The sequence below is a fragment of the Mus caroli genome, unplaced genomic scaffold (genome assembly GCF_978045245.1).
Source record: "Mus caroli unplaced genomic scaffold, Mus_caroli_1 scaffold_14, whole genome shotgun sequence".
Classification (NCBI taxonomy): Eukaryota; Metazoa; Chordata; class Mammalia; order Rodentia; family Muridae; genus Mus; species Mus caroli.
In genome coordinates, this window is record NW_028227269.1 from 35,033,274 (window position 1) to 35,177,452 (window position 144,179).

A 144,179-nucleotide genomic window follows, 5' to 3' on the forward strand; every position below is an offset into this window, starting at 1 on the left:
TACAGTCATCTACAGGCTGTGTCCGCATCGAGGGTACATTTAGTGAGAGAAATAAATAGTACAAATAAGTACCTATAAAGTAATCGAGGGAAGAATTTGTAGAAGGCATACTTTAATAAAGAGGGATTAGGGATGCTGGAGGTCTCACTGAAAAAAGAACTAAAATGATGATTTCCAAAGATGAGTAAGAACCTGTTGTTTTTGTAGGAAGTCAATTTCAAATAAAGATGCTCACAAATCAACCTCTTCGATTGCTTTTGAATTAGCTGGTTAAGGATGGTTATTCACAGTGGCAGAAAGGAGAAATAACCATTTGACTGCTCCCCAAAGTGTGCCCTATAAGATAGTTGCTCAATCTTTAAATCTATTGTTTTAGCAGTGGAGAGTTCACTAGAATGTTACAGGACTTACTAAGTTCAGCATCTAAAGCTACTATAATTGGTTTTTCCAACTCTGAATTGATTTATTTAATAGTTCCTTTTTCTTTTTTTCTCAAAATAGACCAACAATCTACATAATCAAAAATAAACTTATTATCGGAAAATATATATAATTAATTTTGGCTGTTTTTCTTAAAAAGAGACAAGGTACAAAAACAGTTTGGGGGTTCTTCCAAGGCTCCTAGATTAATTACCAGTTTTTAAAAGGAGCACAAGAAACTACTATTTATTTTTCATTAAACAAAAACCAAATGATTTAATATTTAAAAATTGCACAGGGCTGGAGAGATGGCTACATGGTTGGGAACATTGTCTGCTCTTCTAGAGGGCCCACCTTCAATTCCCAGTGCCCACATGGCAGCTAACAACTATTTGTATCTCTAGTTCCATGGGATCTGACCCCTTTACCCAGATATACATGCAGACAAAACACAAGTCAATGCTCATAAAATAAATATAAATTATTAGAAAGATCATTGCAAATGTGTAAGTTGTGATTCTGCTATTTAACTTATCAAACTTATTAGTTTGATCAGCTAGACGAGAAAGAAATCAAGGTCTGAGTTCATCTAATTTTAAAGGGAGATTTTAATATTATAAAATCAGTTTGCTGTGACTATAATGTGACTGTTACCACGAAAGGACTCTCTGCATCTACTGAGTTCTCCATATTGGAACACTTGGGAAGAATTCTGAACTCCTGAGCAGCACTGGTTGAAGCTAATGGGAACCCAGAAAAAGAGAGATTTATGGATAAATTGTGAGAGTAAAGTGTGCCTTTCTCTAGCTGATGACTTCCTGGAGATCTATGAATCATTAAACAACTTCTCTCAGCAAACTCCTGGGAAACAGCAGAAAGTGGCAGTGTCTGTGTGTGTAGAAACCTTTATCAATTAAGAAAAATAATACAAAAACACAAGGAAAACAAAGATAAGGAAAAACAGGAATGAGATGAATAAGAATACAGAGTAAGGAGGGAGAGCTGGGGAGAAAGAGACAGACAGACAGACAGACAGACAGACAGAGAGACAGACAGACACAGAGAGAGACTGTGTGTGTGTGTGTGCGCGCGCGTGCGCGCGCGTGAGCCAAGTTCTAAGAAGGCTCCACTGTATTCAGTACACAGCCACCAAACAATGTTCTTTGTGAAGAACTGTGGAGCCCACGGCACTGGGAGGAACATACAGCACTCTGCACTCTCACGTAATGGTTCTGATGAGGTGTCACCTATTTCCATCCAAAAACTGTTGTAATATGATAACACCTTTGGGAAAGGCACTTTTCTGTCTATGAAATTATTGAATACAGGCCTTATTCCATCCTCTACATTGGGCTGGATGGTCCCAATCTGACTTCAGGGCCTGGAGAAAGGAAAGGAGACATCCAACATCTAAAAAAATTTCCATATGGAAAACTCTTTAATGGGAAGTAGATGAACTGGGTGATCCAACGAGGTCTTCCACAACTTTAATTTCCATGATTCTGCTTGGGAAGTATTTGAGAACTTTCCTAACCCCAGGCAGATTCCGCTGAGTTTTAGGGGGTGAAGGGACAGTTACTGAAAGAAGGAACTGAACCGTCCTTGATTCCTGGAGAAAACTGGTAGGCCAGGGGAGAGTAGAGTGGGCAGACTATATCTCAGACCACCTCATGTTGGTTAGAGACCAAGGAAAGGAATGGAAACCAACTCTTCACGTGAGGACAAGTCTGCTTGCAATGTCCTCACTGTCCCCAATAATCTGTTGAGACAGCCTCACTGTCTTCATTAAGGCATGAGAATTGTTTTGTTTTTTATTTTTTAAAAACTTTTTCTACTGTAGTTGTTAATGTTACCATTAAATGTCCTAGATGGATAACAACTGGCCACAGAAGGATTTTCACTGAAAGAAACCTGGAAAATAGTTCAAGCTTTGGGTAAAGATTGCATCATCATTGTGGAAACCAGGAGACACAGGTGGCTCTGCATCATTTCTAAAGTGGTATTTGGAATCAGAAATGAACTATTTCTGATTAATATGCATTTGGATTTAGAATGAACATAAGCCTCTGCTACTTCACCTTCATAGCTGCCAAGTTTACTGAATGCTAATGAAACTACGCAACAGAGCCCCAGTATTACAAATTAAGTCTCTTTCTTATTAGTGTTAAGTTTCTTAATTAACATATCTCACTTGGAATTGAATATGCAAGTTGTATTTGTTAGGTAATTCATTTGGTCATATGTAAGGCAATTTTATATTTGAAACTTAATGTATTTTCTATTAAGTTTTAAATTATTATTTTTATTGCTATTATTATTATTGTGTGAGTGTGTGAGAGAGAAAGAGACAGAGTCAGAGTCAGAGAGATAAAGACAACACTTGTGTGTGGAAATCAAAGGACAACTTATAGGAGTTTGCTCTCCTGTCTTGTAGGTTTTGAGGATCAAACTCAGGCCATCAGGATTGGTGACAATCATCTTTGTCTAACTGGCCCTATTTTATTTTTCTAGAGACCAAGTCGGGCTGTGTTGCCTAGGGTGGCTTCAAACCCTCTCACTTCACTGGCCCATTTCTTTGCTCTGTAACTACAGGCATGTTCACCACACATAGTTTCCTGTTAATCTTTGTTCTAAGATCTTGGTTCCTTCTCTCTTGAGCTTTGATAGAATACTGGATGCTTATTTCAACTGTAATCATAATTATGTGTATAAGATAGACTCTTTCTGTATTCTAAGACTTTATTTTGGATTCTAAATATTCACCAATGCCATCCATAGCTCTGCATCTCCAAAAGTGTTTCAATGAGAAAATATGTCCTTCAGAATATGAAGGGGAAAGTCTTCTGGAATAACCTTTAATTAAAAAAAATACATTAGCATAACCTAGACTAATATTCTTACATAAGTAAAACATGCTGTTTTAATTTCTAGAAATTATTTACTTGAAAGCAAAGGTTCCAAACCACTTGATTTCTATTCAAAACTTTAAGAAAAAAATTATTATTATTATATTTTTTTTGGTCAGGGAATGAGATGGCTTAGTGAGTAAGAGACCTTGCCTCCAAGGAGTTTGATCCTTTTAGCACACAGGTAGAAATAGAATAGTATCTAATTGTACTAGTTGTTCTCTTATTTCTGAAAATACACACACACACACACACACACACACATACACACACACACACACACTAAGTAAATAAACAAGTAAAGACTGAATATTTATAAAGTTAAACTATTTGCGTGTGACATTTTGAGAAAAACGTAATTGAAGAAGTGGTTAGTTGTTCAAATCAGTGCCCCAGAGTAGCCCCTGCTTACTACAGAGTGTATTTCATGACTGTATGAACGACTCTTAGAAAGTGGCAGCTATGGAGACTTTGAAAATATTAGCATAAGCCCCTTGGTTTCTCCCATTATGTGCACCAAAGGCCACTCTGATGGTGCCATGCTCACAGAAGCTTCATTACTCATTAAGGGACAACTAGTTTTGAGTGTTGTCTAGTACAAAGAAAGTGGTTCTTTCCTGCTGAGAATCCAGACAGCTCCATCGCAGTCTGGGATCTTTCTGCAAAATTCCTTGAACCCTCATCATTCTGCCTTAAATATAGATATGCTTAATGATCTTGCTGTCATTAAATATTGTCTAAATGTATTAAACAACTACATTGGTAACACACTGTCTCTGTGGACAGAGTACCATACTCCCCATACCCTGAGTCCTTTGCAGGACCACCAGCTGTTTGGAGAGCTTTGAAGGGGAGGATCCTGTTAACATAAATCAACATGCTGTACCATTAGTTATACTTGTGACCTTGTGACAGTGACTTCCCTCTTTACAGGCTGGTTTCCTCACCTATAAAGTGAAGGAATTAAACAAGATAATGTTCAAATTCTCTTCCTGTTTTTTCAGTGATTCTTGTGCGATGACATGGAGCATATTCTAGTATTATTTACAGTGCTGGGGGCTGTGGCCTTGTGTGCCACTCACTCCTCCTCAAAAAGGAAATGAGATGATTTTAATAGGCAACTTGGAAAGAATGCAAACGGATTTTTCTCCTACGCCCAGCTTGGTATGTTTCTGTGTGTGTGCGCTCAAGGGCAGTAGGTAGAATGAGAGCAGCAGAGAAGTCATTAATGCGGGGAAATAGTTTATTTACATCATTTCAGAAGATGATGGTTGGTTTTATTCAAAAGAAGGAAGACATTTTTCATATTCATAAAATATGAATGACTCCAGACCTATTTAATTCTACACATCTGTTAGACACAGGGAAAAAAAAAGAAGGAAGGAAAGCTAATGAGCTAACAGAAAAGCACACTTAAAAATAACATTTGGTTTGCAGATATAACATTCAGTTGCCAACATGAAGTTACTGGAGCTTTTGTCATAATTGCTGTTACTGGGCAGAGCACAGAGACTCTTGTACATGCATGCTGGCAGGTATACACATGTATTTATGCTTCAGAACCTATATTAGAACCTGCTATTCATTTCCGGGATAGAGCCTAAATGAGAAGGAGACAGTAACTGAAGCTGCTGAGTAATGGAGGTACAGCCTGTTTGTGTTTAAAAGAGAGATGAAAAGAGTAACAGGGGGCATTAAGTCCCTACACCTCAATTTATTTTTTTGTGCAATTCTTGCTGAAAGGTCCTTGAGAAGAACAAATACACTAAGAGAACTCACCCTTAGAGCCTACGGCTGTGTGTGTTTACTGAGAACTTGCTTGCTGAGCTGTGTACCATCTCTTGGTTTTAGAGGCCCCAGCTAGATTTATTTTTCTTTAAGGCCATCCAGCCAGACTACCTAATTTTCTTCATCAGAAAAATAGAGATAATGTAAACTATGAAGACCAATGTTAGCGCATAAAGAAACAGTGAGAAAGGCCATGAAGTCACTATTAAATCCATATCTAGAAATCTACACCATTGATCCCAAATTTTGTAATCCCTGTGGCTTTCATAAGTAAACATGAAAGGAACCTTCTCTTAGTAACCTTTATCACCCATATCACATCACAGTTCTGCTCATAAATGTGTCACACCCAGCTGGAGAATCTGCCAATATCTTTGTCTCTGACTAGCAACGCTATGTCCATACTTTTGTGGGAGAAGTAGTTGTGTATTCTAAATTATAGGGCATGAGATGCAGAATATATATAAAAATCGACAATGATAACATATACATTATAACATGTCTATATGACCCAACTTATTTGGCTGAACTTAAGCCTAGTAGATATCATCAGTACCAAAATAAAACAAAATAAAGTGTGAATGTCATATTTTAGAGAAATCTATGACTTCCACAACAGATTATTTTAGACTTATTTTCTTCATTTTTCCTTCTTTGCTTTTAATATAGGAAGACCTTTTGTTTTCCTACTTGTGTTTTGTGCATTATATATCGAGGAAGAAGTTGCCATTTGTTTTCAGTGACATATATTCTGTTTCTCAATGTCCTAGTTTGCCAGGTCACACTTGGAGTATGATGAGATCTGACCTAACAACAGTAGAACTCACTGTATCTTACCTTTCCTCTTTGTTTATAACACAATATAGGATTTTAAAATGATCCTCCACCCTAACAAGAATTAGACTGCATCTTTACCATGCAATATTCCTCCTCAAAGGCAAGGGACTAACGATTTGGACATTGTAGAGAAAGCAGGACCAAAGACTTAAAGACATTTGGGGTTTTTTGGCTTTTTTTTTTTTTTTTTTTTGAGACAGGGTTTCTCTGTGTAGCCCTGGCTGTCCTGGAACTCACTCTGTAGACCAGGCTGGCCTCGAATTCAGAAATCTGCCTGCCTCTGCCTCCCAAGTGCTGGGATTAAAGGTGTGTGCCACCACCTCCCAGCTAGGACCAAAGAAATATTAATTTCATTTTAGTTATTTATAATTAAAGTTCTAATAAGCATTGATGTTTGAATTTTTGATCTTCCATAATTTGATTTCAAATTCAGCTTCCAATGAAATATGTTCAGTGACATTTATTTACCATAGGAACAATTATTTAAAGTATATGAAAAAAGGGAAAATAGAAATTTGTGCTCTCTGCCTTTTGGAAGCTTAAGTGACTGATTTAATTAATAACCTTTTCGCTGAGAAACACTGTCTCTACCGGCACTCTCAGCTGTCCACGAAACAAGCATACATCCTCAGCGAGCCAGCTCTTAAACTTACTAGACTCTACTCTCCTGGCCCCAGCCTTATCCACTTTGTGCTATCCTGGGATCTCTTGTGACTCCTGAGTTACAGCCTCTCTCTGAACTTCCAGAGAGAAGTTCAAGAAGCTAAGTTTCTGCACCTAATCATTAACCCTGGACCATCTGAAGAAGGCTGCTAGCAGGGTGTGGGGCCCTCCTGGGTACAGATATTACAGCACAGAGCCTTCTTTCAGGATTCTTTTGATAGCAGAGAACTATATGTCCTTGGCTAAATCAACTTGTGTTGGTTTGGTTCTACAGCAAGCCATTTTCTACACATATCACCTCACATATTTGAATTTTTATAATTAACCATAAAAGATATAATTAGGAACAGAAGAAAGAGCTTTATCAAGTCCAACAGGCTTGACCTCATTAACCAAGTTAAGAACATAAGCCATGCAAGTTCATTGAGACCATACCCACTCTAATAGAAAGATGAAACTTCACCATAATTTTAGTGGCTTGCTTAGTCATTCAAGTTCAGTACTAGAAAATCAGATTATGCACTATTTTAAAGCAGAATTTATGGGTATCATGCAATATTTTGCTTTAAAAGCTGTTGGGACTACACAAAGCAAACTTCAGCATATCCATGCCTTTCATGTTTACTGTGATTTTCCTATTCACCCAGGGCAAACATGGGCTACATAATCAATAATACTTGAAAAACTTTGTCCTTTAATTTATTGCTAAATCATTTAACAGCTATGTCTTTGACCAATGCTTAGAAGTAAAAATTCAATTTGTAAATCTATCTGGCTTTGAATAAGAAAACAAGTCAAGTGTGATTTCTTTATGCCTACACCTTAGTTGTTAATTTAAATATGTTTGCCAATAATCTATATTTGGGTTGTATTTATCTTCAAAACTGAATTTTCTTATATTTCTGAATATCTTTCAGTTCATTTTAAAATATTCATTTATTTAGTGTATTTATGTGTGTGTGTGTGTGTGTGTGCATGTGTGTGTGTGTGTGCATGTGTGTGCGTGTGTGTGTGTGTGCTCATGTGCATGTATAAATGTACACTGTGTTTAGAGAATATGAGTGCTTGTCACAGTGTCCGTGGAGGTCAAAGAACAATCTTTGGGAGTTGATTGTTCCCTTTACCATATGATTCTAGGGAGAAAACAAACTCCGGTCTTCAGGCTTGGCAGCAAGCACCTTTAAATGCCGAACCTTCTTGACAGCCCTTCTTGCTTTTCTTAAGTTTCTCACAGAAATGTTTTCCTTGATATCTTGGAATTGCTTCTCAAGGCCCCTGGGTCCTGTGGAGTTATTTTAACTTGAAAACTGTAAGATTCACTTAACTGACTAGTAAAGATCCATAGGCTTTATCTCATTTCTCATAACAAACCCCACAAAACTAAACTATTACAATGTAGTTATATGAAGAATTTAAAGCAAATAGAAACCGTTTTTGGTTAGGGTCCCAAAATCTATATGTGTATATAAATTATTTTTATTATAACTTTTGCTTGTGGCAATATAAGACATTTTCTCCTTCACTCAATGAAGTAAATGATAATGACTACTTGGGTATGAAATTTACATACAACATATGGTTATTTTTAGACAATTATATAAACTTGCAATAGCTTTATAGAAAACATTGGCTGTGTCATCTAGATCTTTCCAAATTGTGAGATAAACACTTTCATTGAGTTTTTCCTTCCTTCCTTTCTTCCTTTCTTCCTTTCTGGAACTATTGTCTTGTGTGTTCTTTGCTAGTTTCTAAAAACACATATCTCTAAGAAGAGCTGTGGTTCTTTTTCTACATACTTTTATCAAGCTCTGAAGATGATGATGATGATGATGATAAGGATGACGAGGATGATCTAGTTTAGAAAAGTAAAGGTCCAAACAGAAAAACCATGCATCATCCTGAAAATCTAAAGTGAGCTAGTTTAAGAACTCTCTCTCTCATCCAGAGACTTCCCCACCTGGAGATCCATCCAATATACAACCAAAAAAACCCAGACACTATTGTGGATGCCCACAGGAGCCTGATATAGCTGTTTCCTGAGAGGCTCTGCCAGTGCCTGACAAATACAGAAGTGGATGTTCACAGCCATCCATTGGACTGAGCACAGGTTCCCCAGTGAAGGACCTAGAGAAAATACCCAAGGAGCTGAAGGGGTTTGCAGCCCCCTAGGAGGAAAAACAATATGAACTAACCAGTAACCCCAGAGCTCCCAGGGACTAAATCACTAACAAAAGAAAACACATGGTGAGACTCATGGCTCCAGCTGCATATGCAGCAGAGGATAGCCTAATTGGTCATCAATGGGAGGAGAGGCCCTTGGTCCTGTGAAGGTTCTATGGCCCAGTATAGGGGAATGACAGGGACTGGAAGCGGGAGTGGGTGGGTTGGTGAGCAGAGGCAGGGGGAGGGGATAGGGGGTTTTCAGAGGAGAAACCAGGAAAGGGGATACCATTTGAAATGAAAATAAAGAAAATATCTAATAAAAAATCAAAGGAACAAACAAACAAATAAAAAGAACTCACTCTCAGTTTTCACCAGTAGAGTGACTAAAAGATGTGTGCAAAGTTTCCTCAAATGAAACAGAAAACATCCCTCCCGCCCTTCCTCCTAGGCCACCTGAGCCATGAAATATGAAATATGCTTTACTAAAGTGTTAACTTTGGAGGTCATTTATTGGAACAATCATGAAGATTGTAATAGTCTAGTAATGGAAATATACATTAATTTAGACACTATCCCAATAAACATTGTCTTAAGGAATCACTGGTCTTCATGGAAGTTCCCTAACAATTGGAGTGGGTGCTGTCCGTGACTGTTACCCTGCCTGTGGATCCTGTTACCCTAACTGGACTGCCTTGTTTGGCCTCAGTGGGGGTAGGATGTACCTAATACTGCATTGACTTCATGTGCCAGGGTTGCTCATTACCAGAGCTGGAGACAGGGGTGAGGTGCTCACTTTCTCAGAGGAGGAGAGGAAGGGGGAAGGTAGGAGAGGTTGTGTGAACACCATCTTATTGTCTGTAAAAAAGACCAAATGGACCCCAGCTTCTCCTGTCAGGCTGATAACATTATTTAGTGTATTGATCCAAGGTAAATAACTTCTTGAAAAAGTTTCCCTCATGGGAAATGGTGCCAGTCATAAGGAGTTGCTCTGTCTTCAATTGAGTAGCTTTGATGGCAAGTTGTTACTGGTCTGGTAGAATTTGGTTTCCTCTGTGGTTTGCCTGCAGGTGAGAGAAATGCAGTCTGTCAGGGGAACTTGGTTTGTTCAATAATCATGTGTCAGTGTAAACTGGTGACTTGTTTTCTGGTCTTACATGGCTATCTGTTCACTTGGTGATGATATTGCCTCTGCTTTTACAGTACTTGAAACAAATCAAGTTTCTGAAATTTAAAACCACAAAAGTTGACCCTGGACATGACAGGAACATGATCAGACAAAAGAAAAGAATTAACATTACTAAGGATGGGTTCCTTCCCTCCCCTTTAACACTTGAAAGCTCCAGAGCCCCAGCAATAAGTACTAGGAAAATGTATTCATTTTCAAGACTTAAAAAAAAATGTTCTATAGTTCCTATTTTGCAGTTTTCAATGTGCTTATTAAACAGTCTTCTTAATGTTTTAATTTTACTTCAACACCTTAATCTGGGATATTTTGTCTTACCTGAACATTGGGTAGCTCTAGGGAAAAATGATATTTGATTCATTGAGTTTTCAAAGTCTAATGCCTTTATAAAATTAACTTATACTGATAGCTTAGCATTGATTCAGGGCCAAAGAAACATCTCAAACGTAGACCAGACGGGGATATTTATTAATGCTTCCTTTCAGGTATCAAAAATGTGCTTAAATTGAAATGTAAAGATTATGTTAAAATGTGACTGCTATTCAGTTAATTTGGAGGTAGATACTTACAGTTTATTTCCCTTATGTTGTATTTTCTCTGAATTTTAATATGTAAGAGTGGAGCAATTTCACATTTGTGCTTTAAATTACTAATAATATCAAGGCTGTATTGTTTATTCTAATGTAATACTGTGCAGGAATACTTCAGGGTTTTTTGTATTGTTTTGTTTTTTGTTTTTTGTTTTGTTTGTTTGTTTGTTTTTTGTTCTTTTTAAGTTGCATATCCTCTATATTAGAATTTTGTTCCTCTAGGCTGCCATCAGAAGTGATATGCGACAGCAAGGCTTACTGAAAAGTAAAGAGAGGAAACTTCTGAAAACCTGAATCCTGTGATGTCTTTCTTCTCTAAGAAAAATGTTTTGCACCTATGTGCTTTGGGGATCTGACATTACTCATTTAGTTGACCCCAGGAAAGGAAGTGAACACAGGCTTCGTAAAGAAGATTATTTTTGTTGTTAAACCATGCTGCATTCTTTGTGTAAAAACAGATTTAAACAATCCCATGTATCTTGGCTGTTTTTCCTCCTATAAGGAAGCATCTATATATTTTAACATTATTGATCCCTATATCTATCCGTTAATGTTTCTTTAAATGCATTTTCTCCAGATGTTGGATGAAAAAACGCCCTTGTTATTTTTTCCATTATCACTCTTCACTACTTTCCATAGGCTGCGGGGTTGTGTGAGCCAAGGGCTGACAGAAATAGCATACACGGGAGCTCCAAATTATAGGCACGAAAAATAACTTTTGTAAAATACATTTTAAGTGACACTACCTTCCCCAAAAGCTGGCTCTAATTGACTCAAGCCTAGAAAGCAGTAACTGAGGAGCACATCAGACACACGTCCACTGATCCCAGAATGGGCTCCACAGTATGACATTGGCAGGATGATGACATTCCCAGCTTGCTACCAGCACATTCCAAAAATCAGGCTGGGTATTTTGGTACCATCAGGCCAGTTTCCCTCAGAAGGATCCTCTAACAAGAAGAGACTGTTAGGTTATTTACTCCAGCTGCAGAGAACTCCACTGCTCACCTGCCAGCAGATAAAAGAAAGAAGGGTGAGGGAGACCTCAAGCAGGGGGGATTTCTTTATATACAGATGGCCTTTGCCCGGGTTTGAGGCTGCAGCAGTCCTGGGATCCTGCTGTTCACTGAATGTTACAGATGGCTGCGTGGGCAGGAAGCCCTCCCCTTTCCTAACAGTGCTCTGGGGACTAGAGGGGGCCTGGAAGGAGCTCTCTTCTTCCTTCCCAGCTTCTTCTCCAAACCCCCAACTGAGAAGGAAAAAAAAAAGGAGAGAGAAAAAGAGAGAAAGCAAAGAATAGTTTTAAATATTTAAAAAACACATCCATACAACCATTTCTGCCAGTATAATTTTTTTTCTTTTTAGAGAATATTTAGATTAACCTTGATGCTCTTGATTGGAGTAGTGTTCTGAATAAATGATGACAGCTCACTGAAGCACCACAGTTTGTGTTGAATTATGAAACAATTTCACATAAGCAAAAAGAGGCTTGATCAAGTAAATATGGCATCGGAAGTGGTTTCTTCTTCCTTTCCTAAAGTCACATTTTAAGGTTTAGTTTTCCCCATAATTTTTCTGTGGTGCTTTGAGTGTGTGTGTTTGTGTTGTATAGATATACCTGTAGTGGTGGATGTGTTGTTGTTGTTGTTGTTGTTGGTGGTGGTGGTGGTGGTGGTGAATGTGTGTATACATATATTTATAAGCCAGAAATTGATGTCTGGCATCTTACTTAATCTGTCTCCAATTTCATTCTCAGATTTGAGATCTCTCACTGAATCAGCTCCAAGGATCTTCCTGTGTCTGCTTCCCCAATGTTAGAATCATAGCATGTGTTAAGTGCTCATAGTTTTTATATGAAATCTAGGGAATAGAATTCAGGTTCTCACTCTCACATTAAAAGCACATTACTGAATGAGCCATCTTGCCTTTCAGATGATATTGCTTTTAATACACGTAAATACTTAGCTGATTTGAGCCTATTAACAAAGGGTTAATTTCATAATTATAGAACTAAACCAAGCATTGTAGATTCAGTCCACACAAGTTTTGCTTATAATTTTGAGACAATGGCATCATTCCTCTTCCATTTGTACAACTTAAAGACATATTATGCTCTCACTGAAACATAATATTCAGCACAATATCACTTTTATTTTGAACCATTTAATATCAGGAGAGAGCTTTTATGTATTTGTGCAAAAGGAAAATTTCACAAGAGTTAATTTTAATTTTTATAAGTATTTCATTTTAAAATGCACACAAATATATATGTAAGGCAGGAAAAACATATGAAAACTTCCATAAAGGAGGTTTTGACAAATATTTTCCTTTAGGAAATACAGAGAATTGTTAAGAGAAGGCTTCAACTATCTTGTCTTAGATGTGCTGGCGTGAGGAAGTGTTATTACTCGACTCTTGGGAGAGAAGCCAGATGGTAATCGAACTGCCATGGAGCTCCACACACTTGGAATTGGACTGCTGTTCTTTTTCATCTCTTCTCTTTGGGACTAGTTTTCTGACATGATTTATCTTGATGGTTTTTTTGTTGAATCTACTCTTGATTTGAAAATTGGTTCACTGGAGTCAAAAGCAGCTGAGCTAAAAGAACATATTTAGCGGAAGTGAGATGACTTTTACTTCCTACAAATAAAAGTGGAATGTCTTTATTATACCCCAAACCAGGGACTGCATAATGTGTGTGTAGTTCATCTCAGTTTCCAGGTCATAAATGGAAGGGGAGCATTTTGAACTTCATAAAATCAAAGTTCCAGAATTTTACTTTTCAATACAAAAAGCCTTCTTCCATTCTTTCTGGATTTTCATCTGGCTTTAGGAACCATGTTCAGGTCACTGCCAGCTTGCTGGCTGCAGAGTTAGTGGTATGGCCATATTTCTCAGTTTGACTGACCACAGAATAAGATACTCAAGAGAAAGCCTGGCCAACCCATACAAGTAAAAGCCCAGGCTGAAAGTCAGAATTTTCATCTCTGTATATAGATGTCATTGACTCTAAATATAAATTTGTAGAAAAAGACAGGCAACTGTTCAAAATAGAACCCATTGTCACTAGATTAGTAGCATTATTAGAGTCATTTATTAAGATATATTTTGAACAAACCCAATGGAAGAATGTAGAAACAAGACACATTGTATATTCATTGCCTATTTTATAAACCATATTATTGCCTTCCTTTCTAATATTTATTTCCATTCACAATAAAACAATAATATTTGAGAAATATATACATTTGAGAAAGTATACATATATATTGTACACACACAAACATATTTGAATGTGAGGAATTCAAACACTGATGTTATGCAGTTAAGCTATTGGAACTTAGGGGACTTAAAAGGATTCACTGATTTCCCAAGCACAAGAGAAAATCTTTAGACATCATAAATGAGAAACAAGTACCCAAAGAGCTATGTGTGTGTCTGTGTAGGTATGCACCTATGTATAAACACATCCATGTATATTCATGCACATGCAATGTGTTTGAATGAGGTTATTTATTATGGTTTTTAATGAGCAGATAAATAGAATGTATCATCATAAAGATGCATGCAAATAGAGAAAGAACCTATGTTGCTTAAGCTTAATAGATAAAACATGAAGTGTACTTTAGGGGAAAAAAAACCCCAAGTCACACTGGAAATGCCTTAAATGTCTACATGTGCAATGGTTCAGCAAGGCCCAATCCACTAATGACAGCCATTGCCCCACATTGTAGTGTTACAAAGCTGAAATGTTCCTGCACACTGGCCCTATCCAAGTGCTTTAAGAAATAATGGTTCTAAGATGAAAGTCTTGTTAAGGTTTCAATGAAAATGTTTGGCACACCATAATGAAAAGCCAACAATCTGCTTTTAACAAGAGACACTGGAAAAATGTCGGTTAACATACTGCTGAAAATATTAATTCTCCTTAATGGCAGGATGCAACGTAGCTTTTTATAGGTTTTGATCCATGTCATAAATTTGGCTACGACAAAAGGGATACCCCAGCTTTACTCACTGGCAAGAACATTAGCTATTTTCCAGTCTTAATAGGTTTGGCTGGAGTTTGTTCCTCCGAGAGATGGCTAGATATGTATGTGTGCTGTGTTAGCACACATATGCATGCACTTATGTGCATGTGTGAGGGTGTAGTAAATGTGTGTGTGTGTGTAGTTTGGGAAACTTTCTAAAGATTTAAGTTCTAGGTTCCATCGTGATTGTTAGAATCTCGATTGAAAGCTTGGATCAATGTGGAAGATAACTGTCTTACAAACCAATGTGCTTATTCTTTACATACTCTTCTTAGACTGGCTGAGTGAGGAAAAAAAAAGCATATTTTCCTACACCTTTTCTCTAATTGCAAAGTTGGAAATTATGGATATTAAGAATTAAGGAAAGCAGCCAGGCGTGGTGGCACATGCCTTTAATTCCAGCACTCGGGAGGCAGAGGCAAGCAGATTTCTGAGTTCGAGGCCAGCCTGGTCTACAAAGTGAATTCCAAGACAGCCAGGGCTATACAGAGAAACCCTGTCTCCAAAAACCAAAAACCAAAAAAAAAAAAAAAAAATTAAGCAAGGGGAGAGAGGTTGTTTTTTTTAAGTATCTCAGAACAGTGGACTTCATTTGGTCGATTAAATTTTAAAACAGTATTGCCTTTGCTCAAAATTTCATGTGCAGTCTTCTCTTAGTGAAAAATGGACAGTATATATGGGTTGTTTAACTTCAGGGGCAGACATCAACATTTTATCCCAAACATCTTTTTTTGTTTTGTTTTGTTTTTAAACTTTGTTCCTGAATGAGGATTGTTTTGTTTTCCCTTCAGTAGTTGAAAGGAAAAGGAGGGTTTGGATTTAGTGACCCTAGGAAAAGTCACTGAAGGAATACCTCTTTATTGCCATAAGGAAGGCATACAATTGTAATCACAGTGTTTTAAGTATATTCCTAATGGTGTTTTTATGTTTCAACAGCAATGACCAAGCACTATGTGCTTAAAATATGCTAATAGAGTTCTGTTGCTTCTATTTTCAATTTCAGGATGAATCCAATGTCCTAGAGCAACAACTGAAGAGAAGATGAAGTGTGAACTTCTTATACAGAAAAAATAGCTTTTACTAGGATAACTCAAATGTTTTTTGATGAACAAGAATACTGACAGAGCAAATTATACGTTGATGCTACTTTCTTACAACAGTGAGTTTTCATTAGCCTCCAAATCATGTCAAAGAGAGAGTGACTTGTTCAAACTTCAAAATTCCAGCCAGGTTTTCTAGAAGCAGTAGATTTGGCATACAGTTGAATAATCTGCTTTTAAATTAAATTTTCTCTCTTCCATGTAATTTCTTTCATATATTATTTCTTATACAATATATCATGATTATAGGTTCCCCTTCTCCTCTAGATCTACTCCCTTTCAATCTCTCATAAGAAAAAAAAGCTGGCTTCTAGGAGATAAGAACCAGACATGACAAAATAAAATATAAGATGAAACAAAAACTAATAATAAAGTTGGATATGGCACCCTAGCAAGAGAAAAAGAGACCCACAAGTAGGTATAAGAGTTATAGACCAACTTGTTCTCACAATCAGGAGTACCATAAAATACTAAGCTAATAGCCATACTATATATTCAAAGGACCTGGGACTTCAGGCTTGCTGCTTTAGATGCTGTGAACTCATATGTTCCTTGATTAGTTGGTTCAGAGAACCTGATTCACCTGATGTTCTCCATTGCCCTCTGGTTTTAACAATGGTTCTGTCTCCTCTTCCTCAGGATTTCTTGAGCTTTGATAAATACCTCCAGTTTAGACTCTTTACATATAGTATTTGGCTATGGGACACTTTATCTGTTCCCATCTGCTGCCAGAGAGTGCCTTTCAGGTGACAACTGAAGAATATCATTAGGAATCATTTATTGATCCTTTTGCCAGTAGTGTTTGGTTTTTATTCTGGGTTTCTGGGACATCTAGTCTATCTATTCTTCTTGGTTACCCCTGCAGTGTTAGCTAAATCAGACATTGGTTGGCTACTCACATAAGGTCTGTGCCACCATTGAACTAGAATATATTGCAGGCAGGGCAGATTGTAGGTCAAGGGTTTGTGGCTGGGTTTGTGTCCACATTTCTCTTTCTATAACCTTCAGAGTACTCTTCTGCATCAAAGCATCTAGAACATGGGTTGAAGGCTAAATGTAGATGACATTTGGACTTCTCCATGTTCAATGTATTGTGTGGGTGTTGTCTTTAGCATTGGGCCCTCCTCTGTGTTTGCAGAGAGAAACTTTTTGTTTTAGCAACAGATGGGATTGTACGATGATTTCCATGGGAGCTCCATTGGCCAACATCTCAATAGAATGCAACCCAGTCTTGCCACCAAAAATCTTGCAGTCTTGTAGAGATGGCCATTTGAGAGTTTATATCGGACCATTACTGGGAGTCTTCATTAGGATCACATTTATAGGATTCCTTCCTTCCAGAAGGTTTCTGCCATATTAGGTTTTCACACCATTCCCAAATGCCCTCCTCCCCAATTCCAGAGTTCTCACTCTCTCCTGCACCTTCAACTGATACTCCCATTATACACCCCTGTACCCACCAGCTCCCAGTATGCCCACAAAATCTATTCTGTTTCCTCATCCCAGGAAGACCCATGGTTCCCCATAGACCATTCCTCTTTATCTAACTTCTCTGCATCTGTTGACTGTAGCTTGGTAGTCATTTATTTAACATCTAATATCCACTTACAAGTGGGTACGTACCATATTTTTCTTCCTCGGTATGAGTTATTTCACTTAGGATTTTTTTTTGTTCCATCCATATGCCAACAAATTTCATGATGTTATATTTTGTTTACAACTGAGTAATAGTTCATTTTGTAAATGTACCATGTTTTCTTTATCTGTTCTTTTGTTGAGAGAGATCTAGATTGTTTATAGATGCTAGCTATTATGAATAAAGCTGCAATGAGCATGATCAAACAAGTGTCCTTGTGATAGGATGGAAGGATCTTTGGGTATGTGGTATAGCTGGGCCTTGAGGTATATTGATTCTCAACTTTCTGAGGAATCAACATTGACTTTCATGGTAGCTATACAAGTCTGCATTCCTGCCATCAATGGAGGAATGTACCCTTCTCTCCACATCCTCCCCAGAATTGCCTGATCCTTGCTGCAGTTCCAGGCAAGAGGAGAGAAGTCCTGGTCCCAGTCCCACCAGTGTCTCTCTGGAGCTAAGCAAGATGGTGAATGTCGAAAGCCCAAAAGAAACACACTGAGCTGAAAGTCTTGTTGAAGCAGGAACTCAACTTTGTGGCATCAGCCTCTGGCTTATATAAGTTCAGAACATAAGGAGGGGGATTTTTGGTAGGGTAAGAGGATGTAGAAGTTGGGAAAGGGTGACAGAGGGTATGGAGTGACTGACAGGGCCAATGGCAAAGCTCAACATCAGCAATGACAGGGCAGAGGCAGGGCCAAACAGTCATTCCTATACAGAAGTGACTGAGACAGGTCTCAAAACTAGAGCCAGGCTTAGGCATTCCCACAAGGCCACACAAACTCTAGCCAGGCTCAGGTTTGTCCTCAAGGCCCAAACCAGGGCCAAAATGAGGTCCAAAACAGGATGAGATGTTATTTGTGTAATTGATCTTAGCCATTCTGGCAGGTATAAGACAGAATTTTAAAGTAGTATTGATTTGCATTTCCCTGATGGATAAGAATGTTGAACATTTTTAAGTGGTTCTCTACTACTTAAGATTCCCCATTGAGAATTTCTTTTGCTTTAATTTTATTATTAGATATTTTCTTTATTTACATTTCAAATGTTAGCCCAAAAGTTCCCTATACCCTCCCCCCGCCCTGCTCCCCTACCCACCCACTCCCACTTCTTGGCCCTGGCTTTCCCCTGTACTGGGGCATATAAAGTTTGCAAGACCTAGGGGCCTCTCTTCCCAATGATGGCCAGCTAGACCATCTTCTGATACATATGCAGCTAGAGACACGAACTCTGGGGGTACTGGTTAGTTCATAATGTTGTTCCACCTATAGGGTTGCAGACTGCTTCAGCTCTTGGGTACTTTTCTCTAGCTCCTCCATTGGGGGCCCTGTGATCCATCCATATTAAGAATTTTCTGTCAGAGCTATAACACATTTTCTGTCAGAGAGAGAGGGAGGCGAGGTTACAGATACAGATACAAATACACATACAGATATACATACATACAGATACAGATATAGATAGATTTTTTTTTTTTTTAGTTCTTAAATATTTCAGATATTAGTCTTCTACTGGAAGTAGAGTTGGGGGGAAAAAAAACTACTTCCCAATCTGTAGGATGTCACTTTATCCTTTTGAACCTGTCTTTTGCTCCTTCCAAAAAGTTCTCAGTTTCATGAGATCCTAATTATTACTTGTTGCTCTTAGTGCCTGTATTATTGCTATTCTATTCAGAAAGATTTCTCCTGTGCCCGTGCATTCAAGGCCATTTCGTACATTATTTTCTATCAAATCCAGTGTCTCTGGTTTTATGTTGAGGTCAATGATTGACTTGGACTTCAGTTTTGTGCAGGGTGATGAACGTGGATCTATTTGCATTTTATACATGCAGACATCAGATTGGACCACCACATTTGTTGAAGATGCTTTCTTTTATTTTACTGTGTATGGCTTTTGGCTTGTTTATCAAAAATCATGTGTCCATGTTCTTGGTAGGATGGCCATTTTTACTATGTTAAATCTATTTACTCTGTAATAAAATAGCATAGAAGATATGTCCATCTTCTGATATTGTCTTCAATTTCTTACTTCAAAGACTTGAAGTGTTATGGTTTTGTTTTTTGTGTTTTAATTACACAAGTCTTTCACTTACTTGGTGAGAATTATACCCAAGATATCTCCATCTTTTGATATCTTCTTCAATTTCTTTCTTCAAAGACTTGAAGGTTTTATTACACAAGATTTTCATTTGCTTGGTAATAGTTACCCCAAGATACTTTATATTATTTGAGGCTATAGTGAGATGTACAATTTTTTTCTTAATCTAACATTCATATACATGTGGGCTACTTGAGTTAATCTTGTATCCAGCCACTTTGCTGAAAGTGTTCATTAGCTATAGGAGTTCCCTGGTAGAATTTTGAGGGTCACTTATACATATTAGCATGTCATTGGAAAATAATGATACATTGACTTATTTGTTTTCCTTTGATCTCTTTCAATTGTCTTATTTCTCTAGCTAAAACTTCATGTATATTAAATAGTATAGAATAAGTGGACAACCTTGGCTTGTTCATAATGTTAATGGAATTGTTTTGATTTTCTATCCATTTACTTGGCTTTGAATTGCTTTAAATTGAATTTATTATATTTAGTTATATTCCTAGGATCCACAATCTCTTCATGACTTTTATCATAAAGACATTTTGTTTTTTTCAAAGACCTTTGGCATCTAATTAGATGATTATGTGTTTTTCCTCTCAGTTTGTTTATAAGATGGATTATGTTTACTGATTTTCATATATAGAACCATTCATACATCTCTGGGATGGAGCCTCCTTGATTATAATGGATGATTTTTTATTATATTTTGAGATATTGTTTGCAAGTATTTTATTAGAGACATTTGCATGCATATTTATAACAAAACTTGTTTTGTAATTATGTTTCTTTGTTGAGACTTTCTGTGGTTTGGGTATCAATATAACTGTGGCTTCATAAAATGAATTGGGCAATGGTCATCTTGCTTCTATTTTTGGAATAATTTGAAGAGTATTGACACTAACCCTTTTTTGAAAATCTGGTAAAATTCAAAGCTAAAACCTTCTGATCATGTGGTGGTTTTTTGTTTTTGTTTTTGTTTTTGTTTTTGTTTTGGTTTTGGTTTGGTTTGACTCCTTTTATTTAACTAGGAGTTATAGGTCTATTTTAATTGTTTACCTGATTGTTATCAGGTTTTCAAGATCATGTTTTGACAGATATAGGCAAATGTTTTATACAACTTAGTTAGAATTTTCTTTATTTCATTAGTTGGCAAGATGGATATTGAAGAGCTTGGTCCATAGAATGAGAGATCATACCAGAAGCAGTTGGAATATGATTTTCTGAAATTTATCCATCAACTTGTATTGAAGCTTATCCTCTGGTTCACTATGATAAATCACATGTTTCTTTTTGTACCCAAGTTTCTTACTAATTTTTAGTGAGTTTCAAGTATAATCTGTTCTTTTTGTCATTAAAGGAAATACAGAGGAATTGGGGCAGTATTTAGAATTCTTGCATAATTGTAGTAGTAAGAAATAAGAATATTGAAAGGTAATGCCTGTACTGAAATATCTTGTATTTCCCCCTTTTAACAAGTAGTAGATTAGAGAAGTATACAGGTTATGCTTCAGTAGTGTTACCTGCACAACTTAATTTTTAGTTCTTTATTTTGGAAGAACAATCATTCATAGGGATCCTTGTGAAGAACTTTATTAGTACATTGGATTATAATTCTTATAAAGCTTTAATCTTAAGACCATTAGTCTCTTTGGATAGTTCCCGAAATGTATGTCCCATGGGTTTATTCAGATAATTTACTTACATATCTACGTTGTATAATATATGATTTAAATAAATTAATTCATCTTGGAAAACTTTATCTTATTTTATTTTAATTTTGTTAAGTGGTATCTACCAGGAAAACTATCCATTTCTTTCAGATTTTCCAGTTGGGTGGAGTAAAGGTCCTTGAACTACGACCTAATATTCTTTGGATTTCTTCTGTGTCTGCTATTACCATAAAATAACTAGCTTAATTCACGTATTCTAGCCAGAATGGTCTGTAGAGTGGTAATCTAATGTAAACAGAAGGAAGAGAAAGAAGGGAGAAAATAATGTTTTTTCTGCATTTATTTTAGAAAGGAAAATGATTTATCTCTCTCCCCAAATGTTTATAGATTATTAGCTAGATTGAAATAGTATTGTTCTGTTTCATTTCTAGTAATTGCATTGAAAGTCAGTACAAATACACATTTGCCTGAAATGTAATTGGACTAACAATTCCATGTGTAAAATTGTTCCTTGTAGCATTAATACACCTAAAAATAGAATTTCAAGTTTCTATATGTTTTAATAGGCCATAAGAGTATTGGGCTGTCTGCTGTATACATATTTATCAAATGGTCTTCCCACATTCTTGCACTTAATGAAGTGTCACTGTAATTTGATTTGTTTATCTGGTAACTCTGTCTTTAAATGTGAAGTTATGCTGCCAGTAAATACACAAAAGCTGTTGTGCAGAAATCAGCAAATGTAGTTGAAAACATAATGGCACTTTAAAGGAGCCTTCTAAGCACATGGTAGAGATCTTTGCACAGCCAGGGAAAATAATTCCATGTGGTCATTCTTGTTCTTGAGTGACTTTCTGGATATGTGAAGCTGTTGAATGAATAGTATGATGGCTCAGTAGCATGTTCACCAAAAATTAGTGTACATACACACACACACACACACACCTACCTCCCACACACTTACACACATACCAAATGGACAAAATATATTTTTATAAAAACTTTTCATATGACAGAAGATATCAGCCAGTGATTTTCTGATGGAATCAAAGTTCTAAGAGACCACTGGAAGTCATTGTGGACATGAATTTAACACACAAATTGGTACTTAATATACACTCCAAAATAATAGCCTCAGAGTTGGAGAAAAACAAAAGAGAGCTATTCACTGGTAGATTGTTTGCTTGTTTGTTTGTTTGTTAGAGGAGTAATACAGATTTAGTTTGGGGATTATTTATCTTATGATTCTTTAAAGCAATGTTTATTTTAGCTACAATATTTGTACCTAGAAAAGCAGGAAGTTTACATGATTAGAATTAAAATGCTCTTTAGGGAAGGGAAGCTGAGGTAGAGTCTGATATCTAAACCTGTACCCCTAAGCCCTAACCTCTGAGGAAGTATTCAGGCTCCCCGGAAGATAGTTTGGAAACCTGGTTTATAGCCTCTAAGCAACCTGAAAACATAATTTTGTGTATCCCTAGTCAAACACTGTGAGTTGCATTATGTGTGAGTAGACGCTTATAGAATGCATGCCTTGTGTTTCCTGCATGTACAGAATGCTCTGTGTGAATGGCACTCTTCTTTTTCAGTGTGCCACAGTTCTCTCAATGCTGTCATACATGACTGAGAACATGGTAGCTTAATTCTAGTTGATGGAGCATCACATACATATGGCCAGTGACCGAGAAAACGTTAACAAAGTTAATGTTTTTTCTCTATCCTTATTATGTTCTAGGGAGTGTCTTTTAGGTACTTGTAAGTCTATAGAAATTGAAGTTTGAAGATGGAGAAGTTTTTTTTTTAATTTTTTACTATATATTTTCTTTATTTATATTTCAAATGTTATCCCAAAATTCCCTTATACCCTCCCCCTACCTTGCTCCCCTACCCACCCACTCCTGCTTCTTGGCCCTGGCATTCCCCTGTACTGGGGCATATAAAGTTTGCAAGACCTAGGGGACTCTCTTCCCAATGACGGCTGACTAGGCCATCTTCTGCTACATATGCAGCTAGAGACACAAGCTCTGGGGGTACTGGTTAGTTCCTATTGTTGTTCCACCTATAGGGTTACAGATCCCTTCAGCTCCTTAGGTACTTTCTCTTGCTCCTCCACTGGGCGCCCTGTGTTCCATCCTATAGATGACTGTGGGTATCCACTTCTGTATTTGCCAGTCACTGGCATAGCCTCACAAGAGACAGCTATATCAGGGTCCTTTCTGCAAAATCTTGCTGGGAGAAATTCTTGCACTGCTGTTCATGAATATTCAACAATGAAGATTCGCCTTCTTTGCTTTTGTGCACTTCTTCATAGACAAAACACTGGATCAGTGGTTCTCAGCCTGTGGGTTGAGACCCCTTTGGGGGGTGCGAATGACCCTTTTATGGAAATCACCTGTAATGGTTTGTATATCCTTGGACCAGGAAGTGGCACCATCTGAAGGTGTGGCCTTGTTGCAATAGGTGTGACCTGGTTGGTATGGGTGTGTCACTGTGGGTGTGGGTATAAGATCCTCACCCTAGTTGCTTGGAAGTCAGTCTTCCACTAGCAGCCTTTGGATGAAAACAGAACTCTCAGCTCCTCCTGTGCCATGCCTGCCTGGATACTGCCATGCTCCCACCTTGATGATAATGGACTGAACCTCTGAACCTGTAAGCCAGCCCCAATTAAATGTTTTTTATAAGACTTGCCTTGGTCATGGTGTCTGTTCACAGCAGTAAAACCCTAACTAATACAGAAGTTGGTACCAGGAGTGGGGTATTGCTGTGATAGGCCTGACCATGCTTTTATTTGAAAGAATATGGATTTTGGGATTTTGGATTTGGAACTCAGTGGAATGCTTTAAATGGGGCTTAATGGGTCATCCTAGTAGGAATATGGAAGACTTTGTTGCTGGGAGTAATTTGAACTGTGTTGACCTGGCCCAAGAGATTTCAAAGGAGAAGAATTTCAGTATGTGCCATAAAGACTGTTTTTATGGTATTTTGGTGAAGAATGTGGCTACTTTTTACCCTTGTCTGAAAAGTCTGCCTGAGGCTAAGGTGAAGAGGCTCAGATTAATTGCATTAATTGCATTGACAAAGGAAGTTTCAAAGAAGCCCAGCAGAGACTTTGTTCTCTGGTTAAGTCTCACAAAGAGAAGTTTGAACAAGCATAGCAAGCTTAGAAAGGCAAAATATAAAATATATGGTTCGAGTATTAAAGATAACAGATTAAGGGAGTGGGACCTTGGGGCAAGATTCTACCCAGCTTAATTAGATCCAGGCATGGTGGTACGCACCTTTAATCCCATGAGACAAGCATGCTGATCTCTGTATTCAAGGTCAATCTACAGAGCAAGAACCAGGATAGCCAAGCTTAGGCAGTGAAGGATTTAGAAAACATAAAGCTAGTGATAATGTAATAGTACAAGGGTATTATATTCTAGTTCCTGTAAGCAGCAGAACTTGGCAGCTTCAGCCATGTGGCTCTGGCTCTAGAGTTAAGAATGGAAGGAACTACTGGGAAAATTGATGCTGGTTAGCTGGAGCTAAGGAATTAGCAGTGATTAAGAAGAGACCAGCATCACTGAGGTGAAATCTTCTGGAAAGTGTTTTCTGGGAGCACAAAGAAGCTGTGCTCCAGAGATACCCAAGGTTGTACCTCATGCTGCGGCTGGGCTTGGTAATGTGTAAGAGTCACTCAGGTGGTACTGCTTGTGAAGGAATGAAGGGATCATGGAGAGAAGCTGAGGCTTAGCACTGTGAGAGGCCAGGGAAGGCCACTGGAGAAGGTGAAGCCTCAGCTGTAGTTGATGGCCCAGGACTGAAGGGTCATGCAAAGGATTTGAGGCTTGGCACCCTGAAGAGAGCCTATGAGAGGGTATTGGTGAAGCCTAGTTGGAGTGGAACACCCTTGTGTATTGGAGATGTCAGTACCATGGGATGATCACCAAGAACAGCAACAACAGTGAAGTGGATCAACCTAAGCTTAGAGTGCTACAGAGGGCAGAGCTGGAAAAGTGATGCCAGTCCTTAGGAGGAGTCCAAAAGATCAAGTGGAATCCCAGACACTGAAACAAGAAGCTGTAACATTGAAATTGCCTTGGAAACTCAAAGATGTTAAAGATGCCAGAGCCATAGGATACATGCTGAGGAAAGCTGCTAACAGGGAGTGGAACCAGCCCAGGAGAAAGCAGTTTGTTGCAGTCAACAAAGAGGAAAAAGGAGTGGAGATCTGAAGACTGCTTTGACATCAGCCATGTTGATGCAGAGTTTGGAGTTTGCCCAGCTGGTTTCCTGCCTTGCTTTGGGGATTACAGTTAATTAAGTTGAATGAATCTCAGAAGAGACCTTGAACTTTGGACTTATAACATTGTTGCGACTGCTATAGACTATGAGGACTTTGAAAGTTGGACTAAATGCATTTTGCATTATGCTATGTTAAAGTATGGCCCCCCATAGACTCATGTTTTTGAACAAGTCTATGGGGACCAGGGAGTGGAATGTAATGGTTTGTATATCCTTAGACCAGGAAGTGGCACCATCTGAAGGTGTGGCCTTGTTGCAATAGGTGTGACCTGGTTGGTATGGGTGTGTCACTGTGGGTGTGGGTATAAGATCCTCACCCTAGTTGCTTGGAAGTCAGTCTTCCACTAGCAGCCTTTGTATGAAGACAGAACTCTCAGCTCCTCCTGTGCCATGCCTGCCTGGATACTGCCATGCTCCCACCTTGATGGTAATGGACTGAACCTCTGAACCTGTAAGCCAGCCCCAATTAAATGTTTTTTATAAGACTTGCCTTGGTCATGGTGTCTGTTCACAGCAGTAAAACCCTAACTAATACATCACCTAAGACAAGAAGAAACATAGACATTTACATTATAATTCACAACAGTATCAAAATTAGTTATGAAATAGTAACAAAAATAATTTTAGGGTTGGGGGTTACCACAACACGAGGAACTGCATTAAAGGGTCGCAGCATTAGGAATGTTGAGAAGCACTGAGCTAGATATTTTTGAATCTTAGGATTTTTCAAAAGCAGACTCTCAAAGAAGAAATTGAATGAAAAAATAGGAACCCCTAATAGTAACAATATTTTATTGGCTTATTCAAAAAAAAAAAAAACACACAATAGTTATTTTCAAAGGGAAATAACAGATAAACCTTGTTTACATAAGAGTAATTCAGCATTACTTGGCCACACTCATGTTTGTTGATAAAGCTGACATGAACTTTCACTTCCATGTACTTTGAAGCCTGGGTCTGGCCAGATTCCAAGGGTGGAGTGAAGGAGAATTCAGCCAGCAGCTGGTCCTGATTGTATTCAGGGTCCTGTGCTCAACACAGAGGCATGTTTCCTTCCTTACAAAGATTTCTCAGGGAAAGCCAGGCCTCATTCCTACTGTTTGGAGCATCTTTTGTAGGTTTTTCTTTTTTTTTTTTCTTTTTTCCTTTTGTCCCCTTTTCTAATGATCAGTCAGGATGAACAAGAACTCAATTTAAATATCTTATAGTCACCATATTACTAGCATACACCTCTGTGAAAATGATCTGGTATCAATACACTTAACTAGGCAGAGTCTCTCTCATCTACAGTCTCCATATAGCTGCCTTTGGAGATGATTGGTTTAATAGAACTGGTTCTTGTTATACAACAGGGAGGTCTCATGCCTATGCAAATATCTGAGCAAGGTTAGATTACCAACAGAGAGCCTGCTAAGGAATTCCTTTTATACTTTACATGAATTCTGCTAATCTTTATATATTTACTATTGATCTCTAATAACAAAGAACAATTATATCTATCCTCAGAGTCCTACAGGCCAGTGGCTCCTTACTAATTGTTCTATGTCATCTCATAGCACTCTAGATGATATCAGAAAAACAGGAGATGGATAAGTGAGAATAGAAAGCATTAATTAACTTCATCTCCTTTCGATAGAAATTTTCATGCCAAGGTTAATGTATACTGATCCTAAAATCTGTATCAGGATAATGTAATGAAAATCTGCTAAGTAGAACTTGAAATTTTAAGGAATATCCCTTGGTGTTTTTTCTTCTCTGTTAAAAATAGGGAAGACATGTACTTTAGAATTTTAACTAATTTATTATGTGTATATATATGTGTGTTTTATTTGCATGTATGTCTCTAAGCCACATGCAAGCCTAGTGCCTAGTGCTCAGGGACATGGATACTTTGGAACTGACCTTAGAAACAGTTCTAAGTTTCCATGCTGGTGCAATGAGTTGAATCTTGGTCCTCCAGAAGAGCTGTCAGTACTTTATCACTGAGCAACCTCTCTAGCTCCAAATTTTGAATTTGAAAACATATGAGCTTGCTGGTTCACAGAAATTAAAAACAATAGATGACATTAAATTGTGTCAAGTGAAGACATTATATTTTTAGTCAACACGATGGTTCAACAGTCTCTGAGCTTGTTGGAAATTTAGAGCATCAGACTTTTGAGCATCATAATGTGCCTTTCAATAGGATCGTCTGGGAAAATTGCATGCTTATTTTTTAGATAGACTCAATGTGTAGTTTTAGTTATAGGCAAACATAATGATTTTATTGTTTTGCAATCCAATATTACATTTCAGAATGAAATGAATATTATGTTATAGAAGTGACAAAAGACATTTCCTCTAGACACATGCAGTAGGTCATCTGAGCAGAAATCTTCCCAAGATGATCCCCACATCATCATTTCAGGCATCAATTATTTTATCAAGACCTGCTTTCACTTCCTAATGTATGGCCTATCTTTTTACACATGCTTTTGTCCTTTGTCATATGCAAGATAGATAGATAGATAGATAGATAGATAGATAGATAGATAGATAGATAGATAGATAGATAGATAATCGAGGCAATTATCAAGGGGTGAGAGATTTTTGTGACTGAAACTCTTGACTTAATTTCAGGGAGCAAAACTCTTATTTCTCCATGTATTTGTTAGTTCACACAAGCGAGATCAGACTGAATTGAAGAAGAATACTCTTAGGTGGTCTTTTGTCTAGGACTTGATTTATTATCTTTTCTTGAATTTCTCCTTCTTGACTTACCTGCGCCTTTTAACTGTGCTCAGGGTAGAGAAAGAGAGAAGCAGATCAACTTTCTTACTAATCCTAGCAACATTATATGTTAAGCCATTTGTTACATGGGTTCTCTCTCTCCTTCCCTTCCTCCCTTTCTCTATTCCTTCCCCCCTCTCCCTTTGTGTGTGTGTGTGTGTGTGTGTGTGTGTGTGTGTAAGGAGGCACAGGCTCTTGAATAAATGCTGGATCTTTGTAGAGCTTGACTAAGGGCTTAACAAATGAGTTTTCTTCTCTCTCACAATCCTTTCCCTTTCCACGCATCTTCTCAAGTATCTAACAGCTAACACTTGGTGCAGATTCACATTTACTAAGAACTAAAAGTTGTCTACATGTTAACTTGAGTATTTGAAAGGAAACTGTGAAGAAACTGAAACACAGGCTCGTTTTTTATTACAACAAATGTTGTTTCTACATAACATTTTATACTTACAGGAGATGGCAGAGACATTGGTATGAGTTCATAAAATACCCACACATGGGAATACTGATAACATTAACAAAATCCTAAGTGAATACGGTTAAAAATTCACCTAAGTGAATACATTAGGTTTAAATAGACCACTATTTTGCCACTTTTTATTTATTTCATTTCAATTAGATTTGTTGTTTAATAATAAATAAGAGCATAAACTTGTGTGTGTTAACAAGGTATCACATGATGTATGTCATGCTTAAATGAAGCTAGACATTTCCTTTAAGATATTTAATATTTATGAGAAGATAATTAAAAATTTTCAAAGCTTTTAAAGTTTTTTACACTCTTCCTGCACGAACTTTTCAAAGTTACTTATAAGATTATACAGTGGTAGATGACATAATTTAACATCAGAAGCCCACATTCTTAAACTGTACTTTAGATGCCACAGGAGGGAGAAATATGTACATTAAGTCATGTATCTCCCTAAGAATCAGTTATAAACAGGAGAGCATAGTCTGCCTTATTCTTCTGGGACAGTGAGAACAGTCTGAGGAGTCAGCTGATGGGGAGAGCCTACATGGGTCTTATACTCAAGGGGATGTAGTCAATCTCCATCTTACAATTAATTTTTAAAAGATGGGCAGATCAACACTTTTTGTAAAGGGAGGACAGTATTATTTATGATTTATTCAGTATCTTCTCTATTCTTAATGTAGAACAGGTTAGTGGTTAGCTACACCCTCCCAACTTGCATATCCCATGCACATACGTATTGTATTTTTGTTCAGCATTTGCAAAGACACATTCCATTAGAGTAAGGTAAGATTTAGGAATAGTCTCACAACAGGAGACTGTGGCACTTCCCTTTGCATTAAGGAAGCAGGCAGCACATCCTGTGTGATTTTATTATTGGCTTTATGACAACATCGCAAGACTTCATCCAAATGAGCACTCAAGGCTATGTGACTAGCATTTTACAATATGTATCTCCAAGCTTCAGGTTCAGGATATTCAAATGACTTGATATAAAACCCCAGAAGGATGATTTTTATACACAGGATTAATTCCAAATCCTGAGGCTTTCTTCCAAGAGTTGGTCTGGTTTTCTAAGCATTGGCTCACACATGTTTCTCCTGCTTCCTGGTGCCTGTCACAGTCCCAGGAACAGGGAGTTCATCTTTCATACACACAACATGGCCTTGGCAAAAATAGGAGAAACATCTATCCAACCAGGAAAAAAACCTCACATACTCATTCCTGTTCATACCACCCACTTCCAAAAGTCTCAGCCCGGGAGCTGTCTTTATAACTGTCATCAAGCTCTGATAGAGAACTGGGATGTGTGGGATCCACACACATACCTTGGAAATAACCCTAGCCATTTTCCCATTGATATCCAGTCTCTTGTTTTAATTTGCCATCACCACTTCTTTTCTCTCAATATGGTTATGCATATGATAGCATGATTATTTAATATATTAACTAAAATGTGCATAATGTACTAAGGTCTCAACTTTTTGAAACTTAGACATTTCAAATAATGCTGCAGCATAAACACACCATTACCTATGAATCATATATAATAATTTCAAGTTGTTTCTAAAGAGATGTTAATAGAAACAAATTACAGAAATTGATCTGGTTTTATTGTTGGTTTGTTCTGTTTTGTTTTCACTGAAGACTGCAGGCAGGCATTTCACTTCCACATGATTGGAAACTCAGCTGCATCACACAGCACTGGATTTCAAAAATCAAATTGTATAACAAATGTCTCAAAGGGGATCATTAAATGTTAAAAGAAAAGTTCATGAAAAATACCTAAGACATTCCAAATAATACTCCTGGAAAACCTTAGCAAACAGAATTTTGATATTATCTGCACTAAACATTTTACTTTTTCTAATCTTTCTTATTCATTTTCCACATGTCAAGAAAATGAAGAGACTCTAGCTTCCAACCAGCTTCAGTACGATCTGGCAATTTCTCTACAATAGAGGGTAGACATAAGTCAGGAGATCTCAATTCTCATAAACCTAGAGGAATAGGAATAGGGATCAAGGCTTGACACGGTGACATGTGCTTAGCATCCCTGCATTGGGAGAGGAAGGCAGGAGACTCTCTAGCTCAAGTCTAGCTTAGACTACATAGAGAAACTATGTTATTGCAAACCCACTTCATTAGTTGCAATGCATGAATAACATATTTAAACAATTAGAAGCATATGCAGTAAGTTGGATTATTTTGTATTTTACTAGAGAATTTATCTATAGATATTTAATGTCTTTATTGAACATACAGTCTCCTGTGGCATCATTCTTGGAGATCATTATTTGTATAATATGGGCATAAACAAGAGCTGAATTAGGAATAGAATTTTGACCAGTAGAACATCAGGCTGGGCCACAGAATTCTGTTCACCTGATTTCAAAGTGATATCAGCTTCCATGTAGAAGCAATTATCTTGTCTTCCTAGAAAGAAGATATTGAAGAGGATTCAAAAATAAGTTTCTCCTGAAAATGATTTTTTAGGCTCTTTGTTTCATAATTTCTGTTCCTTTATTCAGTAAGACTCTTGAGTGAAACAAAAAAGTTCAAAGTGTTACCTTCTAGTTCATATGGTGCTATCTAAATCAAACACATATCAAAATTTACCACTCAATGAATGACAAATAAGTCAATATAATATAAGCAATCACAAACATGAAAACATAAGAGAATGTGTTATGTAAGATGATTTTAGATAGCTCAACAGGACAGAAGTCTTGCCTTGATAATAAAATAATGAACAGAAAGTGACTCGTGTTCTTGCCAGTATTCCATGCCAATTGCATAGTATGAGGAATATACACAGGGATAGTGAAGGATAGTATTGTGGAAAAAAAATCAACAGCAATAACAAATAATGTATGTAGACTTGTTATCTGGAACTGAAAACACCATTTCAAAGTCATATTATAGATTTATTTATTATATATTGCAATGTTTTTATTTTATCCCACAGGCATTTTAACTTCTAGAAAACAAAGGAGTTACATTTTTAATAAATTACAAAATTGTGTGAGCAGATCAAGTCTACTTCTGAGAGAGATGAAGAGGCTGATATCAGATACACAGTCCTTAGACAGGATGCCACCTAACACTTTCCTAGCAAAGACAACCAAATAGAAGAGTAGATAAGAGACTATCAGAACACTATTTACTTACTTGTTTGTTTGTTTCAGAAACTCGAAGTCTGATCATTTATTTTTTATTGTTTTTATTTCCTTTTCAAACAATAAAAAAAGGGTGTTTTGTTTTAAAAATAACTTTAAAATACAAGAACAAATACAAAGGAAGAATGATCAGAGGAGGATTGTAGGGATTTTTAGACAAAAAGCAAAGCTTGAACAAAACATGGAGAACCTCATGTGAATTTGGAAATGGCCAGTGGGTTGGTGCCTTATCAGCATAGAACTAGGAAACTAACTGATAAGAAACAAACCACACAGGGAGTCTCTTTGTCATCAATAATAGTTCTTGATGCACTAATCTTAGACCCTCACCAGCAAATGTACTTAGAAAGTTATTAGAGATCTTTCTTCTGAGCCCAGCAGAGGCTGCTAAGTGCTCCAAAGTGCTCTCCATGCCGCAGGACGTCGGGACCACCTCAGGATCACTGGTGAATGGAACATAACATCGGCTCCAAAGAATCGTGGCGGGTCTTGTGTCAGCAGGAACAGGGACAAAGGAACCCTGCCTGATCAGAGGCTGGGATCCTTTTCAGTCTGAGTCAGCCCAGCCATCTTCTGTGTGAACCCGGCCGAGGGTGTCTATGGCACCAGAGGACTCTCCATGCCATAGGACCCCTAGCACACCCAGAACCTCCTGATCACCTGAGAGCATGTGGGCAAAAGAAGCAACAGAGATTCTTGGTCAGAGTCCCTTTGGGCCTTCATTCTCAGCCAGCAGGCAAAGCTGAGACCCAGACCCCTGGGTACATTCCTTGCCAGAGTTGGCCCACAGGGAGAGTTCTGATCCCAGAATTCAGGAGGTGGATCAGAGCTCCAGACTGGTGGACACCTTCCCTGAAAGAGGAGAGCTTGCCCGCAGAGAGTACTCTCACCACTGGAACTCAGGAGAGAGTTGGACTCCCAGGAGTGCTGACAGAGGCTAACAGAATCACAGGAGGATCAAGCTTCAACCAGAGACAGCTTGAACATTAACACCAGAGATTTCCAGATGGCGAAAGGCAAACTTAGAATCTTACTAACCGAAACCAAGAACACTGGGCATCATCAGAACCCAATATGCCCACCACGAGTCCTGGATACCCAACACACCCGAAAAGCAAGACATGGATTTAAAATCATATCTCATGATGGTGGTAGAAGATTTTAAGAAGGGCATTAATAACTCACTTTAAAAAATACAGGAAAACACTGCTAAACAGGTAGAAGCCCTTAAAGAGGAAGCACAAAATTTTCTCAAGGAATTACAGGAGAATACTGCTAAACAAATAGAAGCCCTTAAAGAGGAAACACAAAAATCCCTCAAGGAATTACAGGAGAACACTGCTAAACAGGTAGAAGTCCTTAAAGAACTACAGGCACACACTGCTAAACAGGTAGAAGAAACACAAAAATCCCTTAAAGAATTACAGGAAAACACAACCAAACAGGCAATGGAATTGAAAAAAAAAAAAAAACATCCAAGATCTAAAAATGGAAGTAGAAACAATGAAGAAAACCCAAAGGGAGACAACACTGGAAATAGAAACCCTAGAAAAGAAATCAGGAAACATAGATGTGAGCATCAACAACAGAAAACAAGAGATAGAAGAGAGAATCTCAGGTGCAGAAGATTCCATAGGGAACACGGACACAATAATCAAAGAAAATGCAGAATGCAAAAGATCCTAAGCCAAACTACCCAGGAATTCCAGGACACAATGAGAAGACCAAACCTAAGGATAATAGGTATAGAAGAGAGTGAAGATTTCCAACTTAAATGACCAGCAAATGTCTTCAACAAAATTACAGAAGAAAACTTCCCTAACCGAAAGATAGAGATGCCTGTGAACATACAAGAAGCCTACAGAACTCCAAATAGACTGGATCAGAAAAGAAATTCCTCCCGACACATAATAATTAAGACACCAAATGCCCCAAAGAAAGATAGAATATTAAAAGCAGTAAGGGTAAAATGTCAAGTAATATATAAAGGCAGGCCTATTAGAATTATGCCAGACTTTTCACCAGACACTATGAAAGCCAGAAGATCCTGGACAGATGTTATACAGACACTAAGAGAACACAAAATCCAACCCAGGCTACTATACCGAGCAAAACTCTCAATTACCATAGATGGAGAAACCAAAGTATTCTATAACAAAACCGAATTTACAAATCTTTCCACAAATCCAGCCCTTCAAAGGATAATAAAGGGAAAACACCAACACAAAGATGGAAATTACACCCTAGAAAAAGGAAGAAAGTAATCCTTTAACAAAACTAAAAGAAGACAGCCACAAGAACAGATTCCCAACTTTAACAACAAAATGACAGGAATCAACAATTACTTTTCTTTAATTTCTCTTAATATCAATGGACTCAAATCCCCAATAAAAAGATATAGACTAATAAACTGGCTACACAAACAGGACCCAATATTTTGCTGCCTAAAGGAAACCCACCTCAGGAATAAAGACAGACACTATCTCAGAGTAAAAAGCTGGAAAATAATTTTCCAAGCAAATGGTCTGAAGAAACAAGCTGGAGTAGCCATTTTAATATGGAATGAAATTGACTTCCAAACCTAAGTTATCCAAAAAAGACAAGGAGGGACACTTCATACTCATTAAAGGTAAAATCTACCAACATGAAATCTCAATTCTAAATATCTATGCTCCAAATGCAAGGGCAGCCACATTTATTAAAGAAACTTTAGTAAAGCTCAAAGCAGACATTGCACCTCACACAATAATAGACGTCAACACCCCACTCTCACCAATGAACAGATCCTGGAAACAGAAATTAAACAGAGACACATGGACACTAACAGAAGTTATGAAAAAAATGGATTTAACAGATATTTACAGAACATTTTATCCTAAAACAAAAGGATATACCTTCTTCTCAGCACCTCATGGTACATCTTCCAAAATTTACCATATAATTGTTCACAAAACAGGCTTCCACAGACACAAAAATACTGGAATTATCCCATGTATCCAATCAGATCACCACAGACCAAGGCTGATCTTCAATAACAGCATAAATAATAGAAAGCCAACATTCACGTGGAAACTGAACAATACTCTACTCAATGATACCTTGGTCAAGGAAGAAATAAAGAAAGAAATGAAAGACTTTTTAGAGTTTAATGAAAATGAAGCCACAACATACCAAAACTTATGGGACACAATGAAAGCAGTTTTAAGAGGAAAACTCATAGCCCTGAGTGCCTCCAAAAAGAAACAAAAGAGAGCATATACTAGCAGCCTAACAGCACACCTAGAAGCTCTAGAACAAAAGGAAGCAAATTCACCCAAGAGGAGTAGATGGCAGCAAATATTCAAACTTAGGGCTGAAATCAACCAAGTGGAAACAAAAAGAACTATTTAAAGAATCAACCAAACCAGGAGCTGGTTCTTTGAGAAAATCAACAAGGTAGATAAACCCTTAGCCAGACTCACTAGAGGGCACAGGGGCAGTATCCTAATTAACAAAATCAGAAATTAAAAAGGAGACATAACAACAGCTCCTGAGGAAATCCAAAACATCATCAGATCCTACTACAAAAGGCTTTGCTCAACAAAACTGAAAAACCTGGATGAAATGGACAACTTCCTAGACAGATACCAGAAACCAAAGTTAAATCAGGATCAGATTTATAATCTTAACAGTCCCATCTCCACTAAAGAAATAGAAGGAGTCATCAATAGTCTCCCAACCAATAAAAACCCAGGACCAGATGGGTTTAGTGAAGAGTTCTATCGGACCTTCAAAGAAGACCTAATTCTTTTTTTTTCTCATTTTTATTACGTATTTTCCTCAATTACATTTCCAATGCTATCCCAAAAGTCCCCCATACCCTCTCCCCCCCACTCCCCTACCCACCCATTCCCACTTTTTGTCCCTGGCATTCCCTTGTACTGGGGCATATAAAGTTTGCAAGTCCATTGGGCCTCTCTTTCCAGTGATGGCCGAAGAAGACCTAATTCTAACTCTACTCAAACTATTCCACAAAATAGAAGCAGAAGGTATTCTACCAATCTCATTCTGTGAAGTCACAATTACTCTGATACCTAAACCACAGAAAGACCCAACAAAGATAGAGAACTTCAGACCAATTTCCCTTATGAATATCGATGCAAAAATACTCAATAAAACCCTCGCAAAGCGAATCCAAGAACACATCAAAATGATCATCCATCATGACCAAGTAGGCTTCATCCCAGGAATGAAGGGATGGTTGAATATACGGAAATCCATCAATGTAATCCACTATATAGACAAATTCAAAGACAAAAATCACATGGCCATTTCCTTAGATGCTGAGAAATAATTTGAAAAATTTATCACCCCTTCATGATAAAAGTCTTGGAAAGATCAGGAATTCAAGGCCCATACCTAAACATACTAAAAACAATATACAGCAAACCAGTAGCTAACATCAAACTAAATGGAGAGAAACTGGAAGCAATCCCACTAAAATCAGGGACTAGACAAGGTTGCCCACTTTCTTCCTACCTATTCAATATAGTACTTGAAGTCCTAGCCAGAGCAATTTGACAACAAAAGGAGATCAACGGGATACAAATTGGAAAAGAAGAAGTCAAAATATCACTGTTTGCAGATGATATGATAGTCTATATAAGTGACCCTAAAAATTCTACCAGAGAACTCCTAAACCTGGTAAACAACTTCAGCACAGTAACTGGATATAAAATTAGCTCAAACAAATCAGTGACCTTTTTCTACACAAAGGATAATCAGTCTGAGAAAGAAATTAGGGAAACAACACCCTTCACAAAAGTCACAAATAATATAAAATACCTTGGTGTAACTCTAACTAAGGAAGTGAAAGATCTGTATGACAAGAACTTCAAGTCTCTGAAGAAAGAAATTGAAGATCTCAGAAGATGGAAAGATCTCCCATGCTCATGGATTAGCAGGATTAATATAGTAAAAATGGCTATCTAGCCGAAAGCAATCTACAGATTGAATGCAATCCCCATCAAAATTCCAACTCAATTCTTCACTGAGTTAGAAAAGGCAATTTGCAAATTCATCTGCAATAACAAAAAACCTAGGATAGCAAAAACTCTTCTCAACAATAAAAGAATCTCTGGGGGCATCACCATGTCTGACCTCAAGCTGTACTACAGAGCATTTGTGATAAAAACTGCATGGTACTGGTACAGTGACGGCTAGATCAATGGAAAAGAATTGAAGATCCAGAAATAAACCCACACACCTATGGTCACTTGATCTTTGACAAGGGAGCTAAAACCATCCAGTGGAAAAAAGACAGCCTTTTCAACAAATGGTGCTGGCACAACTGGCAGTCATCATGTAGAAGAATGCCAATTGATCCATTCTTATCTCCTTGTACAAAGCTCAAGTCTAAGTGGATCAAAGAACTCCACATAAAACCAGAGACACTGAAATTTATAGAGGAGAAAGTGTGGGAAACCCTCGAAGATATATGGGCACAGGGGAAAAATTCCTAAACAGAACACTAATGTCCTGTGCTGTAAGATCAAGACTCGACAAATTGGACCTCATAAAATTGCAAATCTTCTGTAGGGCAAAAGATACTGTCAATAAGACAAAAAAGGCCACCAACAGATTGGGGAAGAATTTTTACCAATCCTAAATCTAATAGGGACTAATATCCAACATATACAAAGAGCTCAATGAGCTGAACTCCAGAAATTCAAATAACTCCATTAAAATATGGGGTACAGAGATAAACGAATTTTCAACTGAGGAATACCAAAGGGATGAGAAGCACTTGAAAAAATGTTCAACATCCTTAATCATCAGGGAAATGCAAATCAAACCAAACCTGAGATTCTACCTCATACCAGTCAAAATGGCTAGTATCAAAAATTCAGGTGACAGCAGATGCTGGTGAGGATGTGGAGAAAGAGGAACACTCCTCCATTGCTGGTGGGATTGCAAGCTCATACAACCACTCTGGAAATCAGTCTGGCGGTTCCTCAGAAAACTGGACATAGTATTACTGCTATATCCAGCAATACCTCTCCAGGGCATATACCCAGAAGATGTTCCAACTGTTAATAAGGACACATGTTCATATCAGCCCTATTTATAATAGCCATAAGCTGGAAAGTACCCAGATGCCCCTCAACAGAGGAATGGATACAGAAATGTGGTATATTTTACACACTAGAGTACAGCTATTAAAAACAATGGATTTATGAAATTCTTGGGCAAATGGATGTATATGGGGGATATCATCCTGAGTGAGATAACCCTATCACAAAAGAAGTCACTTGATATGCACTCGCTGATAAGTGGATAGTAGCCCAGAAACCTAGAATACCGAAGATACAACTTCCAAAACACAAAAAAATCAAGAAGGAAGACCAACGCGTGGATACTTCATTACTCCCTAGAACAGGGAATAAAATATCCATGGAAGGAGTTGCAGAGACAAAGTTTGGAGCTAAGACAAAAGGATGGACCATTCAGAGACTGCCCCACCCAGGGGTCCATCCCATAATCAGCCATCAAACGCAGACACTATTGCATATGCCAGCAAGATTTTGCTGAGGGACCCTGATATAGCTGTCTCCTGTAAGGCTTTGCCAGTACCTGGCAAACACAGAATTGAATGCTCACAGTCATCTATAGCATGGAACACAGGGCCCCCAATATAGGAGCTAGAGAAAGTACCCAAGAGCTGAAGGTGTCTGCAACCCAATAGGTGGAACAACAATAGAAACTAACCAGTACCCCCAGAGCTCATGTCTCTAGCTGCATATGTATCAGAAGATGGCCTAGTTGGCCATCATTGGGAAGAGAGGCCCCTAGGTCTTACAAACTTTTTATGCCCCAGTACAGGGGAACGCCAGGCCCAAGAAGTGGGAGTAGGTGGGTAGGGTAGCAGGGAGGGGGGAGGGTATAGGGGACTTTTGGGATAGCATTTGAAATGTAAATGAAGAAAATATATAATAAAAAATGTGGGAAAAAAAAAGAAACAAACCACACAGAATGGCTCTATGCAGCCATAGTAGCCCCACATGGCTAATTATCTGGGATCATGTAATAAGGAAGAGTGCAATGGCTTATTCTTAAACATGCTTTATTATTCATTCTGTGGTTAAGTTTTATCATTACTCAATCAAATTGGTGCAAATAAACCCTTCTGATCTAAAATGGAGTAGAAATATTATTTGAGATTCATGCTGGTCAGGAGCCCACCGATTTTTATCTCTCCTGATTTTATTGGACATTTTCTTTATTTACATTTCAAATGTTATGTCCTTTATTGGTTTCCCTCCCTTCCTGAAATACCCTATCACATCCTCCCTCCCCCTGCTTCTGTGAGAGTATTCCTCCACCCTCCTCTCCATCCTCAATTCTCCTATACTGGGGCATCTATCAAGCCTTCATAGGACCAAGGACTTCTCCTCTCATTGATGCATGACAAGGCCATCCTCTGCTACATATGCAGCTGGAGTCATGTGTACTCCTTTGTTTTTTGGCTTAGTCCCTGGGAGTTCTGGTGGGGGGGGTGGTTGGTTTATATTGTTGTTCTTCCTATGGGGTTGCAAACCCCTTCAACTCCTTCAGTCCCTTCTCTAACTCCTCCATTAGGGACCCCATGCTCAGTACAATGGCTGGCTGCTAACATCTGGCTCTGTATTTGTAAGGCTCTGGCAGGTCCTCTCAGGAGACAGCCATATCAGGCTCCTTTCAGCATGCACTTCTTGACTTCCACAATAGTGTCTGAGTTTGGTAACTGCATATGGGATGAATTCTCAGGTGGGACAGTCTCTGAGTGGCCTTTCCTTTAGTCTCTGCTCTGTACTTTATCTCCATATTTGCTCCTGTGAGTATTTTTTTCTCCTAAGCAGGACTGAAGCACCCACACTTTGGTCTTCCTTCTTATTGAGCTTCATGTGGTCTGTGAAATGTATCCTGGTTATGTGGAGCTTTTGGGCTAGTATCCTCTTATGAGTGAGTGCATACCATGTGTGTTCTTTTGCAATTGGGTTACCTCACTCAGGATGAATTTTGAACTGAGTGGCGAAGAAGCACCTAAAAAATGTTCAATATTATTAGTCATCAGGGAAATGCAAATCAAAACAACCCCGAGATTCCACCTCATACCAGTCAAATGGCTAAAATAAAAAACTCAGATGACAGCAGGATGTGGAGAAATAGGAACACTCCTCCATTGCTGGCGGGAATGCAAGCTGGTACAACCCCTCTGGAAATCAGTTTTACGGTTGCTCAGAAAATTGGACATAGTATTACCTGAGGACCCAGCTATACCACTCCTGAGCATATACCCAAATGATGCTCCAACATATAACAAGGACACATTCCCCACTAAGTTCATAGCAGCCTTATTTATAATAGCAGAAGTTGGAAAGAATCCAAATGTCCTTCAACAAAGGAATGGATACAGAAAATGTGGTACATTTAGACAATGGAGTACTACTCAGCTATTAAAAACCGATAAATTCATGAAATTCTTAAGCAAATGAATAGAAGTAGAAAATATAATCTCTCCTGATTTCCTGTTCTGGTAAGACTACTTTGACAAAGCTTAGATTTGGTTTTCATTCTTAATATAGGAGTTATCAGGAAAGTGACACATTTAGTTTCAAAAGAGCATTTTGAAAACTCTTACATATCAAAATAAAGAAACAGTTGTCCTCTACCAATGCAAGGTGAAAAATATACCCCTGCATTTGAACTTGTTGTTGCTACCATTCCATAAGTAGTCTTCCACATATGATTAACAGTGTTAATGTGTATCCTTTTCTGATTTGCACATCCTGTCACAAGATACTGTCATGGGGGCATATTCCCCAAATTCTCTGTTGTTTATTACTATGCCTGAGTATTTAAGTCCAAAGGAACAGAATTATGCTGCTAATTTTTTTGTTTGTTTGTTATAAATCTCCCTATGTGATGTTTAGGAAATTGGCTGAAGAAGATTAAAAATGGATGGCTCCTGAGAAGGGAGTGTAAGGAAATGGGCTTTTTTTTGTGTGTTTGGTGAGTAGATTTTGATTTAAAGAAATTAATTAGGACACAAAATCAGAGAAATTGCTTAAATTGTTACACAAGAGGTAATGAGTTTGGCAAAAGAGATGGACTAACGAATCAAATAATCAAATACAGCATCGCTGATATGAAAAGATGATGGGATGTGTTTAAAATGGGACCAGTTTAATCAATTATTTTAAGGTTATTGAATAAATATGAAACACAAATTAGTTTTGAATTTTCTGCTGTGTGCAATGAGTAGAACAGATGTAAAGTGTAGACATAAATATATACATCATCCTAAAACTGTCTAAAATTTGATCACAGTACCTATTGAAAGAACCTGAAAGTTAGCATTATGCAATTATGTGATTTGGCCAATTAAAATCCAACCACTTTGTTTGAATGTGCTGCAGGATGCTTAGCTAGGAAAGTTCCTCTCCTGGTCCATCATGTTCCTTTTTTGGACACATTTATTTAAGGTACACTTCATTCTTTGCCTACTACAAAAGGCTTATCAAAAGTGACTGTAATAGTATTTCCACCTTTAATTAGATTTTTACTAAGATTCCAAAGATAGGTGGATCCCTAGTTTAGATAATAATTTTTGAAGTTTTTTTTAAATTACTAAATGTTAATTTTCTTATAAATTAGGGATGATGATATTCTTGCTGACAGATTCATATCTATTTCTCAAAAGTGATCAGAAGACCTGACAGAGACATATCAGCACCCATACCAACTGGGTGCTTGGCCTGACCATTTGCATGTACATGGACGAGAGCATATCAATATTCCCTGATCAGAGAGCCTACAGCCCACTTTCATTTGCCAATTATTGAAGAACTTGTCAATGTTACTACATCATTGGCAAGTGTGCAGTGAGCCAAGCTAAAGACTTGGAAAGAACATGGCCATCTGGGTAGGGCATCACTTTGCTATATATAGGTGACTCATTTGGTTTGGTACCCAATTTGCATATTACTGCTGGGTTTACATCTGTCCTCTCTTAACATAATGTCACAGATAAAAACTTAAGACTCCATGGCTTCAAAATACATTTTTTCTGCTGGTGGCCTGATGGCTATCTGGGGACAAAAGAAAGAAAGAAAGAAAGAAAGAAAGAAAGAAAGAAAGAAAGAAAGAAAGAAAGAAAGAAAGAAAGAAAGAAAAGAGACAGCAAAGCTTGCTAACTTATTCCCTCTTCCTCTCTAAGTAATAGACATTCATTTCCTCACAATTCTGGAGTCTGAAAAGTCTAAAATGTAGTCAGCAAGTTAGCTATCTGGTAAGAGTTGCACTCTGCACCAAGATCTGCACATGTGTCCTCTGAAGGACTTGGTTGAAAACAGAGATGCAGTAAGAGCATATATTCTGTGTGATGCCTCTTTGAGAAGGACTTTACTCACATTTGGTTTTGAGAAGTCCTCAGTAACTTCTCACCCATCATGGGTTCCACATCTTAATGCTATTGAAATGATGATGAAGTTTCTACATAGAACTTAGACCTATGTTCAAACTTTAGGAAAAATTTGTACAGAAAAATTATATAAAATAAAATTTGTATAATTAATAATATTAATTTCTAATTTCCTCAGAGAAATGAGCAATGGAATGATGTGAAATACTATCAGCCTATATTAAAATATTGTTTCCCTTTGCCTAGAATTCTAGCCTGTCTTTTTATGTGTGAACATTTTTTAAATTAAAAATAGCTTCTTCTCTCATGCAATACATTCCAGTCTCAGTTTCCCACCCTCAACTCCTCCTAGCTTCCCTCCACACCTCCTTTCCTCAACATACACACCCCTTCTCTTTCCTCTTCAGAAAAGAGCAGATATACAAGGGAGGAAAGCCAAACAGAACAAAAACAACAACAACCAAAACAAAACAAAACAAAAAACAAGACAAAGAGAAAGCCATGATATCAAGATTGGACAAGGCCATTCAATAGGTGGAAAAGAGTCTCTCAAGCAGACAAAATAGTTAGTGATATACAGGTTTCTATTGTTCAGAGACTCACAAGAACACCAACCCCTGTACACAGAGACTCATTCAGGCCCCATGCTTGTCATTTCAGTCTCTGTGAGCCCAAGTGAGCCTGGCTTTGTTAATAAAGTGGTTCTATCTAGTTTTCTTGTCATCCTCCAATCCCCTCTGACTCCTCTAGTCTTTCTTTTCTCCCTTCCTCCGGGTTCCCTGATCGCTAAGGGGAGAGATCCAGTGGAGACTTCCAATTTAGATTCTCTCACAAAATGACTGGTTGTGGGTTTCTATGATCACTCCCATTGGTTGCCAGAGCAAGCCTCACTGATGATGACTGGTCAAGACACCAATCTATGAGTATAGAAGAATAACCGAGGAATCATTTCATTGATTTGTTTTTTGTCAGTCGTAGTTGGTTTTATCCTTATTCCGTCTCCAGAACCTGGCCAACCAGGCAGTACAGGGCATAAACTCCCTCTTGTGAGTGAGGTTCAAGATAAACTAAGCATTGGTTTCTCATTCTCATATGTTTTGTGTAACCATTGCCCCAGTACGTTTTGCACAGGTTGTAGGGGAAAGGTTTTTGTGACTGGGCTTGTGTTGTGGATAGCCCTGGAGATAATTATATTTGATGTTAATTCTGTTCTCCTGTGAGGGGCTACCAATAAGGAAGGAGTCAGCACTGAGTTGATTTCCTGTAAACCTGCTTCCCACCTTAATTTGTAAAATAAAGGAGAGCTGATGATTGGGCTGATAAAGGGAAGGTAGAGAAGAAGGTGGGGAGAGAGAAGAAGGAGAAAATGGAAGAGGGAGAGGACACAGAGGAGGAGGAGGAAGAACAGAGCAGAAGCACATGGCCTGGAGAAATGGCAAGTTCTAAGGGGGTCTCATAGATGTGGAAGAAGGTAGTGTAGTGGTAGATCTTTTCTTTCTTTTTTTTTTTTTTCAGTAAGAAAGGAAGGTTTCCTTTATTTTTTTTCTTGTTTTTTTTTTTTTTACATATAAAACTATTTTTTTTATTACATCTTTTCCTCAATTACATTTTCAATGCTATCCCAAAAGTCCCCCATACCCTCCCCCCTACTTCCTTACCCACCCTTTTCCATTTTTTTGGCCCTGGCGTTCCCCTGTACTGGGGCATATAAAGTTTGTATGTCCAATGGGCCTCTCTTTCCAGTGATGGCCGACTAGGCCATCTTTTGATACATATGCAGCTAGAGTCTGGTTAGTTCATAATGTTGTTCCACCCATAGGGTTGCGGATCCCTTCAGCTCCTTCGGTACTTTCTCCAGCTCCTCCATTGGGGGCCCTGTGATCCATTCACTAGCTGACTGTGAGCATCCACTTCTGTGTTTGCTAGGCCCTGGCATAGTCTCACAAGAGACAGCTATATCTGGGTCCTTTCAGCAAAATCTTGCTAGTGAATGCAATGGTGTCAGCGTTTGGATGCTGATCATGGGATGGATCTCTGGGCGCACAACATGTATTCATATTAACTGAGTTGTGTTTTCATTCCCGGGGCATATTCAGGTTGGAGATTTACTGCAACAGGCTTGTGTCAAGATTTCTCTTTCCATAGACTTCAGAGTACCTTCGAGGGCCAAAGAGACTAAAATGTAGGGATGAAGATTGCAATTACACAACCTGCTCAACCTCTCTACATTCGATGAGCTGAGGGGATGTGGTCCACCACAATGGGGACCCACGATGTGTTTTCAGGGAGTAACTTTATGTCAGCCTGGTTTGTTTAGAGATCTCCACTGTGATCTTCTCAACCAACAGTTCAATTGAATGTAACATCTCCACACCAATGGAAGACTTGCCTGGCTACAAAAGAGAGACAGTTCTGACTCCATATTCTCCGTTATTAGGTCTCACAAGGGTCACCCTCATAGATTCTAGGAAGTTTCCACCGAACTAGGTTTCCATATCCTCCCAAATGCCCCCCAAATCCAGATGTCACTCCCTACATTCTCTCCCTCCACCACTCCTTCCTTACCCCCTATATCCCCATCCTAGTTCCTACCGTTTCCCAGTTTGCCCATAAAATCTGCTCTATTCTCTGTTACAAGAGAGAGCTAGGCTTATCCTCTATAGTCCACCTCTTTATCTTATGTCTCTTGGTCTGTGTACTGTAGCTTGGTTATAATTTACTTAACAGCTAATATCCACTTATAAGTAAAGGCATAACATACATGTGTATATATTGATCTGGGTTTCCTCACTCAGTGTGACTTTTTTCTAGTTGAATACATTATCTTAAAAATCACATGTTGTCTTTTTTTTTTTTAAACTACTGAGTAATACTCCATTGTGTAAATGTACCACATTTTCTTTATCCCTTCTTCAATTGAGGGGCATCTAGGTTGTTTCGGGTTTCTGGCTATTATGAATAAAATTGCTATGAGCAAAGTTCAGTAGGTGTCCTTATGGCAGGATGGAGCATCCTTTGACTATATTATGTCCAAGAGTGGTATAGCTGAGTTTTGAGGTATATTGATTCCCAATTTTCTGAGCAACTGCCATGTTCATTTCCATATTAGTCGTATAAGCTAATATTCCCACCAGCAATAGAGGAGTGTTCCTCTTGCCCCATACCCTCGTAAGTACCAGCTGTCATTTTTGTTATTGATCATAGACATTTTGTCAGACAGTATAAGATGGAAAGTGAAAGTAATTTTGATATGTATTTCCCTCATGGTTAAAGATGTTGAATGTTTAAGTGTTTTTCACCATTTGAGATTTCTTTATTGAGCATTTTCTGCTTAGATCTGTACCCCATTTTTAATTGCATTATTTGTTTTTTAATATCTAGTTTCTTGAGGTATTTATATATTTTGCATATTAGACTTCTGTCTGATAAAGGATTGGTAAAAAATGTTTTCCCAATATTTAGGCTTCCTCTTTGTCCAAATGACAGTGTTATTTGCCTTAGCAAAGCTTTCTAGTTTCATGAGAGCCCATCTATTAATTGTTAATCTTAGTGTCTGTTCTATTGGTGTTCTGTTTAGAAAGGTTTTGTTCCTGTGTCAGTGTGTTCAGGTATGTTCCCCACTGTCTCATCCATCATGTTCGGTACATCTAGCTTTACATTAAGGCCTTTCATAGACTTGGACTTGAGTCTGGGGCAGGTTCATAAGTATGGCCCTATTTGCAATTCTTTTACATAAAGACATTCAGTTTGATTAGCCTCAAGTTTTGAAAATGCTTTGTTTTTATTTCCCCTGGTGTATTTCTGACTTTTTATCATAACTCAGGTATCCATATGTGTATGAATTTATGTTTGAGTCTTCAGTTTGATTCTATTGATCAACATGTCTGCCTTTATGCTAATACCATGTGGTTTTTATTACTATATTACTGTAGTACAACTTGAAATCAGAGCTGGTCACTCGGGAGGCATAGGCAGGCAGATTTCTGAGTTCGAGGCCAGCCTGGTCTACAAAGTGAGTTCCAGGACAGACAGGGCTATACAGAGAAACCCTGTCTCAAAAAAACAAAAAACAAAAAACAAAACAAGAAAAAAAAAAGAAAGAAAGAAAAAAAGAAAAAGAAATCAGAGCTGGTAATACCTCCAGCAAGTCTTTTATTATTCAGTATTATTTTAGCTATCCTGAGTTTCTCTTTTTCCATATGAAGTTGAGAGTTGTCCTTTCATTGTCTCTAAAGAATTGTCTTGGAATTTCGATAGGGATTGCATTGACTCTATAGATTGCTCTTGGTATTATGGTCATTTTTACTGTTAATTCCACCAGTCAATGAGCATGGGAGGTCTTTCCATCTCCTGATATCTTTTTCAATTTCTTTCTTCAAAAGATTGAAATTTCTACTACATAAGTCTTTCACTTGGTTAGAATTGCCCTGAATAATTTATATGATTTGAGGCTATTGTGAAGGGTGTTGTTTCTCTGATTTCTTCCTCAGACCATTTGTCATTTGTGTAGAGGAGGGCTATGGTTTTGTCTCATTTTAGTATTCTATCTAACCAATTCGTTGAAAATGTTCTTCAGCTGTATGAATTTCCTCATGTGTTACATATATTCTATCTTATCATCAGCAAATAATGATAATTTGCCTTCTTACTTTCCAATTTCCCTGTGACCTCCTTCAGTTTTCTTATTGCTCTAGCTAAAGATTCAAGTACCATATTAAGTATTATGGAGAAAGTAGAGAGCCCTGTCTTGTTACTGATTTTAGTACAATTGCTTTGAGTTGCTCTCCATTTATTTGATGTTGGCTATCAGCTTGTTATAAATTGCCTTTATTATGTTTAAGCATGTCTCTTCTCCAGAACTTTTACCACAAAAGGTTGTATTTTGTCAAAGGCTTTTTGGCACTTAATGAGACGGTCATGTTATTTTTTCTATAAATTTACTAATATGAATTAAATTTACTGATTTTCATATATTAAACACGATCCTTGCATCTCTGTGCTGAAGCTCACTTGGGACTGGTAAATGATCCTATTGAGTGTTCTTGAATTTAGTTTGCAAATATTTGATTGAGCATTTTTTTCATCCTTGTTCATAATTCTCTTTCTTTGTCTTTATGTGTTTCTGGTATCAGGGTAACTGAGGCCTCATTAAATGAGTTGGGCAATGCTACTTCTGCTTCTATTTTGTGGATGGAATAAATTCATTGAAAGTCTGGTACATTTCTGTGCTAAGTCTGTCTCTAGGTTGAGTTTTTTTGTTTTTGTTTTGTTTTGTTTTCGAGACAGGGTTTCTCTGTGTAGCCCTGACTATCCTGCAACTCATTCTGTAGACCAGGCTGGCCTCAAATGCAGAAATCTGCCTACCTCTGCCTCGCAAGTGCTGGGATTAAAGGTGTGTGGCACCAGTGCCTGGCTAAGTTGAGAAATGTTATCGATTGCTTCCATCTCACTAGGGTTCATATGTCTAGTGAAATTCTTTATCTGATATTGATTTAAGTTTGATAAGCATTACATATTGAGAAAATCATCCATTTCTTCTACATTTTCCAATTAAATAGAGTAGAAGTTTTAAAGTCTGTCCCTAAGATTCTATGCTGTTATTTGGTATTTTTGTTTGTTATCCTGTTTCTTTCTAATCTTGTTAATTTGGACATTGTCTCTCTGCCATTTAGTTAGTTTTGATAATGATTTTTCTATCTTGTTGATTTTCTCAATGAACAACTCTTCGTTTCATTGATTCTTTGTCTTGTTCTCTTTGTTTCTATTTTATTGGTTTTAGAACTCGGTTTGATTATTTCTTGCCATCTACCCCTCTTACGTTTGCTTATTTATTTTTTTCCTAGAGTTTTCTGGGATGCTGATAAGTTGCTAGTATGAGATCTCTCTAATTTTTTTTTAATGTAGGCACTTAATGCTATGACCTGTCTTCTTAATATTGCTTTCATTGTGTCACATAAATTTGGGATTGGGCTAGAGGTTAGGACACCAATTTGTTACTCAGAAAGACTTACTTTTGTGTGGACTTATACTTAAATTAGATGGTCTTAGTCTATATAGCCTATGTCTCCTGGCAACCTGATCCTGCTACCTTTTTACTTTCTTTATTTTCTTGTTTACAATTTTAGAATATTTTTCAACCGTCTTCTTGATTTCTTATAACATTGTTTCTTATAACTAATACTCCTGTTGTGTTGTAGAATACATGGAATAACAAGATGCTAAATCTTCGTCTTAGGTGCTGTGACCCTGGGCTTCTTATCTTCATTTAATGATTTTCCCACAACATATTAGTGGATATCATCTTGTTTGGAAAGATTGACAGGTTTTGGATTCTGATAACTTTTATAGGTCCCACTTGTTAAAGCACAGTTTATATATATATATATTCTCAGTTTAGAAATGTTCTTCTTTTACTGTTTTTCCAATAACCAAGTTGATAACCATCAGATTGACATCTGTAATGCATCTGTGAACAGATTTGTGTTCCTCTTTCTGGTTCTCTATGTTCTATAACAAGAATTCCCCTTGTTAAACAGCAGGCACACTCTGATGTAGGTGAACTCTCCTTGCTTCATGGGAAAGGGTTATTTGCCATTCCTATCAAGGATTCAAACCACATCACCCTCCCACTCTTCACTCAGAGCATCATTAGAATTTTGGTGACTGTGTGCTTCTCATATAAAGTACTATGCTTGAATTCATTGTGCAGTTCAAGGAGTTTTTGACAGCTGGTGGCTGGCAAGGAGATATCCAGCTTCATCTCAACACAGTCAAACACCTGACAGATACCACAAACCAGAGTACAGACATTTTAAGTTTGGAAATGGCTGATATTACAACAATTCTTGTGCTCTGGAAAACATGTAAAGAAGGAATTGAGCCTACTGTGACTTTAGAGATTATCAAACAATTTAAAGTATTTAATGTATTTTTATTATTATGCATGTAATGTAAATTTGTTAAGGAAATCCACATTTCAAAAGAAAACAAAGTGAAGTGAATATAATGGAGTTATTAGTTTAAAAAAGAAATAGCATAGGTTTTTGTTCATTATTGGCACTAATATTTATTAGCACTGGATAAAACAATTTAAAAAAAATGGACAGATGACTTCAGTCATAGCAAAGCAGTTTTGGATATGGATGGTGTATATATGAGGACATCATTGGGCTTCATCTAGACTATATTTTAAAATTGTACTACTGAAATTCCTGAACATTGGTCAAAAGAACTTTACCCAGAGAGGTTTGACTAACTGGTTGGCATTAATACAATGAAGAAATTTAGGTGTGGTTACCTTAATTAAGAAACACAGAGTAAATATTTTTCTGTAAATGCATTTAGTAACTAAAAAAGTATCTACATCATTCCTTAAAATATATGCAAACTTCCCCAGTGCCAAAGGAATTCTGGAAAGAAAACATTCAAAGTTTGAAACGACAAGAGAGAAAAATTATATAAAACAGGAAAGCAAGCAAGTGTCGCCACTAACAAACACTGAAAGCAGGGAATGGTAGACACAAGATGAAATTTAGACATCATGTTAAAAGTATATTTTTGTGTTTTATTTATTTATTATGTGTGTGTGCATGCACATATGGGCATTTGTGCACATGTCATATGTGTGTGTGCAGGTACCTCTGGAGGATATAAGAGGATATCAGATTTCCAAGAACTAGAACAGTTGGGAACCACCTAACAGGGTTAAGGGAACCTAACTCAAGTCTTCTGGAAGAGCAGAAAGGTTGTTTATTTATCAACCAATTCTCCAATTACAAAAGAATTTTTATAAAACAGTTGAATAAGTTACATTTCTTTTATGAAATATGACAAAAATTAAAACTCTGGCAATTGCTTATCAATGACCACTGAGAGAGGTAGACTCTGTGATCTCTCGTGATGAACTCATGATAGCCCGTCTAATTCTAATAGGTCAACTATAAATACAAACACATACACATACAAGGAAGTTCAATTGGACTCCACAGGTCCATAAACAGAGCATTAATTAAATTTGAAAAGGTCTTGAATTTGAGAAGAATTTGTATCAGAGGAGCTAGAGGGGGAAGGGTAAATATGTTGATATGGTATTTATGTATGAAATCTTAAAATTAAAAAGTACATTTAGAGAAATGAAAAGAAGTAGTTTAAAAAGTAAAATGAACAAGTAAATTTAATCAAAAGATAGACCAGACATTGTTATCATCATACAGTGTGTTAAATACCCAAAATTTAGTCAATATTGAAGAGCTTATTGTGTAAATAATGAAATAAATAATAAATATAGATAGTGTATGTTCACAGATGATACCAGGTCTTTCATGGTTATTTCTACTGAGGTAGGTAATTTGATATGGTTCTTGAGGAATATCGATATACTCTACTATTACAGAAAGTAATCTTGATCCTTCCATTTGACTGTAAATTTCATAAATCCATTGTTTTTAATAGCTGAGAAGTAATCCATTGTGTAAATGTACCATATTTTTTTGCATCCATTCTTTTGTCGAGGGACATCTGGGTTGTTTCCAGCTTCTGGCCATTATAAATAAAGCTGCTATGAACATAGAGGAGTGTTTGTCCTTGTTATATGTTGGAGCATCTTTTGGGTATATGCCCAGGAGTGGTATAGCTGGGTCTTCAGATATAACTATTTCCAAATTTCTGAGGAACCACCAGATTGTTTTTCAAAGTGGTTTTACCAGCTTACAATCCCGCCAGCAACTAAGGAGTGCTCCTCTTTCTCCACATCCTTGCCAGCATCTGCTGTCCCCTGAGTTTTTTATCTTAACCATTCTTACTGGTGTGAGGTGGAATCTCAGGGTCGTTTTGATTTGCATTTCCCTGATTACTAAGGATGTTGAATATTTCTTTAGGTGCTTTTTGGCCATTCAAGATTCTCAGACACAAAAGAACACACATGGTATGTACTCACTGATAAATGGATATTAGCCTAAAAGTGGAAAATTACCATGATACAATTCACAGACCACATGAAGTATAAGAAGAAAGAAGACCAAAGTGTGGATGCTTCAATCCTACTTAGATGGGGCAACAAAATAATCATGGAAGGTGTACAGACATAGGGACCTGGGAGGGAGAAAGAAGATGGAGGGGAAAAAAGAGGGAATAGGATCAGGAATGGGAAAATACAGGAGAGAGGGTACAGAAAATGAATTGAAATATGTAGCATTAGCAGGTAAGGAACTGGGGGTAGCCTCTAGAAAGATCTAGGCACCAGGGAAGTAAGAGGTTCCCAGGACCCAACTTAGATGATATTAGCTGAAATACCCAATAAAGAGGAAATAGAACCTATATAGAATACCTCCAGTAGATAGCCATGGCCCCCATTTGAGGGATAGAACCATCCACCCATCTCAAAAGTTTTAACCCAGAATTGTTACTATGCAAATGAAACACAGGGACAAAAATGGAGCAGATAGTAAAGGAAAAGCCACACAGACATGACCCTATCTAGGGATCTCTCCCATCTGTAGACATCAAACTCCAATACTATTGCTGATGCCAAGAAGAGCTTGTTGACAGGAGCATCTTATAGTTGTCCCTTGAGAGGCTTTGCCAACATCTGACTAAAAGACGCAGATACTCACAGCTAACCATTGGACTGAGCCAGGGGACCCCTATGGAAGAGTTAGGGGAAGGTAAACTGGATGGATGCTGCATCCTTCAGATGGAGCTGAAGGGAATTGCAACCCCATAGGAAGAACAATACCAACGAATCAGCACCACTCAGAGCACCCAGGGACTAAACCACCAAAGGGTATATATATTCATTCCATGGCTCCATCTATATATGTACCAGAAAATTGCCTCATCTGGCATCAAGGGGAGGGAGGCTCTTGGTCCTGTGTAGACTTGATGCCCCAGCATAGGGGTAAGAGAATGCCAGAGTAGTGAGGTGGGAGTGGGTATGTTAGTGGAGGAGCAAGGGGGAGGGGGGATGGAATAGGGGACTTGCAGAGGGGAGACTGGGAAGGGGGACACCATTTGAAATATAAATAAATAAAATAACTGTTAAAAAGAATGTAATCTTGAAAAGCCAAATCTTTAATAATTGTTTTAACTTAGGTTTTCATAGTAATTTTTAAGAATGATAATCAATGATCACAAAGATCTCCATGAATTAATAGACAGATGCTCATAAGTTGGAAACATGCAAATAAAAATTCTTAAATCAACAACAAATATGTCCTCAGAATAAAACATAAGATCCTTAAATTATAGAAATTATTTAAACATAAGAGAAACTGTCTTCAACACATTAATTTCAAAAAGCATTACGGTAAAGAAGATGAAATGAATACATATTTCAATTTCCATTTTCTTTTTTTTCCATTTTTTATTAGATATTTAGCTCATTTACATTTCCAATGCTATACCAAAAGTCCCCCATACCCCCCCACTCCCCTACCCACCCACTCCCCCTTTTTGGCCCTGGCGTTCCCCTGTATTGGGGCATATAAAGTTTGCACGTCCAATGGGCCTCTCTTTCAAGTGATGGCCTATTAGGCCATCTTTTGATACATATGCAGCTAGAGACAAGATTGATAGGATCAAAAAATTGTCGCTGAGTTCTTTGAGTCTAGCTTGAAACATGAGCTCACTAACCTGTTCCCCACCTACAGATGCCTCATTGAAGTGTTGACTTCACAGGACATCAGGAGAAAGGAGACAGAATATGCAACAGTTCTGTAATAAAATATCAACATTTTAGACAATTACCTCATATATTACCAAAAGGTTTAGCCATTTATATCATCTCCACCCTGATCTGTTTAGAAGAATCAGAAAATTATCAAACTTATAGAATCAGAAATTACTTTTTATGAAGTTCAAATTTTATTGATGGCTCAAATTTTATAACAAACATTGTCAGTTTCTTTTTCAGTATTCTTGACTTATTATTGAGGAAATCTCAGCTTGGAATCTAAGTTGGGTGAATGGGAGATTACTTGCCTGTCAATCATGACTTTGAGTGAAATAACATTTCATTGTATCACCTGAAGTCATTGTTGAAGAAATAAGAGTCTCATATACAGCCTTGAAGGAATAAGAGTATTTTCTGAGGGAAGACATGAAGGCATTTAGAGTGTGTGCATTTAGTGTGTCTTACAGTTTGTATGGATCACTTACGAAAAGAATATCAGAGCTTATAGGACCTAACTGTTGAGGGCATCTTAAACCTTTATAAAGCATCTGACTTATGATGAAATGATGATTGTGATTACTGAGTCACAGTTAATCTGTTGAACAAGCTGTAGCATTTTGCAGTAATTTTACATATTCAGTGGTATACTTGATTATCCATTTATTTGATATTACAATAGATATTTTCTGATAATTTTTCAAGAACTTGTAAAAGATACACTCTTCTATTAAGTCTAATATTCTACCTCGATTGTTTTGTGATTATCTGAAATAACTATAAGATTCTACTCTCAAGAGATTAGAAGAATAAGTCTGGAAAGGCCATCCTTGAAAAAGCCTTCTAAGATACCAGATTTTTCAGGGAATTAAAATGAAAACCTGTGATTGAGGTTTCACCCTATAGATTATTCTGAAAGGTACTATCTACAAGTCTACCCGATTCCAAGAATCTCTTTTGGTGATTATGGATCTTTGACACTGTCTTTAGCAAGATGAGTCGGAGAGTTTAAAAAGTGCCAAAGTGTGCATTTTTATTTATTTATTTATTTTTGCTTAAAATATTTCTAATGGATTCCAAACCAACTCCAGCAATTGCCAAATGATTTCTTTTTGTGATTGTTGGATCAGATAGGACTCTTATCTAAACTATTTATCATAATCAGCAGTTGGAGAAGAATGTTAAATAAATGGTCTTATTTTGATTCTTTTGCTGGATGTTTACCAGGCTGTTGACAAAACCCAGAGAACGTTTAATGACTTGATGGATAAACGTAAAGCAGAAGTGGGAATTGCTCTTGAACAGGCTCATTTGCATTTTTTCAGTACAACAAAGGGAAAATTATGACAAGCCACCTTTTGTTACCCAGTTTGAGTTAGAAGACAATCGTAGTCTTTGTCTAGAATTCAATTATCTCACGACCAATAAATCAAACATTTTCAATGAAAGCCAGAAAGACAGAGATAAAATTCTTATGTCTTTGAAAAGTCATAGAAAAAAAATTATGCAGGGGGTCAGTCAGGCAGGAAGTCTCTCTAAGGTCTCACACATAGACTTATGCAAGTTTACTTGTGATGTGCCAAGAAACAAGATATGTAGCCTCGGGACTGTTTTTTTTTTTTTTTTTTCTGAAACCCTATGGGTACAAACTTAAGAGAGTTATCTCTTAGGAATGTGACAATAAACAATAGTTAAAATGTCAACCAAGGAGACAGTTTTGGAGGCATATCCATTAAAGGTATTAGTTCATTTTTAAAACTTTTTTTTTCTTTTTTTTTTTTTTTTTTTTTGTCTTGGGTAATACCAATTCCCTCAAGCATGCTATTTAAAGCTTAGAGAAAATGCATCTCCAAGAACTCGTTGCCAACAAAGAAGCTGTTTTCAACATCTGGGAATAAAAATCAAAACCAAATATAGATCATTGGGTCAACTTGCTTTGGGAAATGCTGAAATTACAGAATGTGAGCTGAGCATTTGCTTGAGCTGCAGGCTTCCGGGGAGCTCATTTTGAATCTATTCCTGGATCTGTATGCTCATGGAGAAAGGGGAGATGTGATTGGTCTCTCATTTACCAAACTCCTAGCAAAAGCCATGAGGCATGACCAATGGTTTACCTCAGTGTCTGTCTCTTCAGTACATGTTTTTGCTTACTATAAAAATCCAACCTTTTCCTTTTGAATAGTTTCATGTCAAAAGTACTTCACCTTGGCTATTCCTTCTTGAAAAATTTATATGTATACCTGGATATGTCTAACTGTTTTCCCAAGGGACTCTCTTCCTATTAACTTCAGTACTTACAATCTACTATTAAATTGTCTTTAAACACTCCAGTTCTGCTTCAAAAAAATCCACCCACTATTACAAATAATATGATGTTTGTATTTAGGCACTGCTTTCTCAATGTAATATTTAAAATTGAGAAAAAAAATTTCTGGACTTACGATGTAGTAAATCACTCTCCTAGTGAAATTTTCCTACATATTTTAGTCACATAGTAGTCCAAGTGGAAGACTTCAAATCTCCTATATTAAAAGCAGCTACTATTTATTTATATTCTAATATAGAGTCTGCTAATACTATTCTTTATGTTTTCTTCACATTTCTTTTAACTGTTTGAAAAAATGGCCCTCCTCAAATATCATTAATTTAGAATTGACTGTTGAATTCCTTAACCAGACAATTCATTCTCACAAACAGAAATGGCTTCTTCTGTGCCCAAGTGACTGGCAGTTGCTCACTCCTTTTTCATTTGTTTGTTTGTTTGTTTGCTTATTTAATTATTTTTTGCATTCCAGTCATTGACCTCCCCCACTTGGTCCCTTCTCCAACAGTTCCTCATCCCATTCCTCCACCCCCTTGCCTCCAAGAGGGTGCACCTATCCCACCTGGGGTCCCCATTCTCTGGGGGCCTCAAGTCTCTCAAGGATTAAGTGTATCTTCTCCCACTGAGACCTGACCAGGCAGATATCTGCTGCATTTCTGCCAAGGACTTTGGACTGGCCCATGTATGCTCCTGGTTGTTGGCTCAGTCTCTAGAAGCTCATTGGGGTCTGGGTAAGTTAAGACTGCTGGTCTTCTTATGGGGTTGTTTTCTCCTTCAGCTTCTTCAATCCTTTCTCTAATTCAACCATAGGGGTCCCCAAGTTCAGATCAATGGTTGGGTATAAGTATGTCAAGCAGCTGCTGGTCGGGTCTCTCAAAGGACAGTCATGCCAAGCTCTCATCTATAAGCATATTGTAGCATCAGTAATAGTGTCAGGCTTTGTTGCCCTCACATGAGATGGATCCCAAGTTGGACTGGCCATTGGACCTCCTTTCCTTAAGCCTCTTCTCCTTTTTTGTCCCTGCAGTTCTTTTAGACTGGAAGAGTTCTTGGTCAGACATTTTTATTGTGAGTTAGTAACCCTGTTCTCCCCTTGAGGCCCTATCTCTCTATTGCATGTGAACTCTTCCAATTCCCTCTCCCCAGTGTTAGGCATTTTGGCTAAGGTCACCCCCATTGAATCCTTAGAGTCTTTCACTTCCTAGGGTTCTGGTAATTTCTAGAGAGCCCCCTGCCCTCCCCCAGCTACTTATCTCCATTCATTCTTTTGGCCCTCTAGGCTTCTCTCCTGCACATCCTCCCCAATTTGTGATCCTGTCCCTCCTTTCTTCTTCCCCTCTCCAATTTTGCCCAGATTTCTCCCTCCCTCTGCATCCTGTGATTATTTTCTTACCTCTATTTGTTACACTTCTTACAGTCTATGGGTTGTATCCTATGCATCCTGAACTTTTTGACTAATATCCACTAATCAGTGAGTACATACCACGCATATTCTTTTGGGTCTGGGTTACCTCACTCGGGATGTTATGTTCTAGTTCCATCCATCTGCTTACAAAGCTCACTCCTTTCTAAATTGACTGTTCTGAAAATGACTTATGGGCTTCAGCCCTTCATAGTCCTGTTATTAGTTATGACTCAGGCTCTTCATATCTGTGCACACATGCACACATGTTCCTGAACTTTCTCTGGTGGATCATTTTCATGAGAGGTGAGCCCCTGCCTCTCTGTGTGTGTGAGTGTGTGTGTGAGTGAGTGTGTGTGTGTGTTTTGTGTGTGTGTGTGTGTGTAGGAGAGAGAAAGGGCGGGAGAGAAAGAGGGAGAGAGAAAGGGGGAAGGAGAGAGCGAGCGAGAGAGAGAGAGAGAGAGAGAGAGGGATTGAGCAAGACTAATTCTTCTTATAGGTAGTAGTAAGCTTTTATGACAGCTGTGTTCTGCAAGCCCCACTTGTCTTTCTCATTAATAAGTAAACAAATGAAAAGCCTATTTCTCCACTGACTTCTCTGCATATTCATAAACACTGTTGGTTGCAACAATGTTTTAGAAGCTTAGCAATCATTAGGACCTATTAATCTCCTCTCCACATCTTTCTCCCAGTCATATAACACTACGGACAGATTAGAAATAAAGAATTTGTATATTCTGAGTTCCCCACTCCAGCCCAAGCATAACTTCCTGAAACTGTACTCTTTCTTGTCAATCATTTCTTAGGTGGCTGTAATATCCTTCTGTTTTCTGCTTTTTAGATTATGATTGCTATGTTTTAATAATATAATATTCTACCCTACCTAATATCTGTTATGTCTCTGAAAATCTTATAGGATAGTGCATGGATCTAAATATGCCACGGATGTATAAGTGTGTGGAGTGAGGAGCTTTGTGTTTATTTGAATTTAATAGTAAACCTTAGAATGACCATAAAATGTATCATGCAAGAGATAATTGAACTTTGATTTATTATACTAAGTCCAAAGGTAAGCAGCTCATGATGGACATTGATATAGATATGTATAAATAATAAGCAGGCAATAATAATAATACTTCTTACATTTACATTCTTTTTTTTTTTTTTTTTTTTTTTTTTGCTTTTCGAGACAGGGTTTCTCTGTGTAGCCCTGGCTGTCCTGGCGCTCACTTTGTAGACCAGGCTGGCCTCGAACTCAGAAATCCGCCTGCCTCTGTCTCCCAAGTGCTGGGATTAAAGGCGTGCGCCACCACGCCCGGCTACATTTACATTCTTAACAAACATTTCTTTAATCTGTTCTGCCACCACTGTTTAGACAAGATTTCCTTCATAAATTCATCGTGCACCAAACAGGCAGCAAATACCAGCTGATAAGAGGCCCCCAACACATATAGAGCATAGGACTGCCAGAACTGGGTTCAGTGAGAGAAGATGCACATAACCCTCAAGAGACAGGAGGCTCCAGGGAGTGGAGAGGTCTGGTCGGTTGGGAGATAGGAGGTGGTGATATCTTTGTGGAGACAGGGGGCTGGAGAGGAGGTAGGGGATGGGGAGTAGATAAGGGTGGACCTGGAGGGGAATAAAATCTGGAGTGAAAAAATATCATACCCAAAAGAACTTTATTGATCTTTACCATTTGTTCATGGCAATGCTCCTGCCTCATCCTCTTGAATGCTGGAATTGCAGGCTTGTTCCGCACCTTGACCTCCATTTCCTATTCAGTATCAATTAAGCAGTAACCTTAACATATTTTGAAAATTTATTCAATAGTAGTTTAGTTTGAAATAGCATTAATTTTGAATTAGGAAATATAGCAGGTATAGTTGAAAAACCATGAATACTAGCAACTAGAGTTATGATGCAACCAATTAACACAATTTATGCACAAAATCTACTAATTCATACATATGCAGGTAAACTTCAAGTCTGAAGTTCTTCACTCTCAACTTTTTGAGCAAATTGCATTTCATAATTCAGAACATTTTCAGTTTCTAAAAAGTAACATGATGAATGTCTCATATTTCACAAAATAGCATACAAATGATGCACACTATTTTAATAGTAAAATATGAACATTCTGATAGATGAAGTAAAAGATGATAAGAGGCAAAAATTATTATTAAAAAATATTGAGGCCAAGTGCTGAGGCATAACATAGCCATATCTATAAGAGTGAATGTTACATAGTGAAGAACTTACTTCATGTGGCTATCTATAAATCTGATTTCTACATGAATTTTCTTTCATAGTACCTTTTGTTCCTTGTTGCTTTCATGTGGATGCTTGGTAACATAAGTAGTTACCATGGATTTTGTCACCATTTTCAAAATATGAAAAAAAATGTCTCATTCTGAAATAATCAAGTTCTTTGTAAATGCATTACTTTCAGGAGAAAGAGCCATGCCATCTGCTGGTTCTGATGGTGACAGGAAAACATGGCTGGATGGATAGAGAGCTAGATGAAAAATAGCATCATCATGTAATAGACAATTGGTCACTCTAAACAGGGCTGCTTACTTCTAATATCTTGAAGTCTTTAGTGTGTTTTTTAAATATATGACTCTTAGTCTTATCTAAAATATAAAAGATTAAAAGCCTGAGGTTAGGCTAGTGAGAGGTTAAGAAGGTAAACTTGCTGTTGTGTACACAGGACAACCTGATCCTAGGCTGGAGAAACCAGGTATCTTAGTGTTTTATTGTTGTGAAGGACACCATAACCATGGTAACTCTTATGAAAAAACATAGTTAACTGGGGCTGGCTTATAGTTCAGAGGTTTAGTCCATTATTGTCATGGTGGAAAACATGCATGCAGTCAGATATGGTGCTGAAGGAACCAGAATTTCTACATATTGATCAACAGGTAGCAAAAGTGACTGCCATACTTGGCATAGTTTGAGCATATGAGACCTTAAACGATGCCCCCAGAGTGATACACTTCCTCAACAATGTCATACCTACTTCAACAAAGCTACACCTCTTAATAGTGCCCCTTTCTATAGACAAAGCATTCAAACACAGAGTCTACAGGGGAACATTCCTATTCAAATCACCCCAGCAGGAGAGAAGTCACTTGGGAAAGTTATCCTCTGACCATCACATGTGTGCTGTGAATACTTCTCTATTTAACACCCTCCCCCCACCCCCCTCGCACACACACTCAGAAACAACATTAAAAAATTGAGGGCTCAATTTCTTTGTAAATTCTCAAGGACATAATAATTAAGCCTTTTTTCTCAATCAGACTTTAATAAATGCCTTAAGCTTCAAACTCCATAAGTAATGCTGAAAAATGTAAGAATTAATCAAGATCCTTTCATTGGATCAGTAAGGACTTTTGCTCACATAGAGAAAGATCAAAATAATCCCCCTATATGCTTTTCTTGCCTTTGGAGTCAAAGAACAGAAAGGAAGCTTTGTAAAAAGTGAATGGGAGAATAAGGGAGCCAGAGACTGAGAAAGAGAGAACAAGGACAGTAAGACAAGAAGAGAATTATAGATAGGAGATAGATAGATAGATAGATAGATAGATAGATAGATAGATAGATAGATAGATGATAGATAGATGGATAGATAGATAGATAGATAGATAGATAGATAGATGATAGATAGATAGATAGATAGATAGATAGATAGATAGATAGATAGATGATAGATGATAGATGATAGATGATAGATGATAGATAGATAGATAGATGATAGATGATAGATAGATAGATAGATAGATAGATGATAGATAGATAGATAGATAGATAGATAGATAGATAGATAGATAGATAGATGATAGATAGATGATAGATAGATAGATAGATAGATAGATAGATAGATAGATAGATAGATAGATAGATAGATAGACAGAGACAGACAGATTGGGGAGATGCTAATGCTTATCACATAGTCTCCAAGTTAAGCAGAGTCTATAGAATTCATTTCATTCTACATAATGGTGACTCTGAGCTCATTTCCAATTATCTTTTCCCTGTACTCTGTTCAGCTCCTACTCTTGGTGTTAGAGACCAGCCAGACATCCTAGGCATAGATTTTGTGGTGATAATAGGAAGCAGCAGGCATCAGCTAAGTAAGTTTCTATCTTGAGAGAGTGTCTGAACTTAAATTGATCATAGTTTCTTTGTTTTCTGATGGAAATCAATTTCAAAGAAGTAAAAGAAAACCAAACACACTTGTAAACATCATTCTCTCCCTTTTTTCAGACAAGACAGCAGAAACAAGCTAATTTTGCTATGATCTAGTTTGACAAACTCTTTACATCACTACTTGAAGAGCAGTGTTCATTCTATGGACTTAAAACTTTAAATTTTTGGACTTTTATAATCATATGCGAATTTTAATGCTATGGCATAAGATAAAATATCTTTTCACTATTAATATTCTTCAAAGTCGTTCATTTTCGTGGTCACAAGTTTTTTGTGAGTCAGGTATTACATACAGGACTGTAAGTCTGTGAAACTTTGTGAAACCTAAGATGGTTCAGTATTTCACCATTTCTCAAATGAAATATTTAGCCCAGTCTGTGATTTCCTTCTTTAGACTAACTCTGATATTTGTCTTCTCTATTATATTCCCAGAGCTCACATACTAGGCTACTTTCTTATAACCTCACATCTGGATTATTACAACAACCTACTTAGGTAGTCTTGTCAAAGGCATTTTGAACTCTACTGCAGGCTACTAAAAGATAATTCTTTCTAAAAATGTGAGTTTTTCTCTGTATCCTGTTTAAAACGTATCAATGACTCACAATGCACAAGAATGGAATCATTGTTTAAATGTCTTTTTTTATGCACAACTTCCCAGCACTTGCCAAATTTCTCTATGTTGCAAATAAATTCCCTCATTAATTTTGCTTCCCTGTCTCCTTCTATGTACTTTAAACACACTCAACTTCTGTACACTATCTGGTTCCTTGTATTTGCTTATATAAATCCTCCTCATTCTTTAAGATTAAATTTTCCTCCTCTTTATACAGACTAATAGACACCACTTCCATTAATGAAGATATTTGTGATATGCTGTTCATCTTTCCACTTAAAAGATAACGGTGAAAATCATGATTTGCTTTGCTACTTCTGCTATCTTGAGGATCAAAGTGCTTCATCTTTAAGAATGGTTTATTTTACATACAATTTATGTGTATTGTCTTGCAATTTGTGGACTTAAAGGAAGTAGAATTCATCCTGTATTTTCTAATGCACAGAACATTCAACAGCTTAGATGGAGTATATATGTGCACAGGAGAGTAGTGTAAATTCATGTAGAAATAAGGTATCTAGTAGCATATTACTACAAATTGTTTGCCATTGGAATCCAAATGAAAGCTTTTCTAAATTAAACATAGACATGAATATCTTAAAAGACAGCGAAAATATAAATCCTGATACTCATCTGTCATCTAGGTGCTGTTCTAACTGTTGTGATCAAATATGCATAGTAAAGAAAATAATTGCGTATGTACATTTTAGAATAGAAAAGTTCAATAACATCATCATTATCATCATCATCATCATCATCAAGTAGACCAGACTGGCATCAGCTTCACAGAGATCTACCTAACTGCTTCCTGAGTTCTAGAATTAAAGGCTACGCCACTATACTGTGCCTTGAATATATATTTCTTCCCAGCTGTTTTATAATTTCTTCTACTGTATATATGTGACACACCTTTTCTTATATATTCACTTGTTAGTTGTCATGTGTTCTACTCTGTATTGTGATATACAGCAATGACTAGGAATGTGTGAGTATTTTTGTTGAAGGATCTAAAACTCATGAGGTAACTTCTAGGAGTGAAAGAGGTAGGTCATATGGAAATTCTATTTCTAGTGTGTTAAGAAACATCTCAATTGTTTTCCAAGTGGGTATATTAGTTTTCACTCTCACCAACAATGTATAATAGATTCCCTAGTTGGCCATCAGTGGAAAGAGTGTGTTTGTGAATGCTGAGGATGGCCATTCTGACTGGGGTGAGGTAGAATGTAAAAATAATTTTAACTCCTATTTCTCCAATGGCTAAGAAGGTTGCACTTGCTTTTTTTTAAAAAAAAATTATTAGATATTTTCTTTTTTTCTTTTTTAAAATATTTTTATTAGGTATTTTCCTCATTTACATTTCCAATGCTATCCCAAAAGTCCCCCATAACCCCCCCCACTCTCCTACCCACCCATTCCCACTTTTTGGCCCTGGCATTCCCTGTACTGGGGCATATAAAGTTTGCAAGACCAAGGGGCCTCTCTTCCCAATGATGGCTGACTAGGCCATCTTTTGATACTTATGAAGCTAGAGTCAAGAGCTCCGGGGTGCTGGATAATTCATAATGTTGTTCCACCTATAGGGTTGCAGATCCCTTTAGCTCCTTGGGTACTTTCTCTAGCTTCTCCATTGGGGGCTCTGTGATCCATCCAATAGCTGACTGTGAGCATCCACTTCTGTGTTTGCTAGACCCCGGCATAGTCTCACAAGAGACAGCTATATCAGGGTCCTTTCAGCAAAATCTTGCTAGTGTATGCAATGGTGTCCACGTTTAGAAGCTGATTATGGGATGGATCCCTGGATACGGCAGTCTCTAGATGGTCCATCCTTTTGTCTCAGCTCCAAACTTTGTCTCTGTAACTCCTTCCATGGTGTTTTGTTCCCAAATCTAAGAAGGGGCAAAGTGTCCACACTTTAATGAATGTGGCTGCCCTTGCATTTGGAGCATAGATATTTAGAATTGAGAGTCTTGGAGGATTTTACCTTTGATGAGTATGAAGTGTCCCTCCTTGTCTTTTTTGATAACTTTGGGTTGGAAGTCAATTTTATTCGATATTAGAAAACATCCTAGCCATTGACATTTCTTCTTGTTGAGAATTTTCTTATAGTTCCATTGCCCAATTTTAATTGGGTTCTTTATTTTCTTAGTGTTTAGGTTTTTTTTTTTTTATTTTAATTCTTTGTATGTTCTAGACATTACTTCTCTGTCAGATGAGTATCTGGCCAAATTTCCTCCCATTTAGTGGGCTGCCTCTTCTTTCACCTCATACTTTGCTGTATGGAGATGTTTGCTTTCCTAATAATCCAATTGTTAATTATTAATTTTATCTCCTATGCTACCAGAATCTTATTCAGAATGTCATTGGTTGTGATGCCCTGGAGAGCTATTCCTGCTCCTCTCCTGATGCACCGCTCAGGAAAACAGGCTCTGTACCTCCCCCTGGGCAGCACAATAGGGATAACCTGGTCAAAAAGGTACAGGGGACCCAGCCCCAAGGGTGAGATCAAGGAAGAGCTTGCCTTGCCACTCATCTGCTGTGAGGTAGTGTGGGTACCAGCATGATGCTTTCCTTTCTTAACCCTCACCATCTGCTGCAGTCTGGAGAGTTGGATGCTGGATAGAGAGCAGGTGAGCTGGCTCTGGCTCTCAATGGCTGCAGCTTTAGGGAGAGGCGGTCCTCACCTGGCTTGGGCATCAATGATTGGGAAAGCTGACCCCTAAGGCATGATGATGGCAGAAGAGGAAGCTCTTTCCCCTCATTGGCTGACTGATTGCAGCACTCTGGAAAGTGGTCCCTGCTCCTTGTCTGGGCAACACAGCGGAGCTGGACCTGATGGTAAAGGGATGCATGAGAATAAGAGCAGAAGAGCTCACCCAGTCCCTCACAAGCTGCAGCACTTGGGAGAGTAGATCCATGACTTGACAGGGGATCACAGTGGAGCTGGTTCTGAAAACTTTGAAGTGTCTGGCCCCAATAGCATGAGAGCAGGAGAGCTGACTCTACCCCCTGCCAGTGGTGGCATTCGGTGGCCTAGCTAGAGAAGTGTTTGTGAACTCATCCTGATGGTGCTCACAAGAGAAAGCCCAGTGTGCTACCACTAATATCAAGTCTAGGGCTCTGAATTGGCATTTGTGAACAATTGGGATGCATAAAAGGGCCAGTCCTGCTATTCTAAAGCTGTATAATCTCTATGACACAGGGCAGAAACAAGGGAAACTAGGAGAAATTCCTGCGAGGATACAATATTGATGGTGTCAAAGAAGCCAGAGAGTTAAACCAGACCAATGCCTCATTGCAATGAACATGTGCAAGAAAAGATGTGTAGACACAGGAATGTACTGTGGAATACACTGTGGCATATTACAGCTTTCATGATGAGATGGTTTTTGTAGACTTGTGTGTGTGTGTGTGTGTGTGTGTGTGACTTTGGGGGGTTACAAGAGTGAAACTGAATATGAGGGGTAAAGAGATGAGTGGGACTGGGATGCTTGGCATTAAATCCAGAAAGAATCAGTAAAATTTTTTTTAAAAATTAGGAAGAAGAGACAGATGGTAGAAACATGTGAATTCTTAGGCACTCTTTAATGATAGTTTAAGGGCTTTAAGGCAACAGTGTATGTCTTTTTTTTTTTTTTTTTTTTTTTTGCTCTTTGTAGAAAGCATCTATTTTATTTTATTTTTTTTTTAATTTTTAATATTTTTATTACATATTTTCCTCAATTACATTTCCAATGCTATCCCAAAAGTCCCCCATAGCGCCCCCCACTTCCCTACCCACCCATTCCCATTCTTTTGGCCCTGGCATTCCCCTATATTGGGGCATATAAAATTTGCAAGTCCAATGGGCCTCTCTTTCCATTGATGGCCGACTAGGCCATCTTTCGATACATATGCCGCTAGAGACAAGAGCTCCGGGGTTCTGGTTAGTGCATCATGTTGTTCCAACAATAGGGTTGCAGATCCCTTTAGCTCCTTGGGTACTTTCTCTAGCTTCTCCATTGGGAGCCCTGTGATACATCCAATAGCTGACTGTGAACATCCACTCCTGTGTTTGCTAGGCCCCGGCATCGTCTCACAAGAGACAGCTATATTTGGGTCCTTTCAGTAAAATCTTGCTAGTGTATGCAATGGTGTCAGCGTTTAGAAGCTGATTATGGGATGGAACCCTGGATACAGCAGTCTCTAAATGGTCCATCCTTTCATCACAGCTATGAACTTTGTCTCTGTAACTCCTTCCCTGGGTGTTTTGTTCCCAATTCTAAGAAGGGGCACAGTGTCAACACTTTGGTCTTCATTCTTCTTGAGTTTCATGCATTTAGCAAATTGTATCTTATATCTTGGGTATCCTAAGTTTTGGGCTAATATCCACTTATCAGTGAATACATATTGTGTGAGTTCTTTTGTGATTGTGTTACTTCACTCAAGATGATGCCCTCCAGGTCCATCCATTTGGCTAGGAATTTCATAAATTCATTCTTTTTAATAGCTGAGTAGTACTCCATTGTGTAAATGTACCATAATTTCTGTATCCATTCCTCTGTTGAGGGACATCTGGGTTCTTTCCAGCTTCTGGCTATTATAAATAGGGCTGCTATGAACATAGTGGAGCATGTGTCCTTTTTACTGGATGGGACATCTTCTGGATATATGCCCAGGAGAGGTATTGCTGGATCCTCCGGTAGTACTATGTCCAATTTTCTGAGGAACCGCCAGACTGATTTCCAGAGTGTTTGTACAAGCTTGCAATCCCACCAACAATGGAGAAGTGTTCCTCTTTCTCCACATCCTCGCCAGCATCTGCTGTCACCTGAATTTTTGATCTTAGCCATTCTGACTGGTGTGAGGTGGAATCTCAGGGTTGTTTTGATTTGCATTTCCCTGATGATTAAGGATGTTGAACATTTTTTCAGGTGCTTCTCTGCCATTCGGTATTCCTCAGGTGAGAATTCTTTGTTCAGTTCTGAGCCCCATTTTTTAATGGGGTTATTTGACTTTCTGGAGTCCACCTTCTTGAGTTCTTTATATATATTGGATATTAGTCCCTTATCTGATTTAGGATAGGTGAAGATCCTTTCCCAATCTGTTGGTGGTTTTTTTGTCTTATTGATGGTGTCTTTAGCCTTGCAGAAGCTTTGTAGTTTCATGAGGTCCCACTTGTCAATTCTCGATCTTACAGCACAAGCCATTACTGTTCTATTCAGGAATTTTTCCCCTGTGCCCATATCTTCAAGGCTTTTCCCCACTTTCTCCTCTATAAGTTTCAGTGTCTCTGGTTTTATGTGAAGTTCCTTGATCCACTTAGACTTGACCTTAGTACAAGGAGATAGGAATGGATCGATTCGCATTCTTCTCCATTTTAACAACCAGTTGTGCCAGCACCATTTGTTGAAAATGCTGTCTTTCTTCCACTGGATGTTTTTAGCTCCCTTGTCAAAGATCAAGTGACCGTAGGTGTGTGGGTTCATTTCTGGGTCTTCAATTCTATTCCATTGGTCTATTTGTCTGTCACTATACCAGTACCATGCAGTTTTTATCACAATTGCTCTGTAGTAGAGCTTTAGGTCCGGCATGGTGATTCCACCAGAGGTTCTTTTATCCTTGAGAAGAGTTTTTGCTATCCTAGGTTTTTTGTTATTCCAGATGAATTTGCAGATTGCACTTTCTAATTCGTTGAAGAATTGATTTGGAATTTTGATGGGGATTGCATTGAATCTGTAGATTGCTTTTGGCAAGATAGCCATTTTTACAATGTTGATCCTGCCAATCCATGAGCATGGGAGATCTTTCCATCTTCTGAGATCTTCTAGAATTTCTTTCTTCAGAGACTTGAAGTTTTTATTATACAGATCTTTCACTTCCTTAGTTAGAGTCACGCCAAGATATTTTATATTATTTGTGACTATTGAGAAGGGTGTTGTTTCCCTAATTTCTTTCTCAGCCTGTTTATTCTTTGTGTAGAGAAAGGCCATTGATTTGTTTGAGTTAATTTTATATCCAGCTACTTCACCGAAGCTGTTTATCAGGCTTAGGAGTTCTCTGGTGGAATTTTTAGGGTCACTTATATATACTATCATATCATCTGCAAAGAGTGATATTTTGACTTCATCTTTTCCAATTTGTATCCCTTTGATCTCCTTTTGTTGTCGAATTGCTCTGGCTAGGACTTCAAGTACAATGTTGAATAGGTATGGAGAAAGTGGACAGCCTTGTCTAGTCCCTGATTTTAGAGGGATTGCTTCAAGCTTCTCACCTTTTACTTTGATGTTGACTACTGGTTTGCTGTAGATTGCTTTTATCATGTTTAGGTATGGGCCTTGAATTCCTGATCTTTCCAAGACTTTTATCATGAATGGGTGTTGGATCTTGTCAAATGCTTTTTCCGCATCTAACGAGATGACCATGTGGTTTTTGTCTTTGAGTTTGTTTATATACTGGATTACGTTGATGGATTTCCATATATTGAACCATCCCTGCATCCCTGGGATGAAACCTACTTGGTCAGGATGGATGATTGTTTTGATGTGTTCTTGGATTCGTTTAGCAAGAACTTTATTGAGGATTTTTGCATCAATATTCATAAGGGATATTGGTCTGAAGTTTTCTATCTTTGTTGGGTCTTTTTGTGGTTTAGGTATCAGAGTAATTGTGGCTTCATAGAATGAGTTGGGTAAAGTACCTTCTGTTTCTATTTTGTGGAATAGTTTGTGAAGAACTGGGATTAGATCTTCTTTGAAGGTCTGATAGAACTCTGCACTAAACCCATCTGGTCCTGGGCTTTTTTTAGTTGGGAGACTATTAATGACTGCTTCTATTTCTTTGGGGGATATAGGGCTGTTTAGATCATTAACCTGATCTTGATTCAACTTTGGTACCTGGTGTCTGTCTAGGAACTTCTCCATTTCATCCAGGTTCTCCAGTTTTGTTGAGTATAGCCTTTGGTAGAAGGATCTGATGGTGTTTTGGATGTCTTCAGGATCTGTTGTTATGTCTCCTTTTTCATTTCTGATTTTGTTAATTAGGATGCTTTCCCTGTGCCCTCTAGTGAGTCTGGCTAAGGGTTTATCTATCTTGTTGATTTTCTCAAAGAACCAGCTCCTTGATTGGTTGATTCTTTGAATAGTTTTTCTTGTTTCCACTTGGTTGATTTAGCCCCTGAGTTTGATTATTTCCTGCCGTCTACTCCTCTTGGGTGAATTTGCTTCCTTTTGTTCTAGTGCTTTTAGGTATGTTGTCAAGCTGCTAATGTGTGCTCTCTCTAGTTTCCTTTTGGAGGCACTCAGAGCTATGAGTTTTCCTCTTAGAAATGCTTTCATTGCGTCCCATAAGTTTGGGTATGTTGTGGCTTCATTTTCATTGAACTCTAAAAAGTCCTTAATTTCTTTCTTTATTCCTTCCTTGACCAAGGTATCATTGAGAAGAGTGTTGTTCAGTTTCCACGTGAAGGTTGGCTTTCTATTATTTATTTTGTTATTGAAGATCAGCCTTAGTCCATGGTGATCTGATAGGATGCATGGGACAATTTCAATATTTTTGTACCTGTTGAGGCCTGTTTTGTGACCAATTATGTGGTCAATTTTGGAGAAGGTACCATGAGGTGCTGAGAAGAAGGTATATCCTTTTGTTTTAGGATAGAATGTTCTGTAGATATCTGCCAGATCCATTTGATTCATAATTTCTGTTAGTTTCACTGTGTCCCTGTTTAGTTTCTGTTTCCATGATCTGTCCATTGGTGAAAGTGGTGTGTTGAAGTCTCCCACTATTATTGTATGAGGTGCAATGTGTGCTTTGAGATTTACTAAAGTTTCTTTAATGAATGTGGCTGCCTTTGTATTTGGAGCATAGATATTCAGGATTGATAGTTCCTCTTGGAGGATTTTACCTTGATGAGTATGAAGTGTCCCTCCCTGTCTTTTTTGATGACTTTGGGTTGGAAGTCAACCTTATCAGATATTAGAATGGCTACTCCAGCTTGTTTCTTCATACCATTTGCTTGGAAAATTGTTTTCCAGCCTTTCATTCTGAGGTAGTGTCTATCTTTTTCTCTGAGATGAGTTTCCTGTAAGCAGCAAAATGTTGGGTCTTGTTTGTGTAGCCAGTTTGTTAGTCTATGTCTTTTTATCGGGGAGTTGAGTCCATTGATATTAAGAGATATTAAGGAAAAGTAATTGTTGTTTCCTGTTATTTTTGTTGTTAAAGTTGGCATTCTGTTCTTGTGGCTGTCTTCTTTTAGGTTTGTTGAGGGATTACCTTCTTGTTGTTTCTAGGGCGTGGTTCCTGTCCTTGTATTGGTTTTTTTCTGTTATTATCCTTTGAAGGGCTGGATTCGTGGAGATATAATTCGTGAATTTGGTTTTGTCGTGGAATACTTTGGTTTCTCCATCTATTTTAACTGAGAGTTTGGCTGGGTATAGTAGCCTGGGCTGGAATTTGTGTTCTTTTAGTGTCTGTATAACATCCGTCCAGGATCTTCTGGCTCTCATAGTCTCTGGTGAAAAATCTGGTGTAATTCTTATAGGCTTGCCTTTATATGTTACTTGGCCTTTTTCTCTTACTGCTTTTAGTATTCTATCTTTATTTAGAGCATTTGTTGTTCTGATTATTATGTGTCGGGAGGTATTTCTTTTCTGGTCCAGTCTATTTGGAGTTCTGTAGGCTTCTTGTATGTTCATGGGCATCTCTTTCTTTAGATTTGGGAAGTTTTCTTCTATAATTTTGTTGAAGATGTTTGCTGGTCCTTTGAGTTGAAAATCTTCATTCTCATCCACTCCTATTATCCGTAGGTTTGGTCTTCTCATTGTGTCCTGTATTTCTTGGATGTTTTGAGTTAGGATCTTTTTGCATTTTACATTTTCCTTGATTGTTGTGCCGATGTTCTCTATGGAATCTTCTGCACCTGAGATTCTCTCTTCCATCTCTTGTATTCTGTTGCTGATGCTCGTATCTATGGTTCCAGATTTCTTTCCTAGGGTTTCTATCTCCAGTGTTGCCTCATTTTGGGTTTTCTTTATTGTGTCTACTTCCCTTTTTAGGTCTAGTATGGTTTTGTTCATTTCCATCATCTGTTTGGATGTGTTTTCCTGTTTTTCTGTAAGGACTTCTACCTGTTTGATTATGTTATCGTGTTTTTCTTTAAGGATTTGTTACTCTTTAGCAGTGTTCTCCTGCAATTCTTTAAGGGATTTTTGTGCTTCCTCTTTACTGTCTTCTGCCTGTTTACCAGCGTTCCTTTGTATTTCTTTAAGTGTGTTATTAAAGTCCTTCTTGAAGTCCTCTACCATCATCAGGAGATATGCTTTTAGATCCGTGTCTAGCTTTTCCGGTGTCTTGGGGTGCCCTGGACTGGGCGAAGTGGGAGTGCTGGGTTCTGATGATGGTGAGTGGTCTTGGTTTCTGTTAGTAAGATTATTACGTTTACCTTTTGCCATCTGGTAATCTCTGGGGTTAGTTGTTGTCGTTGTCACTGTTTAAAGATTGGAGCAGAAGCTGTGTTCCACTCACCAGCAGTCTCAAAATCCTGTGGCTGGGGTCGTGGGTAGCTGGCGGTACCCCAGTGCTGGTCCAGCCGGAAGAGGCCTGTGGTCCTACTCAGGCCGGTTTTCTGCTTCCCTAACTAATGCAGTCACAGGTCCCGCGCGCAATTGGATTGGAGCAGAAGCTGTGTTCCACTCTCCAGAAGTCTTAAGATCCTGTGGCGGGTGTTGTGGGTAGCTGGCGAGTGTCAGCCGACCCTGCGCCCTAGCTACCCAGGTGCTTTTCTGACCGGAAGAGGCTTGTGGCCCTATGTAGGCCGGATTTCTCTCTCCCCAACCAGAGCAGTCTCAGGTCCCGCGTGATTGGACTGGAGCAGAAGCTGTGTTCCACTCACCAGCAGTCTCAAAATCCTGTGGCGGGGGTCGTGGGTAGCTGGCGGGTGTCAGCCGACCCTGTGCTCTAGCTCCCCTGGTGCTGATCCGGCTGGATGAGGCCTGTGGCCCTACTCAGGCAGGTTTCTGCTTCCCTAACTAATGCAGTCTCAGGTCCCGCGCGCAATTGGATTGGAGCAGAAGCTGTGTTCCACTCACCAGAAGTCTTAAGATCCTGTGGCAGGTGTTGTGGGTAGCTGGCGAGTGACAGCCGACCCTGCGCCCTAGCTTCCCAGGTGCTTTTCTGACCGGAAGAGGCTTGTGGCCCTATGTAGGCCGGATTTCTCTCTCCCCAACCAGAGCAGTCTCAGGTCCCACGTGATTGGACTGGAGCAGAAGCTGTGTTCCACTCACCAGCAGTCTCAAAATCCTGTGGCGGGGCAACAGTGTATGTCTTATATAAAGCCTAAGTAGTTTACTAATAATTTCTTTGGAAATGATGGTTTTGCTTTCATTGTGGAGCTATTGGAAAAATACTTGGAAGACTTCTACTTTTATTTTGAAGTAATGGATATTATAACTTTGTTGTTTCTTTCTTAGTTTTAATGCAGCCTGTTATCCACTTCTCTATTTCCATCCCAAAGAGTATGTAGAAAAGGTAGCCTAAAAATTGGGTTCCAGAAACAGGATAAGAAAATAAGGATAGAATGAAGTATAGAGGAATATTAACCCAGCAACATGGCTGCTTTGACCACAAGCAAAAATCTAGGTCTGCATGATTTAACTAGAATATAAGCACACCCTTAGTACACACCTCTAATCTCAAACAATGGTGATGATTGAGGGACAGACAAAGTGATGAATCAGAGGAAAATTTGACAGAATGATTCAGAGATAAGATACATCCAACTCTCAGGAATAAAGCTATTCAAAAGCATAGGAGAGAAAACCAGTTTAGTCACTTGAGTTGAATTCTCTTCAGTTCTGTTTAGTTCAGTTCATTCAGTCAGTGCAGTGTAGTTGAGTTGTTCATGAATTCACACAGAAACACTTTTGAAGCCAGAGAATAAGAAGGAGACAGAAGATTATCAAATTGTCAGAGTTAATTTGAGGCAAAACAGAACAATTCAATGAGAATCTGTGAGACTCCAAATTGAATCAACTAGCTTGGAAAGGAGTTTAGAGAACTATTGGAAAGCCAGAACAGATGAGTTGAATGAAACAGCCAGAGTTCAGATAGAGCTAAAAAGGATGAGCTTATTCAGCAGTCAGCCACTGAGATAACAATTACATATGGTGAATGAAAGTTACATTTATAATGAAGTCTTTGAAAAAATGAAAAGACAGATTGGAAAAAATATTCTCAGTATATATTTCTAAAAAGGGACTGTTTTTCAGAGTATACACTACTCCCCACAACTTCAGGAAAAGACAACTAATCTTTGTTTTAAAAATAAGGCAGTTAATATACTTCATAAGAGAATTCATATGTACTCTTTTATATATATGCATACATATGATCAGTTACACATTCAGAAATCTGGAGGTTGTGAGAAAGGTTGGAGAAAGGGCTAATTTATATCAAATAATAGTTACTACATATATGTTCATTGCTAAAATAACACAAAATGCTTACCAGGATTGTTTTCTACTTGCTGGATTATTTGATAAAAGTATTGGCCTCTCAGATGAATACTATTCATGGGAGACAAGATCTGAGGAAGACAAGAAAGGAAGTAGGAGGTGCATTTAATCAAAGCATATTGCATTAACCTATGAAAAATGAATAATGAAATACATCATGCAAAATTATTGCATAATAATAAAAAAATCTATAAAAGGATTGACTTCTTGGTGTACACAGAAAAATATTGGAAAAATATTTAAAGCAAGTTTCTTAATATTAAACATCACATAGAAAGATTTGCTATTTCTATGGCAGACAAGGAAGTCCGAGCTATGAATTCTCCAGCTTGTCACTGAAAGCAATATTCAGGCTCCAGGACAAGATTAAGGAGTCCGAAGGGAGGTAGATGACCTTGTCCATACACTGTTCCAGTAATACATTACTGTTCCAGTAACATGTCACTTTTGTTCTCTGTGCTCTGAAGCATAGTTTAAATGTATACCAGGATTCTACCAACTATTGTTCCTTTCAGCGATGACAGCTTTAAGTACTCGGGTGTCCTTGGAGTTTTCACATGAATTTTCAGGATGACTTTGTATAGTTCTCTGAAGAATGTCATCAAAATTTTGACAGGGCTTGTGTGGAGTCTATACAATTTGGCTATTTTAGAAGCCATTCTGCCAGTCTATGACATTGGATGCTTTTTATCTTTAGCTCTGTCTTTGGCTCTTTCTTTAGCACTTATAGCTCTCATCATAAAAGTGTAATTACTTTTTTGGTTAAGTTTATTTCTGGATATTTCACTCCAACTCATCTGATGCTGTTGTGATGGGATTGCTTCCTTTTTTCTATGAGTGTGTATGTAATTGCATGGAGAAAAGCTGCTGCTGTTTTGGCTGCTTTGCTGGAAGTGTGCTGTAAGCCATGTTTGATAATTTTCAGCATTATGAGGATATTTAAGTGGTATTATCTGCAAGCATGAATACTTGAACTTATTCTGTTCATTTTATGTATCCTTTTTATTGCTATTAGTATTGTTTGATGTCTAAAGTCAAGAGGCACATTGGATAAGAAAGGAGAGGCACCTCTGTCACACTTCTGATTTTACAGGACACTTTTATTTTTCTCTATCTATTATAATTCTGGCTTTTATAGTTATTGTATACATATTTCTACATTTCTTCTTTATGCTAAAGTCTACATTTTTATTTTCTGAGAAATTTCAAGGCTTTTCTCATAGAAATTATTGCATTTTACTAAAGTCTGTTTGTGTATTCATTGAGAAGTGTTTGTGTTCTATTATGTCTATTTTTTTGTGGGCATTGAACTGTTCAACTTCCAAAAAGAATACATTGTATCTTTATAAGGAAATCAATCTAACAGTGGAGTAAGATTTCTTCTATGTATTGTTGTTTTGTTAGCAAAATTTTACTAAATACTTTTGTTTCTACATTCATGTAGAAAATACATCTATAGTTTAGTTGCTTTGTTTGTGTCTTTGTCCAGTGCATAGAATCAGTTATAATGTTCCCTTCTTTATTATGTTAAAGAATAGTTTACACACATTTGTACATGATTTTTAAGTACTACTTAGAATAGCTACTTTATAGAATCATCCTAGGTGTCCATAAATGTATGAATGTATGCATATACTGATATATATATATATATACATATATATATCCATCAAAAGAATAGAATTATGTCATTTATGAGAAAATTGATGAAGTTTTCATGTTAAAGAAGTAAAACAGATTCACAAAATTAAATATTGAAATTTTCCTCTTAATGAATGAACAAAAACAGATATTAAGGTAGAAAAGGAGTTTTAGAAAGAAAATGGTACGAGAGAAATTGAACAAATGACAAGACAGGATAACATGATTATGAATTTAATTAAAGTACATTATATATGTATATAAAATGCCTCATTTGAATATAATATCTTGCAAAATTTATGCAGATTAATTAAAAAGCACATCTTTTAAAAGAGATATGATATTTTGTTCAAAAGAAGAAGATAGGTGAAGCTAGAGATGAAAGGAATTTTTACTGATAACTATACAAGGCAATTCTAAAGTGTGTATGTGTTTTCAAAAGGCAGAATATGCTCATTCTGAAGTAAATAAAAGTTGATATAGCTCAGGATTTAAACTAGTAATCCATTAAGAATACAGTAATCAAAACATCATGATTATATTACTAGGCCTACATAAGTAGACTATGTAGAATAGAATAAAACTGGATAAATTAAAATAAACTTCCCAGAAATATAGGTATCTACATCTAAACAATTGGTTTTATCAAAGGTATAATAATAGGATATATGTATATATATACATATATGTGTATATATGTGTATAGGATATATGTATATATATATCCTATATATACTATATATATATATATATATACTATATATGTATATATACATATATATATATACATATATCCTATACACATAAAATATCCACATAAAATAAAGCAACTGAATACATGTACAAGCAGAAATGAATCTGAACGATTTCCCACAAGAAGATTAGGCATTGATATATGAAAGCTAAAAGTATGCAGCTTGAATAAGTAAATATAGAAGAGTGATGGATCAGTGATTAATAGTGTATACTGATCTTTCAGAGGAACTGAATTCTCTTTGAACATCAATATTGAGTCACACACAACTACTTGTAACTCTAGTTCATGGCATCTGATGTCATCTTCTTACGTCCAAATTCCCCTCCACATGTACACACTCACCCTCACACACAGACCCGACACACACACACACACACAAAATACACACTTATACATAAGTAAAAATAAAACCTATACATACATAAAACTAAAAATTTTAAAACATGTAAGAAGAAAATATAATGAGTCAATACCATGGCAAAAGATAAGAATTTTATAAACTATAAAGATGAACTTTAAAAATTCACATGAGTCCTACCAAATTATAGAAAAACACCTTTAGAAAAAAATTAGAGCTCAACAAAGAATTTTCAACTGAGGAATATCAAATGGTTGAGAAACAGCTAAAGAAATGTTCAACATCTTTAGTCATCAGGGAAATTCAAACTAAAACAGCCCTGAGATTCCACCTCACACCAGTCAGAATGGCTAATATCAAAAACTTAGGTGACAGCAGATGCTGGCCAGGATGTTGAGACAGAGAAATACTCCTCCATTGCTGGTGAGATTACAAGTTGATACAACCACTCTGGAAATCAATCTGGCAGTTTTTCAGAAAATTGGACATAGTACTACCAGAGGATCCATGTATACCACTCCTGAGCATATACTCAAATGATGCTCCAACATATAACAAGGACACATGCTCCACTATGTTCACAGCAGTCTTATTTATCATACTGAGAAGCTAAACAAACAAACAAACAAAAACAAGATGTCTTTCAACAGAGGAATGGATACAGAAAATGTGGTACATTTACACAATGGAGTACTACTCAGCAATTACAAGATATTATGAATTCATGAAATTCTTAGGCAAATGGATGGAACTAGAAAATACCATCCTGAGTGAGGTAATTGAGTCACAAAAGAGCACACATGGTATGCACTCACTGATAAGTGGATATTAGCCCAAAAGCTCAGAATACCCAAAATACAATTCATAGACCAAATGAAGCTCAAGCAAAATGAAGACCAAAGTGGATGCTTTGATCCTTCTTAGAAGGAGGAACAAAATGCTTACAGGAGGAAATACAGAGACAAAGTATGGAGCAAAGACTTAATGAAAGGCCATGAAGAAACTGCCCCTCCTGGGGATGCATCCCATAACAATCCACCAAACCCAGACACTATTGCAGATGCCAAATATACAGGTGTCTTCTGAGAGGCTCTGCCAGAGCCTGACAAACACAGATGCATATGCTTTCAGCCAACCATTGAACTGAGCATGGGGTCCCCAATGGAGGAGTTAGAGAAAGGACCGAAGGAGCTGCAGGGATTTGCTACCCCATAGGAAGAACAACAATATCAACCAACCAGACCCCCCAGAATTCCCAGGGACTAAACCACCAACCAGAGAGAACATATGGAGGAACTCATGGCTCCATCCACATATGTAGCAGAGGATGGCCTAGTCGGACATTAATGGAAGGAGAGTCCCTTGGTCCTGTGAAGTCTTGTCCTCAGTACAGGGGTATGCAAGGCAGGAGTGGGTGGGTGAGTGAACACCATCATAGAGGCAGGGAAAAAAGGAATGAGATAGGGGTTTTCTGAATGGGAAACTGGGAAAGGGTATAACATTTAAAATGTAAATAAATAAAATATCCACTAAAAGAAAGGAAAAATTACATAAAAATTAAAAAATAAAAATAAGAAATCCAGCCACAGGCTAAAAATATTTTCCGTAGTTATATACATATTTTGTATCTATGGCATATAATAAATATAGCATAAAGTCACAAATTTGCAAATTAACATAAATTTAAAAACTCACATAAGCAAAACACCTGATAATACTGTATGTCATAAGAGAAGGGCAAGTGAAAGCTACACCTGTCAATCAATCAGTCATCATTATATACCTCAGAGCCTTAGAGCTCAACAAAGAATTTTCAACTGAGGAATATCAAATGGTTGAGAAACAGCTAAAGAAATGTTCAACATCTTTAGTCATCAGGGAAATTCAAATTAAAACAGCCCTGAGATTCCACCTCACACCAGTCAGAATGGCTAATATCAAAAACTTAGGTGACAGCAGATGCTGGCCAGGATGTTGAGACAGAGAAATACTCCTCCATTGCTGGTGAGATTACAAGTTGATACAACCACTCTGGAAATCAATCTGCCTATCTGTTCTCCTCACAAAATTTATATTATATATTAATTTATATGGTCTGTATGTAGTTAACTTATGTGTATGTTACAAACCAAGAAGTTAGAAGGATGGCAAAAGGATTCTATTGAGAATTGGCTAACCACAGTACATTGTCTGCCTCTCTGACTACGAGCAGTCTTCCTGGAGATCAGCAGATTTCCACTGAGATGGTAGACTATGTCTGGGCCCTGATGGCAGCACCATCTACTCAAGAAGAAAGACCTGGTGTAATGACGTAGGCAAAAGATGTCATCAATGTCACAGTGCTGAGACAAGTCTCTGCTAACTTTTTCAGGTACTATCAATCAGGTTAGGATTTCTGGGTGATTTCTCTTTTAAACAGATTAGAGATATAATATCAAATGATACATTATCTCCATTCCTAAATCCAAATAGCATTTCTCCAGAAAAGATGACTCTGTATGGAAAAATGTGGGTGCTTATAGAGAATTGAGGTTCTACATGACAATCTCAGGATATTTACTGCCTGAATTTATCCCATCCCTTAACTTTTGGAAGTCTCAGTTTCTGAATCGGTATTATGGGGATAATTAGACCTAACATTTGTCGGACCTTTTATAAAATGTGGTACTTTGTATAGTATCCTCTTTCTACTTACTACTTAAAAAATGTGTTTTCTAAATTTCTGTCCTCTATTCTTGGTCATTTATTTCTGCCGACTAGATTTAAAGCCTCTTCCAAGTTCCTATTTGTGCTCTGCCCCAAAGGACTCCTGAAATGTCAAACTAGGTTCAGATTTTCAGAAGCTTGCATAATATTTGTAAAAGAGCCATGGAAACGTATACGTCTGGCCAAATGACCTTGGCCTCTTCAGGCCTGGTGGAGTTATAGTGTGGGGAAGTGCTTTCTGCTTTCTCAGACAAACTTCCTGAGGTTTGGATTTATTTATTTGCCCATGGTATATGTCACTCTTGTCATATTGCTTCAGACAACCCTTAGTGAATCTGTGTATTGTCTGTATCCAAATATAAACGTGTCTTCTTTTGTAGCACTCACAGGAGTCTCATCCTGTGCATGCACTTTGTGTCTGTGCATGGATACATTTTGATCTGTCTTTTGCAAGGACAGAGTTTCCTTCCAGTCTCCGCTGTATGCCAAGTGCCCAGGAAAGAAGGAAGATGGAGAGCTTCACCATAAAGTGACTGAAACTTTTCTCTCTGAGTTCTTCTCATTTCTCACTCCTCCTCCACGCCTATCTCTGCCTTTACTATGATTTGTCAATACCTGTTTGGATCTTAAGGAATTAGAAAACTGTGGGACCAAGACACCAGAACCATTTTTCTCTGTTGTTGATAAATACCAGGTGGGCAGAGAATCTTATGAGCTCTTACAAGCTCATCTTTCCTATAAGATCACATTCTTATTTTTGTTAATGACGAGTTCAATTTACAGATATAGTGGGGACTGGGAAAAGAGGCTCTCAAAGTCCACATTCATGCAGGCTGGTGGGCTCCAGAGCGATAAGCTGCTGAAGAGATGTTTCCTACTTCTCAGCACAGGAGCAGGACAAGCTTGTGATTGCCTGTTGAGGCCTTGGATCAGCCTACCCTGTGAAGGCTGTGCTGAGAGGGTGCTGTCCTGCCTACTGCCCCCACTTGGAACCCCACTTGGCTTTTTCCATTAATGTTTCTTCTATTTGAAGTGGTGTAATTCACCCTCAGTGTGTGGTCTGGCTTCATTCTCACAAGAGCAGAGACTGCAAGAAGGGAGCCAAACTGTGGTGGGCCAATGGTAAAAAACTGCTTCTATTTTCCGTCTTAACAGCAATTGTTTTTTCCTTTAACAAGCCGAGAGGCTGTAACTGGTTGGAGGAGGTGGGCTTGAATTTCTGTGAATGGAATGGTTTAGAATATATGTAATTTAAAAGTAAGTAAAAAGAGAATAATATCAGTTTAATACAGAGTGAAATGGTTATTAATATTATGTCTCTTTATTCATGCATCTGTACACATCAAAGCCTACATTCTATGTTTATTGTACTCTGAAGTTCTTTAAACATTATAACTTCGGCCTGAATTCATCTATCTTCAGACATCAGACTGTTCTTGAATCTGTACCAGTGTCTTAGCCACATAGTTCGAGTAAGTGAACAGGGTAATTCCTTGTGAAATATCATAACATATTCATTGCTTTTTTTGGTTTCCTGTAATTTAATGATAATACAGGAGAAATTGAGAGTGCCCAGTCTGGCAGTAACACTTGTTAATGATGAAGTTTAGATTAATAATGTAGATTATGTAGCAAATTGTGTAACAAATTCAAGAACACATATGTAGCTACAAACTTAAATTCAACATGATGCTTTAAAATTAATGTTGAAACATCAGGCAATGCACTGAATTTTACTGCCTCAACTATTAAAGTCTGCTAAATGGGATAATGATGGCTGTCTCCACCTATATTAAAGGATTAGGGAGTTATTGTCTGTAATGAGATTCTGAAGTCATCTGGTCCCCAGATGCACTGCTTTTTATAATAGGAGTAGACATAGATAAATAACAAAATTTCTTCCTTGTTTATTGCCCAGCTTAGTATTTAACTCACGAAGTTTGAAAGCTCATATTGTGAAATTTTATAAAAATAATTTGCCTGCAACCTCAAATCCATCATATTTTAAGTAATTATACCTTATGCTTTGAAGCCATGTCGCCTTTGCTCTTAAAAAAAAAAAAAAGACAGGGTAGTACCAAATAGTTCACACTGTTTTGGAACTCAGTGAGTAGCCAAAGCTGGCCTGGAGCTCTCAATTCCCCTGTATCTTTATGTCAATTTTTAGAAGTGTAAGTGTGGGCCACTGTGCTCGGTGAGGTTGTATTATATTATTTGATGGTCAGTATATTATTCTGTTCCTCAGAAGTTTAGTTTTAGCTGACTCTGAACCTATAGTTTTAATTAGTAGTGTTTCTTTAATCATTGTATATGCTGACCCCAGTTTTTGTTTTTAATCTATTCATTCATATAGTGTTTAACAAACATCTTATATAAGTTAGGCTTAGATATACACCAAAGCATAAAAAATGCTCACACTCTGACTTAGGGACTAGGAGTTGAGATTGGAGTTATATAGGAGTGATACAATAAATAATGATCTCTCCATGGGAGTGATATATGGAGAATTAATTAAAATATTTGAAGAACCAGACACTGCAAAGATCTCTAGGAAGAGCTTTTCAAAGATGCTAAAGGCTGAGAAAGAGGTGAGGAGAGCGAAGGGTCTCATGTTCCTCAGAGCACATGAGAATCAGTTATTCCCTAGGTCATAGAACAGTAGGCATAGGGATAGTGTGATGCTATTTCAGGGGTAGAGTGAAGGGAATTACTGGTATTCGTTTCGACCACTGCAGGAAGCATTTCTCTGTCAGGAAAGTCAATGCATGAGATCAATAGCATCCTTCTTCGTAGAGGGTACTGGAGCTCAGTATGTGAGGAAGCAACAAGCATCCTCCCAAGCCTGGGCAGCAGAGTCATATTTGGCATTCATGTAAATGAATTATACACTCTAGGAGACATTTTGTATCAAGGGATGACATGCCAAATTAGTGCTACGAAATACAAATCCATATTTCTTTTTCATATGTTAACACCTTATTGGATAGAAAAATAGTCTAAGGAAAATAAAATGGTTGGAAATATGGTGTTGTATCATTCCACTTGTAAAATATTTAGAAAATAGTCATACCAGACAGGGCTAGTTTAAGTAGGATACTCCCTGGGGAAGGAATAAGATTTGATAACGTCTTCAACAGGGTGAAATAGAAGACATAAAATGTAAAATGTAGGGATTGCAGGATGGAATTTTACAACCAATGGGAAGAAAAGGGAATGTTTTTGCAAATCAATATATAAGAGGAAAATTACAAACTAAAATCTAAGCAGAAAGTTGCTTACCTATTGCAAGGTGCTGGCAGAATTTGCTCCACCGAGTACTGAAAGTCAGAGTTGAGAATGAGAAGAGTGGCTTCAGTAGGAAGGGCTTGGCAACAAAGAGAAAGGTTGAAATAGTGTAACCAATTCTCATGGTCTGCCCATGTAGAAATGTAGTTAGTTTTATTTCTCTTAGGCTCCTATGGCTAGTAAAATTCAAGAAATAGAAGAGAGACATGAGCTAGTGGTTTAATTGAGATAAAAATGTATTTATGTAACATTATTTGAGGCAATGGTAGTAGAAAGATAAAAAAGAGTGAATTAACTACATGTGTAATAAAATATATAACATTTACATGCATTTTAGGTGGATTCTCACATTTTAATTAAAATGTAATTTGAATATAGTATTTGAAATGTACAGCCCCAAATTTTTCTTAGGGAACATAATTATGTAACTAATGAGATTTAAAAAATATTACACATGTGATTTGGATGAAGTCAGAACTGCTTAACATATGAAAGATTAATGTGCTTCATGCAAAACAATGTCTCACTCTTATGAGATAGATTTATTTGTTGCTCATTAATGCAAGGTAACAATTTGAGTGAAATTTTAGGATGGAGGGATTAACTGATGTGTGGCTTCTATTGTTCAGTTCACTTGTCAGAGGGTCTCCTTTAATTTTGGTATAGGAGGTCTTGCCCTTATTTTGTATGTATATATAATTCGTGCATATTTGTGGCAATTTACAGCTGTGACTAAATGGAATAACAGTGCTGTGAATATTTACACTTTTCATTTTATGTACATGGTCATCAGGAAATGTGGAATCATGATAAGAGGTTAACACATGTAGACTTAGTGTAGACTAAGCTTTGTAGATAATGTCAATTTACCAAAAATAGTTGAAACAAGCTTTAAGGCTTTGAACAAAGAAAATAAGGAAGATATGAGAAGATGGGAAGATCTTTCATGCTCATTGGTAGGTAGGAGTAACATAATAAAACTGAGCATTTCATAAAATGCAATCTAGAGATTCATTGCAATCCTCATCAATATTTCAAAGTATTCTTTACAGACCTTGAAAAGACAATAATCAGCATCATATGGAAACACACACACACACATATCAAGATAGTTAAAACAATCCTGTTTAATAAGTGAACTTGCAGAGGTATTCAACATCCTTAGCCATCAAAGAAATGCAAATTAAAACTACATTAGGATTTCATCTTATACCTATCAGAATGGCTAAGATCAAAGACTTATGTGGCAGCTAATGTGGGATGTGGAGCAAGGGAAAACTCTTCCATGCTGGCGGGAGTGTAAATGTCTATAGCTATTATGCAAATCAATGTAGCAGTTTATCAGAAAAAAATTAGAATTTATCTACCTCAATACCCAACTGTATCACTCTTGAGTATATAACCAAAGAATGCTCCATCCTACTACAAAGATACCTGCTCAACTATGTTCCTCGTTGATTTAGTCATAAAAACCCCCAATTGGAGAAAACCTAAATGTTCTTCAGCTAACGAAAGGATAAGAAAATATGGTACATTTATACACAATGAAATATTAGCAAATGTATGGGACTAAAAATAATCATCCAGTGTGAGGTAACTTAGACATAAAAAACAAACATGGCATGCACTCACTTAGTGTGGACATTAGCTGTTAAGTGAAGGATGATCATGCTACAATCTATTGACCCTGAGAGCCTAAGTAATAAGCAGGGCTCAAGGGCACGCATGGATCTCCATGGAAAGGGTCAGTAGACTAGATATTGTGGGTGGACTTGGGGTGGGTAGGGATGAGAACAGGAAGGATCAGGTGGGAAGGGGGAGTGATGGAAGAAGAGAGTACTGGGAGAGAGACTGCAGTTTAAGGACACTTGCGGGCCAATGTGGAAATATAGTGCAATGGAAACTCCCTGGAATCTGAGGATTACACTAGCCAAGGTGCCTAGTAATGGAGTATAATAAAGAGCCATACCAGCCAATATCCTATAACCAGGGAAGGCTCCAGGGGTGTGAATGGGACAAAACCTTAAACCTATAGTTTGTTCTGCATGTAAGATGTGGTGGGGTAATAGTGTCACAGAAGTTATGGGAGTGACCAACCAATGACTGGTGAAACTTGAGGCCAACAGCAGGAGAGGGAGCCATGTCTGACTTCCTAGATGGACAGGAAATAGAGGCTAGATATCGCAGAGACATAGCATAAAATGAAACATGACTGCCCCTTCCAGTCTCCCCCAAAAGAAAAGTCAATGGAAAAATTCAACGAAATAATTCATAATGATATTCTGCTACACTCATAGATAGGTGGCTAGCACAACAGTCAGCAGGAAGGCCTCATCCAACAACAAATCGGAGCAGAAAAAGAGACCTACCGCCAAACATTAGGCAGAGCTCAGGGAATCCCATAAAAGAAGGAAAGGAAGGACTTTAGGAGCCAGTGATGTCAAGGACACTACAAGAACTCAGCCCACAGAATCAACTAAGCAGGATTCATAGGGGCTCGTGGAGACAGAAGCAAAAGACTGTATAGATTTAAGCCAGGTCCTCGACATAGTTGTGCATGCAATAGTTGTGCAGCTTTGTGCTTTTGTGCAATTCCTAACAGTGAGAGTGGGAGATGTCTCTGCTTTTTTTTTTCCTGCTCTTGGAAATGTTACCCTGCTACTGGGTTATCTTGTCCAACCTTGAAATATGGATTTGTGCCCAGTAACTTGTTATGCTGTGTATGGGTGATATTCCAGAGTGGTCTGTTTAAATCTGGAGGAAGGGGAGATGGGTGTGGGGAGAGCTGGTAGGAGGAGAGGGTGAGGAAACTGTGCTCAGGATGTATTGTATGACCGAATACTAAATAAAAATATACTCCTGACAGAGAATAACAAATTTAAAAATTATACTGATGATGCTGCACATTGAGGTTCTGTGATGAGGTCCTGATGCTGTACATTGAGGTTCTGTTATGAGGTCCTGATGCTGTACATCGAGGTTCTGTGATGAGGTCCTGATGCTGCACATCGAGGTTCTTTTATGAGGTCCTGATGCTGTACATTGAGGTTCTGTGATAAGTTCCTGATGCTGTACATCGAGGTTCTGTGATAAGGTTCTCATGCTGCATATACTTCCTAATACTTGTCTCTTTGTGGTTTTGATTTAAATTTCCTAATTACTAGCAAATATGAGAAACTTTTAAGTACATGTATTAATATTTGAAAACCATATTTTTCCAAGCTTCATCTTGAAGTCTGACCACTAACATAAAATGTGTAATCCTTTTCTTGTTCATTCACAGGCACTCTGTATATATTCTGGATATATGTCTTTCTCCAAATAACATACTGAAAATATCATTTCAAACCTCTAGTTTCTTTTTTTCACTCTTTTCAGTGGTGTATCTTGAATCAATAAAAATTCCTTAAATTTTAATATGTCAGTTTATCAATCCTTTATATTATATTTTATGATGTTAGTGAATAATTTATGGGAAGAGTCACAACTATTTTCTATCAAATGGTCATGTGTGGGTATTTTTCATCTACAACTTTTCATTTTCGTTATGCTTTTAGTTCTACTATTTATTAGGGCTGACTTCCACGTATGAAGAATAAATTGTTATGTTTTTCCAGAGATAAGTCAGTTGACTTCGTAAGGGTTCCTGAAAAGACCTTCCTTTCCATTCTGTATTATTTGCTTTATTGCCATAAAACTGAGAGTCAAATATTATGTATAGTAAAGATAAAAACATTCATTTCTCTGTTCACCATAAGCAAGCTAATTCAGAATCATATTGCTGTATAATTTTGCTGTAAACCAGATGTGCATCTATTTCTGTTTTATCAGTCAGATTAGATTTTTTTACTCACATATAATATGACATTATTTTTATTACAGTGGTTTTATGAAAATCTAGATAATTCATTGTCTGTCTTCAAAAATTTATTCTTTAAGACTTTCATGCTTATTGCTTTGTTTGGCTTTGGCTTTGAGACAGAACCTCATTCTATTGCCCAACTTGACCTTTCTTCCTTTGTCCTAAGATAACGGTGCATGCTCCCATGCCCAAGTCTCTCATGGTCACTCTTTTATAACATTTGCATTTTTATATAAAATTGGATTCAATCTGCTAATATCTGCAAAATTTTTGAATTTTAGACAGTATATAGAATAACATTCAATATTGTCTAAGGATATCTTTTTGTAAAGATCATTTAATTTTCTTACTGTCACTTCACAATGAAGCACAAACAAGTGCATTCGGTTCTGGTATAGCTTAAATTTAGCTTTCCCCTGATCTCTGTGTTTATGATACCTGTGGGGAATCACAGTTTAACAAAAGTATAAGTTCTTCAATGAGATGTGGGATGTGATTTTATTTTTATTTTTTGTTTGGTTTGTTTTTTTTTTCACATACTTGCTTATATTGTAAGCATCAGTTGGGACACTGTAGCTACTGTTATTTGCTGAACCTGGCTTCTTAAATGCCTAACCAGGCTTCAAAGAACTTGCTGCTGGCCAAAAGTACCGCATCCAGGACTGGGAGACATCTGGGTTATCATTTCATGGCCTCTAGCTCTATTTGCATGCCTGGGCTTATTTTTATTTGAGACAGCTGCACATTGTCTTCTAAGTGCAAGAGTCCACAAACCTTTACTAAGCTATTTAATTTCTAAGCACAGATTCAGAGTTTCTTAGCGTCTCAGGGTAGGAAAATGCTTAGAGAAGAAATTATGTGCAGATAGTCTATCATTCTTCTGAAATTCTCTAAGTTCTACACTTACATTTCTAGACTACTGTTTGTAATCAGTTTCTATATCTAGGTATGAAAACTGCTGCCTAGGTCAAAGAAGAAATGAAGAGTTCATTCTAAGACATGCCCATTTCCTTGCAGAACTTAGTCTTGACTTTGAATAAGTTACCTTAGTTAAATTTCCTGTTGTGCAAAGAGATGTATATATGATTAAGTTTTTGTGGATGTGTGGCAAGTTAATACTACAATTTATAGGTTCAATACCACTTAATACAGAAATCATCTTCCCAACTGGTAAATGTATGTAGAATAGGATAGGGAAACATATGGAGCAGTCACAGATAGAGAACATAGGAGTGTAGTCTCCAGCTGAGACTCAAAGGTTATACCTCAGTGTCAACAAATTTAGAGGTAGTGGCCAGGAATATTTTCCTTTATAAGCTTCCACATCCTCATATGAAATCAATTCTTGTTCTGTGATAGGTTCTGCTCATTATTTAAGACCTGTCCAAAGAGTAATCCCCTTTCAACTCATTTTATTTATTACTATAACAACATGATTTTGTAATTTTGTGGCTTTTGACATTTTACCAAATGTAAGGGTTTTGAAGTTAGAAAAACTAAATTTGATTCTTAAATGAGGTCTTGTGGTCTTTGAGAAGTTTTCTCTAAGAGTTGGTTGTCACATCTGTAAAATGAGATAAATATTACCTATCTCATTATTTTAGGAACACTCATTGAATGCATATTTTATGCTAACCACTGAACTGAGGAGTATATTAAAAGAGAATGTGAATATATATATATATATATATATATATGGTAATATTGTAACAGATGATATATTATAATCATTCAACTTCAAATCTTTATTTTTATTTCTTCATGATTGATGACAGTTGATAAGGAAGTAGGATCATCATGGAAATTCTAGGTTTTATAGTCTGAATAAATGTCTACATTTACCTTGCATCCCCATGCTTTCACTATGTTATAGCTTGTTCTAGTCTTTGGTATCTTTTGATCATTAGGTAAATTAATAAAGATAATCATATGAATCATATGCATATTAAGTAAGTGCACTTCTTTTTTTTTCTTTTTTTTTAATTAGGTATTTTCTTCAATTACATTTCCAATGCTATCCAAAAAGTCCCCAATACACGCCCCCCCCCAGTCCCCCACCCACCCACCCCCACCCCTTGGCCCTGGCATTCCCCTGTACTGGGGCATATAAAGTTGGCAAGTCCAATGGGCCTCTCTTTCCAGTGATGGCCGACTAGGCCATCTTTTGATACAAATGCAGCTAGAGTCAAGAGCTCTGGGGTACTGGTTAGTTCATAATAATGTTCCACCTATGGGGTTGCAGTTCCCTTTAGCTTCTTGGGTACTTTCTCTAGCTCCTCCATGGGGGGCCCTGTGATCCATCCAATAGCTGACTGTGAGCATCCACTTCTGTGTTTGCTAGGCCCCGGCATTGTCTCACAAGAGACAGCTATATCTGGGTCCTTTCAGCAAAATCTTGCTAGTGTATGCAATGGAGTCAGCGTTTGGAAGCTGATTATGGGATGGATCCCTGGATATGGCAGTCTTTAGATGGTCCATCCTTTCTTCACAGCTCCAAACTTTATCTCTGTAACTCTTTCCATGGGTGTTTTGTTCCCAATTCCAAGAAGGGGCACAGTGTCCACACTTCGGTCTTTGTTCTTCTTGAATTTCATGCGTTTAACAAATTGTATCTTATATCTTGGGTATCCTAAGTTTTTGGGCTAATATCCACTTATCAGTGAGTACATATTGTGTGAGTTCCTTTGTGAATATGTTACCTTACTCAGGATGATGCCCTCCAGATCCATCCATTTGCCTAGGAATTTCATAAATTCATTCCTTTTAATAGCTGAGTAGTACTCCATTGTGTAAATGTACCACATTTTCTGTATCCATTCCTCTGTTGAGGGGCATCTGGGTTCTTTCCAGCTTCTGGCTATTATAAATAAGGCTGCTATGAACATAGTGGAGCATGAGACTTCTGGTGAGTGGAACACAGCTTCTGCTCCAATCCAATTGCGCGCGGGACCTGAGACTGCATTAGTTAGGGAAGCAGAAAACCGGCCTGAGTATGGCCACAAGCCTCTTCTGGACTGACCAGCATTAGGGTAGCTAGGGCACAGGGTCAGCTGACACCCGCCAGCTACCCACGAAACCCACCACAGGATCTTAAGACTTCTGGTGAGTGGAACACAGCGTCTGCTCCAATCTTTAAACAGTGACAAGGATAACAACTAACCCCAGAGATTACCAGATGGCGAAAGGTAAAAGTAAGTGCACTTCTTAATTCACAACTAACTACATATAGCAGTTAACTCAACCTTCTCCCTAGTTTAAGACATTAGTTCAGTTGATAGAGTATTTGCTTATCACTCACCAGTCAAGCATAAATTGAGCCTGGTGGCTCATGACTCTAATTCCAGAACTCTGACAGTGAGGCAGCATGATCAGATGTTAAAGGTCAACTTCACCTACATAATGAACTTATAGACAGCATAGCATTCATTAAACCCTATATTAACAACAACAGCAGCAGCAACAACAACAAAACAGAATAAAGAAAATATATCAATGGAAAATATTTAGTTGTAAGTATGGGCAACCTGGTTTAAATTCTGTGTATATAATTTACTGGCTCTTTCTTGTATATTTACAGCATGTTAATTATTTAGTTAACTAACTAAACTAAGACGTCCTTATTTCTAAAACCTAGTAAAATAATTGTTTTTCTTAAAGTAATTTTGTATGGAAAACTATACATTGTAGTAAACAGTAAGTGCTCAATAGCTGTTGGCCATTGTAGTCATCCAGAGTTTAGGCTCTTTTCCACTTGTCCTGCTGTATTCATCTAGGAGCAATTTCATCTGCTCCTTCCACTCTTGTTTTCCAGGATTCTCAATCCCAGGTGAGAGCATTGGAAAAGGTTTTCATTATAAATTTATCTGGGCAAACTAGTTGTTCCACATAAATCAACTACCCCCTTGAGGTTCCCTAGTCTTTAAAAGCCTGGGAATGTGGGTAGTCTTGGCTTCACTGCCTTTGTCCGGTGTGTAGGATGTTCTGGCAGTCCACCACTGGAGCCTGAAATCTGGCCTGTGGCTAGGTTCTCTTCACTTCCTCTTGGCTAGGTTTTTGGGCCAGGAAAATGCTGTAATCCCATTTCTTCTCTCCAGAAAACCCCTAGAGATCCCCACTCTTGGACTTGAGGGTAGACATTTAAGAACTGCCTTCCTTGGATGATTTTTAGTTGCAATTTAAGTTTTTAAAACAATGATTTGTCTTAATACATTTTGCCCAACCCTTCTATCTATTTTCTATTTGAACCCACAGTCAATGAGTTCTTTACATTGAAGCTTCCCTCAGAAATCTGTGTTTTAAAACAACTTTTTAAACCCACTTTTGAAGGGTATTGTACTTTTCCATTTCTTCCTATTTATGTTTATAATCTGGTTATATTTTAATGTATATAGTGGGATATAATGATGCTTTTATGATGACACAAAAGGCAGCAAGACCTAGTCTGGATCACAAATGAAACATGCAGGAAATAGACATTTAGAAAATCTATTTTTATATTTAGTTGACAAGATCATGAGTTTTCAATGAAGAAAGACAGGATGCTCCCAAAGAGGAGTCTCTCATGGCTGTGATTCATGGTCTATTTATTGGGAGCTTGTATTTCTGAAAACAATCTGAAAACTGGAAGAGAATGTGATATCCTCTGAGCTCATTATTTAAAGCCACAGGTAATGAAATAGAATCTTCTTGCCATACTATGGGTTCTATGCAATGCCAGGAATCATTGCATAGCCTTCCAGTGGATGTTCCATGCAAAGACCACGTCCTTATAACTGCTTCAGACAATCTGTAATCCAGAATTTGCTTTATCTGATTGAAGGCACAGTGTGGTTCCAGTCACACAGAGGTACCATGAAAAATGTGGTTTTCCTAACAAAGGTCTTAATTATCCTCAAAGCTGGTGATTATAGAAAAGAATTTTTCTCCCAGTTGCTAAGACAGACATACACTTCTTAAAGGTGGCGATTTAATCTATATAATCTAGGTATTTCCTTTTCTCCATTCTATAGGCAAAATCTTAACTTACCATTCTAACTGCCTTCACAGATGTTGGCCTTAATGAACAACACACTGAGACTTCAATTCCCTAACAAGTCTTCAGGAGGGAAAGTGTTGCAAACTCATGGTTGGACACTCACAGCACTGTGAATGGAGAAGCTGGCAAGTTTCACCCTCACTTCCTGTCTGCAATTTTCATCCTCCTTCCCCATTACAGCATCAAATAAGATGTCTAGCATGAATGGCATTCTTACAGAACATGTGAGAAAAATTAGTTAATTAATGAGATTGGCCCACTTCCAGGGGCTTTGAAGGATCAAAATCCATCTTTTGAAAAAATTCAGATCCAGTTTTGCCCACACTCCTTGCTTTTCAGCCACTCTATTGCCTGCCATGAGTGGAAAGAAAGGTTGATTTCTCACTTGGGATGTTTCCTGGACATTTCTAAAATGTTCTTCTGTAAGATTTTATATTCTCTGAAGTCTGACATTTCCTGAATTTTCATTAACGCTGATGGCAGGGAAATTATTACCTAGTGAAATTTGTAAAAATCAAAGTAGCCAAGGGTCTCTCTCTTAAGTAGACTCCTTAACATGCTTAAGGAGTCTGGCAATATAATTGCCTTTTCTATAGATCCTTCTAGCAGAACATTTTTAACTCCATTGTAGGGAAGCTTTAAGAAGGATTTCCTCAAGTGAGTAGAATATTCAAAGGTGTACATTGAAATAAGATCTAACTACAAAGACACATTCGTGGAGATTCAGAATAGACCAGGAACTGTTCACTTTGTCTCTGTCTCTGTTGCTTGCTCTCTCTATCTCTCTCTCTCTCTCTCTCTCTCTCTCTCTCTCTCTCTCTCTCTCTCTCTCTCTCTTTCTCTCTCTCTCTCACTCTCCTTCATTCCTTCTCTTTCTCTTTATAATACATAAAGGTCCTCTGAGAATATATTATAGCTTCTGTTTTTGTGTGATGTGATTTCTAAGTGTGCCTTGATGTCTATACTTGTTTCTTGCACCTTTCTTTGGGGTCTTTCTCTTCTGCTTGTTTGTTTTATCATAATATTTTATGCTTTTTCTTATTTTATCTTATTACATTTGTTATATTACATATTCTGCCTTAGGAGCCTGTTTGTTTTATTGAGAAACAGAAAGGGACAGGCAATGGAGAGGAGGAGCTAGGAGGTATATAGAGAAGGGAAACAGAATATGCTACATAAAAAATCTATTTTCAATACAAATAAAATTTAAAAATAAAATTCATCATTATAAAAGGGTTTGGAATGAAGAAGGGGGAGGGAGATGTAATTATCTCTATAAAAACAAAAGAAAAAGTTGTGTAAAAATAGGCAGTGAATATATACACAATATTTATAGCAAATCAAATATTTTTCAGGTAGTGAATTCTATGTTTAAAATTATTTTCAATATTTTATTCACAATATCAGTGGGTAGCTTATTCAAACATTATGAGTTTTATTATCCTTGAAATACTTTTATTTGCTTTTGGTTTTTGTTTTGTTTTGTTTTTTGAGACAGGATATCTCTGTGTAGCTCTGGCTGTCCTGGAACTCACTAGGTAGAACAAGCTGTCCTCAAACTCAGAAATCCATGTGTCTCTGCCTCCCAAGTGCTGGGATTAAAGGTGTGCACCACCACTGCCCGGCTTCAAATACTTTTAGTAACACTATTTTTGACAGAAAACAATGATATACTTAAAGAAAATGAAGTTTATAATATTACAAGTTTTACATGATTGCTTATTATTCAATAATTGATGAAATAAAAAGTTATTTTCTTCCTTATGAGGTTATTTGGGGACAATACTAACACTAATACTTTATGTGTTACCCATACACATGAAGCAGTTTACTTGCTGTCAAAATATTTTCTATGATACAATCAGCGAAAAGATAGCTCCAATGTAAATGATTACAAGAGATTTCCATAAAATGTAGTTTCAAAATTATATGTGTAATTGTGTATGTTTAAGTGTGTATGTGTGTGTGTTTGAGTAATCTACACAATATTGGTTTTGTATGCATGAAAAATGCAAATGTTGAAGGTGTGGGACAGTGGCCTGTGCCAGGAAACTTAGTAAGTTAGAGACGGTCTGAGACCCCGGCACTCAGGCACATACCTGAGACTGTTTGTGCTTCCCTGCTCCCTGCCAGATTCCCGGCCTGGAATTTGTGCCAAACTCCCAAACAGAGTTCTTCAGGCTAATGAAGTACCTAGAAGCCCTGAGAGTTTAGCCAATAAGCTTTCCTTCCTGGACATTCCTCCCTGCAAAATGTAATTAATCTCTGGTCCACCCTGAGATGCAGGCATGCATCCATTTTCCACGAGGAACAATCAACAAACTGCTTGGAACTAAGGACTGTCTCTTTCATCGAGAACATGGGGAGCATGGAGAAGACCTTAGCCTACAGAGTCGCAGCTTAAGACTTCCATAGAAGGCCTTTCTGCACTGCCAGACAACTGCAGTTACCTTCACTGATGAGCTAATCTGGGGTTCCCATTCCATCCTCCCCAGCACCTTCCCTGTGCAAGTTGCAATCCATATCCCACCAGCCCCTGACTGTGCTTCCAATTCTTCTCAACTCAGCAATGTCTAGATGTCCACAAGTTTGGGAGCACCTAGTCCCAGCCTCATCAGACCTGAAATCCCCCAGACACTTTGTTCTTGACTTCTCTGTGTGATTCTTCAGCAGAGACCAGAGGAACCACAGCTTTGGTTCCCCCAGATCTTTGATGTTTTCTTCCACCTCTGCAGTGGTGTCTCAGAGCTTCCCTGAAGCCTAACACCCAAAAGTTAGGATAAGCAGCGGAGTCATGCTCCCCGAGTTGCGCCATTCCAATGGCCATTCCCAGTGACAGGATGCAATGAGGTCCCACATGAAGCGTCTTTCCACTTATCAAATAATTTCACTATATTCTGCTCATCTTTTGAGAATTCAAATGAGGAAAAATTCAAAGGTAGGAGAAGCAATTTCAGGACAGGTAAGTATCTAGGATCCTCACTGTTCTCAGGTTGATCTATTTAGAGAGGAGTGAGTTGTGAAACTGAACTTTGTTTAGGAATGGAGTATGAAGATGTTTAAAGTTGCAGGTAGGAGTAGAGATGAACAGAAAGAATTTGTGATTGCTAAGCCTATTAACAGTGTTGAAGATCAACTGGTCAACTTTGGACCTGTGGGAGTAGTTCAGGGCATAAATCAATTTGTTTTATAAGTATGAAGATCTGAGTCAAATCCACAAAACCTGGGTAAAAATCTGAACAATTCTGTGTGTGGTTATAACCCTAACATTAGACACCAATAACAAATAGATACTGAGAATGTTCTATACAGCCATTCTACAGGAATGGAAAGTTTCTGTTTCAACAAGAGAGATTTTTCCAAAGTCAGTAAAGTGAATTGACAGGGGCAGAGGTGAATTTTTGCTTTGGACTCTGAAGATGTACATATGGATGTGCATATCCATACTCACATGTTTGTACCATACACAATAATGCGCAAACACACATACACACACACAATCAGTTTAGTACTTCTCACTAGGAAAGGTATCCCAATGGAAAGACCACACATATTAAATGTTTCAATATGTCAAAATACAAATTCACTTGAAAGTATAGTGCCTAAATTGAGAATGATTTATGTTAAAAACAAATTGCTATAGAGTATTCTTCTATGATTTGCCACCAAGACATACAGAGACAAACTATAACTGTGGTAGGAAGAGAACAGAGTATAACTCAGGTTGGTAACAGGACTTGAATGCCATCTGCAGAGTATTAGTTTTGCATATATGCAAAATCCAAATGTTGAAGTTTCATGAGGTTTCTCTTAAGGTTCAAGAAGCTACCTGAAGTTAGGTAATGTGTGGCATTGTAAGTTTCCTTATAAAGAAGCCCTAACTAGATACTATACTAAACTGTGAAGATAAAGCTTATATCTGCTTAGGCAGTGCTATGCATATAGTAGAACTGCCCAAGAGAAAGGCTACTTATGCTACAGATAGCATACCTGGAAAGCTTGGACTACCCAAGAGTATTGAGGCTAGATGATTCGATAATGAAACCAGGATAGCATACATGCAGCTTCAAGATTTACCATTTGTCCTGCTCAATTTTGGTCTTGTTTTATCCCAAATTGTCTTCGATGTGGCCTGATTCCTCACTTTTGAAATTAGATTATTTAGTCCGTGCATTTTATTCATTTTATTCATTTTATTGTTATGTAGGTGTTCACAATTAGGAGATTTTATTGAATCATATAAGAATGTTTGGATTCTGGGAATTTGAACAATTGGAACTGTTAAAACTGAGACTTCTGAAGTTGAACTGAATATACTCTACACTACAAAACGGCCATGAGTCCATGGAAGCTAGAGTTTAAAATGATATGCTTGGATGCCAAGTTGAAAATAGGTAGAATTTTAATAGCTAATATTCATTATCCATTTGGCTGGATTTTACAGTCACCTATGAAACTAATAAATAAATAAATCTGTCTGTGGTAGTTTTTCCAGGGAGTTTTGGTTGAGGAGGAAGAATGTGCCTTGAATGTGGCATTATGCATGGGCAAGTATCCCAGATTGATATAAGGTGGCAAAGTTAGCCCAGCAGCAGTGTTTATCTACCCTTGCTTCCTGACCATGTATATGTGTCACCAGCTACCTCACATTGCTGGCACCACAATTAGAGCTGATGTTGCAACAGTGCCTTCTACATGATGAAAGACTATCTCCTCAAACTGAACTAATGTTAATCTTTTGGATTGTAAGTTTTTTCACCAGGCATTTTTGTCACAATAATGAAACAACAACAACAACAACAACAACAAAAGCCAAACAACAACAACAAAAAACCAAACCTTACACAGGTCCATCAAAGGAAAGATTTCCCCTAGCTGAACTTACCCAAACAGATCTCGCCTTCTCCAGCATCCTTCACAACACGATAGTCAGGAATACTGATGCAAATAAAACTTGTGTCTGGAGCATAGAGGAGCAGGAGCGTGCACAGATTTCCACCCATAGCAGAGGATGGATTGGCATTTTATTGGTGCTCGTAGAAGGAAAGTCAGTTTTCTTTAATGATATGATACCTGATGTACTGACCACACTTCAAGCTAATCCACACCCTCAGGAGCAGTTGAGCAACAGAAAGTAAACTCAATAGTATGAAACAGAAAGAGGGAGAGAGAGAGAGAGAGAGAGAGAGAGAGAGAGAGAGAGAGAGAGAGAGAGAGAGAGAGAGAGAGAGAGAGAGAAAGATTGATTTAGAAGGAAGGAAGCCAAGGGTCAAACATCAACACAAACAAGTCTGTCAGGAATACAAGGTGAAGTTTCTTTCACTTACCCCCCCCCCTACTTTTAAGACTTCTTAAGGTAAACAAAAGTCCTCTATTTTTTTAAAGAAAGATACAGTGTCATTAACTTGAATTTATACAGTATTTTTCTACAGATATAATTTTAATTGGAATAACAAACTGCTGCTCTTTTTTCTCTTATGCATATAAAAATCATACTAAATTATAAAAAGTGATGGCAGTTTTTAAAAAAGTTTCTTAGTGTTCATTGTAGTTTATCTAAAACATCCCATTGATTAATACATTTAAACTCTTTGTCCCCAGTTATTGGAACTTTAAGCAAAGGGTTAGCAAATGTGGCTGTATTGGAGGACACGCATCACAGTGAGTGGGATTGCAGGTTTCAAAAGCCCAAAACTTGTCATTTTAAGTTCTCTCTCTCTCTCTCTCTCTCTTTCTCTCTCTCTCTCTCTCTCTCTCTCTCTTTCTCTCCCCCTCCTTCCCTCCCTCCTCCATGCTTGTGGATTAGGTGCAATCTCTTGGCTATTACTTTATAATCATACCTACCTGCCTTCTGCCATGCTTCTCACCATCATGGTCATGGGTTAACCCTCCGAAATTGTTAAATCCCCAATAAACTCTTTCTTCTTCAATCTATCTTGGTCATGGTGTTTTGTCATGGTAATAAAACTAGGACATTTAAGAATGTAGGGAAAGATCTGGGAGAGATCTGTATGAATTAAATCAAAATAGGTTGTATGAAATTATCAAAGAATTAATAAAAGCATCATTTTTAAATTTTTTTAGTGGGAATTCTACTGTTAAGCATATATATATATATATATATATATAATAAAATTTAGTGCCAAGTAAATTGATTCTATTGTGTAATTTTTTATCAATTCAAATTTCACACTGCTTCTAAAAGGATAGTAGATTGCTTTTAAGAGGGTAGAAACCATTTCTAAGGTTTTGTGTATCTGTTCCTAAGAGAAGCCTTGGGTATATCAGTTTGAATAAAATGTGACTTTTTAGTATGTTTGCCCAGTGCATTTGTTGGGAATTAGGGAGAAAAAAAATCTACTTCTACTTCAGATTTCTAACTACTCATTACATCATATGAGTAAGAATTTTGTTTAAATAAGGACTATAATAAAAGGGGGAACTCAAGGAGAAAGCAGACCCACCAGTCTTCTCTGGAGGGAAGCTGAAGCAAAGAAGACATAAATGGGCATCACATGTCTAGACTGTAAGAAAAGATGCCCCAACACAGAAATGGTATTTGTCAGAACTTGGCTCAAAGGGCTTAGACAGGAACTAGACAAAGTTATGTTACAGATGTGTATACCAGTTTAACAAGCCAGACCTTCTCTTAAGAAAGTCTAATTGACCAGGGCACCCCAGAGTCCCTTAACAGAAGGCTTTTTTGTTTTATGCCTTCCCTCAGTTATCTTTCTTCCCAAAGGGCCTGGAAACTTTAATCATAAAACCCAACTGCAAGATCAATTGTTTTCAAATAACAAAAGATGCTAATGCAGTTTTTATAGTGCAGCAGGTCTCATTATGTTACCAGAGGCTTCGATTTCCTATTACAAGCCAGAATTGCTCTCTAAAATTAGTAAATATGTAAACTATAAGTATTCTGTATTTTGAAATAAATAAAATAGCTGGCATATTTTATTGGATGGTAAACATTTTGTGGTAAAAAGCAAGGAGCCAAAGCATTGTCTTGAAAGCACCATCTTAAGAACAATAAGTTCCATGTATCTCCCCGCCATTGTAAACTTCAAGGACAATCTGTTCTTTCAATTTCATTTTTAAACTCATGCCTCAATTAAAAGCAGTAAGTGATTACTGAACAGCAACTCTGTGCTCAGGAATCTGCTCACAGGAATGTTAATAAGAACAGTAGATCTTAATTTTAATGAGGGATGTGATATTTGCTCAGAGAGGTTACAGGACAAGTTAAATAGACAACAGGATGAAAGACATCCAATGAGGCCCACACATTGGGTTATGTTGCTTCAGATAATGTCTGAAAAGCTTTTGAGAAGAATTTATACAGCACATGTTACTAGAAAGAAAAAAAAAATCCACATCTTAAAAGGTGTAACTAAAAGTACAGGTTATTTAATATCTAGCAACTAATGGACAAACATTTCTTATAAAGATTATCCTACTAAAGGGACATAAAAAATATGACAGAAAGTTCAGCCTTCATCAAGGAAACATCTTCTTGCAGTAGATAGGAGTAATCCCAGTCTCACAATTGAAAATTGTGTAGAGAGTAAGAGAATTTGGAGCACTCAGCCCTAAATAAGGTGCCTTCATCTACTATCCACCCCCTACTCTGTCAGACTCAGGAATCTATACAGAAGAGTAGGTAGAAAGATGTAAAGAGCCAGAGGTCAAAAATGACTCCAAGGAAAGAGTATCTTCCAGGTACAACAAAAAAATCTATAATTGAGTGATTATCTTACAAACAATCAAAAAATTTTCATATTACTCTGATGAATGCAACACTAATTTTATAGTGTACAAAAGCCAGTGGGATGAGTTTCTAAAGACTTTATTCTTATTTTTACTAATGTTTAAATTTGTATTTCTACAAATTAATTTGAATTAATACAGGGGAGTGCATTGCTTGGTAAAGCCAAAAGAGGGCACCAGATTGCCAAGAAGGGCAGTTAGATGCTATTTTGAGGCACCTGAGGTGGGTGATGAGAATCAATCTTAGGTCCTCTGCAAGAGCAGAACCTCGTCCTCACTGACAGAGTATTTTCAGCTCATGACTTCAGCTTTCAGAGCACTGAAAATAATATGGCAACCTAGAGGTCCAGAAGTAAAGTTCTCATTGTAGACCAGATAATGTTTCAAAAAAAAAAAAAAAAACATGTACTACCAAGAAATTAGCAGTAAAGTTAGACAAAAGGAGAAAGTAATGGAACTAGGAAAACAATTTTTGTATGTAAGAATAAATCCAAGTGAATATTGTCTATAAATGTTGGCATTATCACGTGCAATATTAAACATTGCAGATTTAAGATACCTTCCAAAATTATTGAAAAAAATGTGGCAGTTAAACTAAGAATAACTAAGTAAGATGTTAGTATTTCTGAGTGATTGCATATGTATTAATTAGAAATACATTTATAACAAGGAACCAGAAAAATATAAGAGTAATTAAATATGTAGCTAACAAACCAATAGGAGGAAAATAAAATTCGAAAGTATAAAAATTAAAATTGCAACTGATAATCTGTACTTAGAAAGCCATGGAATATACAATGATAAAATTGAAGTAAAATACTCCCATGAAAGTTCAAACATAACTCACCTGAATGATTCAGCGAAAGCTCAAAATTGTCAGTCAATATTGACAAATAGGTTACAAGATGACGAAATCATTGTCCTTTGAGGTTAAAATTACAAATGCTGGACATCTATCATTCAAAAGGAAACTGCTGTGGCTAAACTAATATCTTATAAAAAGACATTTTACAACAGGGAGTGTCAATAGATACAGAGCGATTGCACAATGGAGCCAATGCGCTCATGTGAAGACGCTTCACCATCCATGAATTCCTATACCCATTCATTTCGGAGAGATTTTAGTGTTTGCTTTCAGATATTAATTTTGAAAACAGGCAAATTATAAAGTAAATATTCAGCTGGAGAGATGGCTTAGTGGTTAAGAGAACTGACTGCTCTTCTGAAGGTCCTGAGTTCAAATCCCAGCAACCACATAGTGGCTCACAACCATCTGTGATGAGATCTGATGCCCTCTTCTGGTGTGTCTGAAAAAAAAAACAGCTACAGTTTACTTACATATAATAAATAAGTAAACTTTAAAAAAATTAAGTAAAGATTAAGAACTCACACATAAGTCTGATGTATATGGCCCAAATGGTAAATTTTATTACAAATGATTTTTCACAGTGTGAACCTCATCAGCGTCTATGTCGTTTTCTTGATATGAAGTTTAAACCAACAAACTGTAAGCTTGACAAACGTCTCTTCACTTGAAGAGAGCCTGTGTCAGTATTTCACTTAAGAGTAACATGGATCTGTGTAATGATGTATGTATGTGTGTACGACTCAGAACTTCTCAAGATTGCGTTTAAAAATAACTCCTGATCTGTATGATATGGTGCTTTCTCATTAGCATATAGAGTGACTTTTGAGAATATTATATGAATGGTGTATACTAATAATTGAAAAAATGATTAAGATAAAATACTATGTATTTATTTGTGATGGTGCATTTGATGGAATGGTGATATGGTTAAAAGAGGGAATGTTTTCCATTAGAAAGTGGGATTTTTTTTATTTTGTCTTGACAGAGAGACATTGAAATTCATTTTTATGTTACTGAATTTCTGGTAAAGGAACAAGAATCCTGCAGCTATTTCATCTCAGGGGAGAAGGTGGGTTTGACAGCTGCAAGGAGGAGGTTAAGCTCTTTGCTCAAGGAGAGTGGGTGGAAATTAAAACTCAGAGGTAGGTCAGAACATCTTTAAGAAGGAGAATTTTGGCAAGTGACTAGATATGGTTCCAGATGGAATAGTTAGTGGATGAAGAACAGTAGAATAACAGATTGTGAAAAATGGAAATCCAGTTCAGCAATTAACTGTGTAATGTCAGACTAGGTAAAATGAAGATATGCTAAAGGCTTTATATTTGTAGTGGGATATGCAGGAACGGAAAGAAACGTGTCTCAATTCCTGCAGTAGTCCTCTAAGTACCCACAGGGCCTTGCTGAAGTTCCCTAAATGCTATGGTTACCATCAAACTGTCTATAACTTAAATGTCAGCTATCAAGCCCATCTCTTCAAACATCAGTTAGACATATACCATTGAAGAGCAAGAAATGAAATTCAGAGGAATGGTAAAGCATTTTCCTTTTTTCTTACTTTCGCATTATTGACTTTCTTCTAGTTTCAGCTTTTTAGAGAAATCCAAAGGAACACAGTCATTTGATACATTCCAAGTTCCCTTAGGGACAGTGAGCTGACAGGATGTTTTAAGGGAAGAGGACGAAGAGAACAGGGGGAGGAGGAAGAGGAGAAAGAGGAGGAAAGGGAGGTAATGTCAGAATGATTTCTTGCATTCATGTCTCTTGCTGTTGTTTTCTTGAGATAGAGTTTTACTCTGTAGCCCAGGTTTCATTTGATATTCCTGCCCCAATCTCATCTCACTGAGATCACAGTCCTGAATCAACATAAGAGGCTTAGGAGTAGTTTTATTTTCCTGATAGAGGAGATTTTATATATCCTTTCTAAAAATTAAAACTCTAATGACAAGTTATGGTATATACACATGACAAGATATAAAAAGAGAGTAAATATAACATGCCAGGATCATAATATACATTTGAATTATTTTTTACATTCCATGAAAGAAAAGAAACAATTTTGAACAAATATATAATTGCAATACATTTGTAAATGTAAGCAAGTGCCTCCAATTTCCTGTCAAGACTGACAAAACAAGAGGTCTACAAAGGTCATGATTGGCAAGGGATCATTTATAACCTAGTATCTATTCTAGTGAACTACAAATTAAAAGACTTTTATATTTTTTTTGTAAAAGCACAAAACAGTTACAATAAGACTGATTGCAGCATTGAGATACCACAAGACTTAAAGAAGACTTACTGTGTATGATGGAGCAAAGCACATGATTGATAACACAGCAATCTGTTGAGATATTTAATCATAAACACCAATGGAAGAGCTGCCAGCTGCATTCTACCTTATTTTCTTGCTTTAGCTGGGTAAGAGGAAGCAAAGGTATTTGGATAATATCCTGAGTTGACAGTCAACCCTCAAAAAGAGATGATGTCACAGCATCTAAAAACACATTATAATTATATCTTATCCAGTCATGCTCATTCCTCAACAATCTCAAACTCTTGCAGTTAAGAGCAGTCCTGATAAAACATGAACAGGTGTTCTCGGATACTATGAATGGAGGACAATGGATCATTAAATATAGAAGAAATTCAAATCATAAGTTATGTCAAAAGATGTCCTCAATGACAACTGTTATCTTGAGTATGAATTCCTACACAAACAAATAATAAGATGAGTGAAGCAGTAAGTATGAAATGAAATATGGTAAAATGCAGAACTCTTGTGAGAATGACAGACACATGCCTCTGGAGAGACAAGAGCACTGTATGAAATAACACAGATTTTTCAGGCATCTTTTTCATAGCAGACTCGAATAAAAGAACCAATATGTAACAAGGAAGTAGAGTTGCACGTTTTACTTCATTTGTTTATTTTTTGTATTTTTGGAGACAGTCTTAGAGATAGCATTGAACTCAAGGCTTAGCCCAGACTGGTTTTGAACTCATGACCACTTTCTTGCCGCAGCATGGGATTAATCAGCATGAGCGACTATGCCCAGCTACAGTTTGAGGGAGATGAAGTTGCTTTGTGTGTTCCACTTCTCAATACTGAGGCACACATAAAAAAGCAACAGCTACAGGAGCAAAACTTTATATTCACAGCACTTGGCCGCATTGTTTCTTTGGTGGTGGTGAGGCACAGCATTTTGGCAGAAAGGGAGTGAGAAACAAAAGTGTCTTTTCATTGTGGTGGAAAACACAGAGCCAGTGAGAGAAAGGGGCCAGGTCAAGACATCATTCAAAGATGTTTGAGATCTGCTGCCTCCAACAAACTCTTATCTGTCACATTTCCTTACCTTCTAACAGTCTGCTCAGATGCCAAGTTGATTGGTGAATTGCTCCACTGATGAAGGCAAAGCTTCTATGATCCAGTCCATTTCCCCATTTCTGAGCACTGTTTGCAGTGGGGACCTTCAATACATGAGCATTTAGTAGAAAAGCACCTCCTATCAAAACCTGCCTCTGTTATTGCTAGACTTTATATAATAATTTAAGTAAAGATCAATGTAAGAAACATAAAATTTTATTATCACATGTGAAATGGAAGGCTATCCTCAGAGTAACTTTAGGAAAAATTGGGGGAAATTATTAGGAACACAATAAACAGAATGTATTAAATATGATTACAGGAAGAATCCCAAACATATTTTTACTCAAAATTAAACTATGTAAATTAATATCTATCAGAAATTTCTTATTGACATTTCAAGTCTCTCAATCTTTGTGCTCTTAGGTTCCAGAATTTTTGATGACCTTTTAACTGCTTCTAGCTCTTTGTTTAACTTTCAACTGTATACAGATTTCATTTCCTGACTTTATTTGCCTACCTATATGTCACGTTTTACTGCTCATTGAAGGTTCTCTCATTGAAGGTTCTTTTTTTTTTTTATTACTTTGAATTCTTCTTCAGGAAGTTTGTATATCCCCATTTATTTAGGTTACATTTGTTCTATTTGTGGTGTTGTCTTTCTCTGATTATTTAAGATCCCTGTGGCCTTGCAGTGGTGCTCCTGAACTTCCAGTACACGCATCTCCCTTTGTATATATTTGGCAGGGAAGCTCAGCACACATAAGCTTACCCAGAAGTTGCTGCTGGATTCCTTAGATGGCTATTCTGATGCCATGTCAGAGAATGTGTGGGATAGAACTTGATGTCACAGAGGAGAACACACTGACTCTGCATGGAAGACCAGATCTGGGTCCACAAGGATGAGCCTAACTCTTCACTGGGTGATCCTGGTGCTGGAGCCTGAAGGCTAATCCCGATCCTTAGATGGCTATTCTGATGCTATTCAGTGCATCTTCTTTCACAGAGGTTAGACTAAAGCAGTCTTTTGCTGTATATGTTTTGGGGGCCTCATATCAGCTGGTGTATGCTGCCTGGTTGGTAGTTCAGTGTCTGAGAGATCTCTCGGGGGTCCAGGTTAATTGAGATTGCAGGTCATCCCATGGGGCCGCTCTCCTCTCAGCTTCTTTAACCATTTCCCCAACTCAAACACAGAGGTCCCCAGTTTCTGTCCATTGGTTGCATGCTAGTATCTGACACATATAATTTAAAGTGAAAAAGACCTAGATTTGATCCAACAACATTTTATATATTCAAGATATATAAGCTTTACTATAATAGGAAATTCAGCTGTTGACTTTCTTGTGATCTTGTTAGAGATCTATATTTTGATAGGATTTTGAAACCTAACAGTTAAGTGTTATAAAAAAGAGGAGAATGAGAAAGGTCTAGCAAACTTCTAACATTTAACATTCAGTTGGGCAGATCTATTACTTGTTCCCAGTTTCTCTAATGAAGGGAACAGTACCATGGGTTAGCAAAACACACATATTTAAATAACTAAATAACATTTTTTTTGATATCTGGGATCTTGTGATAAATGACAAGATTGTACCTCTTCAGGTCTTCAGTGAATTCGCATTGACTAAGTGTTACTCTCAAGTTAGCTTCATAGCTGAAATAATTTCTGACATGTGCAAACTGAGATTAGCTCTGCCTTCTCCCCCAATTTGAACATAATAATTAGAAAGGCACATGTACTAGCTTCCAGTTTATACAAGTTCATTTAGTGAAATCCCTTGAGCTCCTCCAATGAGAAAACAAGTTTTTGAGTTAATATCCTTCAATTGTTAAAAACTTGCGTCACTGCGAGAGCGCAGTGAGGCGTGAAGGTCCCAGCACACTGGCAGCTGATTGTAAGGGGATGTGATTGTTCCACATTTAGACTGGAAAGGGTTAGGAACTCCACTTCCCAAAGTGCTTAATGAATGAAAGGAAAATTGGACCCCTGAGCCAGAGTCAATGACCTAAGAGAGTGAAAATGTTCACAGGTTAACAAGGGCTGTGGTTCCTTACCGTGATTCTCAGCAGAGGAGAATGGCAAAGGGGCCAATCATATTCTGCCACTATATCCAAAAACCCATTTTCTGCCTAAAGACAATGCCTTAGTGAGTACTGGAAGCCCCTGGTACTGATGGTCTTAAACTCCATGGCTGCTCCCTTGTGCTACTGATTCATTGATTTAAACTCTGCTTTACTAGTCCAATCTGACTTTTTTTTTTTTACTTTTTAGTTTTCTTTTATTCTTTAGTCCTTTTTTACAGTCCAGACATCATCCCTCTCCCAGTCTGCCCGCCCCCTGCGACTGCTCCCCATCCCATACCTCCTCCTCTGTCTCCAAGAGATTGGCCCCAACCCAATCCCACCCACCACACCTCCCTACTCCCTGGGGTCTCAAGTCTCTTGAGGATTAGGTGCATCTTCTCTCACAGAGGTTAGACTAGGCAGTCTTTTGCTGTATATGTGTCGGGGGCCTCATATTAGCTGGTGTATGCTGCCTGGTTGGTGGTTCAGTGTCTGAGAGATCTCTTGGGGGTCCAGGTTAATTGAGATTGAAGGTCATCCCATGGGGATCTGCTCTCTTCCTCAGCTTCTTTAACCATTTCCCCAATTCAAACACAGGGGTCCCCAGTTTCTGTCCATTGGTTGCATGCTAGTATCTGACACATATAATTTAAAGTGAAAAAAAAACCTAGATTATTATTCAATAACATTTTACATATTCAATATATATAAGCTTTACTCCAATAGGAAATTCAGCTGCTGACTTTCTTGCAATCTTGTTAGAGATGCATGAAGGGCAAGTGGTTATGGCTAGTTTCTCCCCCACTTCAACCTTTTTTTTTTTTTTAAGTATGTGTTTCACTTGAATTGGAGGGAGTTTACATAGCCAAATCTGGCCACCACCCTGATGCCTGATGATGTTTATAGATATAAAATGTCCTATTGGCTGTTATGAGTCATTCTTAGTGAGGAATCTTATCTTAGCACCTGCTTTATCTTTAACATCCTTTTCAACTTCTTGTAGAAGGAAAACAATAGCCAAGAAGGAAAAAAAATTGGGACCACTCCAGTTTTGAAACACCTGCCTTAGAGATAAAGACTGTAATTTTAGGCACTTGTAATGCCTTTGCTTTGGACTGGAATTTGTTCTGCATGCTGTGAGCATCTGCTCTCTTTCTCAAGCACGTGCTTGGCCAGGGTCTGACTTCAGTCTAGTGAATTATAAGATCATCTCTGTTACCATGGAAAACTCTGTGGATCAGAAAGTCTCTGAAGATCTGGCTTCACAGTAAATGCCTTTTATGAGTTCAAGAAACATGACACCATTAGCAGTAGGGAATCAGTCCCTAATCCTTCATGACATAATTCCAGTGTGATGCTGATAATCTCTGACTTACAGAGACTATCCCAGGTTTACACGGCCACTGTGAACCAAAAGATTCATTTTATTTTTATTTTATGTTTTTAATTACAGGCAGGAACTACGCAGCTGGGAGTCAGAAGCACTAGATTTGCTTGAACTACTAAGAAAATTCAGTTAACTGAATGAAAAATATTTATTCCACCTCATTTTATTTTTCTCTTGAGATGGAGACATATCCCACATTGATTCTTGCAATGAAGTCATTAGAAGTGTGTAGATTTGTTTTAATAATATGTTAATTCACTACCCAACCATCAATAGCTCCTGAGTATTCATGTATTTCTTGTTATTATGCTGATTAATTATATTGGGTTTATTTTAATTACCTTAAATACTCCAAGATGAGATAGCCTACTCTGGGACAGCCAGCACCAGGAATTATCTAGAAGAATAATTATCTAGAAAAATGCTTGTCTAAAATTTACCACAGTCAGAGATTTCACAGAAACAATGAACTCACTTTGATGTTTCTAAAAAACAAATCACTTTGGAAAATGGTAAATTAAAAAAATATTAAGAATCCCTAGTAGGCTCACTGTGTGCTCTGGAAAAGGGTAAATAATAAAAAAAATATTTAAGAATTCCTGACAGGTTCGTTGTGTTCTTTGTTCTGTAGCACAGCAGTGATATTGTTTGATGAGAATGAGTGACAGAGACACAAAAATGTTCCTATACTATCAGGATGTGACCTTCAGCAATCAGTTGTAAGGTTACTTGGTTCGGTAGACTTGGTAGATTAATGTAGGGAGTGTGGCAGAGTAGCTATATCACATCCATACATATTTATTTTAAGTTACTTGGAAATTCTTGCAGGAACACTGAAGATTCAGTTCACAACACCCAGACTTCTGCTAATTATTTTCAGTAGTGTTTATATGTACATATGTAAATATAATTATTTTAACTTTAATTTTTGGGATTCTATTCATAATGGACATGTGACAAGTGTTACTATGTATGAAAATCTTTTTAAAGCTCTCTATTAATTTCAAAGGTGTTTGAGACAACATGTGATTATTTTTCTTTAAAAAATGAAATCTGCATGGTCATAACATCTGAAGGTCGAATGTAAACATTTTATATTTTTCTTTTCCAATTGATATCAACCATGTCTTGAGATGCTCTACTTCGTCCTGGATGCCTGGGATCCATACAGGTGTCACCATGTGCTCTCCTTTAAGGAGGGACACATTTCGTGTTCCTTGTTTAAGTACGTTATATTTAGATGGTTCAGTTTGTAGATTCATTTTATCATATCATCAAAAGTTCTGTTTGTTACTACTAAATGCTTTCCAGTAAGTATCACAATGCTCATGCAGTTTTTATGTTTTATCCTTTTAATATGATACACAAGTGGGTGGTTTTCATATAAATTGATCCTGTCACCCAGGATAAATGCCAGTGTTTAAGCTGCATAACTGCTTTTACTATTCTGAATTCTGTTTGTTTTACTGCTTTGGGATGCCTTTATTTGTTTGTTCTGCTCTGGTCTTGTGAGAAAGCCTCACCGTGTGGATATGTCTGATCTAGAACTTGTTGTGTGGACCTTGGGAGTCTCAAACTTTCATCTGTCCTCCCTCTTCAGATTCCTGAGCACTAGGAACCCATTATGTTATCAGGGATTCTCTTACTCCTGTTTTTGAAGGATGGTAGCTTTAGGCATTCTTATATCTTTGACATTTTTTAATGTATCCCTAATTGATAATTTTAGTATTCATTGTTCTCACTAATTCAGTCAAGCAGTTATTAATATGGTTTATTATTTTAAAAATTAATTTCAAGATTTGCTGATTTCTCTACTGATTTCCATCTCCGACAGCTTTTATTTACACTCTAGTATTTTTACTTTCTTATTTCTATGGACATAAAGTGAATTTGATTTTTTAAAAATTCTCATTACTAGGAATATACTAGGTATTATTTTTAGATTAGTTTCTTTTTTAATGTCGGATTTTACAGGTATGAATTTACCAATAATTGCTCCTTTTCATAACCTTTACAACAGCACCTGTAATTCTATTTTAATTCATCTCAAAGTATTTCATGTTGGGATTTCCTCTTTCATCTGTAGGTGGTTGAGTGTTTTCACAGCCTCACTTTTATGAATTTCAAAAGAAAAAGTTCTCTTAGTGGTGCACTTTTATTCACATGTGTGATTGTAGTCTTAGAACTTTCTAAAAATGTTTTTGTTCTTGAGAGCAACTTGTATGTACTAGGGAACTTGATGAACTAGGCTGCTGTTGGGCTGGAAGTTCAACAACTCTTGGCAAAGTCCAGTTCTCTATAATAATATTGTTTGAATTTCTTCTCAGCTTAGTGTCTTCATCTTAATACTCTCTGTTTATATTGTCAATGAGTCAGTATTTATATTTTCTTTTCAAATTGGTTTTTAATGTTTCAAATGTTTCTTATCTTTTTTATTGTTGTTTCTCCTCCGTTTTGCTAGGACTGGTTTACTTTGTGTTAAGTAATTAGTTTTAGCGTGATGTTTTGCTCCTTCTCTGAGGGGTTGTCCTATGGATGGACAGTAACATTGTTCATAATCTTGTTTATGTTAATATCAGCATAATATAGACGCTCACTTCTAATACAACCCCACCTCCTCTCTGTGCACTACGATTGTCCTGTATTTACATTTTTCAGACAGGATACCTTTGTGAAGAAGTTTTGTAATTACTTACGTGTGCTCTTGACTTTCATAACACAAAGAAGATGTACAAAGATGAGCATGCATACAGTCGCTTCTCTTTAACCTGTGGTGTTTTTTTTCTGTCACAGTGGTCTGAGAATAATAACATTTCTTAGTTCTGCAACAGAAACAGAAAATGCTTTAGTTTCTCCTTTGTTTCCGAAGGATGCTTTTGTTAGACTTTTTTTTTTTCTAATTGTGTTTTTCTATTGTTACTTAGAAAATGTCATTGCAGTGATTGTACTGCTTTTCTGTCTCCATGGTTTCCAATGAAAAAGAACTATTAATCATATTGGCATTTCCTTGTGTGATGATTCATTTTCCTCATGTGGCTTTCATAGTCCCTCTTCTGACTGCTTGATTATTATATATCTGTGTGTGTCTCTCTTAGAGGTTATACTACTGGGTCAAGCCCTTAATGAATTGGCTGGCATTTTATAGCTCTACTTTTGTCCTTACTTCCTGGACAGAAGTGAGTAAAGAGGAAAATATTAGTGTCCTAGATATGGACACAGCTTTCTAAATTCCCAGGAATATGCTTAGTTGATGAAGTTACCCTACACACTTCCCATTTCAAGATTCTTTGAAGTTATAGTTAGCCTGTGTTTGATCTCTCATATCTAAATCTACTACATACATGTGTTCAGTAAGAATTTGCCACTGATTGGTGCCAAGAAACCCTATCATCTGTGTAGTGGGAAGTAGGGGGTTGCTTTTCAGATATAAGTAAGTGAATGATCCTCAAAAATCTTTGTGGTCTATATTATATTTGTGGTCACAATTTAATTATAATGGTCTCTATAAGCACAAAACTTAGGCAAAAGGTTTAGGGTAGATATACTCTTGTTAAAGTATTTTAGGAGTGTGAAGCAAATGCAAGAAACTAGGATCACCCCCAGGAGTTCCCACAACTCTATAGTATGGCAGTTTTCAAGGGAATGGTTGATTGAAGATGTTTAAACCAATTGTGCTCTCTGCATCAGCTTCATAGTTGCTGATTATCATCACTGCCGTAGTTTCTGGATTATAGGTTTTTGGCTATCATAGAAAGAAGACAGGGAAAGTACTATAGGCTACTAATATCTGGTGACTCTATCGTCAAAATGTAAATTGACACTGAAAATGATGAGATGTTCTTTGTCTTGTAGTATCAAATATTCTGCTAACATTTAATTCTTTACATAAAATTTACCAAGCATATTGATCTCTTTAGAGACTGGTTATCTTATCTTCAATAAATACTCATGTATATCCTCATACATGTATATCTGTAAGAGTTGTTTTAAACTAAATTTATGATTAACAATCGCTGCTTGTTTGGTAGACATTTTAAAAATAGTTATTTACCTGAGTAAGATAAAGTAAGAATTTTCAAGCAAAATGGATTTGGTCACTAGTACAAAAAAGTTGAAGAAGTTTTTCCTGCTTTTTGCCAATAATATAAATAATAATATAAATAGACTTTTACAAAAAAATTACTCCCTTCACAAGATGGAATTCATGTATTGATGGTGATGTTAACTGGTCCAAGAATACATGGTTGGCTATGATTTCTTTCTTCCTTCCTTCCTTTCTTTCTTTCTTTCTTTCTTTCTTTCTTTCTTTCTTTCTTTCTTTCTTTCTTTCCTTTCTTTCCTTTCTTTCCTTTCTTTCCTTTCTTTCCTTTCTTTCCTTTCTTTCCTTTCTTTCCTTTCTTTCCTTTCTTTCCTTTCTTTCCTTTCTTTCCTTTCTTTCCTTTCTTTCTTTCTTTCTTTCTTTCTTTCCTTTCTTTCCTTTCTTTCCTTTCTTTCCTTTCTTTCCTTTCTTTCCTTTCTTTCCTTTCTTTCCTTTCTTTCCTTTCTTTCCTTTCTTTCCTTTCTTTCCTTTCTTTCCTTTCTTTCCTTTCTTTCCTTTCTTTCCTTTCTTTCCTTTCCTTCCTTCCTTTCTTTCCTTCCTTCCTTCCTTCCTTCCTTCCTTCCTTTCTTTCTTTCTTTCTTTCTTTCTTTCTTTCTTTCTTTCTTTCTTTCTTTCTTTCTTTCTTTCTTTCTTTCTTTCTCTCTGTCTTTGCCTCACAAGTGCTGGGATTAAAATTGTGTGCCACCAATGCCCCACTGCCCAGCAGCTGGCAATGTCTATACCCTAACGAAGAAACCATTACCTACTATTATTATTCTGCTAAACTCCCTTAAGTGTTTCTCTTTATACCCACAGATTAATGCATCTCTCAACCCACAATAAATATCCTTACTTTTGCAGTTGATGACAATTAATACACAGACTGATGATTAGTCAACATGAAGAGAGTAAGTGTCAGTGGATGGCTCAGGTTCTCAACTCTTAGACTAATGGGTCATCTTAGAGTAGGAGGTATTAAGAACCCGGTTGTGAAGGATTGCCATGATGTAGGGCCACTGAATACATGAATTCAAGTAGGCTGTAACTGCATCCATGAGACCTGCACAAGATCAAGCTACCGATGTTTCAACATGGATCCAGTGATGGATTACAAAGTCTCACCTCTATATGAGGAGCCATTGAGAATCAATAATGCTAGGGTAGGGAGAGTCAGATTTCTTGAGCTTGCCACACCTAATAAGCTGCCCATGTTCAGTGAATTCTCCTACACCCATGCATATATTGGTAGCACTAAGCGAGTTCAATTTTTTTTTTTTTTTAATAATACATGACGTTGGGAAAGAATGGTGGTAACAGTTTCATGGGAGGAGTTTGGGGGGAGGAAGTGGGTGGTGGTTTTTAATCCAAATACATTATATGAATTATGAAGTTCTTAATATTTTTAAAACGAAAATGTTGTTCTTCATCTAAGCCCACTCTACTTTCAGTTTAGAATTTTCTGAATCAATGCTAAAGAACTCAGGCCATACATCCTATGACTTTGAACTGTTTATAAAGCACTCTCATTCTTGACAGCTTTTACATAATATGTTCTTTAACCTTGGCTGAATTCTCTTAGTAACTTCTTTTTTCTATCCTGCAAGATACAGTGTCTAAACTCTGCAGCTGTCTTTCTGAAGCTATTCTGAAATCCCATGAGTAGGATGTTTTCATGCCTTTGTGATACCATGTATATTTCTGTTTAAATCTTCTTTTACATAGTGTATAAACCATTGCTAAATCTGTTTCTATTGCCTTTATGGAATAATTGTAGAACTGCATCTTAATCCTCATACTGTGAGCTAATTGTGTATCTGTTGAAAAATTGGGTGACTGAGTTGAGAACCCTAAAAAGGAAATCCAAGGGAGAAAGATAATGATGAGATTCAGGTATCTGGCTGTTTTTAGGCTGGAAAGAAGCATATATTTTGGATAGTCTCTCTTTTTGTGTTCTCCAGAAAATAACAGATAATGGCTCTTTTTACTATCCTGATGAGAAAAAAAAACTCTTTCAACAAACAGACATGCCCCTGTCTGTACTGACAATCAATGTTGCAGAGCTCAAAGGGGAAGATGTGACCTGAGCTGGTTGGAAGAACTAAGTAGCCAGAGTATTTCTATTCATTTCCTCTCTCAAACTCTGGATGAAGAGTATATAAAACTGAACACTCTTTTAAATGATAAACAAAGAATGCTCTCACTCTGATTAACGGACAGAGGTACAATTGTAATCATGTTAGATATAATGAACAAAATAAATAATAGTACGACATCCTCCTTTTAGGAAGTTGTACTAGTTGGCATACTAATTCTTTTTAATTTGTAATTTCCTTCACATTCTAATTTGCTTCCAACAAAATAGTGGTGTTGGTAAGATGAATAAATCCTAAGCACGGGAAGAGGTTGATGGACAGTTTTATGTTGTGTGAATGGAAAAATCTTCTTCAGGTAGGAATCCAAATTACTGCCTGGAAAAGGGTGGGGACAATAACTCATGTCAGTGAGAAAAAAATTATAAAAATTGAAATGTCAGGAACTCTGAATATTTGTAAGCCAGATTTTAACTGTATTATTTCCAATGAATGTTTGGCTCAAATAGTTCCCCATTTTATTACCTTGCTTGCCATGAGGAAGAGTAAAAGAGACCAGAACAATCAGTGAGCCAAAGGACACAGCCTTTTCACAGTATTTTAGGGCAGTCTGGAACATCCAAGTGAAATAAACAAAATGTTTTAAAAATTCTGTCACACTCTATTTTTCTATACATACAGATATTGTTTATCTTTGAAGGAAAATATTTTGTGTGATAGAAAACTCTATTAATTTGTTTTAATTAATGGCCAGGTAGGACCAAATACAATAGGCAAGTAAAAAATTAATGAAATGATTCTCAGTGATATTCTTTCCTACACATAGATCCATGCCTTGTCCAGTTGTCACCAGAGAGACTTTTTCTGTCAGCTGCTGAGAGCAGGCAGAGGGCCACAGCCAGGCATCATGCAGAGCAAATGTCTAAACTGGAGGTCTCCCTCCATCATGTCCCCCTTCTTAGAGTTTGTGGAATCCGCTGAGAGAAAGGGAAAAAGGACTGTAGGAGTCAGAGGGGATGGAGGACACCAGAAGAACAAGGCCCACTGTACCAACTAAGCAAGCAAGGCTCACATGGGCACAGAGACTGAAGTGGCAAGCAAGGAGGCATGTGTAGTTCTGCAGTAGGTCTGTGATGGCCGTTAGCTTGGTATTTTGTGGGACTCCTAACAGTGGAAGAAACAGGTGTATTTCTGACTCCTTTCCTCTAATTAGGTTCCCTTGTCTATATACAATAGGAAGAGGTATTTTTTTCTAGCATTGCTACATCCACTCCAGTAGTGATTTGCTTGACAGGTTTAGAAACCTGGAAGCATTCTCGAGGCGAAGAGTTTCACAGAAACTTAGTCTCCTGGAGCTCTGGCATCCCATAGCACGTATGCTCTAATTTTGTCCTTGCAAATGGATCTGTGTGCTTCCTTTCAGTACTTATTGTTAAGTGCCTCCAAGCAATGACTTGACAAATACCTAAGCAAAATTGAAATTTGCTTCCTGGCCTTCACCAATGCCCTACATAGTCCTTGAGCCTACCGTGGGCTTGGAATTCAGTTAGAATGTTGCCTATTCAGTGACATTCAGATTTGCCTCTAATATTGTAAGAGAGATAGTGAAAGAAATCAGGCTTTACTATCTACTACACAGAGTTAGAAATCTCAGGGAAAGCTTAGCAATGTAAGTTTAGAATTCTTATTATAGTTATGTATGGCAGACTACATTATTTATTAGTAGAAAAGTCCCCCCACAGTATCACTTAGAATAAAAACCAAGTCACTCCCATATACAGGAATTTACAATGGTTTAAGAAGTAGACCAATCTGTGGTTTTAGAGTATTGCATTATTCATGAGAAGGTTAGCTAGAGCTGAACTCCCTAATTAGAACCATGATTTGGGTGTGAAAGCCCTTGCCCGGGAAGTGTAAAGACCTCACACCTGGCTTCTAAGAATATAGCTGACCTTAGATAGAGCTGACTTTGTCTCAGTTGTTGTATTGCCCAGTTCCTGCCAGTCTTTGTGTTTGCATTCCTCTGTTTTCTGTAAGAGTCATTAAGCATCTGGTAACTTCATTGTACCTTGCCGATGTGTCACCTAGCTTCCCTATTTTCTTCTGTATAAAAAGTTTGATGCTCAAAGTGACATTACATTCAGATCCATCACACTCTCTCATGTCTCTATGTCTGTCACCCCATTTTCGCTGACCCTTGCTCACCTGCAACCAGAAACCCGTTCCCTACATATCAGAGACCCAATAGAGGTTAGTCTGTAGAATAGCATATTGCTTTAGCACATTCTGTCCTGTCTAGCTATATGTTTCTTAGAGGCCTGCTCTTTCCTGGCAGGAGCCGGTGGGGTAATAGGTTCTGAAGGAGAGGTGATGTGGGGAGGAGCTTGGAGGAGTGGAGGGAGGGAAAACTCTGATTGGGGTATATTGCATGAGAGAAGACTCTATTTTCAAGATTATAAAACAGGTAATTAGTCCTTTAAGTCACAATCTAGCAATTGTTCGTGTGTATGGAAACTTTGATTCATTTAATATATACTTACTGGAACTGTAATGATTTAAAGAAACAACATTCTCAGAGAAGCTGATACCCTTTTTTTAAGTGAATTCACATACAGTCATGTTAACACTTTGTTCAAATCCCAATTCCTATATTTCTAGTTGTTTAAAAATGGTAAATGCATTAATAAAAGGTTTAGTAAAAATAAAAATAAGATGCTACAAAGATATAAATTTTATATTTATTTCATTGTATGTATGTGTCTTTGCATTGTTGTATATGCCCATTGAAGTCAGAAAAATGTGCTGGATGCCCTGGAGCTAGAGCCAAAGGGTTGTGAGCTCCTAAGTATGGTGCTGGTAATCAATTTCAGTTTCTCTAGAAGATTACTAAGCATTCTTAACCACAGAGCCACCAGTTCATCTCACTATAATTATTTGCTGATTGAAATATCAATAGCTTTCAATGATTGTATTTTGTCTTACAATTCCTAGGTCCTCCCTCTAAACCTATAGGCAACATTCTTCCTTGTCTTCTGTCACACTCACTCCAGTGTAATCTGCATGACAAGTCCAAAAACTTGGCCACAGTCTTGAGGCAAAAAGTTTCATGGAAATGGGTTTCCTGGAAGTTCTTTGGCATCCGGTAACACTGATGTGTTTCAGATTTGTCCCTGAGAGTTTTGTGTGCATTCCTTCAATATTGTTTTATTATAGGTGCCCCCAAGGAATGTTTTGACAAATAGCTAAGTTAGATTGGACATTGTTTCCTGGCCTCCACCAGTATCTTAGGCAGTTGTTGAGCTGACCCTGGGCTTGGAATTTTGTAAGAATGTTACTCATTCAGGCAAAATGCCTCCAGTGTTGATAATTAGAAATCAGCCATTGCAGTTTGCTGGATAGCAGCTAGAAATCTCAGGGCTAATTCAAAATAGTAAACTTAAAATTCTCACTACAGACATGAATGGCAGCCTACATTACATAATAGTAGAAAGAAGGTGGGTTGTGGTTTAAGGAGGAACTAGAGTATTGTATTATTTATGAAAAGGTTAATAGAACAAAACTTTCCTGGTATATGTTTTTCATTAGGCCCAGAGAAATAGCATAATTCAGTATTTACTAAGGGACCCCTGGTGGTGAGTTAAACAATAGGCTAGAATTACACCTGGGCTTATTAGCCCTTTCACCTGGCTCCTGTGAATAACTGACTTTATATAGGGCTGATATTATCTCAGTTCTAAACACTGTCTGGTTCTTGCTAGCTTTTATGTATGCATTTTTCTGTTTTTGTGTTAAGAGCTATTATGTATCTCAATGTACCTTGGCTGATGTATTGTCTAACTTCCTTGTTTTTCTTCTGTTTTATAAGTCTGATGTTCACTTTGAGACATTATATTCAGATATAGCACTTCCTTGTCTGTCATGTTTTGCTGACTCTTTGTCCACTTGAGTACTGGAACCCTGATTCTCCCACAGAGAGAGACCAACTGAGTCCAATCTGTGGCAGTTTTTGGAGAAAAAAAAATGCTAATATTCAAAGTATCATTGTATATATATAGCAAAGAAAAAATATCAGGATTAAATACCTGATCCATTCTCAAAATCTAGCAGGAATTTTAGTTGAGTTTGAAATACACAAATGTTTGGTTTTGACCTCAATCACCATACTAAATTTATCATTAATATTAAAGTTATGATGTTGGCATTCATTTTAACTGATAATTAAATCATAGTTATAATTATCAGACATTATAAGTGACCATTGATCTAAAAGTTATCCCTGGTCATCTAAGCTACCCATTAAAATGAATTACCATTGTTCACATGTAGGAACTAAGACTTATATTTGCCCTTTATTTTCTTTACACTTTTTAATAGGTCTGAGTTTACCCTCAGTTCCAGGGCAAGCCCTTCTTCCCTCTTGCATCCTATCTCTCCTCTGTTTATTTTCAACACAAGATTTTTAATGCTATTTGGCTGGCAGGTGATATGACTTAATATCTTATACATGAAGGAATATGTAAAACGTATAGTTATAGGGCTGGATATGGTGGACCATGACTATAATCCCAATATCTGGGAGGCAGGGGCAGGCAAATTTCTGAAATCAATCCATCCTGGTCTATGTAGTTAGGTCCAGGCAATCCAGAACTACAGATTGAGACCATGTTTCAGCAACAACAAGAATGTCCCCCCACGAAACAAACAAACAACCCCCCCAAAACACAAACAAGCAAACAGAAAGAAGTAAATATTCTTATCTGTTAGGATTTATGTGATATTATGTTTTCACAAAGGCATCAACTAGTGAGCCATGTTTTACTCTAAATAAAACTTGAGAACTCCAGTATTACTGAAAATATATATCAAAATTATGAGGACAAAGAAGTTTTGTACCAAGGACATGGTAGTATAAGAGGGAGAGGGTATTGAAAGATCAGAGCTACTTACAGTAAGGCCACAGGTTTAAACACTGAAAACAGAAGGCAAGTGACTGAAGAGTATTACTAACGTGAGAAAATAATTGAAAGCTGAGATCAGAGAGAAAAATCTGGGCTATTCTATCTTGGAATAGGCTGAACTAGAAACCTGTACATTGTAAGACTTAAGTTCAGATGGTAGGATGTGATTGGCTCTCCTTTAGAAATTGTTCTTCATGGCATATTGCTGACCTAGAATATGGCTCCATTTCTAGCCAAACTGGCAGCAATAAAGTAAGAGCAAGTGGTTTGTATCATGTGACTCAGCCCATGAAAGAGAGGGCCTTAGTCTACTCTTCAGGCTTACCACTCCTTGTATCATTGCTCAACAGCTATTGGGGCCCGTTCTGAGTCTGGAAATTTTCATATCATGAAGATGATCTTTTAATGACTTTTGCTACTTATGGAGAGGATTTTGATGGTCAAAATTGAAACAGGCCTTTATAAAGACAACAGAAATAGGAAGAAAATGAAGATTTGGAGACTACTCATCAAAACTTTTTCTCTCTCAGTTATGAATGACTAAACTGTCTCTGGATAATATAAACATCAGTTTTTCTTTCTAACATGGCTTGGGACCTTTTATATATTGAAAACAAAAACATTTTTCAATCATTCTGACTTCATATGGGCAGATATGGATAAAGCCTCTCTAAGCATTTTCATTCCCTGGAATATGTAGGGTGTTGTACTGTTGAATTTCCAGATTTCATCTTCTGCCTCTCTAGGAACATATTTCATGCTCTGAAAAAAAGGAAATTTGATTCTATGAGGGTACATGTAACTTATGACCTTCTTATGCATGCTGATTCATGTTACTATAGAAAAGAATACAGCTGATGCTTCTAGGAACAGTCTAGCACAGCCCAGAAGAATCCACTGATGGGATCTGCTAGGGAGGGTATAACATGGATCATTGTCAGGAAGTTTCAATAGATCTGTATTTCAGTATAGCTGCTCTAGTTCAGTATACCATTGGGACCTAAAGCATAGTCCCCTAAGGTGGAGCAGCCATGTTTCAGTCTCTGCTCTGTCACCTGATAGTTGTCAGAAGTTGTGAAATCACTTAAGTTCACTCTATTTGGCTTCGTTATTAATAAAATATATGAACCAACCAGTACCCCCCAGAGCTCCCAGGGACTAAACCACCAACCAAAGTATACACATGGAGGGACCCATGGCTCCAGCCACATAGGTAGAGGAGGATGGCCTTGTCAGACATCAATGGGAGGAGAGGCCCTCAGTCCTGTGAAGGCTCTATGTCCCAGTGTAGGAGGATGCCAGGACAGGGAAGCAGGAGTGGGTGGATTGGTGAGCAGGGGGAGGGAGGATAGGATAGGGGGTTTTCAAAGTGGGTAACCAGGAAAGGGGATAACATTTTAAATGTAAATAAAGAAAATAACTAATAAAATAATAAAATATAGATCTAACAAGCAGTCCTCAAAGATTACCATTAAATGTCATTTTATGTGAAATAAATTGATTATAAATTATAAGTATTACTTATGTTATTGTTTCTGAGTGGCAATATTCTGCACATAGCTGACAGTAAACAATTCTAGCATGGTTAATCAGGACATGTGATCATTCTCTGCTCGTGTAACTAGAATATGACATATATGAAAGCAAATCTCATTCATTGAGTTCCCTTTACTGAAAATTCAATATGGCTACAGTGCAAGTCCTAAAATGGATATTTTGATTAGATAACCTGATAAGAGTTGATAAGAGAAAAAGACATATCCTGCTAGGCTTGGCATGGTGGTACATGGGTATCACATCAGCAAATGAGGAAGAAAGAATAGGCTTGAAAGTTTGAAGACAGCCTGCAACAATGTAGTGACTTTCTGTCTGCAAAACCAACCCACAAACCAACCACCCACCCACCCAACTAACTAACTAGTTTCCATCCTGAGAGGCTCAAGCCATGCTCTCTGACAGACTTAGCCTTGCCATCATGAGACAAAGTGTAGAGTAGAGATCAACACATACAAGTTTAATCACTCACAACTGCGAGAAGGATTTGTTCCCCTTTCCCAGGTCTAACACTTAATGATAGTTTCCCAGCGACTTCGTTGTACTTTCATTCACAGTAATTTAATATAGAGCTAACCAAACTCCACAGGTACTTCTGGTATACTGCAACTCTTTCAGGTGCTAGACAAGATCTACTTCATTTCTTCTTTATATTTAGTGCCCTACCTATTTTACTTCTGTTGTTTCCATCTGAAACTGACCTCATGGGTGCTGACACATGTTCAATGGTTATACAAGAAATGTTGATATTTTGTCTTTCGTGCATTGAGTCAGTCTTCTCTTTTCACTCTCTTGAAGTTCTGACCTCAGATTTCTTTGAAGCCACTATCCATTTGACATGAAAAATGTACTTACAGTCTCATAGTTAATTATTTCAAGGAGAGGTGAAAAAAGAAGTCTCCAGTATGGCATGATTAACTCCATCTGCTTCAGCTAAGCAATCACACACTTCAGAATATTTTTGTAATGACAACTTTTCAGCAATTGGTTTTTGTTAAACATTACATTCTGGCCATTTGGGGTTGGGCTGATTTTTCTGTACATCTTTAGAGAATTCAGGCTACCCCACAGTAGGTTTTGAAGATAATAAAGGTTTTGTCTGAAGTGTTATATACAAGTCAATTGTCTCTGTCAATTTTTAACAAAGAGAATCAGATCCTGTGTTGTTCAAAATTAGCTAATTGGCTGTCTGATCTCCTACACAGAAAGTGAGTGATCACATTGTCCATGACTGCTCCACTCCAGGTCTAAGGTGAGAAGTCACAGTAGGGGCTTGAGGCCAGATTGATGAGAGTATTTTCTATAGCACTGAAAAGTGACACTTTTCATGCGATGTAAAGTAAGTTCCATATTAAGAATTCCTCTGTCACTCCACTGAAATTTTCTATAATGTTTTTAATAGCTTTGTACTTAGTGCCCCAAAGCTGGGTCTGAATTTAAATATGCCACCTAGTAACTGGTAGCATATTAAATTCTATCATATTTATTAAGTAGAGCAGCTTGCCACCAAGACTGATGACCTGAATTTGATCCTGCAGACCTACGTGGTGGAGGGAAAGCGCTGACTACTGCAAACATTCCATTGATACCCACATGTGCACAATGGTGCACATACCTAAACAGATACAAACATGCATAGTCAAATACAAATGAAGAAAAGTTCTAGTCTTCAGAGTCTTCCTATTTTAATGAGTCCAATGCTGCAGCATTTCAGTTGTTACATGACTGACTGAGAATGAATTCCTAAATTGATTCCCATAACATGTGGCATATAGAAATCATTGATTAAATAATAGCTATAATTATAGAAGTATGAACTAACTCATCCCAAGTCCATGTGAAATAACAAGTGACTTAACTTACATGATCTCACATTAATATATAAACAATAATGAATTTTGGAATTTGAAGAAAATATGAATGTGTTTTTATTTTGTATATATGCTGACTACATTCCCCTGCTACATTCTGAATGTTCTGAAGTTTGTTAATCTTAAGAAATTCCACAAAGTTTTATGTAGGTCCTATCAAATCAAAGGCTAATATGAACTGTTATACCTAAATATCTTGAGTCAGAGATGAGCATTTGACCACTGCACATCACTCCCTGCTCTTGCCTATGAGCTCATTGTGGCTTTTGTGTTTTGTTTTGGGGGGGGGTTGTTTGTTTGTTTGTTTCCTTTATAAGCTGTTAGAAAAAGATGTCCATTGACAAAGCTTCAGACCTAATTCTGAACTATGTCCCTGGTCTGACCGGAATTAAAGTGTGTATTCAATGAACCACTCCTGTCTGACTGATATTGGGGTTTGTAGTTTCTGGAATGACTACTAGACCATAGCATGTATGGCAGTTTACTGGTATTGTTTAAAGAAACTGTTAGAGAGAGAACAAGCTAGATAGACGTGAAGACTGAAGAAGCCAGAGAATGAGAAGGAGCCAGAACATTAGAACTTATTGCCAGAGTTAGTACTGGGCCAGGAAGAGCAATTCAGTCAAAAGCTGAGAGAAGCTGGATTGAATTAATCAGTTTGGCAAATTATATTGCATGTAGGCTACAAGTTTGCAGACCTAGGCCTAGGGATACTTAGAACAAAGAAGGAAGTGTTTCAGGCTCAAACCAAGTCAGTACTCACACCGCTTGTGTATGGCTTTCATCTCCTCACTTCATCTGAGGAAATAAAAGTGACATTCACACCCATTCTTTTAGGATAACTAGAAGCTAAAATAGCTGGGAACTGCTCATGTCAGAATTCATGCATGCCTTGAGGATTTCTCCCAAGGCATTATTAACTTCTATTTTACAGATTCTTATACTATTTTCTGCTCCTGAAATTTTAGGCAGTAAATATTATTCCCCTGTTTTATTGACAATTATTTAAATCAAGTGTGATGGTACTTATCTTTAGTCCTAACACATGGGCAACAGAAGCAAATGGAGTTCTGTGGGTTTGAAATAAACCTGATCTACATATAAAGTTCCAGACCAGAGTGGGTTAAATAGTGAGACTTGGACTCAAAAATGGCAAACCAACCAACCAAACAACCAAAACAAAAACCAAAAACAACAACAACAAGAAACAAAATGCAAAAACAGAAACAAACATGATATTTTTGCAAACGCTAATACGTACCTACTAAGTGTTTTTAGAAGACATTTATATGTCTTCCACTTCAATCCATGCATCATTACCTCCTCTTCTGGTTTGATTGCCATAGGGTTGAAATGTCTGTACATGGAGACTAATGAGCAAATTACTGACGGGTGACTAATTTGGCAATTCTATAGTTAAAAGAATATTGGACTACATAGAAAACTGAACTTTTCCCCTAACGGGAGACTTTCATCAGTTAACACATTATCTGAGGGGTCTGAGTTCCAAGGCTTCAATGAATGTTAAGAGCCACAAACAGCATGAAACCTTATAAACTCCTATTGTTTTTGTACCGTCAGCCTATAATAAAGTTTAACTGATAACTCAGGTACATTAAGAGATTCGTCATGCTAATTAATAAAAACATAACAATCACAACCATGTAGCCTGATAAATTCTTAGTGTCTTTCAAAATATCTTCTTACATTATTCACACCTTGGGATGATAAGAGATTCATCAGTGTCTACTCATCAAGTTGATGAGATGAAGTACAGTGACTTAGTTTTAGGAATAACAGAAGCCTTAGACTCTACTGATCAAGTATCTCAAGTATAGCGTTATCTCCTTTGGGGGTTCCTGAATCATCAAACCATGATGATAATAATGATTGAGGAATTTTTATATGTGAAGGTAAATTTCATTAATTCTTAGAAGGACATTGTTATGAATGTATTGTATGTGTGAGCTAGGGTGTGTGTGTGTACACTTGTAACACAAAGACTAGCTTCCTTGATCTCTCTATATTTTTAACATATAATACTGGGAGCTGCCATTTTTTAACTCAAGAGATTAATTCTTTGATAATTACACATATTGGTTTCCAGCTATTGATTATAAGCCATATTATTTTACTTAAATGTTTATAAAATTTAAAACACGATATCAAATATCTATGCTAACTATTCTGCTTGGTTCTTTCATTCAACTTCTTCTGAAGATACTAAATTTTTTTCAACATCTCACCCTTAATACTCTCAGAAAGCATTTCTTAAAACCTACTTTGTTAGAAAAACCCGTCTTTGCCACTTAGTCTTTCTGTACAGATCATACTCCTGAATTCACTTGCTCTGTCAACTGTAGGAGCTGTCTCTACATAAGTCAATTTCCTCTTCTGATGTGTATTTCTTTCAGGGATATTTTTTTTTTCATCTTGTCTCTGAGTCTTTCTTGGCAACTTAGGAAAATCCCAGCTTTTCTTTTGTCACTACTCATACCCCTTCCTTATTCCTGTATTTTCATGTTTACTATTTAAATATTTTCAATTTATACATTAATACATTTTATAGCTATAATATTTTATGTATTTTATTGTACAGTGTTGCTTATAACTCCTAGTTGGGATATAGTTTAAATTATACTTGAAGTTAAACTTAGGCAATAAAGGCTTCTATATATAATAATGACATTTTGCTTTTTTTTTTTTTTTTTTTTAGTATTGTTATTAATCCTTAACTGGACAGAACCTTAGCCATCTAAGGAGAGATTAAAAAACATGTGGCAATAGATATGGCTGCTTTCTCTTAGTATCCATGGAATTAGTAGCTACTCAGCTATCTCTTGTTAAAGTTGTTTTTTCTAAATTTGATTTATATTTGGCTTTCTGTTTTCCAGCTATTTAATCTACAACCTGAAACATCCTTGTAAAGGATGGCCATTTTGCTTATTGTTCATCACTTATTTTGAAACAGGTTCTCTTTCTATAGCCCTGGCAATCTGGGAACTTGATATATAGACCAGCCTGGTCTCAAATTCACACAGATCTGCCTGCCTCTGCTTCCCTTGAGCATGGGGGTTAATGGTCTGTGTCATCATGCCTTGTAGAAAATGATCCTTTCAAAAATGTACTTTAAAAGAACTCCCACAGTATATCTCCTGCTAGTTCCATGAATAATATGGGAAACCACTGTCAGATGAACTGCCTGTATACCAACCAGGAATCCGGGCCATTGACCAGGAATCCATTAAACAATGTGTTGTTTTATTTCTGGGAATGTTCGTTATCTTACAATAGTCTTTTGTGTTGTATAAATTAATTCTATTTGGCTAATTTGTACATATGACATGAATTCACGCATTTAATATCTACATTGTAGCAAGTAGTAGTAACTTTACTGGGTAGTATAAAAGTCAATATTAGAATTAGAGTTTTAAAAACATTATAGCACATACTATTTTCACTGATTTGTAACTTTTGTAGGAAAATTTCAGAAACTAGTTTTATTTATAAAATTCTGGAAAAGTTGATTTGATGCTTTTTTGCTTTTATTAATGAAAAGACTCACCAAAGCTTCCCTCCCCAACTCCAGAAATGTTTGTCCAATCTCAAGTGCTACTTTGCTGAGTTTTTTTTATCACCTCATAAAACTTAACTTTATTTGAAATTTGTTCAGTCTTTCTTGATTTTTAATGATTTGTTTGCTCAATATTTAAATTTCTCAAATTAGAAATTCATTTTTAACAGAGCATGCCAAAGTCTAGCTACTGTATGTGTAAACATATGTGAAATCATGCCTTTTTCATGATTTGCCATGACTATGTCTCATGACTATCTTATGACTATGTCAGATATACCTATATTTCAAGATTATATATTATTTTAAATAGAAGAGGATAGCGGCCCCATGGGTGGGAAATAAATTAGTGTGTTGCTGGAGAGATAAAGATTAAACGATAAGATTCTAACTAGCCCTAGTCAGAATGAGAGTCACCTGAAATGTGAAGGACAAAATATACTAGGCTGGATGCGGTGAAAAGGAACCCCTTAAACACTGTTGGTGGAATCGAAACTAAAACATTTGCTTACAAACCAGCACTGGGGGTTTCTCAGAAAACTAGAAATCAAACTGCCATTGGACTAAAATAGAATTTGTGGGCAAAATCCGAACGAATTTTAAATCCAACCATAGAGGCTCATCTACATCTCTTGTGAGTCTCTTCACAATAGTTAGGAAATGACATCAACCACCCTTTCCACTAATAGATGGATAGATTTTTAAAATGTGGTTCATATATAAAATTGAATATTACTCTGCTCTGAAAAATTTGATAGTGAAATAAATCTGCATTTAAATGAATGAAGTATAAGGGAAACATTATTCTTCATAAAGTCAGAAACTCAGGCCCCTATAAAACAAATGACTTTAAATGCCTTTTAATGCATGTACATTAAGGTATTAAAGAGTTTGAGTGAAATTACCCTGTATGAGTGGAGAGTGTTTCTCCAAGAAGACATTGATTATTAAATGAATAGGCATGGGATAACTCTTTATGAGTTATTGATCAGGGAGACCCCAAAGCTATGTCAGTTATTGCCCTGGATTACTCTCCATAACTATATTTGAAGACCATGCTGTGAAAGACATCACACACTTGGGCTGCAGAACAGAGAAATCAGTCTCACACTAATCAGATAACTTCATCTTAATTGACTAGCTTTCATAGTACTGGCAGATGCTATGCAGACTGACTAGGGAGAAAAATTTACCAGTGGTCAAAACTAGCACAGAATCTACAGGCACTGACAACCTGCCAAATCAGACGTCCTTACAGGCACTGACATGACTGTTAAAGGTAGTGAACCACTTTCTGATTTGAGTTGGAAAAAAAAATCCTGACTGGTACTGTAATCCTGGTCAAAATTTATGATGATTGGGAAATTTTAGACCCTTTGGAAGAACCTGCTATTGTTATTCTTCTCAAGGGCCATGCTGTTAAATTGCCTTCAAAATATTTATATTTATACCCATAGACATGGCTGTTCTCAGTCTGGGTTAGAGAAGCTTCCTTTTGAAGTAGACAACAATCAATGGAAAAAATTGTAACGGTTAAAGTGCTGAGAATAAGAAACTGAATTCTTGGCCTTAAATGAGATTTGTACATTAATCTCACCACAACCAAGAATCAAGTAACCCCTTGAAAAGGCAGTGGGATGAATATAAGTAACAGATTATTGGTGCCTATTGAGAAATGCTGTCTTCTGGGCATGACATGGCTATATCCATCATGACCTCACAATAGCTGTGGTTACATACATAAGGCTTGGAAAGATCAAGTCAACCTAAAGCCTAGAATAGATGGGGTAGTTGATCTCCAGGCAACACTCTTCACAGACAACCTTTTACAAATTGATAGTAGCCTTGGAGGCAGGCTGGAAAACATTATTTTATTATCGTGTGAACACTGGCAAGATTTCCATGATCTAGAAGAATGGCCACACACCCATACTCATATAGATAAGCATTAATTAGATTTAGTAAGTTGAAAGAGGAAGGGAGGGAGGAAGGGAGGGAGGGGGATGGAGAGAGGAAAAGAGAAGTGGGGGAGGAGACCACGTTTTGCAGGAATATGGGAGAGTTGGGAAGGGAAGTGTGTGTGTGTGTGTATGTGTGTGTGTCTGTGTCTGTGTCTGTGTGGTGTGTGTGTGTCTGTGTGTGTGTGTCTGTGTGTGTGTATGTGATTATATCGCATTGTGTAAATGCATGATATTCTCAAAACTAAAAAAAAAAAAAAAGACCTTTAAAAATCAAGGAAGACATAAATTTGTGTGAGAGATGAGGATCTGAGAAGATTTTGAGGAGGGATGAGTATGATGAATATAAATTATATACCAGTATGGCATTTTCAAATAATAAACTAAAAGTAGAGCATTGAAAAAAAAAAAGTAATCACCTATGATCATGGAGTATCCCTCAGTGGAGGAGTATGGAGGCCTTTGCTCATGAACACAGAAATATCACTCATCAGTGGTATTAGCATTCAGAAATAATTCAAATATTTTTCCAGATTTGTTGCTAGGAAATGGGATCATTTAATTTTCATTTCAAATTCCAATGTGAAAAATGAAAGATAAAAATAAATGATGTCTAAAATGGTTGCTGACAGGTGACAGTTGGGTAGTGACAGTTTATAAGTATGTTCTGTGTTTCTAAGCATTTGTTTACTTTAAACATTTAATGTAAACTTGGGATTTCCTCAAAATACAATGTTAAACACATGCTGTTGATTTTGAAAACAATGTTAGTCATGCAAGTATTTATGAAAAATGTATACCTCAGAGTGTCATAAGGAGATTCTTTGAGAGAATCTTTGCCAGTATCTTTAAACAGAGAATATTATATGTTATTACTTTTTCCAAGAATTGGCTTATTAGGCTTATTTATTATCATCATGGAACAAAGATCATTTTATATTTCTATGATACACATAACTAAATTAAGCATGGGTAATAAAATTATAAAATTGTTCCTTTTATAATATGCTTGTTGTATAGTTTAATTTCACCACAGTAGGCATTAATAATTATAATTATTTTGACCAGGATATAATAACATTTCACTTAAGAATTTGGTGAAAAAATAGAACACTTTTGGAGACCTTGTGAATAATAACAGTTTAAAAGGAATTGTTAGTTTTTGTCTTGTCAGTCATATTGCGCTTGAAGATAACAACATGGATTTAGTGATACGGGCATTTCTTCTAACAGTGATGAGTCTTGACTGGACTCCATTAATAAATTGCATATTTACTTGTGTGTGTGTGTGTGTGTAGCCAGGACTTTTCAATATCGAGAGACAAATGATGACACTGAGTTTGTTTTGTGTTTCCCATCTATTACTGGGCATGCGACCTTGTATACCTAGTGAGACTCTATTGGAGGAAAACAATTTTTCATTTGTAAGTGTTTATCAATTGGAGATAGCTTCTGGGTTAAAAATGGGGTGTTGTATTCACTTCTCCTCTGGCTGGGATGCTATCTGGTACATGCTGCCCTAGTCTCTGTGAGTTTATATGTGCAGTGATTTTATTGATTTAGAAGAAGCCTGATGTAGCTGTCTCCTGGGAGGCCCTGCCAGAGCCTTACAAACACAGATGCAAATGCTCACAGCCAACCATTGGACTGAGCATGGGGTCCCCAATGGAGGAGATAGAGAGGACCTAAGGAGCTGAAGGGGTTTGCAACCCCATGGGAAAAACAACAATATCAACCAACCTCAGGGCTCCCAGGGAATAAGCCACCAATCAAATGGTACACGTGGAGTGACCCATGATCCCACCCACATATGTAACAGAGGATGGGCATCAATGGAAGGAAAGGCCCTTGGTCCTGTGAAGTTTCAATGCCCCAGTGTAGGGGAATATGGTGGTGAGGAGGCAGGAATGGGTGGGTGGGTGGGGGAACATTGTCATAGAAGCATGGGGACCAGGAGACAGGATAGGGGGGTTCTGGTGGGGATATAGGGAAAGGGGATAATATTTGAAATTTAAATAAAGAAAATATCCAATTAAAAAGGGGGGGTTCTTTTTCTTGGTGTCCTCTATCCTCTCTGGCTCTTACCCTCTTTCTGCCTCTTCTTCTGTAGGGCTCTTTGAGATGGGAGGGATTTTGTGGAGACATCCCATTTAGGTCTGTATGTTCCATGATCTCTCAATCTCTGTATCTACTACCCATGTACACACATAAGAGAATACATACTGCCTTGTTTAGGGTTCCTATTTCTGTTATGAGACACCATGACTGTAGCCTCCCCCAGCCTTGAGCAGGCTGACTCAGGCCTGTTCTGCCACTGTGAATGAGACTACTACCTAGTGTAGAGTCTTCCAACCTAGAGAGGTCTATTGTTCTGCCACCTGTGTTCTTCTCTAAGACGCTGCTATCCCTGCTGAACCTGTCTTACCGAGATATTCCTGAGATAAGCTGACAACCTGTCCATTGGTGACTTAGTGCTAACAGCTCTGGCAGACCAAGTGCTAACAACTTGGTGACAAAGCATCAAGAAGCCTGTCATGGCAGGAAATGGGCCTTCTCCCTTTATAAGCTCCAACTCTTAGTAAACACTGGGCCTTGATCAGCATCTGTCTTAGTCTCATTATTTCTCCCTCTGTTTCCTCCCATACAGCTCCAGTCTCCCTCTCAGGAACTCCATTTGTGTGGCCGTGAGCAGCTATACATGACCAAAGCATCCTGGGAGGAACTGGTTTTGTATTTTGGGGTGAGTGTTTCTTTATTCCTTTCCTTTCCTTTCCTTTCCTTTCCTTTCCTTTCCTTTCCTTTCCTTTCCTTTCCTTTCCTTTCCTTTCCTCTCCTTTTCTCTCCTCTCCTCTCCTCTCCTCTCCTCTCCTCTCCTCTCCTCTCCTCTCCTCTCCTCTCCTCTCCTTTCCTTTCTTTTCCTTCTTTCTTTATTATTATTATTTGTATTACAGTTTTATAGCTTTGTTTATCAAGGAAAGAATTCAGGACAGATTATCAAACAGGGCAAAAACCCGGAGATAGGAATTGATACAGAAGGCATGAGGGGTGCTGCTTACTGCCTTGCTCTCTCATGACTTACTAATCCTGCTCCCTGATAGAACACAGGACCACACGCCCAGGGATGCCTTCACTCACAGTGGGATAGGCCATCAACTAAATAAGAAAATCCCCTACAGGATTGTCTATAGCATGAAATCATGGATGCATTTTTAAATTGTAGTTCTCTCCACACAGATGAGCTCATGTCAAATTGACATGAAACTATCCAGCACAATCGACCCCTTATCAACTTGACACACAAACATATCATTATTAAGCCATGTGGCAGTTTGAATAGATTTGGTTCTCATAGATTCATGTGTTTTAATGCCTGGCCTAAGTAGTGGCATTATTAGAAGGTATGGCCTTATCAGAGTAGATATGGCCTTGTTGGAAGATGTGCATCTCTGCTTAAGTGGGCTTTGAATTTTTCCTATCCTCATGCTCCACCCAGTGTGGAATCAGAGCCCCCTCCTGGTTTTCTGCAGGAGACAGTCTCCTTCTGGCTGCCTTTGGATCAAGATGTAAAACTCTCAACACCTTCCTCAGCAACAAGTCAGCCTGCAGGCTGCATGCTTCCTGCCATGACAATAATGGATGCAACCTCTGAAAATGAAAACGTCAATGTCTTTAAAATATCCATCTCTTTAAGAATCCAAAATCTCTTAACTCATGAAGCCTACAGAAATCTGAATATTTTATTTAGGGATAAAATGTTAAGAAATTTTTTTGATTATTCATTTAGAAAATAACTATCTCACTATGCTTCCAATATTGGCTTAAAACTTAAAATTGACTGTCAGCTCTCAGAGACTTAAGATTTCAAGTGTAGTTCCAGGCCAGCCTGGTCTACAAAGTGAGTTCCAAGATACCCAGGGCTACACAGAGAAACCCTGTCTCAAAAAAAGGGAAGATTTCAAGTGTGAACCACTCAATGATAAGTGGATATTAGCCCAGAAGCTCAGAATATCCAAGAAACAATTGACAAACCACATGAAACTCAAGAAGAAGGAAGACCAAATTATGGATACCTCGATCCTTCTTAAAAGGGAGAACAAAATACCCATGGAAGGAGTTACAGAGACAAAGTGTGGAGCAGAAACTGAAGGCATAACCATCCAGAGACTGCCCCACCTGGGGATCCACCCCATATATAATCAACAAACCTAGCCACTATTGTAGATGCCAACAAGTGCTTACTGACAGAAGCCTGTTATAACTATTTCTGGAGAGGCTCCACCAGTGCCTGACAAATACAGAGGTAGATCCTCAAAGCCTACCATTGGACTGAGCATAGGATCCCTTATGAAGGAGTTAGATAAAGGACCCAAGGAGCTGAAGGGGTTTGCAGCCCCATAGGAGGAATAACAATATGAACTAACCAGTACCTGCCCCCCTCCCCCCCAGAGCTCCCAGGGACTAAATCACCAACCAAAGAGTACACATGGTGGGACTCATGGCTCCAGCTGCATATGTAGCAGAGGATGGCCTAGTTGGTCATCAATAGGAAGAGAGGCCTTTGGTCCTATGAAGACTCTATGCTCCAGTATAGGGTAATGCCAGAGTCAGGAAGCGGGTGTGGGTGGGTTAGTGAGAAGGGGGAGGGGGAGAGGACAGGGATATTTCAGAGGGGAAACCAGGAAAGGGGACATTTGAAATGCACATAAATATCTAATAAATAAAATAAACAAATAATTTGGGGCTGAGGATCTAACCCAGTGCCTTGTACTTGCTAGGCAAGCACTCTACCACTTAGCTAAATCCCCAACACACCTCTTCCTCTTTTTTTTTAATTTAAAAATATTTTATCTGGGGACAACATGTTTGCTGAAATTTTTAAATGCACTCATTGATGGGAGAAAAAAATAAAAGGAATCCAAAATCTTATAAAACCTAGAAGTTGAAATAAATATTTCTGTCTTCTAGATGGAACATCCAGAGGATAGTAACAACCAGATCAAAGCAAAAGCAAACTTCCAATAGTATAAATAATTCAGTGCTCAGTGTCTGGGCTCTACTCAGAATCTTCTGGGTTCCTTCAAAGGGCTTTGGTCACTATTTTGGCTCCACTGTCTGGAGCACACACAGCTTATAGTCTGTATTCCATATCTCTCAACTTCACTGCTGCTGCTGTTCTTGGTGGTCTTCTCAGGGTTCTGGCATTTTCAAAATGCTGGAATCTTCTCCTACTGTCAGGTTGCAGTTTTACTAATATCTTTTCCTGGACTTTCTTCAGGGATTCCATGCCTGCCACACAGTTTCACCTGCTCTTAGCCTCTCAAAACTAGCACCTCCTGGGTGAACCTAACACTACCAAGTTCACCTAACAGCACAAGGTACAACCTTGGCCACAACTAGAATAGAACTCCTGTGTGCTGAGTCTCAGGAAACATTTCCCAGAAGATTTCCCTTCAACATTGGTAAATCTCTTCTTAATCACTGTCAATTTATCACCAGCTGACCAGCATCAACTACCCCAACAAAGCAAAGGATTCATTTTAGTAGTTCTGATATCCCAGCTTATCAAATTCAGAAAAACAAATGGCTTGGGCAGAGTCTTTAAACTCTCTCTGATATTTCACACATAAGGCCTCCATCATCCACACTATTCTCAATATCCTTATCTTTCAATTGCTTGAAGAACAGCCCACTGAAGTCTCAGCACTTTGGCTTTTCTAGTTGAAGATTTCCACAATCCTCAACAAACAAACAAACAAACAAACAAACAGAAAATCAAAATCAAAACAAAACAACAAGAACAACAACAACAATAACCCCAGCCCACATAATCAGGCCGGGCACATCAATACCTCATTTTTGGTTTCATGTTGTCTTAGTTACAGCTTCTATTGGTGTGATGAAACCCCATGACCAAAGCAACTTGACAAGGAAATGGTTTATTTGGCTTGCACTTCCATATCACTGTTCCTACTTGAAGAAAGTCAGAACAAAGACTCAAACAGCAGGAACTACAGGCAGGGGTTGACAAAGAATCCACTGAGGGGTGCTACTCACTGGCTTGCTTTTAATGGCCTGATAATCCTGCTTTCTTATAGAACCCAAAACCACCAACCCAGGGCTGGTACCATCCATAATGGATAGATACCTCCCCTATCAATCAGAAATTAAGAAAATGTCCCACAGTCTTGGGTACAACACAATCTCATGGAGGCATTCTCTTAATTATAGTTCCTGCCTCACAGACAAATTTAACTTGTGTTAAGTTTACATAAAACTATCCAGTATGCATACCATTTTAATTTTTCTGTGTCTCAGTTACTTCACTCAGGATTATTTTTCCCTAGTTCCATTGTATACCTGTGAATCTCATGATTTCAATATCTGAACAGATGAGTAATGTTCCATTATATAAATATACCACATTTTATTTATCTACTCTTTTGTTGAGGGAAATCTATATTGTTTTTGACTCCTACGAACAGAGCAGCAATGAACATTGTTGAGCAAGTGTCTCTGTGGTAGGTTGAAGCATCCTTTGGGTATATGTTTAAGAGTTACAGCAAGGTATACCTATCTTTAGGAATGTCAATTCCTGTCTTCCTCAGAAACCATATTAATGATTTCCATAGTACTTCCAAGTAGTCACTCCCAACATCAGTGGATGAATGTTTCCTGACTTCCCATCATCATTAGCACAAGTTGTCAATTGTCAAGGGTATAAGATGAAATTCCAAAGTGGTTTTGATTTGCAAAACCCTGATGGCTAAGGATGTTGAATATTTTTATACATGTTCCTTGAGCATTTAATTTGGACATTAGATGCTTAGCCCATGTGTAGTTGGTAAAAATCTTTCCCGAATACACACACACATACACACACACACACATACACACACACACACACAGAGAGAGAGAAAAGAGAGAGAGAAAGAGAGAGAGAGAGAGAGAGAGAGAATGTTCATGTAAAATAAATAAGTAAAAAAAATAAAATATTTTATCTTAATTTCACTTTATTCTTTTGTTCTATTCCTGTAATTTATGGAAAACATTTCTGATCTGAATAAATTTTCATCATGATCATAGGATTCATATATTAGTTAGTTATTCCCTTGTCTGTGAGCTTTGCAAGGACTTTTTCAGCCGTTCCTTGCTCTGGTCGCACTAAAAGTTTGGAGGAAGCTGGGGCTGAGGAGTTTCCATTCCTAAGATCCTTCAGTTTCTGAGAAAAGCCCAAGGAATTCGAGCACTGGTGAAACAGGTTCCCTTGAGGATGGACCTTTGTTAGGAAACACTGGGGTTCCTGAATGTTTAAAATCTCTGCTTTTCCTCTCCACCTGGCAAAAGCATGGCAGGATTTCCTGTGACTTTCATTCTGAGAACATGGTAGGATCCAGAATGCAGAGTTCTGGAGCCTCCTGAATGTACTGTTGCAGGCACCCAAGGATGAAGGATCTGGAAACCAGTGTCTATTGGGAGCATGGATGGAAAAACTAATTGGTACATCTAAAGCAGATACCAGGTTGCCTGGTTTTGAGCTTATGTTCAGGAACAGCCTTCAGACCTCTAGTTTTTTTTTCCATTTCTAGATTTTTATTAATGTAAATGAGGACAATTTTGACTTTTCATGAGATGATCAAGGAGTTACTGAATAACAGATGTGTATATTTAATTAATGGATTTCCTTATTGTCCAGAATTATCATGCATGAAGAAATGTAGGTGGTAAACATAAATTTTATGAGATAATGCTGTCCTCACATAAGTCATTGTTCAATGAAAATGATTGTTTTATATTGATAATGGTGATGAAGAGAAAACAAGAAAATATTTTCTCATTTGCTATGAGGATAAGGTTGATGTGGGGAGCTCTTGAATGAAGGGCCATCTAGAGCAAAACTTTCCTGAAGCAGGACTCAGCTACAGGCGTATAATTATCAGGAAGAGGACAGCATGTCTCACAGACACCTGGACTCTGTGCCCTAGAGCTCATTGCTCTACAGGAGGTCCATCTGTAAATCTTCCCAAAGTAGCACATGGTGGTGGAACAGAACATGATAAGTCCTTCATCTACAGAATAAATTGATTTAGAGGACAGATGTCCACATTAACCAGGTCCTGTTACAATATTTAAGAGTCTAAAAGAGAAGGCAGAAGGAGTTGAAGAAAATGGGACTGGTCATTTTATAACAACTTTCCACAAGTCTCTATAAGAGCTACACTCTTGCATTCAGCTGAGTCTAAGGTAAGTAGCTCTTCTCTATGTTTAGAAAAAAAATCAGAAGTTTTCTAGAAGAATAAAATGTAGTGTGAGACATGATGATGAAAATTATAGATTAAGCCAGCCGGTTGTGGGGGCGCATGCCAGTAGGATTTGCTGAAGGAGGTAGAAGCAAGAGGACCACAAGTTCAAGGCCAGCCTGGCCTTCAGAACTCTTAATGGAAGAACAATGTATTCTACTCCTGGTAGAATTCGCCTATAAAGCCACATCAGCATATTGTATCCTAGAAAAGCTCAGAAGTTCCAGTCTTTAGCTCACAAATGACTAGCTGAAGTACTTTCTTCGTGACACTGACTACACCAGAAGTGCTTTTACCTGATTGAATGACGCAAACCCTTATTTACAAAATGATTCCTGTTTATCATATTTGTTGTTTATCATATTTATTTAAAGCTAAAGCAAAAACTGCCTTCCCAAGACTCTAAAATAATCAGTCTTTGTATATTCTATTATAATATATGAATAAAGTTAAGTCCCTTGCTTGCTAATTTTTGTTTCCTAGTATATTTGTATTTATTCTGTCCACTTTTACTACATAGTTTAAAGCCTTTCTCATTTGACTGTGCTATGAGCTTTCAATAGTAAACGCTCACTAGAGAACTAATAATTTCATCTGTGTTCTTTTGTGATTGGGTTACCTCACTTAGGATGATATCCTCCAGATCCATTCATTTGTCTAAGAATTTTAAAAATTCATTGTTTTTAATATCTATTCAGTACTCCACTGTGGAAATATACCACATTTTCTGTATCCATTCCTCTGTAGAAGGACAACTGGGTTCTTTCCAGCTTCTGTCTCTTATAAATAAGGCTGCTATGAACATAGTGGATCATGTGGCCTTTTTTCATGTTGGAGCATCTTCTGGGTATATTCCAAGGAGTGGTATTACTGGATGTTCCGGTAGCTGAAAGGGGTTTGGAGCCCCATAGGAGGAACAACAATATGATTTAACCAGTACCCCCAGAGCTCTCTGGGACTAAACCACCAATCAAAACACATGGTGGGACTCGTGACTCTAGCTGCATATGTAGCAGAGGATGAACTACTCAGTCATCAAGAGAGGAGAGGCCCATGGTCCTGTGAAAGTTCTATGCCCCAATACAGGGGAATGCCAGGGCCAGGAAGCAGGAGTGGGTGGGTTGGTGAGTAGGGGGACGGGGAGGGGATAGGGGATTTTCGGAGGGGAAACTAGGAAAGGGGATAACCCTTAAAATGTAAATAAAGAAAATATCTAATAAAAATAGAAAAAGAAAACTAATAATTTCAAAACATAATAAAAGCATTAGAATCTTGTAAAGAAATCTATTTTTACATTACTATTTTGAAAATTTTATGTTAATAAATGCATTGCCAGTATTTTGGCATTTTTAGAGTTCCTCATTATCTTGTTATGTTATACCACCCATACTCTGTTATGAAAGTAGCTCAGAACCTGAAATAAATACAAATAGAAAGTGAATACCCTAACTCTATCCAGCTATCCCTTCAGGATGCTTGTAAGTGATTCTTTTTGCAAGCCTACATTCAGAAAACCACATCTTTGATAGTCAAGTTCAATTACATCCCATCCTTGGCAGTATACAGTCATGTAAAACAGGATGTTAAAAATGGGAAGCTTTCTTTCCAGTTTTGGCAGAGTCCCCAAATTCCAAAAAGAAAACAATAGCTTCCACATTCCACACTGAGGTAATAAACTGCCTTTATAAGCCGAGCTAAGGAAATAGTAGGAAACAAAAATGAAAACATGTTTTTCAAGCGCCAGTTAGAAAAAAAAATCTTTACAGCAAAAAGTTTGAAGATAAAAGAAGTTAAAAAATATTTTCAAAAAATACACTCCCCCAGTGACTACAGCATCGACTCTTCTTTCCTCCAGAGGGAAGAAAGATGCCGAAACGGGAAGTTCGTTAACTGTGAACGGATGCTAAGAGTAATTTGACAAAGAAGTCAGAATAAGAGAGTCAGAAAGACAGAGAAATGAGAATGGAAGAGAGCAAGGGAGAAAAGAGAGATGGGGGTAGAAAATATATTTTCTTTCATCTGAAAAATGTACCACATCAGAAAGAGCTGGCTAGCAATACACTTAAATGTGACAGCGGGGTGACATTGCAACACGGAACAGGTAGATTTTCAGAATTCTGGAGGTGAGGGAGAGATTTAGGGTTGCTACAAGCGAGAGCAAAGCAGGTAAATGCACTGTCCACGCAAAGAAAAGTAGAGAAAAAGTGTGCTAGGAAGAAAGGCAAATTGTTAATCCATCTTATTATTTGTTCCCTCTAACTCCCCTTCCCCATGCTACTGATGATAGGCAGACAGGTCGATGAGAGTTACATTGAATACTGTAAATACGCTGTGTTAGCCGCAACATATACAAGTCACGAGACAGTTAACATCAATATTTAAATTAAGCCCAAAAGGAGTAGATAGAGAAAGTGTGTCCTGTAATCTAAAGGATTTGGGGATAATTGAGATCAAGGTTGGATATAGATTGTATATAAGATGTGACGCTTAAGCTGTGCATTATTTAAGTTGGGGTGAATAAACAATAATTTTTAATTACAAATGTTTTTGCATATTTTAAACAATTTCTTCTATTTTTTATATAACGATTAAATCATTTGCATTTTTTTCTTTCTCTTCAAAATCCTCCTGTATACCTTTTCTTGCCCTTTCTTTCTTTCTTTTTTTTTTTTTTAATTAAGAGCCAGGCATGGTGGTGCACGCCTTTAATCCCAGCACTTGGGAGGCAGAGGCAGGCAATTTCTAAGTTCGAGGCCAGCCTGGTCTACAAAGTGAGTTCCAGGACAGCCAGGGCTATACAGAGAAACCCTGTCTCAGAAAAACAAAAAACAAAACACAACAAATTAAATTCATGGCTTGTTTTTTTTTCAACTAGCATTTGCATATTTTACACGCAAATATGTAGTATATATGAATATACACTCGTAAATACATACATACAACATGTTCAGGCTGCATAATGCTACTTGTGTATGATTCCCAGGATGGCCATTTTTAAATTTAGGTTTCATACATGAACATGGGAAAACAAGGGTTAAATTGTTGACAATAAATGGAATCAGGAGTTTTTATAAATACACAGGTAATAGCCTCATATATTTCTGAAGTGAGAATGAACAAAGACTTCCTTAAATGTCAAATAAAAGAAAATAAAATTGTTAGCCTCTTGGAAAATAATAGCCCTCAAGGCAAAGTTTTGTACAGGTGAAAAGACATTTAAAAGGGTGGATTTCTAGCGGCACAATATTATTAAATACTTATAACCCACTGGTATCTTATTTAAAATGTTTCTTTTTTAAACTATGTGTTAATTTATGTATACAGGCATGAGTCTGTTTGTGAGTATGTACACATGAATGAAGATGCCAGGGGTGCTTCAGAGGGCTTTGGCTTCTCTGGATCTGAAGTTGCTGTAGCTCTTAGTCACACAACATGGGTGCTGGGAAGGACCTGACAGTCCTGGGAAGAACAGCAAGGGCTCTTCCCAACTGATCCACCTCTCTGGGCTCTCGTTTTTACATTTCATTTGATGGGTGAATCTTGGTATTTTCCTGAGTAAATCCTCAGTGACTGATCTATTCACATCCCTAAAGATTATCGATAAAATTGATAATATCATGTTTTTACTATTTTCTGCTACTTCCCATTTCTATTTCCCATTAGAATCATTAGATATTGTTAAGGTTCTGCTTTACATCTTTTTCCCCAACATAAACATGGTTTAGAACAACAATAATAATAACAACAACAACAACAATGGAGGGGGAGAAGAAGGATGATGAGGAGTCCTATTTGTGTTGTCCATTTGCTAGCTGTAGCTGTGAAATTATTGCACTTAAATACATGAATAGACACTCATGAATTATAGTGGAGTTTCAAGGAAAGCTGCAATGAGACACTTTCCAACCTCACTAGGAATGGAGTAGTGCATTAGTGACAGAGATAATAGGTAAGGCCCTCACATATTGCCATAGGTATGCAAAAGGCATATAACTCCTCGAGGCAACTTATAGAAGTTTCATAGAAAATATATCCCAAGCTTTATGACCCAACTATTAAACAGCCTGAAGGTCTAGCAGATCACCAGCATGAGACCAGTCGGAGTTGGGTGTAAAGATAATCTTAAAAACAAGAAGAAAGAAGAGGGAAAGAGAAGGAGAAGGAAGGAGAGAGAGGAGGGTGAAAAAGAAAGAGAAGAAAGTGGAGGTGGTTGGAGGAGAAGGTGGATAGAGGAGGAGGTAAAAGGTAAAGAAAGAAGGGAAAAGAGAAAGAACAGAAGGGAGGAAGGGAGGGAAGGAAGGAAAGAGGGAGGGAGGGGAGGAAGGAAGGAGAGAGGAAGGAAGGAAACAAGATTGCATATGAAAACAAAAGCACCAGTAAAGCTACCCCATATGAATACATTCACTAAGTTGATCTTTATTTCAGAAATTCTCACTTCGTTAAAAGCTTGAACCAATGTAAAATGTAATTCTTCTTATTCGTTAATTGATGAAAGTCGTCTTAACAGTTGGAGATATAGTGAAGTAAAGTGTTTCTGATAAAAACCTACAGTAAACCTGTTAACAGGTGTGCTTGATCAAGCTGTAAGATGGCTTGCTGCTGGGTTGCTGCTGGATACAGGTCGTTTCTTATCTCCGAGAATTCTAAGTTTAGACTCAAAGCCAACTTCTTTTTTTTTTTTTTTTTTTTTTTTTTTTAATATTTTTATTACATATTTTCCTCAATTACATTTCCAATACTATCCCAAAAGTCCCCCATAGCGCCACCCACTTCCCTACCCACCCATTCCCATTCTTTTGGCCCTGGCATTCCCCTATATTGGGGCATATAAAGTTTGCAAGTCCAATGGGCCTCTCTTTCCATTGATGGCCGACTAGGCCATCTTTCGATACATATGCAGCTAGAGACAAGAGCTCCAAGGTTCTGGTTAGTACATCATGTTGTTCCAACAATAGGGTTGCAGATCCCTTTAGCTCCTTGGGTACTTTCTCTAGCTTCTCCATTGGGAGCCCTGTGATACATCCAATAGCTGACTGTGAACATCCACTCCTGTGTTTGCTAGGCCCCGGCATCGTCTCACAAGAGACAGCTATATTTGGGTCCTTTCAGCAAGATCTTACTAGTGTATGCAATGGTGTCAGCGTTTAGAAGCTGATTATGGGACGGATCCCTGGATACAGCAGTCTCTAAATGGTCCATCCTTTCATCACAGCTACGAACTTTGTCTCTGTAACTCCTTCCCTGGGTGTTTTGTTCCCAATTCTAAGAACAAACCTAAAAGAAGACAGCCACAAGAACAAAATGCCAACTTTAACAACAAAAATAACAGGAAACAACAATTACTTTTCCTTAATATCTCTTAATATCAATGGACTCAACTCCCCGATAAAAAGACATAGACTAACAAACTGGCTACACAAACAAGACCCAACATTTTGCTGCTTACAGGAAACTCATCTCAGAGAAAAGGATAGACACTACCTCAGAATGAAAGGCTGGAAAACAATTTTCCAAGCAAATGGCATGAAGAAACAAGCTGGAGTAACCATTCTAATATCTGATAAGATTGACTTCCAACCCAAAGTCATTAAAAAAGACAGGGAGGGACACTTCATACTCATCAAAGGTAAAATCCTCCAAGAGGAACTATCAATCCTGAATATCTATGCTCCAAATACAAAGGCAGCCACATTCATTAAAGAAACTTTAGTAAATCTCAAAGCATACATTGCACCTCATACAATAATAGTGGGAGACTTCAACACACCACTTTCACCAATGGACAGATCATGGAAACAGAAACTAAACAGGGACACAGTGAAACTAACAGAAATTATGAATCAAATGGATCTGGCAGATATCTACAGAACATTCTATCCTAAAACAAAAGGATATACCTTCTTCTCAGCACCTCATGGTACCTTCTCCAAAATTGACCACATAATTGGTCACAAAGCAGGCCTCAACAGATACAAAAATATTGAAATTGTCCCATGCATCCTATCAGATCACCATGGACTAAGGCTGATCTTCAATAACAAAATAAATAATAGAAAGCCAACCTTCACGTGGAAACTGAACAACACTCTTCTCAATGATACCTTGGTCAAGGAAGGAATAAAGAAAGAAATTAAGGACTTTTTAGAGTTCAATGAAAATGAAGCCACAACATACCCAAACTTATGGGACGCAATGAAAGCATTTTTAAGAGGAAAACTCATAGCTCTGAGTGCCTCCAAAAGGAAACTAGAGAGAGCACACATTAGCAGCTTGACAACACACCTAAAAGCACTAGAACAAAAGGAAGCAAATTCACCCAAGAGGAGTAGACGGCAGGAAATAATCAAACTCAGGGGTGAAATCAACCAAGTGGAAACAAGAAAAACTATTCAAAGAATCAACCAATCAAGGAGCTGGTTCTTTGAGAAAATCAACAAGATAGATAAACCCTTAGCCAGACTCACTAGAGGGCACAGGGAAAGCATCCTAATTAACAAAATCAGAAATGAAAAAGGAGACATAACAACAGATCCTGAAGACATCCAAAACACCATCAGATCCTTCTACCAAAGGCTATACTCAACAAAACTGGAGAACCTGGATGAAATGGACAAGTTCCTAGACAGATACCAGGTACCAAAGCTGAATCAAGATCAGGTTAATGATCTAAACAGCCCTATATCCCCCAAAGAAATAGAAGCAGTCATTAATAGTCTCCCAACTAAAAAAAGCCCAGGACCAGATGGGTTTAGTGCAGAGTTCTATCAGACCTTCAAAGAAGATCTAATCCCAGTTCTTCACAAACTATTCCACAAAATAGAAACAGAAGGTACTCTACCCAACTCATTCTATGAAGCCACAATTACTCTGATACCTAAACCACAAAAAGACCCAACAAAGATAGAAAACTTCAGACCAATATCCCTTATGAATATTGATGCAAAAATCCTCAATAAAGTTCTTGCTAACCGAATCCAAGAACACATCAAAACAATCATCCATCCTGACCAAGTAGGTTTCATCCCAGGGATGCAGGGATGGTTCAATATACGGAAATCCATCAAGGTAATCCAGTATATAAACAAACTCAAAGACAAAAACCACATGGTCATCTCCTTAGATGCGGAAAAAGCATTTGACAAGATCCAACACCCATTCATGATAAAAGTCTTGGAAAGATCAGGAATTCAAGGCCCATACCTAAACATGATAAAAGCAATCTACAGCAAACCAGTAGCCAACATCAAAGTAAATGGTCAGAAGCTTGAAGCAATCCCTCTAAAATCAGGGACTAGACAAGGCTGTCCACTTTCTCCATACCTATTCAACATTGTACTTGAAGTCCTAGCCAGAGCAATTCGACAACAAAAGGAGATCAAAGGGATACAAATTGGAAAAGATGAAGTCAAAATATCACTTTTTGCAGATGATATGATAGTATATATAAGTGACCCTAAAAATTCCACCAGAGAACTCCTAAGCCTGATAAACAGCTTCGGTGAAGTAGCTGGATATAAAATTAACTCAAACAAATCAATGGCCTTTCTCTACACAAAGAATAAACAGGCTGAGAAAGAAATTAGGGAAACAACACCCTTCTCAATAGTCACAAATAATATAAAATATCTTGGCGTGACTCTAACTAAGGAAGTGAAAGATCTGTATAATAAAAACTTCAAGTCTCTGAAGAAAGAAATTATAGAAGATCTCAGAAGATGGAAAGATCTCCCATGCTCATGGATTGGCAGGATCAACATTGTAAAAATGGCTATCTTGCCAAAAGCAATCTACAGATTCAATGCAATCCCCATCAAAATTCCAAATCAATTCTTCAACGAATTAGAAAGTGCAAAGCCAACTTCTTACTATTATTGGGAACTAGTTTAAACACTTTGACAAATTTGTGTTATAGATATGCCACCTACCTTATGCATAAAATGCAGTTGCCTTGGGCAACTGTGATTTGGAATCTGATAGATGTCTGATGACTGCCCCACCCCTGCCCCTCTCTCTTCCTTCACCTTTAGCCTTCGAATAATGTTGCTCATATGTAGTATATATGGAGTCTCACAATTTGTAATAGCCATTTAAAAAGGTGAAAAAGTAACATAAATATGATATACATTGAGACAGAACAAATGGTTTTCCTGCAATACAGGAACAAAGTAAAATGGAAGAATGATCTCTTTGTTTCTTTTCATCATTATGCTATAGAGTCTCAGCCTGGGCAACTAAGTTGAGAAGAATATTTTACTGGTTTAAGATAGAAAATCATACAGGATCTATAGAAAAGATTAACAGATGAGGTTGTCAAAGGTAAGATCAATTTACTAATGTAATACCATTTGTGTCAGTATGATATTATGAGGCATTTGTGATAAACTTGACAGAAGATGCACAAGTCTTGTGCACTGAAAACTACATCACCTAGAAAGAATTCAAGACAAGACTATAAGAAAAAAAGTCCTGTATTGAGAGTTATATTGATCAAACTGTTAACACAGCAATTTACCAAATTTATTCTGTGAGCTCTTCATTGTATGAGTTCACGCTGATTTTAAGATTGATGATATTGGTTGAGTTTCCAAGAAAGTGGGTATTATTATAGACTTAGATAAATGAATTAGAGTCAGTATTAAAAGCCAATTCACTCATTTAGCTAAATTCATTTCTGTGAAAAATCCTCAAACAGTTCAGTAGGAAGGACTCAAGATAAGATCTTAGTAATCTTTAGTTTTTCTTTTATTGGATATTTTATTTATTTACATTTCAATTGTTATTCCCTTTCCTGGTTTCCCCTTCAGAAACCCTGTATTCCATGTCCTCTCCACCTGCTTTTATGAGGGTGCTCCCTAACCAATACACCCACTCCAGCCACCCTGCCCTGGCATTCCCCTACACTGGGGCATAGAGCCTTTAAAGGACCAAGGGCCTCTCTGACCATTGATGTCCTACAAGGCCATCCTCTGCTACATATGAGGCTGGACCCATGGGTTCCTCCATGTGTACTCTTTGGATGGTGGTTTAGTCCCTCTGAGCTCTGGGGTGGGGGTCCATTTGGTTGATATTGTTCTTCCTGTGGGGTTGCAAACCCCCTCAGCTCCTTCAGTCCTTTCCCTAACTCCTTCACTGGGGATCCCATTCTAGGTCCAATGGTTGACTGTGAACACCTGCCTCTGTATCTTAAGCCTCTGTATCTTAAATGGTTAAGATTCCTTTACCTTTTGACAGAAACATTCAAATAATTTGAATTTTATCGGACTAAATACAAAGCTTATTGGAATAAATTCTTTGTTGGAAAAAGGGATTTAGAAAACATTTTCAGCACCCATGTCTAAGAAAGAACTGTAATCTAGGACAAAAAGTAGTTTCTAGCTAATATATTAATAAATCAACAAACAAAAGTAAAAGAAAAAAAACAGAATTGAAGATTTTTGTGTTTTAGTTTTATCCTATTCTGTAGGTAAATCCCAAATAACCTTTATCTAAACCTGAAATACATTCACATGAGCTATCAGCACCAATTATAGCAAATATATTCATGAGAGATTAAGACAAATGTCAAACTATTATTGGAGATGGCTTTAAATCATACCTGCTACCATAAAGTATATATGTATCTGCTAGTCTTAAAAAATTATCTGTGGAATAAATTGATATGTTGATTGCTGAATTTTCCAGTTCTACAGAGCTCATCATGATTTCTGGGTACCTTTCCTTGGTAGTCTAGACACAGCCTGAGTGTGTTAGGTCTGTTTA

General features: G+C 37.5%; 1 long non-coding RNA gene across 1 annotated transcript; it reads right to left on the reverse strand.

Moving 5' to 3' along the window:
• Positions 1 to 9,787: 9,787 nt before the first annotated feature.
• LOC147001221 (uncharacterized) lies at positions 9,788 to 102,671 on the reverse strand. The gene is made up of 3 exons (XR_015045115.1): positions 102,579 to 102,671; positions 72,939 to 73,017; positions 9,788 to 9,838 (listed from the first exon to the last, which is right to left on the reverse strand). It is a non-coding gene; the product is annotated as an uncharacterized LOC147001221 (long non-coding RNA).
• Between the last annotated feature and the right edge of the window lie 41,508 nt (positions 102,672 to 144,179).